The sequence below is a fragment of the Gobio gobio genome, assembly GCF_949357685.1.
Source record: "Gobio gobio genome assembly, chromosome: 16".
NCBI classification, from domain to species: domain Eukaryota; kingdom Metazoa; phylum Chordata; class Actinopteri; order Cypriniformes; family Gobionidae; genus Gobio; species Gobio gobio.
Window position 1 is genome coordinate 4,288,609 of NC_137109.1, and position 118,113 is coordinate 4,406,721.

A 118,113-nucleotide genomic window follows, 5' to 3' on the forward strand; every position below is an offset into this window, starting at 1 on the left:
GGCCCATCTAATGTTTCTATTCCTGCAGTTCCGCCTCCCCCACTCGTTGATGCCGGTGCATCGACCGCGGAACGGTTTGTATTTGTTCCTCGAGATCGTAAATGCCCAAAGTTTAGTGGTCGGTTGGGCATTGGCGTCGACGAGTGGGTAGAGGAGGCTCAGGCTTGTATACGGCTTCGTCGTCTGTCTACGGCTGATCAGGCATTTTTCTTGGTTGATCATCTGGAGGGAGAGGCGAGGGAGGAAATTCGTTATCGGTCGGTGGACGAGAGGGAGGACCCGAAACAAATCATTCGAGTGTTGCGTGAATTATACGGGTGCACAAAGTCTTACGTAGCGCTTCAAGAGTCGTTCTTTTCCAGAAGACAACAGGAGGGGGAGACTTTGGTAGAGTTTTCTTTGGCCCTGATGAGTCTTCTGGAGAAGGTTAAAAATCAATCCCCTCATGGCATCCCTAATGGTGAAATTTTGATAAGAGATCAGTTTGTCGAATATGTTAATGATTGTGCCCTTCGACGTGAGCTGAAGCAGTTAGTGCGACGTCAACCCACTGTCACGTTATTTGATGTCCGCAGCGAAGCCCTTCGTTGGGAAAGAGAGGGTATGCCTGGGGGGGCGCGTGGTCGAAGTCAGTCTGTTCCATCTGCTTATGGCATTCAATATGGGGTACAGGGACATCAGAACCTTAGTGGTGGCAGTAGGAGCGGTGGTTCAGCAGTGTCAGAAATGAGTGAACTTCGGGACATGCTGCGGAAGCAGCAACAACAATTAAATCAGTTAACTCAAAGTATGGCTCAGCTTCAAAATCCTCAGTCACATCTACGACCATCTAGGGCTAATTTAATTTGTAGAAGGTGTCAGAAACCTGGCCATTTTGCTAGAGATTGCGAGGGAGAGCGGATGCTCGTCCGTCCACCGTCGACTCGTGTGAATTCGGCTTTAATGAGGGGTGAGCAGCCGTCGGAAAACTAGTTCCCACCGAGTTGCAGGGCCGCAACTTGGTTGGGAAAAGGATAGGCTCAAATGTCACTGGCATTGATTTTATGTCACGTTTCATGTCTTCTTGTCCACAGCTCGTTGTATCTATGGGTGGGGTTCAGGTACCTTGCCTGGTGGACACTGGTTCAATGGTGTCCACTATGACAGAGAGTTACTTTATGACCAGTTTTGGGATGTGGGGTCAGGAACAGCTTAGATCGTGTAATTGGCTACAGCTTCAAGCTGCAAACGGCCTCGCGATTCCCTATATTGGTTATTTGGAATTGGACGTGGAGCTTTGTGGGCGAGAAGTTTTAGGCTGTGGCGTGTTGGTGGTCAGAGATCCTCCTGGTGGTGTGTGTGCGCAAGTTCCTGGGGTGTTAGGCATGAACGTCCTCAGCCGCTGCTACCAGGAGCTCTTTGGCCAGCATGGTACAGCTCTTTTCGATTTACCGGTGGTGTCACAAGCCCCCAGTTTTGTTTTTCAGGCATTACAACATTGCCACCAGGTTGACGCTCAGCCAGCTGTGGGTTGTGAGGGGCGAGTCAAAGCGCGTGGACGTCGGGCGTGTCGCATCACGGGTGGCACCATGAAGTTTGTTGCTGCAACCTGTTCTGTGCAATATTCGAGTGGTACTGTATTGTTTGAACCACCTACTTCTGGTCTACCGGCAGGTTTGTTGGCCTCTCCTGCTCTTCTGAGGGTGGACAGTGGTACCGTCTATGTGCCAATAGTAAATGTTGGTATTATGGACGTAGTGCTGTATGCCAGCACTGTTATTGGCACTGTGAACGAGGTAGATGTGGTTAGTTTACCCCCAGAAGTTGTAGAAGTTAAGACCGCTACGGCTAAGGTGAGTACACAGGTTGTGCAGGGCTCTCCTACTGTACAGGAACAGATAGCTGCGTTAGATCTATCGGTATTGTCGGAGGGAGAACAGGGTAAGGTCAGAGTATTGTTGGAGAAGTATTTACCCGTGTTCTCTACACACGATGGGGACTTGGGATGCACAAACCTGATTTCCCACGACATCCCCTTGTTGGACGACATCCCTGTCAGGCAGCGGTTCAGGCGCATTCCTCCATCGGAGTATGATGTGGTAAAGGCACATATCAATCAGTTATTGGAATCCCAGGTAATAAGAGAGAGCTGCAGTCCTTATGCTTCACCCATCGTGTTGGTCAAAAAGAAGGACGGTAGTCTGCGTATGTGTGTAGACTACCGTCGCTTGAATTCAAAAACTAGGAAGGATGCGTTCCCTCTACCACGTATTGAGGAGACTTTGGACTCGCTGGCTGGGGCCCGTTGGTTTTCTACCATGGACCTGGCCAGCGGGTACAATCAAGTACCTGTAGCTGAGGGGGACAAACCCAAGACTGCTTTTTGCACCCCATTTGGCCTCTTCGAGTGGAACAGAATGCCCTTTGGGTTATGCAACGCCCCAAGCACCTTCCAACGTTTGATGGAACGGTTGTTTGGGGATCAGCAATGCCAGTCCCTCCTCTTGTATCTTGATGATATAATTGTCTTCTCCTCCTCCATAGACCAACATCTTGTTCGGATGGAGGTTGTCTTGAACCGCTTGCAGAGAGAAGGCCTGAAGGCCAAATTGTCCAAGTGTGCCTTCTTTCAGAAGAAAGTCCATTATTTGGGGCATGTCATCTCTTCTGAGGGTGTTTCTACTGACCCAGGTAAAGTGGAGGCAGTTACACAATGGCCTCAGCCTGCTAATGTCTCAGAGTTGCGCTCCTTTTTGGGGTTTGCTAGCTACTACCGGCGCTTTGTGGAGGGGTTTGCCAAATTGGCTGCCCCTCTTCACAGGTTGGTGGCTCAGCTGGCAGGCCCAAAACATGTAAAGCGCAGTGCTCAGGAGTTTGCTGAAGCCTGGTCTGCGGAATGTCAGTGTGGCTTTGAGGGGTTGAAAGGTAAATTGACCACAGCCCCAGTACTTGCCTATGCTGACTTCTCACTACCGTTTATTTTAGAGGTAGATGCCAGTCATGGGGGACTAGGGGCAGTCCTTTCACAGGAGCAGCGAGGTAAAGTGCGCCCTATAGCGTATGGCAGTCGCAGTCTTAGGCCCACTGAGCGCAATACATCTAACTACAGTTCTATGAAACTGGAGTTTTTAGCGCTCAAGTGGGCCATGACTGAAAAATTTAGGGAGTACTTGCTGGGCCAAAAATGTGTGGTATTTACTGACAACAACCCCCTTAGCTACCTGACTTCCGCAAAGTTGGGCGCCATGGAGCAGCGTTGGGCTGCCCAAGTGGCAGCGTTCGACTTTGAGGTCAAATATAGGTCAGGGAAAAGCAATCGTAATGCTGATGCCTTGTCACGACAAAGCTTTTTGGGTACAGAAATAGTGCAAGAGTTGTGTCCAGGTGTGGTTGTTCCTGTGGCGTTACAGCGAGCTGCCCGAGTTGAACAGGTGGCCCAGGTAAATCGGGTTACCTCCTTTCCTTGTTCCTCACTTAGTGACATGGGTGCTCAGCAGGTAATGGACTCCGTCATAGGGGAGTTGCTGGTGTTTTGGAGGCGTAAGTTGCCCCCAACTCCTGAAGAACGTAGGAAACTTTCAAAGTCTGTAGTTATCCTACTTCGGCAGTGGGACCGCCTGGTCGAGACTGATGGTGTGCTCTATCGGCGTGTGTTTCGCCCAGACGGTGGTGAGGAGGTCTTCCAGGTGTTATTGCCAGCAGTCATGAAACACGAAGTCCTGACCCAGCTTCACCAACAGCATGGGCATCAGGGGGTGGAGCGTACATCCCATCTCGTGCGGCAGCGATGCTACTGGCCTGGGATGTCTGCGGACATTGCCCGCTGGTGCCAGGAGTGCGAGCGGTGCCAGTGTGCTAAAGGTGTCCCCACTGCTTCTGGTAGCTTTATGGGACACTTGCTAGCTGCCCGTCCTAATGAAGTTTTGGCTTTGGACTTCACTGTGCTAGAGCCCTCAAGGTCCGGGCTTGAGAACGTGTTAGTGATGACTGATATTTTTACAAAATACACCTTGGCCATACCCACTAGAGACCAACGGGCAGAGACCGTAGCTCAGGTTCTGGTGGTAGAGTGGTTTTGCAAATTTGGTGTGCCAGGTCGTGTCCACTCTGACCAAGGCCGTAATTTCGAATCCACTCTCATCCAGCAACTTTGTAGTTTGTATGGGGTTGAGAAGTCACGGACCACCCCATATCACCCGGCTGGAAACGGTCAATGCGAACGCTTCAATAGGACGTTGCATGACTTGTTGCGTACCCTGCCGCTTGCTAAAAAGTGTGATTGGCCGCTCTGTCTCCCCCAGGTACTCTTTGCTTATAACACCACCCCTCATCAGTCAACTGGGGAATCTCCGCATTTTTTAATGTTTGGGCAGGAGCCCAGACTCCCTGTTGATTTCCTGTTGGGCAGAGTTCAAGAGCCATTGGCGGGCAGTGTTCATAGATGGATTCTGGAGCAGCAGGGTCGGTTGCAAGTGGCTTTCAAGGGTGCCCGGGAACGGTTGGGTTCCGCAGCCGATAGGCGAAAGGCCCGGCATGACCTGCAGGTAAAGGAAGCACCACTGAAGGAGGGTCAGCTGGTATACCTCCGCGATCATAGCGTGAGGGGTAGACACAAAATCCAGGACCTGTGGAGCTCAGTGGTGTACCAGGTCCTTAGGGCACCTAAGGGGAGCGGGCCGGTATACACCATTGCTCCCACCACAGACTTGGGTAAAGTAAAGCATGTGCACCGATCTCTGCTGAAGGCTTTGATCGGCCAGGATCTATCTCCTGAGTTATCTGACCCTTTGGCTATTGAACCTCTGCAACCCCTGGAAGAGGAGCATGATTATGAGGAGGATTTGTTTGTCTTGGTGCCAGAGACACCACAAGATAGAGGTCGGTTGCGGCCACAGGATGCTGTTGTTCACTCTGTCCCTCAGACATCTGGTGGTGCGCTATCTGTAGAAGCCTGTAGGTTAACAGATGGTCCGGAGGTTGAGGTGGGTTTGCAGCCGGTTGCATTGCCTCCAAATCCATTGGAGGTGGTTGAGAGTGGAGTGAGAAGAACTGGGAGGAGAACTGCTGGTCACCACCCTACATGCACCACCTCCCTCGAGCAGTAGGTGCTGGTTCAGTGTCTCGCATAGTTGGTAGTACAGTTGGTACCCTGTTTCGGCCGTGGAATTAAGTTCTGAAGGTGGCTGCAGTGTAGGTCACCGTCGGGGCGACGTTGCAGAAACTGGGGGTGGAATGTAATGAGATTAGGTGATTGACAGCCGGATTTGCCTATCAGCAATCAGTATCCGTGATATAAGGGCTGGTTTGTTGTTGGCCGTGGTGCGTCACGTCCGACTTTCCCCTTTTGTGCCCGTGTTTACGGTGGTTACAGGTAAGCGTGCAGTGCTGTAATGGGAGTAATTTTAAAACTGGTTGGTCTGTTAAAGCATTTTTTCGTAATGTTACAGTGTCGTTTGTCCGGGTGTCAGTGTGTTTCCGGCGCTGCTTTAGTGGGTCTAGTGACCGATTGCCTCTCAGGTATGTGTGTGTGCATTTGAATGAACGCATATTGCACTATCGTTGTTGTGCTGTTGACATTACCGCATGCTGTCTAGGTATGGTTTCCTGTACCCCATTGTGATCGCGGGGCTGATTAATAGACCTGTGCCTGTATATTTACTATTGTGGTGACACCTTGACGGTAAGTGTTTAAATGTAATTAGAAAAATGTAAGTCATGAAGGGCAAGTTTCATTACTCGTAACGTCTTTCTTTGTGTTTGTTATAGGGTTCTCCCTCTCGTTCACTCTCTGTTCCTCCCGTAATTGTATCATATTATATCGGATTTGCTGTGTTGCTGCTGTCTTCCGCTTTGCGCTGCGGACGTTTGGCTCACATTCCTGCAGTCCTGCTGTGTATAGCCTACTGTTGTGCAGACGCCACAAGGGGGACTGTTCGTTTGGTGCCGACTGTGTAGTGGCTGCTTTTGGTTTGAGATCAGCCTGGAGAATATGACGATCTCCTCTTATTGAGGGAAAATAATTGTTCCTTTTTGTTTCTTTTCTTTTGATTAGTTTCTGTTTCCTTTATATTTTTTTGTGGGTGATTTTTCTTTTGCAGACAACACAGAAATATTGTGTTGTCTATTTGTGTTATTTTTCCTTTATTGACGCAACTTGATTTGTTTTCTGTTTACATCTGACTTCAAGTTGCTTTTGTAATTTCTCTTGAATTTATTTGATTCCTTTAGTGTTTTTCTTTGTTTCATGTGATATTAATACTTTTGTTTTTGCTTCATTAGTTATTATCATTTGTTTATATTGTATGTGGAGCTAATTGTGTTTACTTGTGAATTTGTTAGTTATTTACTATTTTTGTTTGTCTGCAGGAGCTGGGGGTCCCACGGGTGAACGGATCTTCCTTCTGGTGGTGGGTCCTTATTGCGTGCTGTGTACCACTTTGAGTGTGTGGTAGTGTGTGATCTGAGTGCACCTTGGTGTATGTGCGTGAAAGTGTGCTCTTGTACAACCAGACCTCATTTTGTTCCCGCTGGATGGGAGCCTCAGCCCTGCTGATATTTACTTTATTTTGTTTTCATATTTAAAATTGATTTTGTCATTGCCCACATTTATTCTTTTTTGTAATGTTGCTTTCCTCCATTTAAAGTGGGGTCTCATGCTGTTTCTCTGACCTTTTAGTGTCTACTTTTAAAAACATTATTGCATTAATAAATATTTTGTATTTTTTATACTCCACCCACGTCTCCTGCTTACTTCTATGAGGGAACCGAACCTGTGTGCTTAATGTACTCCATTTTTGGGTTTTGAGCATTGTTCCCTAGAGTTAAATTCTAGGGTGGCGTAGTCGGATTTCTATACTGGTAAAAGGTTGGTTTCTTAATTGTACCGCTCCGTCACATACAGTACCAGTCAAAAGTTTGGACACACTTTCCCAGTGGTGTGTGTCAACATTTGACTGGTACTGTATATAGAATGCAGTATATACATAATATACATACATTATACATAAATACAACAGAATAAACATAACATACGAATGGGTCTAAACTAGATTTTCAGGTACAGAAATAGTAATCAAATGTAAAATAACAATTCATAATCTTCAGTGTATAAATATAGATTAACCCTTATTAAAGTTATTCAGTCAAGAGCCATGAGTGATTTTTTTTCCCCCCTGTCTTTTGTTATCTCATCCCTGCCATTGATGAGATTTTTCCGTGTTTTCACTATTATACGGTAGGGGGCTATTACACATGTCCTGAACGAGTACAGAATCTCCTGATCACAACACAGGCAAAGAAGAGGCAGGAACGAGTGATCACTTATAAGCAGATTCATATGTAAAATAACATGATCATCATCAACATTAAACAGCATATAAATAAAAACTGCCTAAAGTTATTGAATGAAATGTCAACCCAGGATGAGCTATAGGACTGTGAAGCGTTGGGGTGTTGATGGAATCCATTTGTGTTTGATCATCATTCTGAATCCCATCTGTATGCAAGTTAGTCGCGATTTTCTCAGCTTTTTTCTCAAAGTGTTGCTTTTTTCATGAAACTGATAAAAAGAGAATGCATGAAGCTATAATAAAACAAAGGGTCTGTTCTTTCTTTTGATATATTGCATGTTCAGATACGCATACAGCAAGATATTCTGTGGGCCATGAAACTTGTTAAAATGACCAAAAACGCTGACGGTGACTGGCAAATTTCATGTTTACGTTCACATAACCGACTATGTTTATGATGATATTCGACAAGAATGGCATTTTGACATAATTTTGTGTTAATATTCGCGCGTTCATATCGGTGGTATATCTGTGACATATACGCCGATGATATATCTGCGACAGGCTTATATCGGGCGATAAAATCAATACATCATAATGGCAATATATCGTCCGGGCTCTAGTATAGAGTAACATTGAAAAAATACAGAGGTTGTGTAGGTGCATTTGTTTTACAACCACAGTTGCTAACAGGATTAGGATATATGTTTGGATTATTAGTTCATGACTGACGGGGTCTGATTGCAGATTTTGTTACAGCAAACAGTAAATGGCTGCATGAGGAAATACAGACTGACTGTACTACAATTTTATACAGAATATCTCCAAATATCTGAGGAGACTTAATCTCCCAAGGTACCTGCAAGATAACACACTCAGCCAGTCAGCAAAGTATCATTTAATTACCATTATTAATTAAATGAATTAACATATTGAGATATTGTTTGTTTTATTGTCAGTATCATAAACCCCTACCTCTTATTTGGATGTGCCATTTCAAAGTGACCATACGGGCTGATCCAATGATGTAGTCAGCTAGTGGATAACTGTCAGCCAGTTCACGGAGTGCAACCAGATAGATGTTTTTTGTGGGAGAAGTAGTAAGCTCAAAGGCTCTATAATGTTCTTTGTACCAACCACAAAGTTCCTTTACAATAAAGTGTACACTACCGTGTAAAAGGCAAATTTGTGAAATTTCAGCAAAATCAGGCAATCCACCAACTGAATTGTGGGGAACTATCATTCCAGTCCTGTATGTAATGCCCTTACTTGTCACAGACTGAGCAAGTTGAACCTCATGCATGTCAGGGTACTTCTGTTTAATAGCCAGAGCTACTTTTTCATTGAGTATCCCTACCGGAACACTGGACAGAGAAGAAACCTCAACCTCAGGCTTGCTAAGACATGGAGAGCACAAATGATATGCAATCATCATCTGATGCTTTGAGGCTAATGAGAAAGGTAGATTTTTGAAACACTTTGTGTGCCTAACAACCTGCTTAAAGAAGCTGTGTTTGGCCTCAAACCGAACTGTCCACTGCCTCACAAGTGGACCAAAACACCTTATCAAATGAGGATAGTGTTCCAGGTAATGGTGCTTAGGGAGAAGCCGAATGCCAGGGAACAACTGTTGGTATCTTTGCCTGTGCTCAGTTATTTTGCTTTCCAGATAAGCAATGGACTCGTCACTATGCACAGGGGCACTAGCAAGCTCAGTGATGTCCTTAAGGTCCATAAGTACAAGCCATGCTGGCTCATCTTCCGGCACTAGATGTCCAATCAAAAATGGCAAGAACCTGAGCAAGCTCCAATTTTCATGGACATTTCCACCCACCGATTTTCTACTGGAGAGGCTTTGAGGTACAACATGAGGTCTATTGGTCTTGTCTCCCCACTTGTATGGAAAATTCAATATGGCCTTATTCAAGTCATCCAATGTGAAGAGTCTTCTTGCTATAAGCAGTGATAAGCAGTGAGCCAGCTCTACTGGGACAATACCCTCAAACAAGTCATGAGCCACATCTGGAGGATACCCAGAAAGCACATGAAAATGAGACAAGTTACTAGTGAGAACACAGCTCTTCTTCACTCCATAAACATTTTTTCCAGATTGCTGTGCTTGCTTCACATGAGTCTCATGAAGATCTTCTGTTCTTAGGTTGAAAGCACCAGATGCAACACAATGGACCTGAAAATCACAACTCTTTGCTGTACAAAACCTGCAGCAATAATCCCCTGAGAAATTCTCAACAAAACCAGCAAGGCTATGAGCACCTAGATTGTCTGCCACTACAGTTTGTACTGTGCCCTTTACAGATGAACCCAACAGAGGGACATATACACCAACTTCCTCTAGGATCTTTAGATCTTGTATAAGTGGTTCTAAAACCTTGTCAAATCCATAGGTTTTGACATCATCAGTCTTACACAAAACTGACAAATAAATTGATGTTAAAGTAGAATGAGATCCAGGAGGTAGGTTAGCCAACACCCAATAAACACCACAAAGCTTGTGTCTCTTTCGAGATGTGCCCAGAGGGTTACATGTCTCAAAGTCATCCACATAAAGTCCTAACCCTATTCTTGGCTCTTCTCCAGAAAGAAAATCATTATTCCTAAAATATGAACCATCTCTCAGGGACACGTATTCATGTGATTCTCCAATATCCTGCTCTACTGAATGTCTTCCAAAAACTTTGTCAAAAATGTCCTGTTTGCTTAACAGCTGTTGTAAGGACTTTAGGATTGGGACATACTGGAAGGTGCGCTTTTTGGGGGCATCAAGTATGTATTCAATTGGATCAACAACAGAGAAATTCTCCTTGTAATACAATTTGCGCTGATAAGCACTGCTAAGTGGGCCCCCCTTTTCAATTATCTTTTGCACAGGACAACCAAAACAAACTGCTTTCGCAATTTCTCCAATTATGGATTCATCAACTTGTATATTTTGTTGACGGAATATTTCATGGACACGTTCTGTACATAAAGGGACTGGTGCAGCAGAAACTAAATAATGAAGTTCTCCTAAAAACTCATCAATAGCAGCACTAGGCACATGTGTCAAACACTCCAACTTCAATAGAGCAGCAGCAAATCTTTGCTCAATTTCAGTTTCTAGGCCCTCTGTTGTAGAATCTGAAGATAGATCAACATCAACACACTCATCCTCATCCTGATTCTCAGTAAGTATTTCAACTGCTGAAGAAGATTCTGTACATGCAGTGATAACTTCCGGTTTAAAATTCAACTGTGTGTGAGAGCAATGTTTTCGATTTCGGTGAGACTTCCAAGTTCCATAAATATTTGTTTGAAAGTCACATCCTACAAACATACAACTGACCGTCTCATTATGCTTGAGATGTGTGTTAATATGTTTGAAGTAATCCTTTTCCGAGATCAAGTCATTACAAGCACAAAGATGACATCTAAAAATGGCAGGGTTCTGATTAGGCCTAACCTCTGTGAAGTGGAATTTATTTTGGTGCACAATTAAGGCATTCCACGTTTTAAAAGTGCACGGACAGTCAAAGTAAGTACACGGGTAACGGATACTTCGACCAAAATGAGGGTGTTTCAGTTTATAATGTTGCAACAGCTGAGATCTACTTGCCAAATGTTCTGAACAACTCTTACACTGCCACATTCATGCAGAAACTGAGAGAGAGAGAGAGAGAGAGAGAGAGAGAGAGAGAGAGAGAGAGAGAGAGAGAGAGAGAGAGAGAGAGAGAGAGAGAGAGAGAGAGAGAGAGAGAGAGAGAGAGTGAGTGAGTGAGTGAGTAAAAAAATCAAGAAATAACTATTTATGAAAATGTTATGTTTGGTTCAATACTTACCAACTAAAAAGAGCCTTGAAAACTAAGGTTGCAGTGTAAAAGGGACCTGTGAGTAAAAGAAAAAAATAATTAACATTAATAGAAAAATACATTAATGAAAATAAATGAATATCAATATTCATGTTCAAAAAGTTCAAGTCAGTGTTTGATATTTCTGCTTTTTATTTTCATCAATGACTAATTACTGACTTTTTTTTCAGAATGTTATAAATTATATACAGTATATATATATATATATATATATATATATATATATATATATATATATATATATATATATATATATATATATATATATATATATATATTATCCTTAGATACTGATCATATACATTTACCAGCTAATGATGCTGAAACTATTGTGATATCCAAACCTCTTTCTATTCTATTCTTGTTGGATTGCCATCATTTAAACATACTAAAGAGTTATCTTCCATGAACTCTTCTATTATTTCTCCATTTTTATCTGTACTCCTGCTACCCCAAATACAATTGTGAGCATTAAAATCACCACATATAATCATTTTGTTTGCCCTTTTTCCCATGGCATTTTTCAGGATATCTATTGTTAATTCTGAACATGGATTATAGAAATTTAACACTCTGTGTGTACCCATTAATTCTATACATATGCTCTCTGCATTAGCCTCATTATTTCTTTGTCTATATATCACATTTTCTTTTATGAATGTTGCACACCCTCCACCTCTACCATTAATCCTGTCCTTCCTTATTACCTCATAGCCGCTCAGCCTAAAATCTAATGACTTGCATAACCATGTTGTATACAAATGATATCAGGAGATTTATTCATATCTGCAATGTAAGGATCGGTTTTGGTGCTAAGACAAAAGCTGAGATACACACCCCAGCAATTGAACAATAAAAGTCACTAATCTTGAGAGAAGATCTCACAGAAACTGTGTGACAACACCCTGACAAACATTTCTCCCCCCTCCCCATTTTGCCCTCTCCTTGCCCTGTTTTCAAGTCACCAAATGCAGATATACCAGTGATGATGTATCTTGTAAATCTATTGTTTTATCCCTTTCATGTTTGATGTCTTTTTAAAGGTCTCGGTGCGAATGGTAAAATGGCCTCAGTTTCACTGCAGTCACTAGTAGTATTAGAAAGATTGAAAACTAATGAGAATTCAGTCCTCCTTTTGAGGAATTTCTTCAAAGATATCTGATCCACTCCCCCAAAACCAGGTGGGGGTGTTGCAAATATTTACAACCCTTTTGTTCTAGTTGGAGTATTTAAGGGAGGGTAACCTAACTATCAGGGGGAATATTCTGTAGTCAGAACCCCCATGTGGTAACCCCCAAACTGCATGTATTGTGCCAGACATGATGAAATTATTTTCATATTGCTTTGCAATTGTGTTTTATGTTTTTACGCTGATCAGTTGTGTACCATGGATTCTTGTTTACTTATTTACTTTTCCTGTCTGGCCAAAATAAATGTTAATCTTTATTTATCTTGTATGATTCTGAAATCATTATTCTAGTATGGATCGTCTCGGTTACGGATGTAACCCTCGTTCCCTGAGGAGGGAACGGAGACGTAACGTTAGTGACTAACGAATGGGGGTTTCGCTTAGAAGCCTATCATCTTCGAGCTTAGAGAAAACGCCCAATGGCGTGCCAATGCCATGGGGCATGCGGAATTTGCATACGTAACTCCGCCTCACTGCGTGAGTATATAAGGATGTACGTGGCAATATCGCATTATGTTACCTGCTTGAGGAGCCAAGACTGAACTCCTGCGTTCCAGGTAGCACAGCTGATGTGGCAACGGGACGTTACGTCTCTGTTCCCTCCTCAGGGAACGAGGGTTACATCCGTAACCGAGACGTTCCCTTTCGTTCAGTCACTACGACGTAACGTTAGTGACTAACGAATGGGGGTCCCAATATAATCCCGCCACTCAGCTGTCTTCCAGTGCCCTGCGTAAGTGTGAGTGCCCTGTCGTAAGACTAGTACGGACGAAGGACTCCACTTAACACAGGAATAACAAGGTACACTGGGAAGCATATCCCAGTGAGGGAATGCCAAGATGCCTACCCGTGGGGAGGACTTAAGAGTACACATATGACCCGCTAAGGGCTGCATATGGGAAAACTCTAGGGTACCAGCCGAAGGTGGGTTTTTAACCCTGGGGGTGGCGGGGACACGCCAAGGGAAGAAACCCGCTCACTGCGGAGACTTACGGTGAAATACGCATGTGGGGGTCGCCGGAGGGGAACCATGCACATGGGGCACCTGGCCGGACATGAGGGTCTGGGCTCGAAGGACAGACTGAACTGATGTCGGCGTCGACAGTGCTGGAGGAGCTCAGAGCTCTCGGGGAGCTCACCTGAGGAGAATATCGCACGTATCCAGTCCGTAGACACCTGAAGCGAAGACACCTGAGCCTGGCCCATTACCAGCCCCTCGGGGGGGGGCGAGTACATAGTCGGACACTGGCTCCACTCGGAGATTGTAGAATCTGGCGAATGAGTTAGGTGGCGCCCAGCCTGCAGCTCTGCAGATGTCTGTTAGCGAGGCGCCATGCGCTAGAGCCCAAGAGGAGGCCACACTCCGAGTGGAGTATGCCCTCGCACCAAGGGGACATGGTCGACCTTGGTGCTGGTAAGCCAAAACAATGGTGTCCACTATCCAGTGAGACAGCCTTTGCTTTGAGAGAGCACTTCCCTTTTGCTCTCCACCATAACAGACAAAGAGCTGGTCTGAGGTCCTGAAACACTGCGTCATGTCAACGTAGGCGCGGAGAGCGCGTACTGGACAGAGCAATGCCAAGGCTGGGTCTGCCTCCTCCAAAGGCAGCGCTTGCAGGTTCACTACCTGATCTCTGAAGGGAGTGGTAGGAACCTTGGGCACATATCCAGGCCGGGATCTCAGGATCACGTGAGAGTTAGCCGGCCCGAATTCCAGGCACGCTTCGTCAACCGAAAATGCCTGCAGGTCCCCGACCCTCTTGACGGAGGCCAATGCGGTCAGCAGAGCCGTCTTCATCGACAGGAACTTAATATCGACCGACCGCAAAGGCTCAAAGGGAGGCCACTGCAGAGCACTTAGAACTACTGAGAGGTCCCAAGAGGGTACGAGAGGAGAGCGAGGAGGATTCAGTCTCCTCGCCCCCCTCAGGAACCTGATGATCAGGTCGTGCTGACTTACCTTTTTATTCTCCAAGAGATCGTGGTGGGCAGATATTGCGGCCACATAAACTTTGAGGGAGGAGGGAGACCGCCTTCGCTCCAACCCCTCTTGGAGGAATGAGAGCACGGACCCGATCGGGCATTTCCATGGGTCTTCTTGGCGGGAAGAGCACCAGGTGACGAAGAGGTACCACTTCAATGCATAGGCATGCCGAGTGGACTCTGCCCTAGCGGAAGTGATGGTGGCGACCACCGTAGGTGGCAGGCCACTCAACCTGGAGGTTCCACAGGTCGGGACGCGGCAGCCATAGGGTGCCCCGTCTCTGAGTAAGGAGTCTCAGAGGAATAGGCCAGGGAGGGGCTGTCGCAAGGAGTATGAGCCCGGGGAACCAGGTCCGGCCGTGCCAGTACGGGGCGACCAAAAGGACCTGCTCCTTGTCCTCCCTGAACTTGCACAAGCTGTGCGAGTAGGCTCACTGGGGGGAACGCATAATTGCGTAGGCCCCGCGGCCAGCTGTGCGCCAGTGCATCCGAGCCGAACGTGCCCTCGGTCAGGGAATAGAACAGGCTGCAGTGGGAAGAGTCGTGGGAGGCAAACAGGTCTGCTCTGCCAGGAGGCTGGCGACAGAGATGGATGCGAGTGGCGGGACCCGTGGGTGGCGCACACCGTCATCACCGGTCTCTGGGTCCTCAGAGACAGGAATATGAGTTCTTCCCACCGGGGGAAGGAGAGGCCCTGCTACCACCCCCTGGGAAGAACTGGAACCCATCTCTGAGTTGTCCACCTCCAGCCTGGCGTTTAACCAGTCTGAGGTTCGAAGGTGAAGGCTAACATTAACATTTAGTTTTAACATAAGTTTCAATCTTCCTCATCCTACCAGTGACTGCAGTGAAGTTAAAATCATTTTACCAATCGCACTGAGACCTTTAAAAAGATACCAAAAATAAAAGGGAAAAACAATAGATTCACAAGATACATCATCTGTGGTTTTACACCTTCCGTGTCTTGAATCAGGGGGCAGGGAGTCGGGCGAGGGAGAGGGGAGAAGGTTTGGGCAGGCTGATGATTTCCCACAGTCTTTCTGTGAGATCTTCCCTCCAGATTAGTGAGTTTTATTGTTCTATTGCAGGGGGTTGGATCTCAGCTTTTGTCTTAGCAGTAAAAACAATCCTAACCCTAACCCATCTTTAAAAGTTCATGATTTTGAACACAGCTTTGAAGCGTTTACTAAAGAGCTGATGAGTTGCCTCAGTGAGTTTGATTAGGAAGAGTTCACAAATGTTGGTGTGTCTCCAGGAACAGGGTTGGGAAATACTGAGTTACAGCATCATCTCCTGCAGTACATGAGCCTGTCCAGCAGAGGGAGACACACACACACACACACACACACACACACACATTTTGTGGAGAAAATCCTACAGTTGACTCTTGATATGAGAAGCGTATCATCATAACCAGGAGCAACTGCACAAGTCATAACTAGTTTAATAACTGACTAACCAAGTGTGGGACGCTCCCATTGGCTCTTTATTTGCTGTGTTCAGAGTCCAGTGCTGTGACTGCTGGGATTTCTCAAAACTATTTCACAAATACTGATGGTGATATCAAATGGTTTAATGAGCACAGTTTCTCTTCTGGTGTTGATATATTTTCTCACAAGTTAATTAGCTACTGAAATTCTACTTTTATTTCTGTCAAATTAAACACAAGATTATTGTGACCAATACATATAATAATAAAATAAGTGAAATTTCCAAGCAGTTGGAATGAAATTAAATTCACGGTCTTGTAAAAGCATAGATCTTATTGTGAACGATTCATCATGTACACATTCATTTTTTGCCCTACAATTTTTCTTTTCTGATAATCTGTTACACTTGAACACAACACATAAGAAAAGATCTGTCACTATTTCCTTTTCACTGAGACTTTAAGTCAAGTCACCTTTATTTATACAGCGCTTTATAATATACAGATTGTTTCAGAACAGCTTTACAGTGATAAACAGGAAAATAATGATCAAAGATGCAAACAGAAATCAATTCTGCTGTAAAGAGACAACAGTGTCATTGTTCAGCTGAAGTCAGTTCAGTGTTGATTCAGTTCAGTTCAATACCTGTGAAGATCATCAACTATTAAATGAGTTCAGTTCGTCTATAAGCAGCTCTGCAGGAGATCATTTTGTTATTCAGTTCAGTCACAGTGTTGATGTTGTTACTGTCACCAAATCCCAGCATGCACTGCAGTCCCTGGTGCTGAGAACGGTCCTGTTACATCATCAATGGCCATTTTGTCTTGCACATGGTATCATGACTTATATTCATCTCTGCAGTTGTTCTTAAAATCCACTGAAGTGCTTCATTGTTCATCTGGTGTGGTGATTTCTGTTATTATTTATAGTGTATATTTTTCAGCTCCTGTTACATGAGGCAGTTTTGTGCATCCATGAAAATCTGTCACTGAAACAAACCTTTAACCAAATTAAACCATAAAAAAGAGAAACATATGTTAATTTTCAAACATTTAAAAAATGATCTAAATAGTGGTTTGCAATTATTTAGTTTGTCTTGTTATTCTGTCAAACATTATGTAAGAATATATAAACAGCTGCTATTCATACTGTATGTTTCCAGAGCTCGATTTATTGGATACATTTTAAATGTAAGTGTGATTGACGAATGAGACGCTTTGATTACAGTGTTATTATTGAAGCATGATTTGCAAAACTATGTATATTATGTACATTTCTCTAGAAGAAACTTGCTCTAACTGAATTAATCTGGAAGCAGAATCAGATTTAACTGTGATTTTCTGCTGTAATGATCAGTTTAACTGGTAAGATCCTCAGAGGAGAAGTTGTGCAGTAATTACATAAGAATGGAAACACAGTCTCTGTGAAGGACGTCCTGAATGTGAGTAAATGTGTGTTAGTGACAGGATCAGAGAATGACACTGTTCCTCTGTCATAGTCCAGCTGAACTCTCACACGCTGAAGCTTCACTTTAACAGTAATGAGAGTGTAGGATTGATCTGGGGATTTTGAGCTGTATTCGCTGAACCAGTACCGCACACGCCAGACATTAGACTTGAAGAAAACCCGTCCCTTCCTTTGGTTTGATGCTGTGGTTATTCCAAGACTCCAGAGTGTATTGTCCCCAACCTCCACATCCCAGCAGTGTGTTCCTGAGTTAAAGCCCTCAGATCCCAGGACACATGCACACCTGTCAATCCTCTCTGGATTATCAGGAAGTGTTTTATCTTCATCACTGAGCAAAACACTGGTCAGATCAGACGAGAGTGTGAGACGAGGAGATGCTGTGTTTGGATCTAGAGTCAACGGAGCTGCAAAGAGAAGAACATCAGATTACAGGAGGAAATATGATCAGAAATGTAAATATAAAACATAAATCCTGCTATCATAACAATGGTCTCTCAGTTTCTGTCAGAATGGATTGAGGCTTCAGGTTTAATATCAGTATTCAACTAGATTAAAAAGATCGAGACAAACTTTAATTGGCTTGAAAAAGCTGGACCAGAAAGTTTGAAAAAGTTAGAAAAGTTTAAAGTTTGAAATAGTTTGAGTTTTAGTTAGTAGTTTAGACCTGCTATGCGGTTGCTAGGGTACTCAGGTGGTTGCTGTGCGGTTGCCAGGGTACTCGGGGTGGTTGGTAAGGTCTTGCTATGTGGTTGCTAGGGTACTCAGGTGGTTGCTAGGGTGGTTGCTATGCGGTTGCTAAGGTACTTGGGGTGTATGTGGTTGCTAGGGTGGTTGCTATGCGGTTGCTATGGTATTTGGGGTGGTTGCTATGTGGTTGCTAGGGTACTCTGTGTGGTTGCTAGGGTCTTGTTATGTGGTTGCTAGGGTACTTGGGTGGTTGCTAAGGTCTTGCTATTTGGTTGCTAGGGTACTCAGGGTGGTTGCTAGGGTGTTGCTATGCGGTTGCTAGGGTATTCTGAGTGGTTGCTACGGTCTTGCTATGTGGTTGCTAGGGTACACTTGGTGTGGTACCTCTATGGTGTTCTGGGTGGTTGCTACGCAGTTGCTAGGATGTTCTGTGGTTGCTAGGGTATTCTGGGTGGTTGCTATGATAGATAGATAGATAGATAGATAGATAGATAGATAGATAGATAGATAGATAGATAGATAGATAGATAGATAGATAGATAGATAGATAGATAGATAGATAGATAGTTTAATGAGTCTCTATGGTTTAGTTCATTGAATGTCAGTTGGAGTGAGTCTGGGCTTCAGTGTTTAGATTTGAATTTTTGACAGTTGGACAGTTTGAAAATCTGAACATTCCGTCAATGAAAGTCTATGGGAGTTTTTCCGAGTTTTAATCAGCATTTTTAGGAAAAGCGTAAGTCCGATCAGTTGGAAAAGATATAGCAACTCGAGCCAGAACCGTCTGAAGGTCTGATACTGGACGCGAATGACGCGAATAATTCGTGCGAAGTTGGACGCTTGAACATTTTGAGTTTACTCGCTTCATTCGCGTGACATTCACTTCACAACAGAGCAGCTTTTCCTCAGCCAGTTCTTCTGCCGCAGCTCTGATGTCTCTGTGGCGGCTCCAGATATAATTCGTCTTGTGATGATGTAACGGCCGATCTTTGGTCTCATGGATCTATAATTTGTTCCCTGGCGAATCGTTTAGGCTGAGGGCAAAGTGAAGTTTCCTTACTTTTTTATTTTTAGGCTATTTAGCTTTACGTTACCGTTGTAGCCGACTAGCGCTGACTTTGAATGTTTGACTGAATTGTTTGCTTTATTTCATGTATAGCTGATTATCAGTGTTGGGGAGTAGTTAACTACAAGTAGCTAAGCTACTAACTTAACTACATTTTTCTACTTATTTGATCACATACTAAAATCGCGCGTTACTACCATCTTTATTTCATTGCACATCTTGCGGCTTTACGGTTCACAGAGAAGAGATCGTCTGATGATTATGCAAAGGACGTACAGGAGTGGGTTGATAACTTCACACAAATCGACTAGTAAAGGTCACACTTGATTTATACAAACAAAAGATTTAAACGCTGTCTGCGTCGAAGACTTCAAGCACATACAGGTGAATAATAGCCTTTTTAAATTGATTATCCTGCTATATATATATATATATATGCATTTTTGTCTACTCCTGTGTATCAAAGTTGCTTATATTTTGTTCCTGCATTGATGGGACATGACATTTGTAGCGATTTTGCACTTGACAGTCAGTTTGAGATATAGACTACATTTGAGTATTGTATATTTGGATAGTTTACAAAATAAAACTTTACTCTTATCATAATTGTATTGCATTGTGTTGTTTTAAACCCCAAACATTTAACTTAAAACATTCTTCATTAACGATTATTCAGTTATTTGTAAATATGCATTTAATTGTAAAAAAATAAATAAAAGTAGTTTCGATGTAGCTAGCTACATTTTGGTAGTAACTTGTAGTGTATCTAACTACTTTTTCAGAAGGGTAGCTTGGCTGTAGTTGAACTACTTTCATGTTTAAGTAGCTTGTAGCTTGTCAAACTACTGTTTCAGAGTAGCTTCCCCAACACTGCTTATTATACCTTTTACTTCTACTTTTGTATTATTGATCATACATTGCATTTAACAAAAAGAGACTGGGTTGTGTTTCATGTCATTTCATGTTATCACAGTGATAATTATATTGTCTGAACCAGATATTAAAGGATTAGTTCACTTTTAAATAAACTTTTGCTGATAATTTCCTCACCCCCATGTCATCCAAGATGTCCATGTCTTTCTTTCTGCAGTCGAAAAGAAATTAAGGTTTTGGATGAAAACATTCCAGGGGTTTTCTCCATATAATGGACTTCAATGGGCTCCAAACAGTCCAAATACGAGCGTGGTCATAGAAGTATACGTAGATGCCTCATTAGCGCCTGCACGGTCCATTAGAATGAGGCATCTACTATCGATATATCTATGACCACGATCGTATTTGACCTCACTTTGCGGAAGTTATGGCGGAGCTCAGAGATGATCACGTTCGTCTGATAAGAGGTAAAATAATAGCATAAATACTGCTGGGTTTCTCTCAGAAACTGATGGTTTGGCTAGATAAGACCCTTATTCATCGTCTGATATCGTTTAAAGCTGCACTGAAACTGTCATTTGGACCTTGGACCGTTTGGAGCCCATTGAAGTGCATTATATGGAGGAAACCCCTGGACTGTTTTCATCCAAAACCTTAATTTCTTTTCGACTGCAGAAAGAAAGACATGGACATCTTGGATGACATGGGGGTGAGTAAATGATCATCAAAAGTTTATTTAAAAGTGAACTAATCTTTTAATATACAGATTTTCTCCTCATTGTTGTCACTACTAGAGCAAGCTCCTGATTGGCTAACGCGGAGCGAATATCCGCCAAAGTTCAGATTTTTCAACTTGGGCGATTCGCGCCATTCACGCGTCAAACGCTCAATTCTCGCGCCGCCTCATTCGCGCGAATCGCACCGCAGAATGTCTATTCGCGTCTTTGCATTGACTTAACATGTAAATCACTCGAGCGAATCACGTCATTCGCGTCCGGTGTGAACGCACCATTAGAGTCAGAAATTTAGAGTAAGAAAAATAATAATAATAATATTAAGTTTAATCGGATTGGCCGATTAAATTTAATTAAATGGCTCTTCCAGGCCAACTTAATAAACACTATTGTATCCTAATACATAAGCAGAGACCATGAGGAACAGACTTCTGTAGTCATTATGAGTTCACTGTATGATCTGATGATCTTCTGAAATACAGTTCAGATTAACTCACAAATTCAAGAGATTATTAAATATATTTCTCTCAGATGTTAATGTTGTGTGTGTTTCTTTCTGAAGGATGTTTTGCGCTGGTGTCAGATCTGCTGAGACTCACTGTGTTGGACAGTTTCCAGCATCTTCTTCCAGACTCTGAACGGCAGGTTACCCAGGTAACGGGACACATCAATCAAAGCTCCAGAACTCATCCGTGGATCCGGCTGTGAGATCTGGACTCTGGAGGAACATTCAGGAGTCAGAACTGCAGTGAATTTGAGTTCAGATCCACTGAGAGAAGAGATACGAGCAGCTCACTCACCTTTCCATTGAGACGCTAAAGTTCTGGAAAATATAGAGTTTGAAAACATGTTAATATCTTATCAAACACTCTCATTGTCAGTGAGTCTCAAGTTGTTTTCTGCTCAAAGAATGAAGCCAGATTGATTGGTCACCTTTAGAAACGAGACGTCATTGGCTTTCATCATCTCCTCCATGTCTCTGATTGTGTGTGAAAGAGCTGAGATGTGTGTGTTCATCTCCTCCAGCTTCTCCTTCATCATCTGCTTCTTCTGCTCCTCTTCCTCCCTCAGTGCAGTGATTGTAGCTTCTTCTTCGTCTCTGAGAAACTGATGAAGCTTCTCAAACTCTTCTTTAATCTGACGCTCTGTGTGCTCAGCTTGAGACTGAAATCACATCACATTCACTTCAGTCAGCTCTGTGTGAACACACACTCCACTAATGTCAATAATAAACTGTGTGTGTGAATGTTGAGTGTTTAACTCTTTACACATCCTCACCTCGATGTGTTGGATTGTTTTAGCACACGTTCGTTTCAGTTTTTTCCCATGTTTGAGCTTGTTTTGTAAGGACGTCAGCGCTGTATTAAATTCCTCCTACAGGTTAAGATGAAAATCTGTGAAATTTATGAAGCTATAAGAGGTTTAAACATTGTGTGTCTGGATGTTTTTATTGTTATATAAATATTTTTTTATGATGAATGTGTTAATCTCAGAAGCATTTGTGCCTGCAAATGGCAGGACATATATTGAACAAATGATGAACATTAAACTCTAACAGCTTCAGCTCTTCTGGCTTTCCTCAAGGTTTAGGAGTGTGTTTATGGGGATTCTTCTAGAAGCGCATTTGTGAGGTCAGGCACTGATGTTGGACGAGAAGGCCTGGCTCTCAGTCTCCGCTCTAATTCATCCCAAAGCTGTTCTATTGAGTTGAGGTCAGGACTCTGTGCAGGCCAGTCCAGTTCCTCCACACCAAACTCCTCATCATGTCTTTATGGAGCGACGCTTTTTGCACTGGTCAGTCATGTTGGGACAGGAAGGGGCCGTCCCCAAACTGTTCCCACAAAGTTGGGAGCATGAAATTGTCCAAAATGTCTGGGTGAAGCATTAAGAGTTCCTTTCACTGGAACTAAGGGGCCAAGCCCAACCCCTGAAAAACAACCCCACCCCATAATCCCCCCTCCACCAAACTTTACACTTGGCACAATGCAGTCAGGCAAGTCCCGTTCTCCTGGCAACCGCCAAACCCAGACTCGTCCAAGGGATTGTCAGACAGAGAAGCGTGATTGGTCACTCAGAGAACACGTCTCCACTGCTCTAGAGTCCAGTGGCGGCGCACTTTACCCCACTGCATCCCACGCTTTACATTGCACTTGGTGATGTAAGGCTTGGATGAGCTGCTCGGCCATGGAAACCCATTCCCTGAAGCTCTACACACTGTTCTTGAGCTCATCTGAAGGACACACAAGTTTGGAGGTCTGGAGCTCTTGACTCTGCAGAAAGTTGGCGATTTCTGTGACCCTCAGCATGTGCTGACCCCGCTCTGTGACTTCACTTTGTGTCTGAGTTGCTGTGGTTCCCAATTGCTTCCACTTTGTTATAACACCACTAACAGTTAAGCGTGGAATATTTATCAGTGAGGAAATGTCCCGAATGGACTTATTGCACAGGTGTCCACCGATCACGGCCCCACACTTGAGTTCTCTGAGCTCCTGAGAGCGGCCCATTCTCTCACTAATGTGTGTAGAAGCGAACACACACACACACACACACACTCCTGAGAGCGGCCCATTCTCTCACTAATGTGTGTAGAAGCGAACACACACACACACACACACTCACTCCTGAGAGCGGCCCATTCTCTCACTAATGTGTGTAGAAGCGAACACACACACACACACACACTCACTCCTGAGAGCGGCCCATTCTCTCACTAATGTGTGTAGAAGCGAACACACACACACACACACACTCACTCCTGAGAGCGGCCCATTCTCTCACTAATGTGTGTAGAAGCGAACACACACACACACACTCACTCCTGAGAGCGGCCCATTCTCTCACTAATGTGTGTAGAAGCGAACACACACACACACACACACTCACTCCTGAGAGCGGCCCATTCTCTCACTAATGTGTGTAGAAGCGAACACACACACACACACACACACACTCACTCCTGAGAGCGGCCCATTCTCTCACTAATGTGTGTAGAAGCGAACACACACACACACACACACACACACTCCTGAGAGCGGCCCATTCTCTCACTAATGTGTGTAGAAGCGAACACACACACACACACACACACACACACACTCCTGAGAGCGGCCCATTCTCTCACTAATGTGTGTAGAAGCGAACACACACACACACACACACACACACACACACACACACTCCTGAGAGCGGCCCATTCTCTCACTAATGTGTGTAGAAGCGAACACACACACACACACACACACACACACACTCCTGAGAGCGGCCCATTCTCTCACTAATGTGTGTAGAAGCGTCTGCAGGCCTAGAGCTTGAGTTATTCACCTGTGGCCATGAAGGGATTGAACACCTGAACTCAATGATTTTGAGGGACGGCACAATACTTTTGGCAATATAGTGTATGTTAGTGTCAAACACTTTTGGTGTGTCTTGTAATAAATCACATATTATTATTGAAAAAAATATTAATAACCCATAACATCTATTTTCTAAAAACATGTTTTGTGGCAATGCTGTTACATTCAAGAATATATGTCATTGTATAAGTCATGGAGATTTATGCTGCCTTCACGTGCTATCGGAAATATCCTAATTCCCACTTTAGAAGTCGTGATTACGAGCTTGTTGCATTCAAGTGCTTTGTTGTCGGAGTGAACAGGAATCATGGTGGACACCAGGTTATTCATGCCTATTTATTGGGAAAATCTTATTAAAACCAACATCATATGTAGTGTCCCATCACCGACAACCATATAAACATTCCAGATAGTCCGCTTTCTGCTGATTCTGTAATTTCAGTCAAATGCAGGCTATTTTCGCTGTGTACCAAACATACAATACGCTTCATATGATTACTCTTACATGTAAATATGTACTACATTAATGTCAAGATAAGACGACCTAGCTGTTTTGGAAAAAAAACAATAAAACCACACCTGCCACAGCAGTAGCCTAGTTCTCCCCGCCACCATGTTTAAAGCTTATGACACGCCCATCTCGGGAATTTTTGTCGTATCAAAATTATTTCCGAACTTCCCAGTGGTAAACACGACATCAGAGGGCGTTCATGTGCAATTTTTACCTAGGAAACTCGTATTTACGATAATTCCGATAGCACGTGAAGGCAGCATAAGTCTGAGCAAAAGTAAATAGGCTACTAGTCTATTGTACACACAAATAGTACTGTGTGTTTATCACTGTATTTAGCACATGAAATGAGAGACATTTGTCTTACCTTGTAAGATGAAACCACTTCACTGATGGGTCTGAATTTATGATTGTCATGTTGTTTTGAGACTATGCACACTAAACACACAGGCTGTTTGTCCTCCAGACAGAAGAGTTTGAGTTTCTCACTGTGTAAACTGCAGATCTCCTCAGACTCTGATGAACGCCTCTCATTTCTCTCCTTTATCAATGAATCACACAAGTTTTTTAACTCTAGATTAACTGGCGGTTCACCTCTTGAGGATCTTCTCCTGCAGACGGGACACTCCTGAGATTCCTTAGTTTTCCAGAACTGTTGTAGACACTCTTTACAAATACTGTGACTACAGGACAGAAAAACAGGAACCTTGAAGATTTCATAGCAAATAGGACAAGTAGGATCTTCAACAGATTTTGAATCCATTTCCTCGTCTTGTAAAAGATCCAATAATCTACAATTCACTTTCACTTTCTAAACTTTGCTTTGAAAAGTAAATAACCAATACAATCAAAATCTAATTCAGAAATACGCAATAATCCTAATATAATGTCCTCCTCTGTTCTTCACAACACTGACTCGTTTTAGCTTTCAGTAAAAGTGAAAGTAAGAAATAATAAGACTAGTCACTTCCTGATAGGTTTTGTAAGAGGGTGGAGTTTCTGGGGTTACATAAACCACTAAAACTAGTCACAAGTTAGTCTTCTTTTTCTTTTCTTTAAGACTGTTCATAACTTTAAGTCACATAAACATGTACATTGGCATAATTTGAAGATGAAAAAAAAAAAACTCCTTTGATGAACTGCTAGTGTGTCATACTATAAGACTGTCTCCTCCTCCAGCTGGAGTGCTCATGATCTCCACTAGGGGGCTCTCCTCCTGACTCTTGTGCTATCTTATCATGGACTACATTACCCATAACCCACTGCCTGGACTCACTATGCTTGATTATATTCAGCTGTCTCATTACCTTGTTAACTCTGCGTATTCTTTCAACGTTTCCCTTTCATACCCTGTGGAGAAATCATGTGTGTCCACTCGCAGCTGTCGTGCTATGAACTCTGACACTATTGAGGATTGTTGTATTGTGTTTAATGAGGTCGCCTCTTCAAACTTGTATTATAAAAGTTCACCTTTGCACCTTTGATCTATTTTGACCTCACTCCCCGGAAGTTATGGCGGAGCTCAGAGATGATCACGTTTCTCCTGTTAAGAGGTAAAATAATAGCATAAATACTGCTGGGTTTTTCAAAGAAACTGATGGTTTCGCTAGATAAGACCCTTATTCATCGTCTGGTGTCGTTTAAAGCCCTTTGAAGCTGCACTGAAACTGTCATTTGGACCTTGAACCGTTTGGAGCCCATTGAAGTCCATTATATGGAGAAAACGTCTCAGGTTACAAATGTAACCATTGTTCCCTGAGAACAGGGAACGAGACGCTGCGTCAGCTTCGACGCTACGGGGAACGCCTCCAGCGTGACTGGTGCCTGAAATCACATTGAATCACGTCAATCCTATTGACCGGCGACAGCCTATGATGTCATCAAGGTGCGACCAGGAAGTATATAAGGGCGCCTTGCCAACATGACAGTATCTATCGTCTGAAGGGACTGTTTCGGCAGGCAGGCCCTGCGGCATGGCAAAGCGACGCAGCGTCTCGTTCCCTGTTCTCAGGGAACAATGGTTACATTTGTAACCTGAGACGTTCCCTTTCGAAAGGGAACTCGCGCTGCGTCAGCTTCGACGCTACGGGGAACGATATACCAACGCCGCCATGCCGACGGGAGTGCATGCCCACTGGCAGTGACAACTGTCAAGACAAGCAAATCTTGCTGAAAAGCCTGAACCACTCCCCTTCTGGTCACGTTAGGCTGTCAGTGACAGCGCTCCCTACGGTCAAAGCCCAAGCTTATCGCCTGAGAAGGAAAACTTCACACGTATGAGTTCCTTCCCAGGCCTTGCTCAAAGGCCTGGAACCAACCCATTCGACTCAGAAGGGGTTCCTTTAAGGGAACGTGGCAAGGGAACTACGAGGGAACCCTATGCCAATCACTATTCGGGAGATTATCACCGAATGCCACCAGGGAGACCTGACCAGGTGACCCAGTCTAGTATGGGACACGTAATACGGTCAACCCTGTCTGTACAGTACAGAGCCTCTGGTACTCGCCTCCGAAGAGACATCCCGCTAGGGTGCTGCAAGAAAGGGCAGCATCACCGACTAGCCGGACCTCAGGGACGGGTTATCCCGGAGAGCAGCGCTCAGCGAAGTGCTTTTCAAACCTTTGCTAGCGAGGGGCCGCTCGATCCTCGGATCTACCAAGCACTTATTTTAAAACGTGCTTAGGAGGCCAAAGGCCTTATAGGCTGAATATATCGGGAGGGCCCCCTCGGGACCTACCACCAATAGAACAGCCCCAGGAGGCTGTAAGCTCACAATAGACCCTCGTTTGAGAGGAGCTCATAAGCCTGCCCGGTAGGCAACCATGCCGTAGGCCTACTATGAAGGTCCCGTCCTGTCGGGACCACATAGCCGCAGTGACACTTCGTCGTGCTAGGGTAAGAACACCGCCTTCAGGTCTCGCAAACGGCCAGAGGGCGGTGCCTGATAGCGGGTAGCCACTAGCTGTCAGCAAAAAAGCCAGTTGTGTGTTCCCGCCTAGGGAACTCGTCCCCCAGGGAGGCCGAGAGAGGCCTCCACCTGGTAACCTGATAGACCGCTCGCGCATCCAAAGCAGCGCTCGTCCTCAGGAAGGCCAACGGGCCTGATACCTGATCGCAGTCGTGCTAGCCCTCGAGGTAGCTGGGAAGACCAGGGACTCGCTTAATCAGGAAGGCCAAGCGGACCTACCAACTGCAAGACATCGGGCACTCATAGCCAAACTGAGTGTGCTACTCATAGCGCCTCAAGCTCACCACAGCGGCTGGGGACCGGGAGCTCGCTTTCAGGGAGGTACCATGCCTACCACCTGATAGCAAAAAAGTGCCACTTATAGCACTTTATGCACACCACAGCGGCCGGGGAGCCGGCCTCTGCTCATTGACTGGATTTATCCAGGAACCATGAGACCAGAGCGTGCCCTCAGAGGAGGCCACGTGGGCCTACTACTCCAAAGCGAATCCCCTCAGGGAAGCCCGTGCAGCTTTGCCTGATAGCAACCCATGCTACGATCCGTTACCAAAACTGGGGACCGGGGAACGATTCCAGGGAGGCGCAATGCCTCCACCTGGTAGCAGAGCATGCCGTCCGTCGTGCTTCGCACATCACGCTCATTACCACAGTGACTGGGAACCGGAACCGTGAGCTCATCGTCAGGGAGGCCACCATGCCTACCACCTGATAGCAGAAGCTGCTACTCATAGTACTTCATTTCCGGGAGTTTGCCTCCAGGGAGGTCACTCAGGGAGGCCGGATGAGGCCTACTACCTGCTAACACTCGTGCTAGCCATCCAGTGACTGGGGCCCAGGAACGCCATCCGCAGAGGAGGTCAAGTGGGCCTGCTTACCCCACAGCAGGCCCATAGGGAGGCCCAGTAGCGCCTACCACCTATTCAGCAGCTCGTACCAGCCGTCGAGGGACTTAATGCCTATGGTGCCCCCTCAGGGGAGACCAAACAGTGCCTGCTGACCACAGCAGGCTCTCAGGGAGGCCAAACAGGGCCTAACTCCTGAGCGAAGGAAACCCAGACTGGGAGCCTTACTCTAAGAATGCTGGCTGCTGCTACCTGGGCTGACGGCAGCTGTCTACTGCTGACGAAGGCCTGGAAAACCAGTTAACACCTGGGGACTCATCCCCAGGGCCAATGACGGGTCACTGCTGACGTCGACACCAGTGGAGAAGAGCCTCCGAGGCCCACTCGTGGGCCATAGTGTCGGGACTTTCCTGCAAGGAGGCCGGTTAGCGCCTACTACCTGTCCTGAAGTCCAACTGCCCAGACCGTCCAAGCTGGCCCCTCAGAGCCAGCTGGCTCCTATACCCGCACCTGGGGCTGGCTCCATCCCAGAGGCAGCTAGGGACAACCTGCTTCGTCGTGTCCTAGGGCCCCCAGGACGGCGCAGTCTCTTGGGCAGGGCCTACAAACATGGACCTAATCACATTGCCAACAGCAGTGTACTCAGCAGAAGTGCTCAGCAAAGACCCTCTAAAGCGAGGGGAGTACAGCTTACGTCACCTGCATCGGGGCGGCTGTCTTTCTTTCCATGCAGCGGCCAACCTTGATTGCGAGGGCGTCAGTCATTGGCAATGCTCGGGCCTCAGGGGAGCATCCGACCAGAACCATACCGACAGAAGGATTATCCGATGTTCTGCTCAACCCGGGCCCTAAAGGAGGTGAAGCAGAGACATAAAGCAAAGGAACAATATCACAGAAATGTGAAAAACCACCGGCCGTACCATCCTCCAGGAAGAGGCCGGGGGCCGCCAGCAGATGGCGGCCACCAAGCTCCGAAAGGCGGAAACAGCAGATAAAGTCTAACCGCAAACCGGCGAAAGACGCTTAATTCCACCCCACGACTACTGACAAAGTCGCTGTCTCCTGCAACATCCTCGTCTGCATTGCACGTGACCCCAGAACGCAGAGAAGGGGGCGGGCCTTGGCCTGACGACTCTGTAACAGAGGAGGCTGAAACAAGGATGCATAAACAACGCCATGTTTTTAAATGAAAAGACAGGCCAGGGGCGAACACCTTTATTAAAAGGGAAACGCCCCCATCCTTGACAAAGCCTAGGCCAAGTGGTGCGACATAAGTCCGCACTAGATCTACTCAGGGCCCGGGAAAGAAATATTATCACCTCTAAAAAAACCCTTTTTCAAAGCTCCGCAGAGCTGGGCGCAGATCTCACTACAGCTTGTGCATTAGCGCGTACCCGGTCTTCAGCTACTTTTCACTTTACGCTAGGAAAAAACACAGCTCACCCCTTACACTACAAGCCCTCAGGCGAGAGCGCGATTCAGTTACCCAAACAATGGGGAAAAAATATAGCACGGAGAGGCAGCAAACTCTCTAGCAGAAAGTGAAGTATTCACACACAACCATCATAATGTTGCAAAGAAGATCGTTCTTAGCTTACTCACGGGGAGCTGCAGGCCCTGCGAAGATCCAGCGGCGATCCAAATTTCCCCAGAAAACCTCTCAGGCGAGCGAAGGTATAGGAGTTCTGAAAAACATAGTTTTGAAAATGTTTCACCCTCAGAGAGGGGGACTCACCGATCGCTCCCAGCGGTGCTTCCAGCCAGCCATAAGGCTAGTATCCGCCCGCCATCCTGAGGGGGGCGCTTTCACCAAACAAGCCAGGCGAGCCGGCAGAATCTTACATTTTCTGCTCATCATAGGCCACCGGCCTGATGTAAAAGCGCCCGGGGGAAAAACCAGAGGAAGGGAAAAAAGGCAGCGTTCATCTCCGCGCTCCTCGGGGGGTGGAGTCTGCTGCCTGCGCTGGTTCCGGTTACCAGCCCCGGCTTCCTTCCTCTTCCTGTCGCGGGTGTCCCGCCTCCCCTGCGCCCCAGTCCTCCGCAGCGGGGCGCTCGAGAGGCGACGTTGGCTCGCTATTCCCGTCTCCAGCCCTCAGACTGGGACGGGCCGGGGACACCCGACTGCCTGGGCGCGGTCCCGGACCTCAGCGGAATGCATCTGAATGCCGCCGAGCGCGCCTTCGCCTCTCCGAACCTCCCCACCACCGCCTCTACGGAGGTGCGAAAAGTTCAGATGGCGAAACCGGGGCATCAGGGAGAAAGAATTTTTTCCTTCTCCCCGATGTCCAAACGGTTTAACCACAGATGTCTCTCCGTGGCCACCCTCGCCGCCATCGGCGCTATCTGAACGGTGGCCTGGAGAGCAAAAACCGCGGTCCGGCGCGACTCGACTACCGCCTCAGGGGGTCCCTCCCCCCTGATCGAGGTCCCTCAGCAGGTCTGCCTGCAACACAGCCTGCAACACAGCTGTGGTGTGCAAAGCCGCTGCAGCGCGACCCACTGACATGTACGCCCTGCCATTCAGCGTTTAGACCGGCAGGGTGGGAGCCACAGTGTCGCCGGCCGCCCAAAGGCGAGATTAACATAACATCTCGTCCACGGGCGGCATCGACACATACCCAGCCAGGCAGTCCCTAGACATCAGCGACATCTAGCTCGCCGATGTCGACAGATGCGGGGCTGAGTAAGGTTTCTTCCATTCCCTCGAGATCTGCTGATGGAGATCTGGAAGGAATGGAAGACTCCCAGGAGTTGGGAGGTCATGGGCGGAGAGAAACCGATCGTCCGAACTGTTTGGACGCTCAGCCTTTCTCCTCACGCACCGCAAAGGCAGCTGCAGTCTACCCGCAGCGCGTTCCATGACTTCCAGCAACTCCCGTACATGGGACAGGATGGTAAGAAAAGCTTCAGCATTTTTAACTGACTCACCCATCCTCTGCTCGAGTGGAAGAGCAGCAGACGAGGAGGAGGAACATAAATCCAGCTCCTTCCTCCGAGGTCCGCCTCTCGTGATCTGGATCGTCCTCAAGAGCCATAACTGTCTCCAAGCGACGAGCCCGATCCATCTGGGAAGCGCTTTTGGTATTTGGACGCCGCTCAGCCTCAGCTCGAGCGTGGCCGTTCCCAGATGCTGAAACCTCTCCTCTCGAGAAGAGGTCCCACCGAGAGCGGAGCGTTTCCAGAGGACAACGCTCACAAATACTTTCACAAGTACTTTCACAAGAGGTTCGCAAACCTCTCATGTATGCTCTTCTCCCAGACAGTAAACGCAAAGTGTGTGTGTATCCAAAGCGCAAGATACACATTCAAAACACACCTGCAGAAGTGGCACACTTCATTGTTATCCTTCTTGTAGACGTTTCACGTGAAGACAGGCAAAACAGTCCCTGAAGACGAAAAGATACTGTCATGTTGGCAAGGCGCCCTTATATACTTCCTGGTCGCACCTTGATGACATCATAGGCTGTCGCCGGTCAATAGGATTGACGTGATTCAATGTGATTTCAGGCACCAGTCACGCTGGAGGCGTTCCCCGTAGCGTCGAAGCTGACGCAGCGCGAGTTCCCTTTCGAAAGGGAACCCCTGGACTGTTTTCATCCAAAACATTAATTTCTTTTCGACTGCAGAAAGAAAGACATGGACATCTTGGATGACATGGGGTGAGGAAATTATCAGCAAAAGTTTATTTAAAAGTGAACTAATCCTTTAACAAACTGGATTTGTCTGGACTGAGTCTCTTTTACAGATCACTCTTCAAATCATGGACACTTTTCAATTTCTCACAGAATGGAAGTGAATTTGTGGCTGAATTTTGTTTCTTTAATTCTGCTCTGGATGTGGATGTTCTTAAATCGGACCCTCTTAGAAAAGCCATGTGGGCACTAAACACTTTCACATCATCTTCCGTGGAACTCACATCTGTGGATTTGCATGTTAGTGTTGCTCGAGATAATGCATCTGCTAGGACTATGTATTTTCCTGGAGTATAGACTAATTCAAAGTCATACCGTTGCAGTCTCATCATTAGACGCTGAATGCGTGGAGACATCTCTTTCAGATTTTTTCTGATAATCGCAGTTAAAGGCTTATGATCCGGTTCTGCTGTGAACGATGGTAAGCCATAGACATAGTCATGAAATTTCTCAAATCCGAAGACGAGCCCAAGGCATTCTTTTTCGATCTGAGCATATCTGCATTGAGTTTGCGTCATCGTCCTAGAGGCATAGGCTATCGGTTTCCAGCCGTCAGCATCTGCTTTAGTAAGACTGCGCCTAGAGACCATCCTTTGACGCGTCCGTGGAGATTTTGATACTCTTATGCCTAGTTCAGGCTGCACGGTTTTCAAACTCGTCGGATCACTGCTCTTTTCACAATGTATGACTATCTGGGCCAGCATTCAGTCTCTGCTGTGTTCACACTGACTGACGGATCAGCCACAGGGGGTTTCACACTGCATGACTGTACAAGAGGAAGAATCGCCGACAGCTCTGTCCCGTCCGCAAATTATGTTTCACAACAAAACACACACAAGAAGTGAGAAGGAAACAGCGCAAGATCACACGAGCGTCAGACTGGAGTTCTCACGTGAGACTGTAATTGTTATTAAAAATATAGACTGCAGTGCAGAAACTTGCGATCCAAATTGTCTGTGCGCTGATTTGCAGCAAAAAGGAGAAAAATAAAAAGATTATGGAGGAGGAAATGGTTGGGGAGACACAGGGAGCAATGATTGAGTTGGAGGTACATAAATCATTTTGCAATGTGCTACTGTTGCGGCTGGTAAAGCAAATGTTTGTGCTTTGTTTCTGTTTAATATAATTGTAAATATATCTATTAAATACTGATATTATGGTCTATAACTCCTCCCTGAACCTCCAGCTGCCCTGTATCTTGCTCTCTCATTGGCTGTCGGTTAGGGGTGTGATGATAACCGCATCACCACAATATTGCGGTAATGAGATGCCTACCGCGGTGTGAGGTCATCACCCAATTTTTTAATTTTTTTTCTGTGGTGAAAGTTACAGGAGTGCATATATAGTGTTTGATATGAACTATAAACACAATAATCTTTGCTTATAATTTACTGTATTCCGTGAGCTCTTTATATGTTCAAGGGCTTATGGAGAAAAAAAAACCTTTCTGAGCAAGGGAGGGACAGTCCATTAAACACATTGGGGATTTATTGTGTGTGTGTGTCTGATTAGCCTATTATTAATTAACTGCTAGGTTTCAGTATTTGTGATTAGGGATGCTCATATTGACAGTTTAACGTTAACCGAAAGTAAGATTTTTCTCAGAGAAGGCGCCTGCGCTGCGGAGCCAGACGAAAGTAAGCAAGGCTTGAGAGGCTGTTTTCTGCCGCGGGTCTAACTGTCAACAGGCTGTGCTCCAGACTAACCCACATCACTTAGACATGTTACTTTTAAAAAATAAAAACCATACAAGGTGAGGATTGAGGTAGGCCTGCTATTTTTATGTGACGGAAAAAAAAATTCAGATTCTTCAAAGCTTCAAACGGATTCAGCGTATTTTCGTTTTGTCATCCTAATTTGGTAATTGTTCATGTGAAAATATTTAGTGTAGGCCTATTTATTTTATGCTTTTTATTAATATTTTATTCAGTTTTTTTCTCTGTTGTCAGAAACGCTGCAGGTGCGTGAACATGTGAATCCAGGTTCTGTTGTTCAGTCTGTTCTGTAGCTTATGCTGCTGTTTGCACAGTAAATACACCCGTCTTTTTAACGGGTCACAGACATTCATTAATTGTATATTTATTTAATGCCAATTCTTATCAGTTAACGGTTAATAATCGGATAATGAGCAGCGGTTGTCGGTCGGGAAAATTAACCGAATGAGCATCCCTAGGCTACGTGTGATGTTTACACATAATGTTAAATTAAATACATACAAACACAGGCATAAAAGACAAAAGCATAACGTAAAGAATTGGAGTTAGATTTTAATTGCAAGTGGCGATCCTTCTCTTATGCGGTTTAGGCAATAGTTGACGGCACTAGCACCAGACGACATTATTCATGACTCGCTATTTGGCTGAAGAAATGGCGCCATTCCGTACCGTTGAGAAAAGAAGAGAAAGCTGCAGAAAGAACAAGTCAAGCTCAACCTGCCCTAACATTGCTTAGTTCTGATGAGTTGTGCTAAACTTCGATTCTTATTTCTTTAGACATTGTTTTTCAGGTAAAAGTCTGTGGATATAAACACACTCGTCCAAACGCAACTTGTTGAAACTTTGAATAATTTATTCTACAAAAAATGGGTTGCAAACAATGACAAAAACTGTTCCATTATTCCTATTAAACTCAAAAGATATCGAAAAAACAACAAAGTTATATAAATAAATTTTATTTAATATTATTGTTGTTAATATGTCTATTCGGCCTAGCCTATGTTAATAATTCGATTTTTTTTTAAGGCGAATACGAAACGAAATAACAAAATTGAAAATCCTGTGAATAACTGGGCAAAACTTATATGGAAACGCCAATCAATGCTCTGAATTTCTGCTTCCCATTCACATGATCAAGATAAGATAAGACTTAGATTTAGACTTGCCGGTTCACTTAAGTGGCCAAACAGCCGAGCACTTACTAGGCTAGCTCTTTATATTGCATTTTAAAAAAGGTTGTTTAAGTTTAGCCTAATTAATAGTTAATTATTAATATTTACAATCACTCTCTATCACTCTGTCAACTCTATCTATCACTCTATCTATCTATCACTCTATCACTATCTATCTATCTATAGTTGGATGCTGCCAAGCCAATCCATAGCAACCAAACAGAGTACCCTAGCAACCGTTCAGCAAGATCTATATCTCTGCATCAGAACTTCATAGAGACATGGGGGTTGGGTATTTTGGCTCATGCTAGCAAACTGGACTTTCAACATGCTACACATGCTAGCAGTGAATAGCTACATGCTAATAGCAATTAGCTTAGGGTTAGAACATGACAAAACCAAACCGCGAGATTATTTGCTTCGTCACCGCAGTGAGAAAAAATCCCATACCGTCACAGCCCTACTGTCGGTCATTGGCGATGTATTTTTCAGTCAGAACTCATTTCACACAGCAGGAGTTTGAAATGCCGACAGGTCCAGATATTTAGCATGTTAAATATCTTGCGGGCATCGGCGACTCATCTGCGATTCTCTCTGATCGCGTCTTTGATAATTCACACTGCGTGATTGTCACTCACGTGCACGAGCACCGATTTGCCTATGATTTTGGCCATTTTTCTGCGATTTCGCAAAACCTGTCGGTGAGTCAAAATCGGGGCTAAAATCGGGCAGTCTGAACTAGGCATGAGAGGAATCAAAGTAGGTGAGAACTGGTTCATTTGCCAATGTTGACTTGAGCAATTTCCATTCTCATGTTTACTTGTCCACTTTAACTCATTTCTATGATTCAACAGTTCTCTAAGGCTCGCAGTTTTTGCAGAGAGGTTTGGAATGAATTTACCAATTAAGTTTACCATTCCCATTATCCTCAGCAGACTTTTTTTGTCCACTGGACTCTGCATAGGCATAATTGCCTGAATTTAGCTTTTGTCAGGTTCAACACCACGTCCAAACAACTTGTCACCTAAAAAAAGTAATTTCAGTGACACCAAACAAACATTTAGCTCTGTTTAACTTTAGTCCATATTTCTGAACTCTTTGAAGTAGCTGGAAAAGTCTCTGATTGTGTTCCTGCAATGATGATCCCCAAACCATGGAACTATGTACGAACTCCCTCCAATCCTTCTATGATATGCTCCATGGCACGATGAAAGATTTCTGAGGCTGAAATTATGCGTAGGCCTATTAAGGTTAGGCGTAGAAATGAATACCGTCCAAATGGTGTATTGAACGTGCAGTATTTTGTACTGTCTTCATGAAGCTTCAATTGCCAGAATCCCTGTGAAGCATCGAAATTGCTGAAGTACTGTGCATCAGTCATTTCACTTGTGATCTCCTCACGCTTTGGAATCTGGTAGAGCTCCCTTTTTATGTTTGCATTCAAGTCTTGAGGATCCATGCATACTCTCAGATCACCATTTTTCTGTTTAACACAGACCATTGAATTGACCCAGTCTGTAGGCTCTTCCACTTTCTTAATTACTCCTAGAGCTGTCACTTTATCAAGTTATTTTTTCAGTTTCTCTTTCAGTGGCACGGAAACCCTTCTTGGAGCGTGGACTACAGGGTGAGTATCTTCTTTGAGCTGAATTTTGTAAATGAATGGTAGAGCTCCCAGTCCTTTGAAAACATCACCAAATTTGCAAACAGTGTTATTTGTAGTTTCCTGTTGAGATACACTCTTTTCACCAGTCCTAATTCCTGGCAGGCTTTGTCACCAAGGAGAGACTGATGATCATCTGGGACAACAACAACAAAGAGCAGGTGATGAGTTTTGTTCTTGACACACACTCTGAGTCTTCACACACCTGGAGTCTTTATGTCCTGTCCGTTGTAGGTTTTGAGCGACACAGGGTTTCTTTTTATCTGTGGCTTGATTTTCATTTCCTTTATGTCACTTATGCTTATGAGATTGGCCTTCGCTCCTGTATCAAGTTTAAGCGGGACAATGATTCCATTGACTTGTAGTGACACAATCCATTTGTCCTTAGACACACAGTTTACATCAGAGTCATTTCTTCCATTTGCTTCATATTCTTGCTGAATACTTTCTGTGTCACCATTGATCATGCCCACAAAGAACACGTCTGACAATTCTGTCTCTTCAGCAACATGCACACTTGTTGATGCCTTTGTTTTATTCTTTGAAAAACACTGCTTAGCAAAGTGGTTCATGCCTTTGCATTTTGCACATTGCTTTCCATATGCTGGGCATTGTTTAGGTTGATGCTTCAAGCCACATCTTTTACAGCTGAATGAATCTGTGCCTGTCTTTTGTGCAGCTTTTGACTCTGTCTTTTCATTTTGTGGGTAACAGCGCCGACTACTGGACTGTCAGTAACAGTGTTTCCTTCATCACTGAAAGTTCTGGAGTGCAATAAAGCAAGTTAGCTCGCATGACAAATCTTGACTGCACTGTCTAATGTCAGCTCAGTTTCTCTTTCTCTCATGAATTCCAAAGACGATTTGATCTCTGATCATTGATTCCGTCAAGATGCTGAAGTTGCATATTTTTGCCTTTAGTTTCAGATCAGACAAAAATGAGTCAAAACTGTATCCCTGTGATTGAATGCGTGAGCGACACACTTACCTCTCATATGTTTAATTTTTCTTGGGTGAGCAGTGCTCATCAAATTTGTGGTGTATCATGTGGTGTTCATTGAATACACACTCTCAAGAAGAAGTTAGGCTTGTTCGACTTGATGCAGCGATGCGCAGATCGATTGGCGGCTGACTTGAAGCAGTGCATGCTGGTTAGAAATGTTGTCTGACTTGAGACAGCGCTGACGCCACGTGACTGTGACGTATGGCATCAAAGTACAGCGAGAGCGATTCGAGAGCAGTCGGTTAATACACTAATGCTATAACGGTTAAACCTCTTTTTATGTAGTCGCGATGATAAATTTTCATGTTTATCAAAATAAAACTGATTAAAAATGTAAACCGCACTTCATTGATAGTGTAGGCTTATATGTTGAACTTTATTCTTGTACAAACAGATGCTGTATTAAGCAGTATATAAAGTATAACATGACAATAATGTCTCTGAAACATCCGTGTATTGCCAAATATTGCATTTATTTCACTTCAGCTCAGGGCCGGCCCAAGCCCTTATGGGGCCCTAAGCAGAATTTTATTTGGGGGCCCCTCTGTGCCACCAATACGATTGACTATTGTCAATTCTTGATAATTCGCAAACCCAGTATAAATTGTATTAGTTGTAGTTGTGTTGGTTACATCATGTCTGCCTGTCATGTTTTTATCCTTATACGGTTTTTAATTGTAACAGTAGCAAACCCACAAGACTGATCAGGCGTTAATATTCAAAGTCTTACAGTAAGTCTTACAATATTGTTTACACTGGGATATGTACTTTTTTTAAGTAGTCTCTTATGCTGAATATGCTCACTTTTCCCCAGGATTATTTGATGAATAGAAGGTTCAAAAGAACAGCATTTCTCTGAAATAGAAAGCTTTACAAAAAAATCCTAAAAAACATTGTTCAACACTGATAATCATAGATGTTTGTTGAGCATCAAATCATCATATTAGAATGATTTGTGAAGAATCATATGACACTGAAGACTGGAGTAGCCTCATGATGATAAATGTAGCTTTGATCACAGGAATAAATCACACTTTACTATACACTCACATAGAAAACAGCTGTTTTACATTATAATATTATTTTACAATATTTCTGTTTTTACTGTATTTTTAATCAAATAAATGCAGCCTTGGTGAGAAGAAGAGACTTATTTTAAAAACAAGAAATGTTGTTTTCTTTCAAACATTAAACAGAGCTTTTATTTTGGCGGAAATAAAATTTTATTTTTTGTATTCCATTCGACTGTGTAGAAAGAACCTTTTTATTTTCTAAATAAAAACTTCCAAAATGTAGGCTACACAACTTATCATTTCAAGGGAGAAACTGGAAGCTATGCTGTCTACTCTGTCCAAAACACGTCAGACAATATATTCGCACTAAACCATATAGCGCATTCTCAAATCCATCCATTCACAAAAAGGTTAGCGGGCAACTGACGAGTGCGTTTTAGCGTTGATTTTTCCGCCCTTTGGACTTTGAACCCTGACTAACAAGCGAATAGTGTCCAGCCGATGGCGCCGAATCAATCCGTGCATATATTAGAAAACTTTTTTGCAATTTATTGCAATAATAGGGCTTGGGCGTTGCGTTGCATTCTGGGACGTGGCGGCCATGTTGATGGCCTCGCGAATGTAAACATACAGCAAATCGAACGAGGAGAAGCAGAGTTGGGAGAAAGAAAAACTACGTTAAATTCCCGAAAAGGATGTGGAATTGACCAGGATACGTTAAATAGGGAAGACAGGGATCCCGAACCGGACCAACGGGTCCAGCAGCAGCAGCCGGAGTCAGAGGAGCTGCACTCAGAGATCCACACGCTTGTGATGAGAAACGGAGGAGGCTGGCTGGATGTGTTGTTAGCAATGCCCTTTATTGCTTTCCCTGTCTTTTAATTCAAACAATTTCAACATTTCAACAATATTTCAACAACGGGGGTAAGAGACCTCAAATATCTGACTGAACAACGCAAACGTCATGACTCTACTGAGATGACTGACTCTAATCAGAGAGTCATTGAGAAATTTGCTGCCCAGAAAGAAAGGAGAGCAAAATTTAAGTTCAAATAGTCAACATGCTAGTCTGTTGTGGCTGTTTTTTGTTGTTTTTCCTTTCCTCATTCAATTATATGTGGGAAATGAATGTGTAAAAAGATAAAAGTGAAGACACTGTACAATCTAAAGATCTTTCCAAATTCTGTAAATTTGTTCTGATGAACTAATCATTTTATCTACTAAATTTGTGCCCTTATGTCTTTTTGAAAACATTTTAAATCCTGCATAAATTTTTCATATGGTATTTTCATACAAGGTTATATTCATTTTGAAAAAAAGAAATTAACCTGCAATATGCCCTTTAAGTTCATGAGTGTAACTCTTTTCTGTATCCAGTGTAAAACATATTTATCAAAGGAAATGAGAAAATTCCAACAAAAATACACACTTGTGCCAAAATTGATTGAATAAGACACTTTGATTATAGTGTTATTGAAGCATAATTTGCAAAACTGAATTAATCTGGAAGCAGAATCAGATTTAACTGTGATTTTCTGCTGTAATGATCAGTTTAACTGGTAAGATCCTCAGAGGAGAAGTTGTGCAGAGATTACATAAGAATGGAAACACAGTCTCTGTGAAGGACGTCCTGAATGTGTGTAAATGTGTGTTAGTGACAGGATCAGAGAATGACACTGTTCCTCTGTCATAGTCCAGCTGAACTCTCACACGCTGAAGCTTCACTTTAACAGGAAAGACAGTGCCGGGTTGATCTGGGGATTTAGAGCTGATGTATTTGCTGTTCCCGTAAAGCACAAACCAGACATTAGACTTAATGAAATCCTAAATCATTAGAGTTAAAGAAAACCCATCCCTTCCTTTGGTTTGATGCTGTGGTTATTCCAAGAATCCAGCCTGTATTGTCCCCAACCTCCACATCCCAGCAGTGTGTTCCTGAGTTAAAGCCCTCAGATCCCAGGACACATGGATAACAGTCAAACCTCTCTGGATTATCAGGAAGTGTTTTATCTTCATCACTGACCGACACACTGGTCAGATCAGACGAGAGTGTGAGATCAGGAGCTGCTGTGTTTGGATCTAGAGTCAACGGAGCTGCAAAGAGAAGAACATCAGATTACAGGAGGAAATATGATCAGAAATGTAAATATAAAACACATATAAAGACTTTGTTGAAAGAGATCATAAATCATAACAATGGTCTCTCAGTTTCTGTCAGAATGGATTGAGGCTTCAGGTTTAATATCAGTATTCAACTAGATAAAAAAGTTAGTCGAGACAAACTTTAAGTTGGCTTGAAAAAGACAGACCAGAAAGTTTGAAAAAGTTTGAAAAGTTTAAAGTTTGAAATAGTTTGAGTATTAGTTAGTAGTTTAGACCTGCTATGTGGTTGCTAGGGTACTCAGGTGGTTGCTGTGCGGTTGCTATACGGTTGCTAAGGTACTCAAGGTGGTTGATAAGGTATTGCTATGTGGTTGCTAGGGTGGTTGCTATGCTGTTGCTAAGGTACTTGGGGGGTGTGTGGTTGCTAGGGTGGTTGCTATGCGGTTGCTAAGGTATTTGGGGTGGTTGCTAGGGTACTCTGTGTGGTTGCTAGGGTCTTGCTATGTGGTTGCTAGGGTACTTGGGTGGTTGCTAAGGTCTTGCTATGTGGTTGCTAGGGTACTCAGGGTGGTTGCTAGGGTGTTGCTATGCGGTTGCTAGGGTATTCTGAGTGGTTGCTACGGTCTTGCTATGTGGTTGCTAGGGTACACTTGGTGTGGTAGCTATGGTGTTCTGGGTGGTTGCTATGCAGTTGCTAGGATGTTCTGTGGTTGCTAGGGTATTCTGGGTGGTTGCTATGGTGTTCTGGGTGGTTGCTATGATAGATAGATAGATAGATAGATAGATAGATAGATAGATAGATAGATAGATAGATAGATAGATAGATAGATAGATAGATAGATAGATAGATAGATAGATAGATAGATAGATAGATAGATAGATAGATAGAGAGTTTAATGAGTCTCTATGGTTTAGTTCATTGAATGTCAGTTGGAGTGAGTCTGGGCTTCAGTGTTTAGTTTTGAATTTTTGACAGTTGGACAGTTGGACCGAGTAATCAGCATTTTTAGGAAAAGCGTAAGTCCGATCAGTTAGAAAAGATATAGAAACTCGAGCCAGAACCGTCTGAAGGTCTGATACTGGACACGAATGACGCGAATAATGAAGTTTCCTTACTTTTTTATTTTTAGGCTATTTAGCTTTACGTTACCGTTGTAGCCGACTAGCGCTGACTTTGAATGTTTGACTGAATTGTTTGCTTTATTTCATGTATAGTTTATTATCAGTGTAGGGGAGTAGTTAAAGGGGTCATGAACTGGCTTTTTTAATTTTTTTATACTGATATCTGAGGTCAACTTATGGCGTTTATGTGGTTTTTACATTCAGAAACATCATAATGAATAAGTAATAGGCTATTTTCTGCCTTGGTTTTGAGGCTCTCTGAGAAACACTAGGATTTGATGGGCGTGTCGAACTGAAGACTTGAAAGTAAACGCCCACGGCTAGGATTGGATAATATTTGCATATTTAATGAGCTTCAGCTACCGTCTGTCCCAGGAATCGTCTAGGGGAAATGCTCAGAGAACTCGCAAAATATCAAACAAACACTAAATCTCTCTCACACACACACACATTTGTTTTTGTGAGATGTGGGGACATTCCATAGGCGTAATGGTTTTTATACCGTACAAACCGTATTTTCTATCCCCTTACACTGCCCTTGCCCCTAAACCTACCTATCACACACACACGCACACACACACACACACACACACACTGCCCCTGCCCCTAAACCTACCCATCACACACACACACACACACACACACACACTGCCCCTGCCCCTAAACCTACCCACACACACACACACACACACACACACACACACACACACTGCCCCTGCCCCTAAACCTACCCATCACACACACACACACACACACACACACACACACACACACACACACACACACACACACACACACACACACACACTGCCCCTGCCCCTAAACCTACCCATCACACACACACACACACTGCCCCTGCCCCTAAACCTACCCATCACACACACACACACACACACAACACACACACACACACACACACACACACACACACACACACACACACACACACACACACACACACACACACACACACACACACACACACACACACACACACACACACACACACACACACATACTGCTCCTGCCCCTAAACCTACCCATCACACACACACACACACTGCCCCTGCCCCTAAACCTACCCATCACACACACACACACACACACACACACACTGCCCCTGCCCCTAAACCTACCCATCACACACACACACACACACACACACACATGTTTGGTTTTCATCTTTTATGGGGACTTTCCATAGGCGTAATGGTTTTTATACCGTACATACCGTATATTCTATCCCCCTACACTGCCCCTACCCCTAAACCTAACCCTCACAGGAGACATTCTGCAATTTTACATTTTCAAAAAACATCACTTAGTCTGATTTATAAGATGTTTTCCTCATGGGGACCTAAAAATGTCCCCACAAGGATGAGGATTTCGGATATTGCTATCTTTGTGGGGACATTTTGTCCCCATAACGTGATGATTACCAGTCCACACACACACACACACACACACACTGCCCCTGCCCCTAAACCTACCCATCACACACACACACACACACACACACAAACACTGCCCCTGCCCCTAAACCTACCCATCACACACACACACACACACACACACACTGCCCCTGCCCCTAAACCTACCCATCACACACACACACACACACACACACACACTGCCCCTGCCCCTAAACCTACCCATCACACACACACACACACACACACACACACACACACACACACACACTGCCCCTGCCCCTAAACCTACCCACACACACACACACACACACACACACACACACACTGCCCCTAAACCTACCCCTCACAGGAGACTGTGCAGTTCACTTTCTGTGAAAAAAAACTCATTCTGTGATTTATAAGCATTTTGAAAAGTGAGGACATGGGGAACGTCCTCATATTTCACCCTCTTTTTGTAATACCTATGTCATTATACACATTTTTGTCCTGATATTTCACAAAAACATGCCCACTCTCATGTGGGGAGACACACACACACACACTCAGGTGGAGACACACACTCGCACGGAGACACACACTCGCACGGAGACACACACACACACACACACACTCGGGCGGAGACACACACTCGCACGGAGACACACACACACACACACACACACACTCGGGCGGAGACACACACTCACACTCGCATGGAGACACACACACACTCGTGTGGAGACACATACACACACACTCGCGCGGAGACACACACACTCGCGCGGAGACACACAGATACACACACTTGCGCGGAGACACACACACACTTGCGCGGAGACACACACAGACACACACTCGCGCGGAGACACACACACTCGCGCAGAGACACACATAATGTTACAACAAGTCTCTCTACACATAATCACTACACAATCGTACACATATCAAACGATCTGTAACAATGCAATACTATCACGTATAAAAAACATGTTTTACTCACATAAGTGTGCTGCACCATTCGGATCCAATATAGAAGGCACAGCATTGCGTTTCAATCTCAATATGTCTGCAAATCCCCACGTGAGCTGGAACTTCATTAAAAATAAAGTTCAACCACATGATCCTAATATTAGGATCCGAGGGAAGCTTATGCAGCGACTGTGTTCTTCCACAACCAGGAATAGCGCAATATCGTGATATCCTCGGCATGTTTATTGCTGCTGGTTAGCACAATCCGACCAGCTCCATGAGTCGGTGGGCGGGGCTACTGAATTACACCTGCTTATTATTCTGTAGAGGCGGTGTTTCGTCGTGCGATGACGTAAAGGTGAAGCACAAGATCGTTTTCAGGGTCTGGTGTCTATAAAAGCTTTTCTTTGACTAACAAGAAAGTTTTCAGCTCTGAAACTCACAGGATATTCTTATATTTGCCATGACCTCTTATATATCAAAAGCTCAAGGGAAAGTTGATTTCTCAATTCATCACCCCTTTAACTACAAGTAGCTAAGCTACTAACTTATGAAGGGTCAAGGGTCAAGCCAAACATCACTTGTCTCTTCATCAGACACATATCCTTCAAGAATGATTTTATGATCTAATATCAAAATAAGAAATAATGATAATCAATGTATAACCATTTCCTACATTTACTAAATCAATTCACACATAACCTTTTATATTTAATTCTCTCTGTATTCAATGAGTGATTTTGATGATTGAAGTGTTTTTGCTGTGCTTTTGAATTCCTATTGTTGAGGTGCTGCTCTGATGTCTGTGTCAAGACGTGCTGGCAGGCAGATGCCCTTGGTGTAGTAATAACACTCCAGGGAGTCAAACGAGATCAGCATGTGTTAACTATATGTCTTCCTGAGGTGACCCCCCCCCCCCCCCCCCCCGGGGTCATCCCTGTAACATCTGTGGGATTCTTTGGGGACTCAGGGAAAAATGTACCTCTTTGATATATCTTCTTTCTTTATAGAATAGAATAAAGTCACTTCTGAAGTAGAGTTAGTATCAGCATGTTTTGCAGATTCAGCTTTGTTGATAGTTAGTTAAGATGTCCCGACCTTGGTGGAAACTGGTATTCTCTGGAGTATTGTGTGTGTGCGTTGTATGATTTGTGCAGATCCAGTATTGGATATGGGCCTTCCTGCAGGCGATGCCAGACCTTTAGACGCTTTTCTGTGACCTCCGAGGTCACTGGAGACTAATCTGGGCCTGGGCGACATCAAGTCTACGCATTTTTAGAGATATATGCTTCTATCTGTCTACGTGTGGAAAGTTGCTTACGTTGCATGTTGTTAGAACCAATCAGAATCATTCCACAAGGCAGTAATGACGTGTCTAGACCTTGAAAACAGTATAACTGTTCAGAAAATTGTATGTACGTTAGACGGAGGCGGGGAGACTGTTAGAGGGAGCGCAGCCTACGAACTCCTCTGAAGCTGGCTTCTGCTGATGAAACTGCAAACTATTCTTCAGTAAATTTTCTTTAATTCATCTGACTCCTGACTCCTGGTCTTCATTTTTCACTACTGGTCCGGGGTCCTAAGCTGTTACCCCAACACTTAACAACATTTTTCAGTAGCTTGTCAGTAGCTCAGTTGCTTTTAAAACAATGTAGCTTTTCCAGTTGCTAACTACTTTTTCCAGCAAGTAGCGGTGTAGCGCGACCAAAAGCTACATTACGTTTTGTGTTTTGACGAGCCTGCAATGCATTGAATTGATTATCCTGCTATATATATATATATATATATATGCATTTTTGTCTACTCCTGTGTATCAAAGTTGCTTATATTTTGTTCCTGCATTGATGGGACATGACATTTGTAGCGATTTTGCACTTGACAGTCAGTTTGAGATATAGGGCCCTATTTTAACGATCTGAAACGCAAGTGTCAAAGCGCGAAGCGCAAGTAACTTTGTGGGCGGGTCTCGGCGCTGTTGCTATTTTCCCGGCGGGATAAATGGCTCTTGCGCCCGGCGCAAATCTAAAATGGGTTGGTCTGAAGTAGCTTCATTATTCATAGGTGTGGTTTGGGCGTAACGTGAATAAACCAATCAGAGCGTCATCCAACATTCCCTGTAAAAGCAGGTGCGCAAGTTCCATTATGGATTGCTATTATTATGGCGTATTTACCAGGCGCACGCCAGGAGCGGTTCACAGCCGAGGATACTGATGTTCTTGTAAGAGCAGTGAAAGACAGAGAAGTTGTGTTGTATGGGGATGGGAGAAACCCACCCAAAATAGCGTCGGTTAAACAGGCGTGGGAGGAAATAGCCACAATTGTTTCATCAGATGGCATCCCCAGGACGTCGCACCAGTGCCGCAAGCGCTACAATGACATCAGAAGACGGGGAAAGTCCAAGCTTGCCAGCATCAATCGGGCACGCCGTGTAACGGGAGGTGGATCTGCCTCTACTCAGGACCTGACGCCAGCAGAGGACATCGCTGCGTCCACCCTCAACGATTTTTTTTTCCTGGTTCTTGACGGACAAACCAATTTGATAGATGTCCTTATATACATATATGTCTTGCCAGAAGTTGCCACTATTGGGCAAACAGGTCTTCTTAATTATTAGACTACAATTAGCCTGAATAATTTGTGAGCTAGATTTATGCCTATTTTTCCACATCTTCGTGGCACACCACAATGATTTCCGTCATCTCATGTGTTAATATTTTTTAGTGTAACAATTTATGATTTGCAAAAATAACTGTTGCATCTGTGTAGATTACATGAGCAAAGTGTATGCGCGTTGTGCACGCTATACATTATGGTCAAGCATGCGCCCTTAAAATAGCATAATGAACAACGCGCCACTGACTTTAGACTAGGTTTTTTTCTGGTCAGTGGCGCAATTGTTTAATGGAACAGCAAAATAGCTCCAGGGATTGTTTGCGCCGGAACACGCCTCCTTTTTTGCGCTGAACCGCCCAGGTAGCGCAAGTTCATTCACTAGTTTAGCGACGTGCTTCTGTGGAGGGAAAAGCGCGCTTTGCGCGGGTGCAAAATAGGAATGACACATGCGTCGGTGTACAAAGTCAATTGCGCTGGGTGCAAGATAGGGCCCATAGACTACATTTGAGTATTGTATATTTGGATAGTTTACAAAATAAAACTTTACTCTTATCATAATTGTATTGCATTGTTTTAAACCCCAAACATTTAACTTAAAACATTCTTCATTAACGATTATTCAGTTATTTGTAAATATGCATTTAATTGTAAAAAAATAAAAAATAAATAAAAGTAGTTTCGATGTAGCTAGCTACATTTTGGTAGTAACTTGTAGTGTATCTAACTACTTTTTCAGAAGGGTAGCTTGGCTGTAGTTGAACTACTTTCATGTTTAAGTAGCTTGTAGCTTGTCAAACTACTGTTTCAGAGTAGCTTCCCCAACACTGCTTATTATACCTTTTACTTCTACTTTTGTATTATTGATCATACATTGCATTTAACGAAAAGAGACTGGTTTGTATTTCATGTAATTTCATGTTATCACAGTGATAATTATATTGTCTGAACCAGATATTAAAGGATTAGTTCACTTTTAAATAAACTTTTGCTGATAATTTACTCACCCCCATGTCATCCAAGATGTCCATGTCTTTCTTTCTGCAGTCGAAAAGAAATTAAGGTTTTGGATGAAAACATTCCAGGGGTTTTCTCCATTTAATGGACTTCAATGGGCTCCAAACGGTCCAAATACGAGCGTGGTCATAGATGTATACGTAGATGCCTCATTAGCGCCTGCACGGTCCAGTAGAATGAGGCATCTACTATCGATATATCTATGACCACGATCGTATTTGACCTCACTTTGCGGAAGTTATGGCGGAGCTCAGAGATGATCACGTTCGTCTGATAAGAGGTAAAATAATAGCATAAATACTGCTGGGTTTCTCGCAGAAACTGATCGTTTGGCTAGATAAGACCCTTATTCATCGTCTGATATCGTTTAAAGCTGCACTGAAACTGTCATTTGAACCTTGAACCGTTTGGAGCCCATTGAAGTCCATTATATGGAGGAAACCCCTGGACTGTTTTCATCCAAAACCTTAATTTCTTTTCGACTGCAGAAAGAAAGACATGGACATCTTGGATGACATGGGGGTGAGTAAATTATCAGCAAAAGTTTATTTTAAAGTGAACTAATTCTTTAATATACAGATTTTCTCCTCATTGTTGTCACTACTAGAGCAAGCTCCTGATTGGCTAACGTGGCGCGAATATCCGCCAAAGTTCAGATTTTTCAACTTGGGCGATTCGCGCCATTCACGCGTCAAACGCTCAATTCTCGCCGCCTCATTCGCGCGAATCGCACCGCAGAATGTCTATTCGCGTCTTTGCATTGACTTAACATGTAAATCACTCGAGCGAATCACGTCATTCGCGTCCGGTGTGAACGCAGCATTAGAGTCAGAAATTTAGAGTAAGAAAAATAATAATAATAATATTACGTTTAATCGGATTGGCCGATTAAATTTAATTAAATGGCTCTTCCAGGCCAACTTAATAAACACTATTGTATCCTAATACATAAGCAGAGACCATGAGGAACAGACTTCTGTAGTCATTATGAGTTCACTGTATGATCTGATGATCTTCTGAAATACAGTTCAGATTCACTCACAAATTCAAGAGATTATTAAATATATTTCTCTCAGATGTTAATGTTGTGTGTGTTTCTATCTGAAGGATGTTTTGCGCTGGTGTCAGATCTGCTGAGACTCACTGTGTTGGACAGTTTCCAGCATCTTCTTCCAGACTCTGAACGGCAGGTTACCCAGGTAACGGGACACATCAATCAAAGCTCCAGAACTCATCCGTGGATCCGGCTGTGAGATCTGGACTCTGGAGGAACATTCAGGAGTCAGAACTGCAGTGAATTTGAGTTCAGATCCACTGAGAGAAGAGATACGAGCAGCTCACTCACCTTTCCATTGAGACGCTAAAGTTCTGGAAAATATAGAGTTTGAAAACATGTTAATATCTTATCAAACACTCTCATTGTCAGTGAGTCTCAAGTTGTTTTCTGCTCAAAGAATGAAGCCAGATTGATTGGTCACCTTTAGAAACGAGACGTCATTGGCTTTCATCATCTCCTCCATGTCTCTGATTGTGTGTGAAAGAGCTGAGATGTGTGTGTTCATCTCCTCCAGCTTCTCCTTCATCATCTGCTTCTTCTGCTCCTCTTCCTCCCTCAGTGCAGTGATTGTAGCTTCTTCTTCGTCTCTGAGAAACTGATGAAGCTTCTCAAACTCTTCTTTAATCTGACGCTCTGTGTGCTCAGCTTGAGACTGAAATCACATCACATTCACTTCAGTCAGCTCTGTGTGAACACACACTCCACTAATGTCAATAATAAACTGTGTGTGTGAATGTTGAGTGTTTAACTCTTTACACATCCTCACCTCGATGTGTTGGATTGTTTTATCACACTCTCCTTTCATTTCTTCTCCATGTTTGAGCTTGTTTTGTAAGGACGTCAGCGCTGTATTAAATTCCTCCTACAGGTTAAGATGAAAATCTGTGAAACTTGTGAAGCTATAAGAGGTTTAAACATTGTGTGTCTGGATGTTTTTCGTGTTATATTATTTATATGTTGAATGGGTCATTCTCAGGACAATTTTTTATATAATTTGGAAAGGTTGAACATCAAGAAATCTTGTTTTCACCAAACAAATGTGGATTTTGCAACGGCCGATTCTTAATTATTATATCCATGCAGTTGTAAAAGATACTACTATCACTTTTAGGTGTGTCTTGTTATAAATCACATATTATCAATGAAAAAATATGAATAACTCATGACATTTCTATTGTTTTCAAAACATGTTTTGTGCCAATGCTGTTACATTCAAGAAGATTTGAACATCCGAGCGGTCGAAGCAGTGCAGAGTTTTATATCAGTAGTAAGTCATGGAGATTTAGTCAGAGCAAAAATAAATACTGATTTATTACTGTTTCTATGTTTATCACTGTATTTAGCATGAAATGAGAGACATTTGTCTTACCTTGTAAGATGAAACCACTTCACTGATGGGTCTGAATGTGTGTTTGGTGTGTTTCTCTGAGTCTCTGCACACTACACACACAGGCTGTTTGTCCTCCAGACAGAAGAGTTTGAGTTTCTCACTGTGTAAACTGCAGATCTCCTCAGACTCTGATGAACGCCTCTCTTTTCCCTCCATCAGGAACAACTCACACAAGTTTTTTAATGCAAGATTAACTGGCGGTTCACCTCTTGAGGATCTTCTCCTGCAAACGGGACACTCCTGAGTTTCCTTAGTTTTCCAGAACTGTTGTAGACACTCTTTACAAATACTGTGACTACAGGACAATAAAACAGGAATCTTGAAGATTTCACAGCAAATAGGACAATAAAGCTCTTCTGCAGATTTTGAATCCATTTCCTCGTCTTGTAAAATATCCAATGATCTACAGTTTAGTTTCACTTTCTGGTCTTTGGTTTGAAAAGTAAATAACCATTACAATCAAAATCTAATCTGGGATAATTCAGAAATACACAAGTATCCTAATATAAAGTGTCCTCTGTTCTTCACAACACTGACTCGATTCAGCTTTCAGTAAAAATGAAAGTTAGAAATAATGACTAGTCATTTCCTGGTTTTGTAAGAGGGTGGAGCTTCTGAAGACAGACTGGATTTCTGAGTTTCTGTCAACATTATGAAGCTGGAGCCTGCTGCATCTACAGTCCCGCACCCAGAGTCCCGCATTCTCAGGCCCCTCGTTTTTCGAGACAGCGCCTCCTGCTGTTCGGAAGATCGTATAACACCTGCACACAGAGTCCCGCATTCTCAGACTCCGGATGCAATATAACGGTCTCACTTCTTTTAAAGTTTTTCACATAAATTAACACAAAATAATAACAAAATAACATATTTGCGTTCCCTGCTCAGTGCATGTTCCAAAAAACACACTGTGTTCTCTGACTAACAAATTACCCAGTAGTTATTTTTTGAGTGTGGGTGGTAGGCTAGCCTAATCGAAAGAAAATTACTGATGGAAGAGATTCAATTACAGATTGAACTATCTTATTATCAATATTAATATTGTGTGATTATTATATTGCCTCAATGTTTTTCAAATTCCAATGTTTCTTTCAGTTCAACCTAATGGTCTAATTAACATATACCATGCCATTACAAACGTTTTTTTTTTGATATTTTGAATGCAATGCAAAGCTCAAAACTCAAATAAGAATAGACAAAACACCAATAATAAACAATTCTGTACTTTATTTAACGATCACCTAAACATCATGTTGCTGTAAAAAGGACAAAGAAAAAAGTAAGAAAGAATTTTGTTAGTGACTTTACTTTTCATCTTCAATTGCATAAGGTAAAATAATAACTTTACTTTCTGGTAGGTGACTGTTTTTTCATTCGTTTGGCAGTCGCTCTGTCAAATTCCTCGACTTCACTAAAATAATTGCCATTGTCAAAAATATTGTGTAATAATAAATTATATATTTTTTGCAAATGCAAATTACAAGCATACCTAGGGTTATAAGTAAGGCCACTGAGGAACACCTCCTCAGCCTCCTGCCAGGACAATGCCTGCATCTCACATAGGCCATGAATGATGGCCTGTCCACATAAATTAATTAATTAATTAACATATAAAACATTGCATATATGGCAATAATAGAAACAATCCAATTGACAAACATGTTTGGGCCCACCTCAGGAAAAGAAAACTACAAATTAACTCCACTTCATCTGTGAAGTTCAGTTGAGTTTTAGACTTAACCAGCAGAGCTTTGAGGGGTTCAGAAAGAATGTCTGCTGTTGCTTATTGTCCATGTAGACTGGCACACATGGGTTTGGGGGAAACCACTTTGGTTTCCCATTGAGAACATCCTGTGGGGCAAACAAAAAGTGTTATTTTATATACATTATTTCATATTTATATTATATATATTCATTATATATGTGTGTGTGTGTGTATATATATATATATATATATATATATATATATATATATATATATATATATATATATATATTCACATATTTATATATTCAGATACAGTTATTTCACCATTTGCAGGATCCTTCATATCAACAACTTCATATCACAGTTTAATTAACATGGATTAATTTTAATATGTAAGTTGTATAAGTATAGGCTACTCATTTAAGTAGGCTACATAAATTATATAAAGTAAAAAATTACTCCATTTGACATTAATTAATTCAATTTATAGTTTTAAGATAAAAGGTAATAAAAAAAAGGTCAAACTGTAAATCTGATTAAATAATGAATGATGACATTCTTTGATATTAATACACTCACACTCAATGTATTTAATTGGTCTACCTTAATTTTAATCGGATTTTACAATGGCTTGTCTACAAAAAGTCTGCTAACCTATAAAAAGTATTTTCGGGAAAAAACTATCTTTACAAATATTAAATGAGCTATTCATGTTGGTGTCGATGACTATAAAGTGGTTTGATTAAAAAATAAATGTGTTAAATAAAATTGATGATACTCACGTTTCGGCCTAAATCCTTCACATTGCAATTGCATTGTTTACACGATCCAATTTGATAGAAGGCGAAAAACGAGGGGCCTGAGAATGCGGGACTCTGGGTGCGGGACTGTAGATGCAGCAGGCTCCGAGTCTGCAGCTTCATACTACTCGTTTCTGTTGGTGTTGTTCTGTTGTAATAGGCCTTGTATTGATGATTAAATAGAAAGTGTGATCAAATATTTTCACTTTAATGATTACCTGCAGGTTAAGTTACTAAGCCTCTGTGAAACGACTTTGTGCAAAGATTGGCAAGCAGCTGATATACAGTCCTGTGAAAAAGAAAGGGCACACTTTTGAATGGTTTAAATATAAATATAAAATTGAGATCATTGTCCTGTTGCATGACCCAATTTCGGCCAAGCTTTAGCTGTGGGACAGATGGCCTCAGACTTGACTCTAGAATACTTTGGTATACAGAGGAGTTCATGGTCGACTCAACGACTGCAAGGCTGTGTTCACACTGCAGGCTGAAACGACCCAATTCCGATTTTTTTGCCCTTATGCGACCTGTATCTGATCTTTTCATGACAGTCTGAACGACACAGATCCGATCTTTTCAAATGCGACCCAGGCCACTTGGGTATGTGGTCCAAATCCGATACATATCCGATCTTTTCAAATGCGTCTTCAGTCTGAACTGCCAGGTCACATGTATCCGACCCGCACGTCGTTGATACGCGACAAACGTCATCATTGTACGTTGAAGTAGGCGGGAAATAAAAAAAAATAAACAACTATGGCGGACGATGCTGAGACCAGTCAGTGGAAGGGAAGCGAGATTTCTGAATTAATTCATATTTGGGGGGACAGCTCTATTCAGGCCAAACTCGAGGGCTCTTATCGGAACCGGGCGGTCTTTGAAAACATTTCAAGCGAAATGGCCGAGCGTGGTTACAGGCGATCCTGGCTCCAATGCCAGCGAAAAATAAAAAGCCTCCGAGCCAAATACAAGGAGGTTAAAGACTGGAACAAACGAAGTGGCCGTCAACGTATCACCTGTCCATTTTATGAAGAGCTGGACCGCCTTTTGGGGGATAAGCCCAGCGTTCAGCCACTAGAACTGTTGGACAGCTGCTTTGCCCAAGAGGAGCCCGAGGAGAACAGCCCAGGTCCCGCAGCTGTCGCGGCCAGCCCAGCTAGTAGCTCTTGCGGTGATACAGGTGGGTTATTTGCACATGGCCTATAGTTACCTGTGACTTAACTTTATAACATTATAATACGATGCGTGACAGTTTGTTAAATGCACACACAGGTGATGGGACCCTTGCAGCTTTTTCGCCTTCTGCCTCTACCTCCGAAGAAAGTTCTGCAGCAAGTGAAGATACATCTGTGAACAGCTATGCATCTTCCACACCCACTGCTTGTAAGAAAGTTCTTGGCTGTATTTTGATCGTTTTCCTACTCAATTAACCTCTCAACCCCCACCTGAGCCGAGCACATTTTCTACAGTTTGTCATTACCCAAATCTAAAAGCTTCTTGAAAAAAAAAAAAGCAACGAAAATGTTACAAAAATGCAATAAAAAGTGACAAAAACATGACAAAAAGAAATAACAAATATGATAAAGTCGAGTGATCATAAAAAACAGTCAAAAAGTGACGGCAACACGACAATGTGAGATCAATGTAAGCTTTTATATTTGGGTAAAGCCCAAGAAAATGCACTCGGTTAAGGCAGAAGTTAAGAGGTTGATATAAGTCTTGGCAACCTTCGACCTAAAACATGTTATATGAAATTAATTTGTTTGAATTGAATGTTGAACTGGCTTCTACTCCTGAACAGCTTAGTATTGTTTATAAATGGCCATAAATAATCAGAAATAATCATAATTATTAATTATAATCATATTAATTATAATCATATTAATTATAATCATAATTATTACTAGATATAAACTGGAGATCTTGGCGCTTTTACTGTTATACTAATAAAAAAAATAAACATTGTAGTCCTTATTTTGATCTGTTCTTTTTTTCTTTTTACAGCTACTACTGCCAAGAAGAGAACAAGAAAATCCAAGATGGAGGCAACGCTGGAGGTGTTTGCTGACAAGATTACCAGTGCCCTTAAAGATGACGACACAGATCTTTTGTTGAAGATGCAAGCAGCTCAGCATGAGCATGATCGTAAAATGTTCGCCATGATATCTCAGTTTATGGAGCGATCAACCCAGCCTCCACAGCCACCTTTCTACCAGGCACCAATTCAGCCCTCTCAGCTTTACAATCCAATTCATCCTCCTACTCATCATTCCTCACGGTTTCCTGTGGCTTCCTCTCCATCTCCCACCCAGCCCCTGCCCTTTTTTCAAGATTTAAATCAACCACTGCCCTTCAATAATACTCATCCACATCCCCGTCTCACGCAGTCATTTTTCCAGGCACCGGCAAATACTCAGGGTCAACAGGCTTTCAACAACGAGGATCATCAGCCACCTTTCCAGTCTGAAGAAGATGAAACCCACTTTACAATGTTATGAATGACTGTCATTAACGTTTTATAACCAATGATGCAGTTTTGCACAATATTCAGGTTGAAGTGTGAAGGTTATTGAAATGCAAGGTAATTTTGATTTGTTGATGGCAAATACTTGATGGAAAATACCTGACGCTACATTGAATATGTTGTATTGTATTTGTTTGCTAATACACTGAAGTTTTCCTGTCAGTGTTATTATTCTGTGGTGTTAGAACGTGGAAAAAATTTGCACTATTATAGCCACACTATTTTCTCTTAATAAAAATGAAACAACAACAATAACAGTATTGAAAATGTTATTTATAAACTTATTGCAGCTATGGTAACAATTCAGCAAAGCAGCACAAAACTAATTTGTGGTTAGGCCTGTCAAGATAACAGAATTCAATATATTGAGACATTAAAATATTGCGATAAATGATATTGAAGACCTTGTAATGAAACAGAAACTAACTCTAAAGCCAAAAAATGACAGTAAAGCTGAAAAGTACTTAAACACTTAAAATATCCCACTATAAACAAACTACGATTAAATGCAACCTACGCAGGTTAAAAAATATAGTATTACATTAGAAAAATGTGTAAAAAAAAATGCAAATATATGTACAGATAAATATATTAGCTCAACGTTGGCTAACAAAAAGCTGAGCCAGTGCTTCTCTGACTCTTGCTGGCTGCACATCTACAAATCCCCCTCCTTCAGCCCATCTCTCAACATGAGGAACAGTTCCACCAGCCTCTTCATAACTTTCCCCGTGCATTTCACACACATTGTGGAGTGTGCAACATGCACTGATTATGGTGGGGACGAGGGAAACGTCCACATCCAGCCGTTTAGCAAGGCACCTCCACCGGCCCTTCAGTCGGCCAAATGCGCACTCCACAGTCATCCTGGCTCTGCTGTGGCGCTCATTGAAGTACTTCTGCTCAACTGTCAGGGTCCCTGTGTCACAGTATCCTTTTAACAGCCAGCTTCGAAGGGGATAAGCCGGGTCACCGAGCAGCATAATTGGCACTTGAACGCCCATTATCTCCTCAGTGTCCTTAAGATTTAAAAGCACAAAAAAATCTAAATAATTAAAGACAGATTGTATACGTTATAAATCACTATTACTAGATTACTCACTGGTGGAAAAAGCTCCCCTCTCTCTGCGAGTGAGTACACATGGGAATTCCGGAGTACCCTCGCATCATGAACACTCCCTGGCCATCCAACATAGATGTTGGTGAAGCTGTTGGAAGACAGTGTTAAAATACTGAATATGCCATGGTAGAATTTATTTATTTTCAAGGATAAGATTTATTGCAGATGTATGGTTGTACCACAACAAAGTGAGGCAAGTACAGTAATTTGAAACTATTATAATAACAATATCTATATTTCTTACCAAAACCGATGATCCACGACACCCTGGAGCAGAACCGAGTGCCACCCTTTGCGGTTGAAATACTCTGCGTGGTTATCCTCTGGAGCAATGATGGGGATATGACTCCCATCAATAGCTCCTCCACACTGCGGGAAACCCCATCTCTGGCGGAAGCCTTCCATGACCTCTTGCAGGTCATCCCCTTTGGGCAGTTTTATGTAATGGGGCATGAGGACACGGCGAACTGCTTTGCAGAACTCGTGTACAATGGAGCAGACCGTAGACTTGGCTATGCCGAACAAGTTAGCTATCGTACGATAGCACGCACCTGTTAAAATCATTCAAAAGTGTCAATATATCTGGGACAATGGGAGCACAGTAATAATTTACTGTCATAAATACAATCAGGCTAGGCAAAGGCTTGTTACTCAGCTGGAAGCAAAGAAAGTGTCTCTAGATACTAAGACCTTATTGAAAAGAAGTTTAGGATACATTTTTGGTTTCTTACTTTCTTTTTTGAAAAGTACAGGCCTTTTTAAAAGGATATAAACTCTACTTTATTTGTTTTTATTTTTTTGTTTTATTTGTTAGTTTTGTTTGTTTAAAATAGTACAGAATAGTCAGTAACTCCCGTTCCTTACTCCAGTCCAGTGGTGGCGGTAATGCACAAGAAATAGTTGCTAACCGCCAATGAAAGAAGAAGTACGCACCTGTTGCTAGCCAATACACTCCAACTCCAACGCGTTTCTGCACTGTTATGGGCCGCCGCAGACGTGTCTCTTCCCGTGACAAAGTTTGTTGAAGGCGCTCACAAACATAATTGAAGGTGGATCTGGTCATTCTGAAGTTACTGACGAATTCGGTATCAGTAAAGCCACTCACATCAGTATCCCACCACTCCTGGCTGCGACTCCGCACACACACGGTTCTCTGTACCGACGTTGCTACCACTGCTCCACAAAACGCCATGGCCAAAAACCTTGCTCTCCTCCTCTTTTTTAATTTTCTTCTTAAAATGAGAAGGTTGTAATGGTGCTGGCTCCGTTGTGAAAATAACTTTAATAAAGCTAAACGAACTCCAATGCTGACACCCATATTTGGCTACTTCCGTAAACAACAAGTGACGTCGTTGACCGTTGAGTACTCTTCTGCGCATGCGGGTCACTTCTGGGTCATTTCACGTTCACACAGGAGATCACAAAAGGTCGCATTTAATTGGAAATGTGAACGGCCTTGCAAAAAAATCGCATTTTTTCAAAAAATCGGAATTGAGCATTAAGCCCTGCAGTGTGAACGCAGCCCAAGATGCCTGCAAAACAAGCCCAAATCATCACCCCTCCATCAGCTGATGGACAGTTGGCATGAGGTGTTTGTGCTGATATGCTGTGTTTGGTTTTCACCAAAAGTGGTGCTGTGCATTATGGCCAAACATCTCCACTTTGGTCTCGTCTGTCCAGAGGACATTGTTCCAGAAGTCTTGTGGTTTGTGTAAGGATAGGGACTTCATTACAGTGACGTAAATAAAGAAAAGACGTTCCACATGTGAGTGAGACATGACTACGTGCTTTTTTGAAAGATATTATAGGATATATTATGTGGTGTCAGAAGTGAACCTTAAGAATAGGTTACACAGAACCGCACTCAGGAGAGAAACTGAAGCATGGCTGTTGCAGCCGTACACAGAGGTGGGTAGTAACGAATTACATTTACTTCGTTACATTTACTTGAGTACATTTTTTGGGTAACTTGTAATTTTAGAGTAGATTTAAAGATGGGTACTTTTACTCTTACTCAAGTAAATTTCTTGTGAAAAAACTGTACTTTTACTTAGTTACATTCGGTGGCGTTCCTCCGTTACTGTCAAATGGTAATAATTATATTATATATATTAAAATAAGTGAATATGACTTTCGCAAGTCTCGCGAAACGTTGGAGAGGCTGCTTCGCGAGAGGTTGCTACGCATCACCCGCTTATAATTAGCGCGCGTTTAGTCGGAAGATGTGTGTGAGCTACGGGAGGCAGATTGCCCGTGGCCTCAAGTTCAGTCTATGTTTTCACTCCAAGATGTCAAAAAGAATAGTTTCATAATGCGATGCATGTTGTGTGCACCACAACGAACTGACATCTCTCAGCATACAAGAATTCCACCCTGAAAAGAACATGTAGCGGTAAGTGTCACAATGATGCCTATATTTGAACACTATTAACGGTCATTTGGTAACTATGGGAAATTTTCCCTTATTATAATACTATTTCACACACTGTCCGAGTGTTTTCCTCATATGCGCTCTTGTGCAAGCAATGAATCGTTTGAATCCTCCAAACAATACACGTCCACGAACAAACGTTCTCATCTTCACATTTACATATCCTTTTCTTCACAAAACGAAACAAATTGAATAGCCTAATGTGACGTCTTGCATTTATACACAAATCCGGACAGACACCTGTCTGAAGTGTAGAAAATACATACAAATAAAAACGGTATTGTATTTTATTCCTACCTAAAGAATAGCCTATATACTTATACAAATATAAGAACAAAGTATGTTTTAAGAAGAGCTCTAGTTAGCCCAGCACACCATTAATTTACACTGTTTAACCATTAATCACACACACACACACACACACACACACACACACACACACACACACACACACACACACACACACACACACACACACACACACACACACATATATATATTATATATATATATAAGGTTCATTAGCTTACATTAGTTAACATGAACTAATAATGAACTGCACTTATAAAGCACTTATTTATCTTTATGTTAATTTAAACATTTACTAATGCATTATTAAAATATTGTTAACATTAGTCAATGCACTGTGAACTAACATGAATAAACCATGAACAGCTGGATTTTTATGAACTAACGTTGACAAAGATTAACTAATGCTGAACAGAGGTGTTGTTCATGGTTACTTCATGTTAACTAATACATTAACTAATGTTAACTAATACAACCTTATTGTAAAGTGTTACAGAGAGGTGTGTGAAAGCTCTCCAAGTAGCCTGAAATTCAGGGTTTTCGTTATCAATCAGATCGAAAGTAACTAGTAACTAACTACTTGAGTAGTTTTCTCATCGAATACTTTTTTACTCTTACTCAAGTAAATATTACGATTGTTACTTTTACTTTTACTTGAGTAAATATTTCAGTAAGTACTTGTACTTTTACTTGAGTACAGATTTTGGCTACTCTACCCACCTCTGGCCGTACAGACATCACATCCGGAGCAGTTTGACTTCAATTCAGCGGATTACCAAGATGAATCAGACGGTTCGAGCCCTTTCGTCTAGCATCAGGACTGAGTGCAAAACCTGAGGAATACCAAATCAGCTCTTTGTTATGCCATGGGAGACGATGCCGACGGTATCTTTGCACTATTACCGCTGAGCGAGTCAGAGAGAAACAGACATGACTGTGGTGGAAGCATTTAGACAGCATTGTGTCGGCGTAATGCCAGTTATAATCATAGATTCCAAAATGATGGTGAAACTGCAGAGCATTTTATAACAGCAGTTCACAAACTGACAGAACGTTAAAAGAGGAATTAATCCAAGACGGATAGTTGTGGGAATCAGAGACATGCGACTGTCAGAGCACTTACAATTGGATCCAGAGCTAAGATTAGCTAAAGTTATTCAAAAAGTATGCAAAATGAAACAGTCAAGAGCAGCAAACAGTGTTACATGGTGTGATGATCTGCCAAGAGCATTAGCAGATCACAACAAAGAAATAGACCATAGTCACAAACAGGGAGCAAAGTGATCTTCAATTGTGTCTTTATAGAATCTTGCTTTGTAGCAAAACCCAAGCTAGACAATGGTGAAGCGTACTGATGTTTCCAGAAGCCTTTATTTATGTTCAGCCGTCAGCCTTGGTTTGAAACACAAATATATCTTTCCTTTCTTACACCGTTTCTCCGTGAAACACCGTAAGAGCTACAGAACAGATAAATAACATAAAATTAGCTCTTATAATCATACACATTTCACAAAGTCCACATTAACCTTACAAATAGCACTTTATAAAAATACAACTTTCTGTGACATTACCTCTGACAGTATTAACAATGCTAAAGGCTTATGTTAGCATGACTTCACGTTGAAACACGAGGGATAACAATACAGTTAAACACCTTTTCACAGATGAATAGATTAACACACACATATTACTGACATAAACATGAAACAAATCAAACACATAATACCTTGTTCCCGTTCCAGCTAGGTGCTTAAATATCCTCTTATTTATACGATTTCCGAGCGACATGTGATCTTCCTCCTTACTTCCTTGCATGCGTCTCAACAAAACCAATAATTCAGCCCTTTAGATGCAAAAATTAACGATCCACTAGGAGGCGCCAAATTTACACTTTCCTTAGGATTAGTTACACTCCCACCAATCATGAGTGTATAATGGAACGGTATACAGTCTGCATTAGGCACGAATGATTTTAACTGAAAGTTGCCTTCCTTGAAGCCTGTATAAGAACAAAGATAACTTAGCTAAAGTTAGAAACTTAACTAGAACTATGTAATATTATGCACTATGGAGGGAGGGAGCAGATTTAGCTAGTCTCCAACAGCAGAACAAGCTTCTGGACCGGGCGCTCAACTTCGGACACCTTGTGAAGACGCTCCCCTTTCTTGCCAAGCTTACTGTCACCAAGCCGAATTTTAACTCTCCGTACAAGCCCATCTTTGTCGGTAGTGGTTTCTGAAACTCTACCCAATCTCCACTCATTCCTGTGCACATCCTCTCCCTTCATGATTACAACATCTCCAACTTGTAAATTTCTTCTTGGAGCATGCCAGCGCTGTCTGAGAGCTATGTTGACAAGGTATTCCTTTCGCCAGCGACTCCAAAACTGTTCTGCGAGGTATTGAACTTGTCTCCACCTTTTCCTGCCATACACATCTTCTCTGACGAATTTACCTGGGGGAGGCAAGGCCTGAACAGATTTCATTGTCAGAAGATGATTTGGGGTGAGTGGTTCGAGGCTATGGGGGTCACTGAGGTTGTCAACAGTCAGAGGACGACTGTTGACTATAGCCATAGCCTCATAGAAAAAGGCCCGTAGCGAAGCATCATTTAGTCTTCCAGAGGAAAGAACAAGAGTGGACCTTAGAACGTTTCTCACTGTTCTTATTTGCCTTTCCCACACCCCTCCTGCATGACTAGAATGGGGAGCGTTCATGATGAAGTCGCATTGCTTCTCTGCAAGAAATACAGCCAGACGATCTGCGTCAACTTCCTTTAGAGCTTCTCTGAGCTCATTTTTTGCTCCGACGAAATTGCTTCCTTGATCAGATTTGATCTGACGAACAGCACCACGTATGGCGATGAAACATCGAAGGCCATTTATGAAGGCATCTGTCGACATGTTTTCAAGAGTCTCAATATGAACAGCACGGGAGCTAAGGCAAGTGAAAAGAAGGCCGTACCTCTTGTTCTCCTTTCTTCCTTGTTTTGTAAGGAATGGCCCGAAGCAGTCCATGCCACAGAAAGTGAAGGGAGGTGATGGTTCCAACCGTTCAGGGGGTAGATCGGCCATCTTTTGCTCTTCCATAGGTTTGCGCTGCCGTCTACAGGTGACACATTGATGAATGTAGGATGCGACTGCCCGGTTGATTCCTGTAATCCAGTAGCCGCTGCGCCTTATTTCATTAATGGTAAGACCTTTACCTTGATGTTTCATCTTTTCGTGGTGATAGGCAATAATCATCCTTGTGATGTGATGATCTTTGGGAATGATTGCAGGATGCTTGATGAAGTTGGGAAGAGAGGAGTTGCACAGCCTCCCTCCCACCCTGAGGACGCCGTCATTGTGGAGAAAAGCATCAAGAGCGTGTAACGGATTGCGAGTTGGTAGGGGGATCCCTTTGCTCAGCAGTTTCAACTCTTCTTGGTACACATTTTTCTGCAGATCTTTGATTAGGCGATGTACTGCCTCTTCTCGTTCTGTTACAGTGGTGAGACTGTTTGATCTGTTCTTGCTTATGCGCCTGAGAATGCGTGCAACTGCTCGCATAGCTAGCGACCAAGAAGAGAACTTGGACAAGCGATCAACGAGGCTCACGCGTTCAGTGGTTTTTGTACTGAGCGCTAGAACACTTTTGACCTCTGGATCTCCGACGGTTAACTCTGGTGCTTCATCTGTAGTCAGCTTTATTTCCTTGTCCCATAAAAACCTGGGCCCAGTGAGCCAGGTAGATGACAAAAGCTCGCTGGCAGTTAAGCCCCTAGAAGCATGGTCAGCAGGATTCTCATTTGTTGGGACATATCGCCACTGTTGTGGGACTGAGCTGAGCTGAATCTTCTGAACACGGTTAGCCACAAACGTGTGAAATCGTTGTGCTTCGTTTCTTATATAACCTAAGACCACTTTAGAGTCGGTCCAGAAGAACTCCTCAGCGTTAATACATCCCAATTCCTCCTTGAGCATGTTGCTTATCTTCACTGAAACAACTGCTGCTGTCAATTCTAATCTGGGGATGGTTGTAATCTTGGTTGGAGAGACACGTGATTTTCCTGCAACGAAGGCACAATGAATGTCTCCCTCTTCATTTTGAAGTCGCAGGTATGAACACTGACCGTAACCCTTCATACTGGCATCAGAGAAGTGATGCAGCTCTGTCTTCGAGACCTTTCCAAATCCAGCAGGTGAGTAGGTACGGGATATGGTGAAGTTATCCAAGTGGGCTAGATCACTTCTCCATTGTTCCCATTTCGGGCGAAGCACGTCAGTGAGAGGATCATCCCAGCCAGTGCCCCGTCTACATATCTCCTGAAGAATGATCTTTGCTTTAAGGGCGACTGGTGCCACAAACCCAAGAGGATCGTACAAAGAAGCCACTGTAGATAAAATACCACGTCGTGTTGCAGGCTGCTCCTTGAGGCTGACGTTAAGCTTGAAGCGGTCAGACTCCACATCCCATTGAATCCCGAGAGCTCTCTCTAGTGGCAAATCATCAAAAGCGAGGTCCATATCCTTCACGTTGGTTGCTCGTTCGGAGGGTGGTATACTCTCTAGTACCTCTCTGTTGTTAGACACAAACTTATGTAGTCGTAGACCACCCGTGGCGCAGAGTTCGCGAGCTTCCCTGGCAAGCTGAATAGCATCTTCAGTGTTTTCAACACTTACGAGACCATCGTCTACATAAAAGTCCCTCATAACAAATTTCGAGCCTTGAGTGTAGATGTCGCGATTCTCCTTAGCTAGATGTTTCATCCCATAGTTTGCACATCCCGGAGAGGAAGTTGCACCGAACAGATGCACTTTCATGCGAAACTCGCTGGGCTGTGACTTCAAGTCTCCTTGCTTCCACCAAAGAAAGCGCAGGTAGTTGCGATCAGCTTCGTTCACATGAAACTGATGGAACATCTTCTGAATGTCGCACATCAATGCAACGGGGTGCTTTCGGAAACGGATGAGAACTCCACTTAAGTTGTTCAACATGTCAGGCCCAGAGAGAAGGTGATCATTCAAGCTTGCTCCTTTATATCTGGCTGAGCAATCAAACACTACACGAAGTTTATCTGGCTTCTTCGCATGATGCACACCATGATGGGGAATGTACCATTTCTCACCTTCTCTTCCATCGTCCTTAACCTGCTCAGCATCTCCATTTCCGATGACTTCCTCCATGTACTCAACATAATGCTCCTTATACCTCTCATCCTGTTGCAGTTTCCTTTTAAGGTGAAGGAGGCGTGTCATAGCTGAGCCTTTGTTGTCAGGCAAGCTGGGTCTGGTTTTGAAGGGCAGAGGCATTTCATAATGGCCATGTATATTTTTCCTTATTCCCTCATCCAGTATGTTGAGGAATGTGATGTCGTCTTGTGACACAATTTTGCTGTCGTCACTGCCATCTTTGAAATCAGACTCTAAAATGCGAATGACGTCGGTAGGAGTTACCGGAGGTAATCCTAAATCCGTCCTTACAGCGTAGGGTTCATCGTCATCTCCTAAAAGGACTTGTCTTGGTGCCATAGCTCTTGAGCAGTTGTAGCCGATCAAAAGGCCTACTACACAGTCCTTCAGTGGTTGGATTTCATTCACTATCTCTGCAAGATGACTCCATTGTTTAGCCGTCTCACAAGTGGGAATGTGAGAGCGATTAACAGGTATGCAATCCTTCGTATAGGTAACTGGAAGATCGACTTGAATTGCAGAACTATATCCTCTAACACGAAGGCCAGAAACACTTTCGCTTGTGAGAACTGTATCCTTACCACTCATAGTCGTCAACTTCAGTTTCACTGGATACTTGTCAGCATTAAGACCATCACTTACTTCTTGGTCAATAAACGTAGTATCGCTTTGAGTGTCAAGTAGCGCATAGACAAGTTTCTCAGTGGTTGGATCATTTTTAGATGAAACCCAGACTGGTATCACCATGGATGTGTTGGATGAGCCTTCACCTGCTACACTGAGTGCCATTGCAGCAGCACCTCGATTTGTCTCTGGTTTTGTTGTAGACCTTTCTCTTTTATAGTTGTCATCATGCAGGACTGTAGGATGCTTTCCTTTACAGTGGTCACAGAAATGACGATGACGGCATTCTCTCACGCCGTGGCCAGGTTTCAGGCATCCATAGCAGAGTTTCATCTCCTTTATGTAGTTGCGTCGCTCAACCAACACCATCTCAGTGAACTTGGAGCATGAATGAAGCTGGTGTCTATTATCTTCACAAAGGATACACGAAGTCTTAACCTTTCTCTGTTCTGAATTGTGGTTTTCATTTTTAGTGACTGTTTGAGTGGTAAAAACACTGGCCTTGTTTTTCTTCACGTCTCTGAGATTTCTCTTCTCAGTGCTAGAATCTGATGAACGAAGGGCATGAAACGACGTAATGGGATTGCAAGCAATCTCAGCTTCAGTTGCCGTGAATCTAGCAAACTCCTTGAAACTTGGGAATTCTTGATTTTCATTTAGGCTTTGCGTGACTTGTCGGTTCCAGCGTAAAGCTGCCCAGTCAGGTAGTTTGTGAACGAGCTTCTGATTTTCTTCACAGTCATTTAATATGTCGAGACCCTTGACATGAGGCATGGCATCTTGACAAGCAATCAGAAAATCTGAGAAGCGTCTCAGTCCTTCAGCATCCTTTGATGGAATTCTCGGCCAGTTGATGAGCTTCTCTCTGAATGCTCTCTGAATGGCGAATGGCTGGCCAAAGCGACGATTTAGTTTGTCCCAGGCGTCTTGGTAGGCGTCATTGTCATTTCGGTAGAAGTTGCCATCTAAAACCTGCCGTGCTGGGCCACCAACATATTTTTTCAGGTAGTATAGTTTTTCAGCTGGTGTGATTGCCCTTTGGTCAATAAGTGAGGTGAATGCTGCCTTCCATTCAATGAATTGTATGGGATCACCATTGAAAACAAATGGTTCAGGAACAGGAAGCCTATTTAAGACCATGTTGTCTTGAAGGATCTGAGCGAGAGAGGGAATGTCTGTATAACGGGGCGATGCAACTTGTGAGAGGGGTACTGTAGTTACAGACACATTCTTTGCTTCCATGTTCCTTTTCCTTTTAACATAGTTAGCATCCTTGTGTTCTGTCTCCTTATCGTAGATCCTCAACTTGGCTTGAGCTGCCCTTATCTCTTTCTCCGCCTGCAATCGCTCCAACTCACGCTTTTGTGCCTCTAGAACTTTGCGTTGTTGTTCCTCTAACTCCCTTATGGATTCCCTTTTCCTTTCCTCCTCTAGCAGCATCTGATAATTTGCTTCCTTTACTGCTAGTTCAGCTGCTGCATCCGCGCGTTTTGCTGACATGGATGTAGTTATGCTGCTGTCAGACTGGCTGTGACTTATCAAAGAAGCTGCAGATCCATAGACAGACTTTGCATAGTCATGGCGGAGCAGTTCATGAAGGCGGCGTCTTTCCTGCTGCTCATTAAACTCGCTTTCATCATCTATAGCCCTGTTATAGGCAATGTTGGTGATTTCTGTGGTCACCGATTCACACGTATCAACTCTTCTTCTTATGTCGGTGGAAGGTGTGGTGAGATTTCGAATTTCATAATAAATTTTCTTTATGTCTTCTTTATCTTTCTTAAGCTCTTCAATGAGAGGCCAGAGCTGACTCTCTGACATATAAGTCTTTAGCTGATCTCTTGCCTTGCGTGAGTGGAGCTTCCACTGCTCGCACATGGCATACAGCCTTTGCTCTTTTTTCTTGGCCTCTTCATATTGATGCGCGCGCATCTTCTCTGTAGGATGGCGTGTGCGTTCAGAGCGTCTAGGACCTTCAAGAGCATTATCATCCTCATTAAACTGCTCCTTTAGATCAGTTGGACTTTGTTGTTTAGCTTCATTTGTTTCCTTCAGACACAGCCTCTCTGATGAGTCTACCATTGTCTGGACTTCACTTTGTAAATCTTCATGCTGATAATCAGCCATCTGCTCCTCCACCTCCTTCTCATTACCTGACTCTGACATTATCACCTAAAATGTTCTCTCTATTTAAATTTAACTCTAATGGCGGAAGAAGACCCCTTAGCAGATATGATTAAGCCCTTGTTATGAACAGCATAAACATAAAATATCAGAACATTAGTGTAAAAAATAGCTAGCAAATATGCATTTACATATAAACACTCAAATAACTGCAAATGTCACTGAAAATACCACAATAAACAAAGTTATATAAGTTCTTAAATCCAAAGAGCGAGAAATGTAAATGTGAGCCTCAATAAACACAGTTAACGAAGTTGATAAGTGCAAAGTCCAAAATAAAATGCATATATCTCCTTGTGGATGCGTGCAGGCATGAGTGTAGATGCAACCACAATTTTTGTTGCTCTCCTTGCTGAGCCGGTGAGTATTAAATGTTCAGTCCAAGAAGCAATTCATCCGTTGCTCGCCTTATTGCTGCACTATAGACTGTATAATAATGGGTTAATACTCACAGTCCTTCTTCAATGTCTGTGAGTATGGCTGTACTCGACCATTGCACCGATTCCGTGAGACCGCTGTCCAAAGTAGGTCAAGCACGAGGCGTGAGGATGTCAGCTTGATGGGTTAATGCTGACACCTTGTGGCGATGTAGCGGAAGCTGTAGCCGGCGCCGTGAAGACCCTCCGTGCCCGTCGTAGACAACAAGTCGTTGGTATCGATGCGGGTCAAGCTCTTACTGTAGCAAAACCCAAGCTAGACAATGGTGAAGCGTACTGATGTTTCCAGAAGCCTTTATTTATGTTCAGCCGTCAGCCTTGGTTTGAAACACAAATATATCTTTCCTTTCTTACACCGTTTCTCCGTGAAACACCGTAAGAGCTACAGAACAGATAAATAACATAAAATTAGCTCTTATAATCATACACATTTCACAAAGTCCACATTAACCTTACAAATAGCACTTTATAAAAATACAACTTTCTGTGACATTACCTCTGACAGTATTAACAATGCTAAAGGCTTATGTTAGCATGACTTCACGTTGAAACACGAGGGATAACAATACAGTTAAACACCTTTTCACAGATGAATAGATTAACACACACATATTACTGACATAAACATGAAACAAATCAAACACATAATACCTTGTTCCCGTTCCAGCTAGGTGCTTAAATATCCTCTTATTTATACGATTTCCGAGCGACATGTGATCTTCCTCCTTACTTCCTTGCATGCGTCTCAACAAAACCAATAATTCAGCCCTTTAGATGCAAAAATTAACGATCCACTAGGAGGCGCCAAATTTACACTTTCCTTAGGATTAGTTACATGCTTAAGCAAGAAAAAAGTGATCTCAAGCCTCATTAGAGGAAAAAAAGTGTAAAAAACAGTTAAAGAGATCAAGCATCATATTCCATTCAGGTTAAATCACAGGAAATTCAGTTTTAACATCCAACATGTTCCAGGGAAAAGTGTAATCACAGCAGACACACTTTCACACGTGCTTCTGGATGTGTGTCCTTCACGGGCTGACTTACAGCTAGACAGAGATCTCAATGTCTTGCTTTCCGGTAACAGACAGCAGATTGGAGCAGATAAAGCAAGCTCAAGAAGAAGAGAAACACAAAAAGGTGAAGAACACTGTCTTGCTGGATGGCCAGAAAAACACACAGTGAGCAAAGAGCTGATGCCATATTGGCATGTGAGAGCAGAACTGACTGTACCCGATGACATGCGGTTGAAGATGACAGGTGTCATTCCAGAGACATTGCAGAAAGAGATTCTGACAAAAATACATGACGGGCTCCAGCGGATGATAAAGTGCCATGCCAGAGCACAACACTCAGTCTGGTGGCCGCTGTGTTTCCTCACACATTCGTCAGATGGTGGAACAGTTGTAACACTCAGCCCAATACACTGACTTACAAAAGTTAAAATTGGGGTCAGATTAAACTGTGTGATGTTGGGAGTGTTTAAAAAGATGAGACACTCCTTCAAGTGAACTGTAGGCAAGGCACGTCAAGGCAAGTTTATTTGTATAGCACATTTAATACACAGTGGCAATTCAAAGTGCTTTACACAGAAATTAAGTTAAAATAATCATAAGTGAATAAAATAAAATAAAATATAGTATAACAGTTATAATAGGAAATATAGCTGCAAGCAGCAATACCGGGGCCAAGCGCAAAGAAGAAGACAAGACATGCCAAAATGGCTGGCAGTGTCAGATCAACTGGAGCAATGAGCAATTAATCACGTTTTAAGATGATTTTAGGCAAAAGGCTGAAAAATGCATTGTAGTCTGAGAGTGTCAGACCAACTGCAACAATTAACAATTATACAGTTTAAGAAGATTAGGCAAAATGGCTGAAATATCATATATAGAGTCACTGATAATATAAGTTAATGGTTTATCACTTTTGACCAATAGGTGGCACAGTTACGAAATTGATGTGGTGTAGTCAGAATAAGGGAACAATGACACATGCAAAGTTTGATGCCAATATGTCAAAGCATTGCAGAGATACAGCCTCAAGAGTCATTTTGGCATCATGGCTCAACTTCGTCACTGCGGTTTACAAAAACGGTTTCATCTATTGATGCAAAATCCCTAACTTTTTGTTGACATAGTCTGAAGATGATCCGATTCGATTTTGGTGGAAATTGGATAAACGGTCTAGGATGAGTTTGAAAAAGTAGGTTTAGATCAAATAAGAACATTGAGAACAGGATGTTTGACCAAATATGGCAAAATTAGTATCTATGTTCTCGGCATGAGCCAATAAATGTATTATGACCAGTTTCATTAAACTAGGCTAATTTAATCAAAAGTTATTAGCATGTTTGTAAATTTTGTTATAACCTCTGACCACAAGGTGGCACTGCCCCAAAACTTTTTGAGTACCTTCAAAGCATGGTGCGGAAGACCCATACCAAGTTTCGTAATGATAGACTAATGCGTTTGTAAAATATAGTATTTTAGCACATAATTCAAAACGGCCGAGAGCCAAAATGGCCGATATGGTAAAATTGAATATCAGACAACTCTGAATACCGTCCTGAATCTAACGAGACAACTTTATGGTTTTTGGACAAACAGTTCAAAAGTTATAAGCAAAAATAGCCATTTTTTGTATCTCCGGACCAGTAGGTGGCGCTGCGCCGAAACGCTGCAAGTTGCCTCAAGTCATGCTTGTGATGACATGTACCAAGTTTGGATTGAACACGATAAAGCATTGTAGAGATATTGCCTTATGAGTGTTTTTGCAACCGCTACGTAAAAATTGTGCACACGTTTATCAAAAACGATTTGACGAATCAACTTGATTTGCAAGATTTTTTGTCAGCATGGTCTGAAGATGATCTGGTTCAATTTTCGTGCAAATCGGACAAACCGTCTAGGACGAGTTCGCAAAAGTAGGTTTTTCGGAAAATTAAATGTGGCGGGGAAATTATCATGACCGAAAATGACGTCATAGGATGCAATTGAATCGGCATGAGCCAATGAATGTATTATGACCAGTTTCATTATACTAAGCTAATTTAATCAAAAGTTATTAGCATTTTTGTCAAGTTTGTTATAACTTTTGACCACAAGGTGGCACTGCCCCAAAACTTTTTGAGTACCTTCAGGGCATGGAGTGGAAGTCACATACCGAGTTTAGTAACAATATACTAATGCATTTGTAAAATATAGCATTTTAGCAGATAATTCAAAATGGCCGACAGCCAAAATGGCTGATATGGTAAAATTGAATATCAGACGACTCGGCATGCCGTCCTGAATCTAACGAGACCACTTTTATGATTTTTGGACAAACGGTTCAAAAGTTAAAAGCAAAAACAGCCATTTTTTGTATCTCCGGACCAGTAGGTGGCGCTGCGCCGAAACACTGCATGTTGCCTCAAGTCATGCTTGTGATGACATGTACCAAGTTTGGTTTGAATACGATAAAGCGTTGCGGAGATATTGCCTTAAGAGTGCTTTTGCAACCGCTACGTAAAATTTGTTTGCGCGTTTATCGCAAATGATTTGACAAATCAACTTGATTTGCAAGATTTTTTGTCAGCATGGTCTGAAGATGATCTGGTTCAATTTTCGTGCAAATCGGATGAACCGTCTAGGACGAGTTCGCAAAAGTAGGTTTTTCGGTTAATTAAAAATGGCGGGAAAATTATTATGACGGAAAATGACGTCATAGGGTGCAATCGAATTGTCTTGAGCCAAGGAATCAGAGGAAAAAAGAATTTCGTTTCTAGCCCTTATGGTTCAAAAGTTATTAGCATAAACATGAGTCTAATTTTGGACTGATGGTGGCGCTAGAGGGATTGAGTTAGAGACTCAAAATTTGCTATGGTGACATTTCAGACTGTCCTCTATTAGTGTGCCAAATTTCATAACTTTTTACCATACGGTTCTATGGGCTGCCATAGACTTCGTGGCGGAAGAAGAAGAAGAAGAAGATGAAATATAGCTGCAAGCAGCAATACCGGGGCCAAGCGCAAAGAAGAAGACAAGACATGCCAAAATGGCTGGCAGTGTCAGATCAACTGGAGCAATGAGCAATTAATCACGTTTTAAGATGATTTTAGGCAAAAGGCTGACAAATGCATTGTAGTCTGACAGTGTCAGACCAACTGCAACAATGAACAATTATACAGTTTAAGAAGATTAGGGCAAAATGGCTGAAATATCATATATAGAGTCACTGATAATATAAGTTAATGGTTAATCACTTTTGACCAATAGGTGGCACAGTTACGAAATTTATGTGGTGTGGTCAGAATAAGGGAACAATGACACATGCAAAGTTTGATGCCAATATGTCAAAGCATTGCAGAGATACAGCCTCAAGAGTCATTTTGGCATCATGGCTCAAATTTGTCGCTGCGGTTTACAAAAACAGTTTCATCTATTGATGCAAAATCCCTAACTTTTTGTTGACACAGTCTGAAGATGATACGATTCGATTTTGGTGGAAATTGGACAAACAGTCTAGGATGAGTTTGAAAAAGTAGATTTTGATCAAATAAGAACATTGAGGACAGGATGTTTGACCAAATATGGCAAAATTTGTATCTATGTTCTTGGCATGAGCCAATAAATGTATTTTGACCTGTTTCATTAAACTAGGCTAATTTAATCAAAAGTTATTAGCATTTTTGTAAATTTTGTTATAACCTTTGACCACAAGGTGGCACTGCCCCAAAACTTTTTGAGTACCTTCAAAGCATGGTGCGGAAGACCCATACCAAGTTTCGCAACGATAGACTAATGCGTTTGTAAAATATAGTATTTTAGCACATAATTCAAAATAGCCGAGAGCCAAAATGGCCGATATGGTAAAATTGAAAATCAGACAACTCTGAATACCGTCCTGAATCTAACGAGACAACTTTTATTATTTTTGGACAAACGGTTCAAAAGTTATAAGCAAAAATAGCCATTTTTTTGTATCTCCGGACCAGTAGGTGGCGCTGCGCCGAAATGCTGCAAGTTGCCTCAAGTCATGCTTGTGATGACATATACCAAGTTTGGATTGAACACGATAAAGCGTTGCGGAGATATTGCCTTATGAGTGTTTTTGCAACCGCTACGTAAAATTTGTGTGCACGTTTATCAAAAACGATTTGACGAATCAACTTGATTTGCAAGATTTTTTGTCAGCATGGTCTGAAGATGATCTGGTTCAATTTTCGTGCAAATCGGACAAACCGTCTAGGACGAGTTCGCAAAAGTAGGTTTTTTGGAAAATTAAATATGGCGGGGAAATTATCATGACCGAAAATGACGTCATAGGGTGCAATTGAATCGGCATGAGCCAATGAATGTATTATGACCAGTGTCATTATACTAAGCTAATTAAATCAAAAGTTATTAGCATTTTTGTCAAGTTTGTTATAACTTTTGACCACAAGGTGGCACTGCCCCAAAACTTGTTGAGTACCTTCAGGGCATGGAGTGGAAGTCACATACCAAGTTTAGTAACAATACACTAATGCATTTGTAAAATATAGCATTTTAGCACATAATTCAAAATGGCCGACAGCCAAAATGGCCGATATGGTAAAATTGAATATCAGACAACTCGGCATGTCGTCCTGAATCTAACGAGACCACTTTTATGATTTTTGGACAAACGGTTCAGAAGTTATAAGCAAAAACAGCCATTTTTTGTATCTCCGGACCAGTAGGTGGCGCTGCGCCGAAACGCGGTATGTTGCCTCAAGTCATGCTTGTGATAACATGTACCAAGTTTGGTTTGAATACGATAAAGCATTTCGGAGATATAGCCTTAAGTGGGTTTTTGCAACCGCTACGTAAAATTTGTGTGCGCGTTTATCAAAAACGATTTGACGAATCAACTTGATTTGCAAGATTTTTTGTCAGCATGGTCTGAAGATAATCTGGTTCAATTTTTGTACAAATCGGATGAACCGTCTAGGACGAGTTCGCAAAAGTAGGTTTTTCGGTTAATTAAAAATGGCGGGAAAATTATCATGGCGGAAAATGACGTCATAGGGTGCAATCGAATTGTCTTGAGCCAAGGAATCAGAGGAAAAAAGAATTTTGTTTCTAGCCCTTATGGTTCAAAAGTTATTAACATAAACATGAGTCCAATTTTGGACTGATGGTGGCGCTAGAGGGATTAAATTAGAGACTCCAAATTTGCTATGGAGACACTACAGACTGTCCTCTATAAGTGTGCCAAATTTCATAACTTTTTACCATACGGTTCTATGGGCTGCCATAGACTTCGTGGCGGAAGAAGAAGAAGAAGAAGATGAAATATAGCTGCAAGCAGCAATACCGGGGCCAAGCGCAAAGAAGAAGACAAGACATGCCAAAATGGCTGGCAGTGTCAGATCAACAGGAGCAATGAGCAATTAATCACGTTTTAAGATGATTTGAAGCAAAAGGCTGAAAATGCATTGTAGTCTGAGAGTGTCAGACCAACTGCAACAATTAACAATTATACAGTTTAAGAAGATTAGGCAAAATGGCTGAAATATCATATATTGAGTCACTGATAATGTAAGTTAATGGTTTATCACTTTTGACCAATAGGTGGCACAGATACGAAATTGATGTGGTGTGGTCAGAATAAGGGAACAATGACACATGCAAAGTTTGATGCCAATATGTCAAAGCATTGCAGAGATACAGCCTCAAGAGTCATTTTGGCATAATGGCTCAACTTCGTCGTTGCGGTTTACAAAAACGGTTTCATCTATTGATGCAAAATCCCTAACTTTTTGTTGACACAGTCTGAAGATGATACGATTCGATTTTGGTGGAAATTGGACAAACGGTCTAGGATGAGTTTGAAAAAGTAGGTTTTGATCAAATAAGAACATTGAGGACAGGATGTTTGACCAAATATGGAAAAAATAGTATCTCTGTTCTCGGCATGAGCCAATGACTGTATTATGACCAGTTTCATTAAACTAGGCTAATTTAATCAAAAGTTATTAGCATGTTTGTAAATTTTGTTATAACCTCTGACCACAAGGTGGCACTGCCCCAAAACGTTTTGAGTACCTTCAAAGCATGGTGCGGAAGATATGATTTTTGGACAAACAGTTCAAAAGTTATAAGCAAAAACAGCCATTTTTTGTATCTCCGGACCAGTAGGTGGCGCTGCGCCGAAACACTGCATGTTGCCTCAAGTCATGCTTGTGATGACATGTACCAAGTTTGGATTGAATACGATAAAGCATTGTAGAGATATAGCCTTATGAGTGTTTTTGCAACCACTACGTAAAATTTGTGTGCACGTTTATCAAAAACGATTTGACGAATCAACTTGATTTGCAAGATTTTTTGTCAGCATGGTCTGAAGATGATCTGGTTCAATTTTCGTGCAAATCGGACAAACCGTCTAGGACGAGTTCGCAAAAGTAGGTTTTTTGGAAAATTAAATATGGCGGGGAAATTATCATGACCGAAAATGACGTCATAGGATGCAATTGAATCGGCATGAGCCAATGAATGTATTATGACCAGTTTCATTATACTAAGCTAATTAAATCAAAAGTTATTAGCATTTTTGTCAAGTTTGTTATAACTTTTGACCACAAGGTGGCACTGCCCCAAAACTTTTTGAGTACCTTCAGGGCATGGAGTGGAAGTCACATACCGAGTTTAGTAACAATACACTAATGCATTTGTAAAATATAGCATTTTAGCACATAATTCAAAATGGCCGACAGCCAAAATGGGCGATATGGTAAAATTGAATATCAGACGACTCGGCATGCCGTCCTGAATCTAACGAGACCACTTTTATGATTTTTGGACAAACAGTTCAAAAGTTATAAGCAAAAACAGCCATTTTTTGTATCTCCGGACCAGTAGGTGGCGCTGCGCCGAAACACTGCATGTTGCCTCAAGTCATGCTTGTGATGACATGTACCAAGTTTGGTTTGAATACGATAAAGCGTTGCGGAGATATTGCCTTAAGAGTGCTTTTGCAACCGCTACATAAAATTTGTTTGCGCGTTTATCGCAAATGATTTGACGAATCAACTTGATTTGCAAGATTTTTTGTCAGCATGGTCTGAAGATGATCTGGTTCAATTTTCGTGCAAATCGGATGAACCGTCTAGGACGAGTTCGCAAAAGTAGGTTTTTCGGTTAATTAAAAATGGCGGGAAAATTATTATGACGGAAAATGACGTCATAGGGTGCAATCGAAATGTCTTGAGCCAAGGAATCAGAGGAAAAAAGAATTTCGTTTCTAGCCCTTATGGTTCAAAAGTTATTAGCATAAACATGAGTCTAATTTTGGACTGATGGTGGCGCTAGAGGGATTGAGTTAGAGACTCAAAATTTGCTATGGTGACATTTCAGACTGTCCTCTATTAGTGTGCCAAATTTCATAACTTTTTACCATACGGTTCTATGGGCTGCCATAGACTTCGTGGCGGAAGAAGAAGAAGATGAAATATAGCTGCAAGCAGCAATACCGGGGCCAAGCGCAAAGAAGAAGACAAGACATGCCAAAATGGCTGGCAGTGTCAGATCAACTGAAGCAATGAGCAATTAATCACGTTTTAAGATGATTTTAAGCAAAAGGCTGAAAATGCATTGTAGTCTGAGAGTGTCAGACCAACTGCAACAATTAACAATTATACAGTTTAAGAAGATTAGGCAAAATGGCTGAAATATCATATATTGAGTCACTGATAATGTAAGTTAATGGTTTATCACTTTTGACCAATAGGTGGCACATATACGAAATTTATGTGGTGTGGTCAGAATAAGGGAACAATGACACATGCAAAGTTTGATGCCAATATGTCAAAGCCTTGCAGAGATACAGCCTCAAGAGTCATTTTGGCATCATGCCTCAAATTTGTCGCTGCGGTTTACAAAAACGGTTTCATCTATTGATGCAAAATCCCTAACTTTTTGTTGACACAGTCTGAAGATGATACGATTCAATTTTGGTGGAAATTGGACAAACGGTCTAGGATGAGTTTGAAAAAGTAGATTTTGATCAAATAAGAACATTGAGGACAGGATGTTTGACCAAATATGGCAAAATTAGTATCTCTGTTCTCGGCATGAGCCAATAAATGTATTATGACCAGTTTCATTAAACTAGGCTAATTTAATCAAATGTTATTAGCATGTTTGTAAATTTTGTTATAACCTCTGACCACAAGGTGGCACTGCCCCAAAACGTTTTGAGTACCTTCAAAGCATGGTGCGGAAGACATGATTTTTGGACAAACAGTTCAAAAGTTATAAGCAAAAATAGCCATTTTTTGTATCTCCGGACCAGTAGGTGGCGCTGCGCCGAAACGCTGCATGTTGCTTCAGGTCATGCTTGTGATGACATATACCAAGATTGGTTTGAATATGATAAAGCGTTGTGGAGATATAGGCTTATGAGTGTTTTTGCAACCGCTACGCAAAATTTGTGTGCGCGTTTATCAAAAACGATTTGACAAATCAACTTGATTTGCAAGATTTTTTGTCAGCATGGTCTGAAGATGATCTGGTTCAATTTTCGTGCAAATCGGATGAACCGTCTAGGACGAGTTCGCAAAAGTAGGTTTTTTGGAAAATTAAAAATGGCGGGGAAATTATCATAACCGAAAATGACATCATAGGGTGCAATTGAATCGGCATGAGCCAATGACTCTATTATGACCAGTTTCATTATACTAGGCTAATTTAATCAAAAGTTATTAGCATTTTTGTCAAGTTTGTTATATCTTTTGACCACTAGGTGGCACTGCCCTAAAACTTTTTGAGTACCTTCAGGGCATGGCATGGAAGTCACATACCGAGTTTAGTAACAATACACTAATGCATTTGTAAAATATAGCATTTTTTGACAAAATTCAAAATGGCCGACAGCCAAAATGGCCGATATGGTAAAATTGAATATCAGACGACTCGGCATGCCGTCCTGAATGTAACGAGACCACTTTTATGATTTTTGGACAAACAGTTCAGAAGTTATAAGCAAAAATTGCAATTTTTCGTATCTCCGGACCAGTAGGTGGCGCTGCGCCGAAACGCTGTATGTTGCCTCAAGTCATGCTTGTGATGACATGTACCAAGTTTGGTTTGAATACGATAAAGCGTTGCGGAGATATTGCCTTAAGAGTGTTTTTGCAACCGCTACGTAAAATTTGTTTGCGCGTTTATCGCAAACGATTTGACGAATCAACTTGATTTGCAAGATTTTTTGTCAGCATGGTCTGAAGATGATCTGGTTCAATTTTCGTGCAAATCGGATGAACCGTCTAGGACGAGTTCGTAAAAGTAGGTTTTTCGGAAAATTCAAAATGGCGGGAAAATTTTTATGACGGAAAATGACGTCATATGGTGCAATCGAATCGTCTTGAGCCAAGGAATCAGAGGAAAAAAGAATTTTGTTTCTAGCCCTTATGGTTCAAAAGTTATTAGCATAAACATGAGTCAAATTTTGGACTGATGGTGGCGCTAGAGGGATTGAGTTTGAGACTCCAAATTTGCTACGGTGACATTTCAGACTGTCCTCTATTAGTGTGCCAAATTTCACAACTTTTTACCATACGGTTCTATGGGCTGCCATAGACTTCGTGGCGGAAGAAGAAGAAGAAGAAGAAGAAGAAGAAGAAGATGAATAATAATAAATATAGCTGCAAGCAGCAATACCGGGGCCAAGCGCAAAGAAGAAGACAAGACATGCCAAAATGGCTGGCAGTGTCAGATCAACTGGAGCAATGAGCAATTAATCACGTTTTAAGATGATTTTAAGCAAAAGGCTGAAAATGCATTGTAGTCTGAGAGTGTCAGACCAACTGCAACAATTAACAATTATACAGTTTACGAAGATTAGGCAAAATGGCTGAAATATCATATATTGAGTCACTGATAATGTAAGTTAATGGTTTATCACTTTTGACCAATAGGTGGCACAGATACGAAATTGATGTGGTGTAGTCAGAATAAGGGAACAATGACACATGCAAAGTTTGATGCCAATATGTCAAAGCATTGCAGAGATACAGCCTCAAGAGTAATTTTGGCATAATGGCTCAACTTCGTCACTGCGGTTTACAAAAACGGTTTCATCTATTGATGCAAAATCCCTTTTTTTTTGTTGACACAGTCTGAAGATGATACGATTCGATTTTGGTGGAAATTGGACAAACGGTCTAGGATGAGTTTGAAAAAGTAGGTTTTGATCAAATAAGAACATTGAGGACAGGATGTTTGACCAAATATGGAAAAATGAGTATCTCTGTTCTCGGCATGAGCCAATGACTGTATTATGACCAGTTTCATTAAACTAGGCTAATTTAATCAAAAGTTATTAGCATGTTTGTAAATTTTGTTATAACCTCTGACCACAAGGTGGCACTGCCCCAAAACGTTTTGAGTACCTTCAAAGCATGGTGCGGAAGACATGATTTTTGGACAAACAGTTCAAAAGTTATAAGCAAAAATAGCAATTTTTTGTATCTCCGGACCAGTAGGTGGCACTGCGCCGAAACGCTGCATGTTGCTTCAGGTCATGCTTGTGATGACATATACCAAGATTGGTTTGAATACGATAAAGCGTTGTGGAGATATAGGCTTATGAGTGTTTTTGCAACCGCTACGCAAAATTTGTGTGCGCGTTTATCGAAAACGATTTGACAAATCAACTTGATTTGCAAGATTTTTTGTCAGCATGGTCTGAAGATGATCTGGTTCAATTTTCGTGCAAATCGGACAAACCGTCTAGGACGAGTTCGTAAAAGTAGGTTTTTTGGAAAATTAAAAATGGCGGGGAAATTATCATGACCGAAAATGACATCATAGGTTGCAATTGAATCGGCATGAGCCAATGACTCTATTATGACCAGTTTCAATATACTAGGCTAATTTAATCAAAAGTTATTAGCATTTTTGTCAAGTTTGTTATATCTTTTGACCACAAGGTGGCACTGCCCTAAAACTTTTTGAGTACCTTCAGGGCATAGCAAGGAAGTCACATACCGAGTTTAGTAACAATATACTAATGCATTTGTAAAATATAGCATTTTTTGACAAAATTCAAAATGGCCGACAGCCAAAATGGCCGACATGGTAAAATTGAATATCAGACGACTCGGCATGCCGTCCTGAATGTAACGAGACCACTTTTATGATTTTTGGACAAACAGTTCAGAAGTTATAAGCAAAAATAGGAATTTTTCGTATCTCCGGACCAGTAGGTGGCGCTGCGCCGAAACGCTGTATGTTGCCTCAAGTCATGCTTGTGATGACATGTACCAAGTTTGGTTTGAATACGATAAAGCGTTGCGGAGATATAGTCTTATGAGTGTTTTTGCAACCGCTACGTAAAATTTGTTTGTGCGTTTATCGCAAATGATTTGACGAATCAACTTGATTTGCAAGATTTTTTGTCAGCATGGTCTGAAGATGATCTGGTTCAATTTTCGTGCAAATCTGACAAACCGTCTAGGACGAGTTCGCAAAAGTAGGTTTTTTGGAAAATTAAATATGGCGGGGAAATTATCATGACCGAAAATGACGTCATAGGGTGCAATTGAATCGGCATGAGCCAATTAATGTATTATGACCAGTGTCATTATACTAAGCTAATTAAATCAAAAGTTATTAGCATTTTTGTCAAGTTTGTTATAACTTTTGACCACAAGGTGGCACTGCCCCAAAACTTGTTGAGTACCTTCAGGGCATGGAGTGGAAGACACATACCAAGTTTAGTAACAATACACTAATGCATTTGTAAAATATAGCATTTTAGCACATAATTCAAAATGGCCGACAGCCAAAATGGCCGATATGGTAAAATTGAATATCAGACAACTCGGCATGTCGTCCTGAATATAACGAGACCACTTTTATGATTTTTGGACAAACGGTTCAGAAGTTATAAGCAAAAACAGCCATTTTTTGTATCTCCGGACCAGTAGGTGGCGCTGCGCCGAAACGCTGTATGTTGCCTCAAGTCATGATTGTGATGACATGTACCAAGTTTGGTTTGAATACGATAAAGCGTTTCGGAGATATTGCCTTAAGTGGGTTTTTGCAACCGCTACGTAAAATTTGTGTGCGCGTTTATCAAAAACGATTTGACGAATCAACTTGATTTGCAAGATTTTTTGTCAGCATGGTCTGAAGATAATCTGGTTCAATTTTTGTACAAATCGGATGAACCGTCTAGGACGAGTTCGCAAAAGTAGGTTTTTCGGTTAATTAAAAATGGCGGGAAAATTATCATGGCGGAAAATGACGTCATAGGGTGCAATCGAATTGTCTTGAGCCAAGGAATCAGAGGAAAAAAGAATTTTGTTTCTAGCCCTTATGGTTCAAAAGTTATTAACATAAACATGAGTCCAATTTTGGACTGATGGTGGCGCTAGAGGGATTGAATTAGAGACTCCAAATTTGCTATGGAGACACTTCAGACCGTCCTCTATAAGTGTGCCAAATTTCATAACTTTTTACCATACGGTTCTATGGGCTGCCATAGACTTCGTGGCGGAAGAAGAAGAAGAAGAAGAAGAAGAAGAAGATGAATAATAATAATAATAGGAACGGGAACGGTTTCAATAGGTGCCTTCGCACCTTCGGTGCTTGGCCCCTAATAAGAACGGGAACGGTTTCAATAGGTGCCTTCGCACCTTCGGTGCTTGGCCCCTAAATATAGCTGCAAGCAGCAATACCGGGGCCAAGCGCAAAGAAGAAGACAAGACATGCCAAAATGGCTGGCAGTGTCAGATCAACTGGAGCAATGAGCAATTAATCACGTTTTAAGATGATTTTAAGCAAAAGGCTGAAAATGCATTGTAGTCTGAGAGTGTCAGACCAACTGCAACAATTAACAATTATACAGTTTAAGAAGATTAGGCAAAATGGCTGAAATATCATATATTGAGTCACTGATAATGTAAGTTAATGGTTTATCACTTTTGACCAATAGGTGGCACAGATACGAAATTGATGTGGTGTGGTCAGAATAAGGGAACAATGACACATGCAAAGTTTGATGCCAATATGTCAAAGCATTGCAGAGATACAGCCTCAAGAGTAATTTTGGCATAATGGCTCAACTTCGTCGCTGCGGTTTACAAAAACGGTTTCATCTATTGATGCAAAATCCCTAACTTTTTGTTGACACAGTCTGAAGATGATACGATTCGATTTTGGTGGAAATTGGACAAACGGTCTAGGATGAGTTTGAAAAAGTAGGTTTTGATCAAATAAGAACATTGAGGACAGGATGTTTGACCAAATATGGAAAAATTAGTATCTCTGTTCTCGGCATGAGCCAATGACTGTATTATGACCAGTTTCATTAAACTAGGCTAATTTAATCAAAAGTTATTAGCATGTTTGTAAATTTTGTTATAACCTCTGACCACAAGGTGGCACTGCCCCAAAACGTCTTGAGTACCTTCAAAGCATGGTGCGGAAGACATGATTTTTGGACAAACAGTTCAAAAGTTATAAGCAAAAATAGCCATTTTTTGTATCTCCGGACCAGTAGGTGGCACTGCGCCGAAACGCTGCATGTTGCTTCAGGTCATGCTTGTGATGACATATACCAAGATTGGTTTGAATACGATAAAGCGTTGTGGAGATATAGGCTTATGAGTGTTTTTGCAACCGCTACGCAAAATTTGTGTGCGCGTTTATCGAAAACGATTTGACAAATCAACTTGATTTGCAAGATTTTTTGTCAGCATGGTCTGAAGATGATCTGGTTCAATTTTCGTGCAAATCGGACAAACCGTCTAGGACGAGTTCGTAAAAGTAGGTTTTTTGGAAAATTAAAAATGGCGGGGAAATTATCATGACCGAAAATGACATCATAGGTTGCAATTGAATCGGCATGAGCCAATGACTCTATTATGACCAGTTTCAATATACTAGGCTAATTTAATCAAAAGTTATTAGCATTTTTGTCAAGTTTGTTATATCTTTTGACCACAAGGTGGCACTGCCCTAAAACTTTTTGAGTACCTTCAGGGCATAGCAAGGAAGTCACATACCGAGTTTAGTAACAATATACTAATGCATTTGTAAAATATAGCATTTTTTGACAAAATTCAAAATGGCCGACAGCCAAAATGGCCGACATGGTAAAATTGAATATCAGACGACTCGGCATGCCGTCCTGAATGTAACGAGACCACTTTTATGATTTTTGGACAAACAGTTCAGAAGTTATAAGCAAAAATAGCAATTTTTCGTATCTCCGGACCAGTAGGTGGCGCTGCGCCGAAACGCTGTATGTTGCCTCAAGTCATGCTTGTGATGACATGTACCAAGTTTGGTTTGAATACGATAAAGCGTTGCAGAGATATAGTCTTATGAGTGTTTTTGCAACCGCTACGTAAAATTTGTTTGTGCGTTTATCGCAAATGATTTGACGAATCAACTTGATTTGCAAGATTTTTTGTCAGCATGGTCTGAAGATGATCTGGTTCAATTTTCGTGCAAATCTGACAAACCGTCTAGGACGAGTTCGCAAAAGTAGGTTTTTTGGAAAATTAAATATGGCGGGGAAATTATCATGACCGAAAATGACGTCATAGGGTGCAATTGAATCGGCATGAGCCAATTAATGTATTATGACCAGTGTCATTATACTAAGCTAATTAAATCAAAAGTTATTAGCATTTTTGTCAAGTTTGTTATATCTTTTGACCACAAGGTGGCACTGCCCTAAAACTTTTTGAGTACCTTCAGGGCATAGCATGGAAGTCACATACCGAGTTTAGTAACAATATACTAATGCATTTGTAAAATATAGCATTTTTTGACAAAATTCAAAATGGCCGACAGCCAAAATGGCCGATATGGTAAAATTGAATATCAGACGACTCGGCATGCCGTCCTGAATGTAACGAGACCACTTTTATGATTTTTGGACAAACAGTTCAGAAGTTATAAGCAAAAATAGAAATTTTTCGTATCTCCGGACCAGTAGGTGGCGCTGCGCCGAAACGCTGTATGTTGCCTCAAGTCATGCTTGTGATGACATGTACCAAGTTTGGTTTGAATACGATAAAGCGTTGCGAAGATATTGCCTTAAGAGTGTTTTTGCAACCGCTACGTAAAATTTGTTTGAGCGTTTATCGCAAATGATTTGACAAATCAACTTGATTTGCAAGATTTTTTGTCAGCATGGTCTGAAGATGATCTGGTTCAATTTTCGTGCAAATCGAATGAACCGTCTAGGACGAGTTCGTAAAAGTAGGTTTTTCGGAAAATTCAAAATGGCGGGAAAATTTTTATGACGGAAAATGACGTCATAGGGTGCAATCGAATTGTCTTGAGCCAAGAAATCAGAGGAAAAAAGAATTTTGTTTCTAGCCCTTATGGTTCAAAAGTTATTAGCATAAACATGAGTCAAATTTTGGACTGATGGTGGCGCTAGAGGGATTGAGTTTGAGACTCCAAATTTGCTACGGTGACATTTCAGACTGTCCTCTATTAGTGTGCCAAATTTCACAACTTTTTACCATACGGTTCTATGGGCTGCCATAGACTTCGTGGCGGAAGAAGAAGAAGAAGATGAATAATAATAATAAGAACGGGAACGGTTTCAATAGGTGCCTTCGCACCTTCGGTGCTTGGCCCCTAATAATAATAATAATAGGAACGGGAACGGTTTCAATAGGTGCCTTCGCACCTTCGGTGCTTGGCCCCTAATAATAATAATAATAGGAACGGGAACGGTTTCAATAGGTGCCTTCGCACCTTCGGTGCTTGGCCCCTAATAAATATAGCTGCAAGCAGCAATACCGGGGCCAAGCGCAAAGAAGAAGACAAGACATGCCAAAATGGCTGGCAGTGTCAGATCAACTGGAGCAATGAGCAATTAATCACGTTTTAAGATGATTTTAGGCAAAAGGCTGAAAAATGCATTGTAGTCTGAGAGTGTCAGACCAACTGCAACAATTAACAATTATACAGTTTAAGAAGATTAGGCAAAATGGCTGAAATATCATATATAGAGTCACTGATAATATAAGTTAATGGTTTATCACTTTTGACCAATAGGTGGCACAGTTACGAAATTGATGTGGTGTAGTCAGAATAAGGGAACAATGACACATGCAAAGTTTGATGCCAATATGTCAAAGCATTGCAGAGATACAGCCTCAAGAGTCATTTTGGCATCATGGCTCAACTTCGTCACTGCGGTTTACAAAAACGGTTTCATCTATTGATGCAAAATCCCTAACTTTTTGTTGACATAGTCTGAAGATGATACGATTCGATTTTGGTGGAAATTGGATAAACGGTCTAGGATGAGTTTGAAAAAGTAGGTTTTGATCAAATAAGAACATTGAGGACAGGATGTTTGACCAAATATGGCAAAATTAGTATCTATGTTCTCGGCATGAGCCAATAAATGTATTATGACCAGTTTCAATATACTAGGCTAATTTAATCAAAAGTTATTAGCATTTTTGTCAAGTTTGTTATATCTTTTGACCACAAGGTGGCACTGCCCTAAAACTTTTTGAGTACCTTCAGGGCATAGCATGGAAGTCACATACCGAGTTTAGTAACAATATACTAATGCATTTGTAAAATATAGCATTTTTTGACAAAATTCAAAATGGCCGACAGCCAAAATGGCCGATATGGTAAAATTGAATATCAGACGACTCGGCATGCCGTCCTGAATGTAACGAGACCACTTTTATGATTTTTGGACAAACAGTTCAGAAGTTATAAGCAAAAATAGCCATTTTTCGTATCTCCGGACCAGTAGGTGGCGCTGCGCCGAAACGCTTTATGTTGCCTCAAGTCATGCTTGTGATGACATGTACCAAGTTTGGTTTGAATACGATAAAGCGTTGCGGAGATATTGCCTTAAGTGTGTTTTTGCAACCGCTACGTAAAATTTGTTTGCGCGTTTATCGCAAATGATTTGACGAATCAACTTGATTTGCAAGATTTTTTGTCAGCATGGTCTGAAGATGATCTGGTTCAATTTTCGTGCAAATCGGACAAACCGTCTAGGACGAGTTCGCAAAAGTAGGTTTTTTGGAAAATTAAATATGGCGGGGAAATTATCATGACCGAAAATGACGTCATAGGATGCAATTGAATCGGCATGAGCCAATGAATGTATTATGACCAGTTTCATTATACTAAACTAATTAAATCAAAAGTTATTAGCATTTTTGTCAAGTTTGTTATAACTTTTGACCACAAGGTGGCACTGCCCCAAAACTTTTTGAGTACCTTCAGGGCATGGAGTGGAAGTCACATACCGAGTTTAGTAACAATACACTAATGCATTTGTAAAATATAGCATTTTAGCACATAATTCAAAATGGCCGACAGCCAAAATGGCCGATATGGTAAAATTGAATATCAGACGACTCGGCATGCCGTCCTGAATCTAACGAGACTACTTTTATGATTTTTGGACAAACGGTTCAAATGGTATAAGCAAAAACAGCCATTTTTTGTATCTCCGGACCAGTAGGTGGCGCTGCGCCGAAACACTGCATGTAGCCTCAAGTCATGCTTGTGATGACATGTACCAAGTTTGGTTTGAATACGATAAAGCGTTGCGGAGATATTGCCTTAAGAGTGCTTTTGCAACCGCTACGTAAAATTTGTTTGCGCGTTTTTCGCAAATGATTTGACGAATCAACTTGATTTGCAAGATTTTTTGTCAGCATGGTCTGAAGATGATCTGGTTCAATTTTCGTGCAAATCGGATGAACCGTCTAGGACGAGTTCGCAAAAGTAGGTTTTTCGGTTAATTAAAAATGGCGGGAAAATTATTATGACGGAAAATGACGTCATAGGGTGCAATCGAATTGTCTTGAGCCAAGGAATCAGAGGAAAAAAGAATTTCGTTTCTAGCCCTTATGGTTCAAAAGTTATTAGCATAAACATGAGTCTAATTTTGGACTGATGGTGGCGCTAGAGGGATTGAGTTAGAGACTCAAAATTTGCTATGGTGACATTTCAGACTGTCCTCTATTAGTGTGCCAAATTTCATAACTTTTTACCATACGGTTCTATGGGCTGCCATAGACTTCGTGGCGGAAGAAGAAGAAGAAGAAGATGAAATATAGCTGCAAGCAGCAATACCGGGGCCAAGCGCAAAGAAGAAGACAAGACATGCCAAAATGGCTGGCAGTGTCAGATCAACTGGAGCAATGAGCAATTAATCACCTTTTAAGATGATTTTAGGCAAAAGGCTGAAAAATGCATTGTAGTCTGAGAGTGTCAGACCAACTGCAACAATGAACAATTATACAGTTTAAGAAGATTAGGCAAAATGGCTGAAATATCATATATAGAGTCACTGATAATATAAGTTAATGGTTTATCACTTTTGACCAATAGGTGGCACAGTTACGAAATTGATGTGGTGTGGTCAGAATAAGAGAACAATGACACATGCCTAGTTTGATGCCAATATGTCAAAGCATTGCAGAGATACAGCCTCAAGAGTCATTTTGGCATCATGGCTCAACTTCGTCACTGCGGTTTACAAAAACGGTTTCATCTATTGATGCAAAATCCCTAACATTTTGTTGACACAGTCTGAAGATGATACGATTCGATTTTGGTGGAAATTGGACAAACGGTCTAGGATGAGTTTGAAAAAGTAGATTTTTATCAAATAAGAACATTGCGGACAGGATGTTTGACCAAATATGTCAAAATAAGTATCTATGTTCTCGGTATGAGCCAATAAATGTATTATGACCAGTTTCATTAAACTAGGCTAATTTAACCAAAAGTTATTAGCATTTTCGTAAATGTTGTTATAACCTTTGACCACAAGGTGGCACTACCCCAAAACTTTTTGAGTACCTTCAAAGCATGGTGCGGAAGACACATACCAAGTTCCGTAACGATAGACTAATGCGTTTGTAAAATATAGTATTTTAGCACATAATTCAAAATGGCCGATATGGTAAAATTGTCAGAAAATATCAGACAACTCTGCATGCCGTCCTGAATCTAACGAGACCACTTTTATGATTTTTGACAAACAGTTCAAAAGTTATAAGCAAAAAGAGATTTTTTTTGTATCTCCTGACCAGTAGGTGCCGCTGAGCCGAAACGATGCATGTTGCCTCAAGTCATGCTTGTGATGACATGTACCAAGTTTGGTTTGAATACGATAAAGCGTTGCGGAGATATTGCCTTAAGTGTGTTTTTGCAACCGCCATGTAAAATTTGTTTGCGCGTTAGTCGAAAACGATTTGACGAATCAAGTTGATTTGCAAGATTTTTTTTCAGCATGGTCTGAAGATGATTTGGTTTAATTTTCGTGCAAATCGGACAAACCGTCTAGGACAAGTTCGCAAAAGTAGGTTTTTTGGAAAATTAAAAATGGCGGGGAAATTATCATGACCGAAAACGCATCATAGGATGCAATTGAATCGGCATGAGCCAATGAATGTATTATGACCAGTTTCAATAAACTAAGCTAATTTAATCAAAAGTTATTAGCATTTTTGTAAATTTTGTTATAACCTTTGACCACAAGGTGGCACTGCCCCAAAACTTTTTGAGTACCTTCGAAGCATGGTGCGGAAGACACATACCAAGTTTCGTAACGATAGACTAATGAGTTTGTAAAATATAGCATTTTAGCACATAATTCAAATTGGCCGACAGCCAAAATGGCCGATATGGTAAAATTGAATATCAGACGACTCGGCATGCCGTCCTGAATCTAACGAGACCACTTTTATGATTTTTGGACAAACGGTTCAAAAGTTATAAGCAAAAACAGCCATTTTTTGTATCTCCGAACCAGTAGGTGGCGCTGCGCCGAAACACTGCATGTTGCCTCAAGTCATGCTTGTGATGACATGTACCAAGTTTGGTTTGAATACGATAAAGCGTTGCGGAGATATTGCCTTAAGAGTGTTTTTGCAACCGCTACGTAAAATTTGTTTGCGCGTTTATCGCAAATGATTTGACGAATCAACTTGATTTGCAAGATTTTTTGTCAGCATGGTCTGAAGATGATCTGGTTCAATTTTCGTGCAAATCGGATGAACCGTCTAGGACGAGTTCGTAAAAGTAGGTTTTTCGGAAAATTCAAAATGGCGGGGAAATTTTTATGACGGAAAATGACGTCATATGGTGCAATCGAATCGTCTTGAGCCAAGGAATCAGAGGAAAAAAGAATTTTGTTTCTAGCCCTTATGGTTCAAAAGTTATTAGCATAAACATGAGTCAAATTTTGGACTGATGGTGGCGCTAGAGGGATTGAGTTTGAGACTCCAAATTTGCTACGGTGACATTTCAGACTGTCCTCTATTAGTGTGCCAAATTTCACAACTTTTTACCATACGGTTCTATGGGCTGCCATAGACTTCGTGGCGGAAGAAGAAGAAGAAGATGAACAAGAACATCTTCACAGAGACTTGATGTGAGCATATTTAATATTTATAAAGGCTGCTTTGCATATATTTGTGACATGTATATCTTCTTATTATTGCATAACACTACAATAAACAATATTTTGTTTTATTATGTTGTAGGACTATGAGGACACTTTGTAGTTTAAAACAAATAACTACACCTGCATCCTCCAATCCTTTGTGTCTACTGGGTTACTCCATCTGTCCAGGTTCATCAGTACAACTGGTTTCACTTCCATCTCCACCTTGGCCCTCTGGTCCAGCGTTATTACCCTGGTGCTCTAGCCTTCTGCCACTATCTTGGTGTCCAGCCTTCCTGAGTCCACCTTGGTTTTCTGTTTACCGGGGTTTACCCTGGTCTGCGAAAGGTTTCCCATGGGTGTCCATCACTCTGGCTTCATCAAGGCAACAAAAGTCTTCACAGACACTTAATGTAAGCATATTTAGTATTTATAAATGATTTGCACATGTTTTTCACATGCATATTATTTGTTTATCATCTTAGCATTGCATAAAACTAAAATCAACAACAATTTTGTTTTATTGTGTTGTAGGACTATGAGTTCAGTACACCATCTGTCATCTTCTAGTTTAAAACAACGGACTATGGCTGCATACTCCGATCCTTTGACTCCACTGGGGTCCTCTATCCCTCCAGCATCTTCATCAGTCCCACTGGCTCAACCTCAGTCCACAGATCTTTCGTCTCCACCTTGGCCCTCTGGTCCAATTGCATCACCTTGGTTATTCAGCCATCTGTGTCCATCTTGGTATCCAGCCTTCCTGACTCCACCGTCTGATATGCACTAATCTGCACTACTTAAAGCTCCACCATGTGCCTCAATCCTTCCAGCTCCAACCACTATGCCATTTCTGCCATGGTAGCCAGTATCGGTTGTAATGTGGTATCATCCTCTGCTAGCTCCACCAAAGTCTCTACCTCTACCACCACACTGGCTGTTCTGATGTAGTATTTATGTATCAAAAACTGCCTTTGGAAAGGGCAGATACTGTCTATTCTGTTTCTGTTCCAGGACTATTATTTTGATTCATTTTGTTCAATGGTTTATCAGTTTATACTTATGTTTAGTTCCCTTGTTTGTTTGTTTTTGAGTTGTTCTCATTTGTTTAATTGGTTGCCCATTATGCTCATCTGTGTCTGGTGAATTCATTGTAATTTCTCTGTGTATATATATATATATATATATATATATATATATATATATATATATATATATATATATATATAATTTTTTTTTTCTTTTTTTCTGTTCATTACCACTGTCTTAGCTTTGCTAAGCTAAACTATTTTGTTTTAGTTTTGCTTGCCTGTGCTTTGAATAATATTCTTTGTATTTGATTAATAAAATAGAATGTACTGCATTTTACAATATCCTTGAGCAAAACACTTAAGAATGGTACAAGTTTTGCATCTGAAATTGTGCATTATTAAATATTTTTATTTTAAAACATAAACTGACAGTCTACTTACACTGTACATGTTTAAAATTAGATTTAAAACAGTTTTTAGACACATTGTACTTAATGTCAAATTAATCAGTGTATCGCTCTACAGATTGATTACACAAATGTATATATTTTCTTTATCATTCTGATTTCATTAATTTAAATGCAGAACTGCTACTTATTGTCAATAAAATCTAAGAATTCTGCCATTATTTTTTGATAATTTATGAAATTGATTATTTTTTACTGTTTTTGCCTTTGAACAGTTTCTCTTTTCATAAGTCAATGTTGATTGGACAAATGTTGTAAGAATGGCAGAAACAACAATAGCAGAAGTTTTAAATATAATTCAATGGTAAATGGCTGAAAAAACATCAGAAGTATTCTTTATGATATATTACATTTTCATTTAAGTTTAGGTGTGTTGTCATCAAATTGATGAAGGTATTGAGGAACGCTGATTACAGTGAAATGTCATAAATACAGCTTATTGCATCCAATAAAAAGTTATGGAAAACAACTGATATAACCACTATAACCACTCCATTTTGGGTTGAACATGACTGTGGATCCTCCTCAGTCCCTTATGTGGAAAAACATGGTTTAATATGAATCATTACTAACAAGGCTCAAAACTGTGACTATTTGTGTTGCCTATGCGCCTGCAATTTTATCTGTGCAACCTCAAAATATATTTGGGAACATTTGTGCAAGTGCAAATAATTGTGGTGGTGCAAACTTTTTTTTCATTTCTACAAATTGTAATTACTGTGCCTGCTGTGAGCTGATACACTGACTGAACCACCATTCTATAATTAACAAATTCAACTTCATCTTCACACTCTAAACTTTAAAGCAGGCTTTAGGTTGTTTAATTAGTTACTTCCTTTCACTGTGCTTTGTGCACATGACAGAGAGCTAAATGCAGCACGCAAAATGTAAATCCACATCTCGGCGGACATGTCGTGGACGACCAACACCTCCAGCCTGGTCAAGAAGGCTCACCAGCACCTCTTCTTCCTGAGGACACTGAGGAAGAATCAGCTCTCCTCGGCTATCCTGGTGAACTTCTATCGCTGCCCAATAGAAAGCATCCTGACCAACTGTGTGGCAGTGTGGTATGGGAGCTGCTCTGTTGCGGAGCGCAAGGCACTGCAGCGGGTGGTGAAAACTGCCCAGCGCATCACAGGGACTCCACTACCTGCCATCGAGCACATCCAGAGGAAACTCTGTCTGCATCGAGCTCGCAGCATCCTCAAGGACTCCTCTCACCCAGCCCACAGACTGTTTTCTCTCCTGCCCTCCGGCAGGCGTTTCAGGATCCACCGGACCAGGACCAGCAGACTTAAGAACAGTTTTTTCCCCAGAGCTGTCTCTTTACTGAACTCAAACCCCAGCTGATCCACTTCCCTCATAAACTGCTAACTCTCCTACCTCACACCTACATTCACTTTGTTATTTGCACTACCGACTGTTTATTACAGTAACAACTGTTTACTTATGCATTTTGCACTAAAATACCTTAACTGGATTATGCTCATTTGCACTGCCGACTGTTATTTACAGTACCTACTGTTTACATTTGCATTTTGCACCGTACTTCTAACTGTAATATGCAATCACTTTCCACTGCACTTTTACACTTTCTTGGATAGCTTCTGTCCATAATTTATTGCACTAACTTAATCCACTGCTATATTCCTCGTTTAGCCTAACATATCATTGTATAACTCTATCTGTAAAATTCTGTTTATAGTAATAGCCATCTGTATATTATATTCATAGTACATATTCACCTGTAAATTCTGTTTATAGCAATATAGCCATCTGTATATTTATTCACTGTACATATTCACCTGTAAATTCTGTTCTGTTTATAGTAATAACCATCTCTCTATTTATATATATTTATATATATTCAGTACATTTCCATGTCCTGCACTTATGCAACCTTTGTATATCCTGCACTTGCTGCTATTGCACTTCTGGTTAGACCTAAACTGCATTTCGTTGCCTTGTACTTGTGTAATGACAATAAAGTTGAATCTAATCTAAAGAGCTGAAAGAATTTTACTTGCCCGACCAGACATAAGTAGTCTGATTAACTGTTGAATAACAAACATAACTAAAGAATAACCAAAACGCAATAATGATTCAGATTGTATTTAATTTAGTGTAAGTGATAGTGGATAATAATGTATGTAGGGCCTACTATAATGTTACTGACGGTAACAAGGTTGCCCTGTTGAGGCTGGTGCAGCCTCTCAAGGAGAAATTAAAACAAATCAACAGCACACACAAAGATTGAAAATGTGATAGTTTCATATAGTGTTAATTTTGTCACCTATTTTTTATTCAGTCTTAGTCTTAGTCTTGTGCCAAATGTCCTTGTTAGTTTTAGTCATATTTAGTCATTTAGATATCTTTTTTTGTTAGTCAAGTTTTAGTCGACTAAAAGTCTCGTCATTTTAGTCTAGTTTTAGTCAAAAAACAACTCAAGGTATCTTAGTCAAGTTTTAGTCTACTAAAAGTCTCGTCATTTTAGTCTAGTTTTAGTCAAAGGAAAACTCTGCATACAACCTGCATAATGTATGTGCCACAACACCACAGCTAACTGGATGATTTACAGTGTAGATGCCTAAAATCAGCATTAGCTTATGAGACGATGGGCACAAATATTGATTTCGATCTTGATTCAGTATGAATTACATATGTATAGGCCTATAGCCTACTGTACATATAAGGAAAACAAGTTTGCCTTTTAGCACTATTTTAAACTTTTTTGGGGGTTATATTATATTTGCTTGCATTCACTATTCACTATTATTAACATCTTAAAATGTAACAAATAAGTAAGCAGTTATAATCTGCAATACTTTTTTGAGCAACTAGACTACATGTATATTTATTAAAGAGCCATACAGGCACCAGTAAAGGCATTACAAGTGAAACTTTTTATTGTTCCAGCCACAAAATGGCTCTAATTTGCCTCTTTGCATTGGAATTCTCTATTTTAACCTTGATTAATACACTAATTGTAATATAAATAATACAAATATTAGAAGAAAAATGTTTTAAGTGGTCATTAATGGACCATAAGTATTGCACAAATAGTATTTAGTACCAAAAGATCACCTCCAAATATTCAATAAATATTATTGAACTAAAATATAGGCTATTTATTTAAAAAAATTGTTAAGATGTACGGTCACATTTGACCATCAATGAGTATAAGTGTGACTTAATTAGAATACCTGAGGGCTAAATACAAGAAAAACATTAACATTAATGTTAACAATGTTGCATCTCCACTACCACTCTCCATAATAAAATGATACTGTAAATGTGGCTGACGTAATAATTAATGCACACTATATGCTGTAGGCTACTGTTTACCAAAAATTGATGCAAACACCTGTGTAGTGAAGCTGTTGTGTAACTTGCGCGGCTGTTGTGTAACTTGCGCAGAAGTATTGAGCGCTCCGTGAACCACGTGACTGACCGCGCGCGCCGCAGCTAGATGACAGGAGGAGAATGAGAGAGACCTGTAGCCTACTCGAGCAACAGCGCGAACTCTTTCGGAATATTTTGAACTGCTGAATTTTCATCTCATGATGAAAAAGTAGAGACGATTGTAGACGAAAATGAAGAGAGATTTTATCTTAGTTTTTATTTTATGCAAAACATTTTAGTCTCGTCCTTTTTCGTCAACAATAGTGCATGTTAATTTAGTCTTAGTCGGCGTTTTTGGACATTGATGCAGTCTCGTCATCGTCTCGTCTTCGTCAGGGAAAAAAAGGTTGTTGACGAACATATTTAGTCTCGTCTCGTCTGACGAAATTAACACTAGTTTCATACAACAGTTTAATAAACAGTTCAAATGAAGTGAATTACATTTTAGACACAATATGTACTTGTTCTTTTTCAGCAGAAAAAAATAGTTAGAAACAAATCACAGCAGCATGTCATGACAGCACCTTATCATTAGTGATTACCCTTTCATAAACAACTGCCTCATTCAATGAATCAGCCGTTTGAACAAATCGTTTGAATAAATGACTCAATGACTCACCCATTAAGATGGTCACCTTCCGCCACCTACTGGATGTTTATGTTCATGTGTAAATTATTTAATTTGATTGGCAACAGCCCTATAGTTAATAATTATTCTAATAGACACTTTTATTCTAATTCTTTTAATGTATTGATTAAATTAAAGAATTGAAAATAAAAATGCATTTAATAACATTAGAGGGGAATGGCCTTCATAAAAAATGGTGAGAATATTGATTAAAAAAAATGGTATTTATAAAATAAACATTATATTTTCATCACACACAGACACACACAAACACACAATATATATATATAAACATGTTAGTTGTGGTAATCCTACATTTTTGCTGGTGCTCCTAAATTTTTAATTGGGAGCACTAATGCTACCAAGTAAAAAAAAAAATATTTCAAACACTGACTAATATTAATTATACATGTATTAATATACAATACTAACACAAAAGTGTTTGACATGCTTAATGAAATATAATAACAATCTAAATGAAACATATTAGTCGAGAAGACAAAGTCTTCTTGACTAATATGAAAAATGCATTGTATGTGTCAATATGTCATTGCAAAAATTTAGCCTCAAGAGGCCTTTTCAATATAAGAATGGACCACATGCGGTGCTGTTTTGAAACCGTTTAAGCAGCTTAAAGGCATGGTGCTGATGGCATATACCAAGTTTCGTAATGATACACCAATTCATTTGTAAAGCATAGCATTTTATATCATAATACTGCATTGTAGTCAATGGGAATTTCATGTTTTGTTCTATTATAGCGCCACCAAGTGGCACAATCCTACCATTTTTTTTACGTGTCCTCGTAGTGAGCCCATACATGTCTGTATCAATTTTGGTGAAAATATCTCATTTGGTTTTGGAGTTATAGACATTTATATGAAAAAACACATGAAAAATGACTGACACCTGACTTTGATTGGATTTTACACCCCCTTACTATCAATATTTTGACATTTGGGCATTATTGTATATTTATCGACCTATGTTTTCGAACTTCTGATGCTGGTTTCGTCTCGATCGGACTAGCGGTTTCGAAGATATCAGCTAATGTTTTTAAAGTGCTAAATTACAACGCTGCACAAATAATACGCCGAAACCTGGCAAGTCTGGTATCGTTGGACTCGGCAAGGATTCAGGAGACAAAAAAAGTTACTCTCATGAAAATAAGTCAATCTCACCTAAAGTTATAAGCATTTGAAAAAAAAAAATCTCCACTAGGTGGCGCTGTTTCGAAACTTCTTGGGCTCATTCAGGGCACCGTGTTGATGACCCATACCGAGTTTCGTAACAATCCGTTCATGTGTTCATAAAATACAGCATTTTAGCACATAATTCAAAATGGCCGACAGCCAAAATGGCCGATATGGTAAAATTGAATATCAGACGACTCGGCATGCCGTCCTGAATGTAACGAGACCACTTTTATGATTTTTGGACAAACAGTTCAGAAGTTATAAGCAAAAATTACAAATTTTCGTATCTCCGGACCAGTAGGTGGCGCTGCGCCGAAACGCTGTATGTTGCCTCAAGTTATGCTTGTGATGACATGTACCAAGTTTGGTTTGAATACAATAAAGCGTTGCGGAGATATTGCCTTAAGTGTGTTTTTGCAACCGCTACGTAAAATTTGTTTGCGCGTTTATCGCAAATGATTTGACGAATCAACTCGATTTGCAAGTTTTTTTGTCAGCATGGTCTGAAGATGATCTGGTTCAATTTTCGTGCAAATCGGATGAACCGTCTAGGACGAGTTCGTAAAAGTAGGTTTTTCGGAAAATTAAAAATGGCGGGAAAATTTTTATGACGGAAAATGACGTCATATGGTGCAATCGAATCGTCTAGAGCCAAGGAATCAGGGGAAAAAAGAATTTTGTTTGTAGCCCTTATGGTTCAAAAGTTATTAGCATAAACATGAGTCACATTTTGGACTGATGGTGGCGCTAGAGGGATTGAGTTAGAGACTCCAAACTTGCTATGGAGACACTTGAGACCGTCCTCTATAAGTGAGCCAAATTTCATAACTTTTTACCATACGGTTCTATGGGCTGCCATAGACTTCGTGGCGGAAGAAGAAGAAGAAGAAGATGAAATATAGCTGCAAGCAGCAATACCGGGGCCAAGCGCAAAGAAGAAGACAAGACATGCCAAAATGGCTGGCAGTGTCAGATCAACTGGAGCAATGAGCAATTAATCACGTTTTAAGATGATTTTAGGCAAAAGGCTGAAAAATGCATTGTAGTCTGAGAGTGTCAGACCAACTGCAACAATTAACAATTATACAGTTTAAGAAGATTAGGCAAAATGGCTGAAATATCATATATAGAGTCACTGATAATATAAGTTAATGGTTTATCACTTTTGACCAATAGGTGGCACAGTTACGAAATTGATGTGGTGTAGTCAGAATAAGGGAACAATGACACATGCAAAGTTTGATGCCAATATGTCAAAGCATTGCAGAGATACAGCCTCAAGAGTCATTTTGGCATCATGGCTCAACTTCGTCGCTGCGGTTTACAAAAACGGTTTCATCTATTGATACAAAATCCCTAACTTTTTGTTGACATAGTCTGAAGATGATACGATTCGATTTTGGTGGAAATTGGATAAACGGTCTAGGATGAGTTTGAAAAAGTAGGTTTTGATCAAATAAGAACATTGAGGACAGGATGTTTGACCAAATATGGCAAAATTAGTATCTATGTTCTCGGCATGAGCCAATAAATGTATTATGACCAGTTTCATTAAACTAGGCTAATTTAATCAAAAGTTATTAGCATGTTTGTAAATTTTGTTATAACCTCTGACCACAAGGTGGCACTGCCCCAAAACTTTTTGAGTACCTTCAAAGCATGGTGCGGAAGACCCATACCAAGTTTCGTAACGATAGACTAATGCGTTTGTAAAATATAGTATTTTAGCACATAATTCAAAATGGCCGAGAGCCAAAATGGCCGATATGGTAAAATTGAATATCAGACAACTCTGAATACCGTCCTGAATCTAACGAGACAACTTTTATGATTTTTGGACAAACAGTTCAAAAGTTATAAGCAAAAATAGCCATTTTTTGTATCTCCGGACCAGTAGGTGGCGCTGCGCCGAAACGCTGCAAGTTGCCTCAAGTCATGCTTGTGATGACATGTACCAAGTTTGGATTGAACACGATAAAGCATTGTGGAGATTTTGCCTTATGAGTGTTTTTGCAACCGCTACGTAAAATTTGTGTGCACGTTTATCAAAAACGATTTGACGAATCAACTTGATTTGCAAGATTTTTTGTCAGCATGGTCTGAAGATGATCTGGTTCAATTTTCGTGCAAATCGGACAAACCGTCTAGGACGAGTTCGCAAAAGTAGGTTTTTTGGAAAATTAAATATGGCGGGGAAATTATCATGACCGAAAATGACGTCATAGGATGCAATTGAATCGGCATGAGCCAATGAATGTATTATGACCAGTTTCATTATACTAAGCTAATTAAATCAAAAGTTATTAGCATTTTTGTCAAGTTTGTTATAACTTTTGACCACAAGGTGGCACTGCCCCAAAACTTTTTGAGTACCTTCAGGGCATGGAGTGGAAGTCACATACCGAGTTTAGTAACAATACACTAATGCATTTGTAAAATATAGCATTTTAGCACATAATTCAAAATGGCCGACAGCCAAAATGGCCGATATGGTAAAATTGAATATCAGACGACTCGGCATGCCGTCCTGAATCTAACGAGATCACTTTTATGATTTTTGGACAAACGGTTCAAAAGTTATAAGCAAAAACAGCCATTTTTTGTATCTCCGGACCAGTAGGTGGCGCTGCGCCGAAACACTGCATGTTGCCTCAAGTCATGCTTGTGATGACATGTACCAAGTTTGGTTTGAATACGATAAAGCGTTGCGGAGATATTGTCTTAAGAGTGCTTTTGCAACCGCTACGTAAAATTTGTTTGCGCGTTTATCGCAAATGATTTGACGAATCAACTTGATTTGCAAGATTTTTTTTCAGCATGGTCTGAAGATGATCTGGTTAAATTTTCGTGCAAATCGGATGAACCGTCTAGGACGAGTTCGCAAAAGTAGGTTTTTCGGTTAATTAAAAATGGCGGGAAAATTATTATGACGGAAAATGACGTCATAGGGTGCTATCGAATTGTCTTGAGCCACGGAATCAGAAGAAAAAAGAATTTCGTTTCTAGCCCTTATGGTTCAAAAGTTATTAGCATAAACATGAGTCTAAATTTGGACTGATGGTGGCGCTAGAGGGATTGAGTTAGAGACTCAAAATTTGCTATGGTGACATTTCAGACTGTCCTCTATTAGTGTGCCAAATTTCATAACTTTTTACCATACGGTTCTATGGGCTGCCATAGACTTCGTGGCGGAAGAAGAAGAAGATGAAATATAGCTGCAAGCAGCAATACCGGGGCCAAGCGCAAAGAAGAAGACAAGACATGCCAAAAATGCTGGCAATGTCAGATCAACGGCAGCAATGAGCAATTAAAGACCTATTAAGCTGATTTTAGGCAAAATAGCTGTAAAATGATAAATACAGTCAATAATAATGATTTAATGATTTATCACTTTCAACCAATAGGTGGCACAGTTACGAAATTGATGTGGTGTGGTCAGAATAAGGGAACAATGACACATGCAAAGATTGGTGTCAATATATCAAAGCAGAGTGTCAATATAGTGTCAATATGTCATTGCAGAGATATAGCCTCAAGAGGCCTTTTCATTATAAGTATGGACCACATGGCGGTGCTGTTTTGAAACCGTTTAAGCAGCTTAAAGGCATGGTGCTGATGGCCAATTTCAAGTTTCGTAATGATACACCAATTCATTTGTGAAGCATAGCATTTTATATCATAAAACTGCATTGTAGTCAATGGGAATTTCATGTTTTGTTCTATTATAGCACCACCAAGTGGCACAATCCTATCATTTTTTTATGTGTCCTTGGAGTGAGCCCATACATGTCTGTGTCAATTTTGGTGAAAATATCTTGTTTAGTTTTGGAGTTATATACATTTATATGAAAAAACACATGAAAAATGACTGACACCTGACTTTGATTGGATTTTACACCCCCTTACTATCAATATTTTGACATTTGGGCATTTTCATATAGCTAACGACCTATGGTTTCGAACTTCTGATGCTGGTTTCGTCTCGATCGGACTAGCGGTTTCGAAGATATCAGCTAATGTTTTTAAAGTGCTAAATTACAACGCTGCACAAATAATACGCCGAAACCTGGCAAGTCTGGTATCGTTGGACTCGGCGAGGATTCAGGAGACAAAAAAAGTTACTCTCATGAAAATAAGTCAATCTCACCTAAAGTTATAAGCATTTGAAAAAAAAAATTCTCCACTAGGTGGCGCTGTTTCGAAACTTCTTGGGCTCATTCAGGGCACCGTGTTAATGACCCAAACCGAGTTTCGTAACAATCCGTTTATGTGTTCATAAAATACAGCATTTTAGCACATAATTCAAAATGGCCAACAGCCAAAATGGCCGATATGGTAAAATTGAATATCAGACGACTCGGCATGCCGTCCTGAATGTAACGAGACCACTTTTATGATTTTTGGACAAACAGTTCAGAAGTTATAAGCAAAAATAGCCATTTTTCGTATCTCCGGACCAGTTGGTGGCGCTGCGCCGAAACACTGCATGTCGCCTCATGTCATGCTTGTGATGAGATGTACCAAGTTTGGTTTGAACACGATAAAGCGTTGCGGAGATATTGCCTTAAGTGTGTTTTTGCAACCGCTACGTAAAATTTGTTTGCACGTTTATCAAAAATGATTTGACGAATCAACTTGATTTGCAAGATTTTTTGTCAGCATAGTCTGAAGATGATCTGGTTCAATTTTCGTGCAAATCGGATGAACCGTCTAGGACGAGTTCGCAAAAGTAGGTTTTTCGGAAAATTAAAAATGGCGGGAAAATTTGTATGACGGAAAATGACGTCATAGGGTGCAATCGAATCGTCTTGAGCCAAGGAATCAGAGGAAAAAAGAATTTTGTTTCTAGCCCTTATGGTTCAAAGTTATTAGCATAAACATGAGTCAAATTTTGGACTGATGGTGGCGCTAGAGGGATTGAGTTAGAGACTCCAAACTTGCTATGGAGACACTTGAGACCGTCCTCTATAAGTGTGCCGAATTTCATAACTTTTTACCATACGGTTCTATGGGCTGCCATAGACTTCGTGGCGGAAGAAGAAGAAGAAGAAGATGAATAATAATAATAATAGGAACGGGAACGGTTTCAATAGGTGCCTTCGCACCTTCGGTGCTTGGCCCCTAATAATAATAGGAACGGGAACGGTTTCAATAGGTGCCTTCGCACCTTCGGTGCTTGGCCCCTAATAATAATAGGAACGGGAACGGTTTCAATAGGTGCCTTCGCACCTTCGGTGCTTGGCCCCTAATAATAAGAACGGGAACGGTTTCAATAGGTGCCTTCGCACCTTCGGTGCTTGGCCCCTAATAATAAGAACGGGAACGGTTTCAATAGGTGCCTTCGCACCTTCGGTGCTTGGCCCCTAAATATAGCTGCAAGCAGCAATACCGGGGCCAAGCGCAAAGAAGAAGACAAGACATGCCAAAATGGCTGGCAGTGTCAGATCAACTGGAGCAATGAGCAATTAATCACGTTTTAAGATGATTTTAAGCAAAAGGCTGAAAATGCATTGTAGTCTGAGAGTGTCAGACCAACTGCAACAATTAACAATTATACAGTTTAAGAAGATTAGGCAAAATGGCTGAAATATCATATATTGAGTCACTGATAATGTAAGTTAATGGTTTATCACTTTTGACCAATAGGTGGCACATATACGAAATTGATGTGGTGTGGTCAGAATAAGGGAACAATGACACATGCAAAGTTTGATGCCAATATGTCAAAGCATTGCAGAGATACAGCCTCAAGAGTAATTTTGGCATAATGGCTCAACTTCGTCACTGCGGTTTACAAAAACGGTTTCATCTATTGATGCAAAATTCCTAACTTTTTGTTGACACAGTCTGAAGATGATACGATTAGATTTTGGTGGAAATTGGACAAACGGTCTAGGATGAGTTTGAAAAAGTAGGTTTTGATCAAATAAGAACATTGAGGACAGGATGTTTGACCAAATATGGAAAAATTAGTATCTCTGTTCTCGGCATGAGCCAATGACTGGATTATGACCAGTTTCATTAAACTAGGCTAATTTAATCAAAAGTTATTAGCATGTTTGTAAATTTTGTTATAACCTCTGACCACAAGGTGGCACTGCCCCAAAACTTTTTGAGTACCTTCAAAGCATGGTGCGGAAGACATGATTTTTGGACAAACAGTTCAAAAGTTATAAGCAAAAATAGCCATTTTTTGTATCTCCGGACCAGTAGGTGGCGCTGCGCCGAAACGCTGCATGTTGCCTCAGGTCATGCTTGTGATGACATATACCAAGATTGGTTTGAATACGATAAAGCGTTGCGGAGATATAGGCTTATGAGTGTTTTTGCAACCGCTACGCAAAATTTGTGTGCGCGTTTATCAAAAACGATTTGACAAATCAACTTGATTTGCAAGATTTTTTGTCAGCATGGTCTGAAGATGATATGGTTCAATTTCTGTGCAAATCGGACAAACCGTCTAGGACGAGTTCGCAAAAGTAGGTTTTTTGGAAAATTAAAAATGGAGGGGAAATTATCATGACCGAAAATGACATCATAGGGTGCAATTGAATCGGTATGAGCCAATGAATGTATTATGACCAGTTTCAATATACTAGGCTAATTTAATCAAAAGTTATTAGCATTTTTGTCAAGTTTGTTATATCTTTTGACCACAAGGTGGCACTGCCCTAAAACTTTTTGAGTACCTTCAGGGCATGGCATGGAAGTCACATACCGAGTTTAGTAACAATACACTAATGCATTTGTAAAATATAGCATTTTTTGACAAAATTCAAAATGGCCGACAAGCAAAATGGCCGATATGGTAAAATTGAATATCAGACGACTCGGCATGCCGTCTTGAATCTAACGAGACCACTTTTTTGATTTTTGGACAAACGGTTCAAAAGTTATAAGCAAAAACAGCCATTTTTTGTATCTCCGGACCAGTAGGTGGCGCTATGCCGAAACGCTGCATGTAGCCTCAGGTCATGCTTGTGATGAGATGTACCAAGTTTGGTTTGAACAAGATAAAGTGTTGTGGAGATATTGCCTTAAGTGTGTTTTTGCAACCGCTACGTAAAATTTGTTTGCGCGTTTATCGCAAATGATTTGACGAATCAACTTGATTTGCAAGATTTTTTGTCAGCATGTTCTGAAGATGATCTGGTTCAATTTTCGTGCAAATCGGATGAACCGTCTAGGACGAGTTCGTAAAAGTAGGTTTTTCGGAAAATTAAAAATGGCGGGAAAAATTTTATGACGGAAAATGACGTCATAGGGTGCAATCGAATCGTCTTGAGCCAAGGAATCAGAGGAAAAAAGAATTTTGTTTCTAGCCCTTATGGTTCAAAAGTTATTAGCATAAACATGAGTCAAATTTTGGACTGATGGTGGCGCTAGAGGGATTGAGTTAGAGACTCCAAATTTGCTATGGTGACTTTTCAGACTGTCCTCTATGAGTGTGCCAAATTTCACAACTTTTTACCATACGGTTCTATGGGCTGCCATAGACTTCGTGGCGGAAGAAGAAGAAGAAGAAGAAGAAGAAGAAGATGAATAATAAATATAGCTGCAAGCAGCAATACCGGGGCCAAGCGCAAAGAAGAAGACAAGACATGCCAAAATGGCTGGCAGTGTCAGATCAACTGGAGCAATGAGCAATTAATCACGTTTTAAGATGATTTTAAGCAAAAGGCTGAAAATGCATTGTAGTCTGAGAGTGTCAGACCAACTGCAACAATTAACAATTATACAGTTTAAGAAGATTAGGCAAAATGGCTGAAATATCATATATTGAGTCACTGATAATGTAAGTTAATGGTTTATCACTTTTGACCAATAGGTGGCACAGATACGAAATTGATGTGGTGTGGTCAGAATAAGGGAACAATGACACATGCAAAGTTTGATGCCAATATGTCAAAGCATTGCAGAGATACAGCCTCAAGAGTAATTTTGGCATAATGGCTCAACTTCGTCGCTGCGGTTTACAAAAACGGTTTCATATATTGATGCAAAATCCCTAACTTTTTGTTGACACAGTCTGAAGATGATACGATTCGATTTTGGTGGAAATTGGACAAACAGTCTAGGATGAGTTTGAAAAAGTAGGTTTTGATCAAATAAGAACATTGAGGACAGGATGTTTGACCAAATATGGCAAAATTAGTATCTATGTTCTCGGCATGAGCCAATGACTGTATTATGACCAGTTTCATTAAACTAGGCTAATTTAATCAAAAGTTATAAGCATGTTTGTAAATTTTGTTATAACATCTGACCACAAGGTGGCACTGCCCCAAAACGTTTTGAGTACCTTCAAAGCATGGTGCGGAAGACATGATTTTTGGACAAACAGTTCAAAAGTTATAAGCAAAAATAGCCATTTTTTGTATCTCCGGACCAGTAGGTGGCGCTGCGCCGAAACGCTGCATGTTGCTTCAGGTCATGCTTGTGATGACATATACCAAGATTGGTTTGAATACGATAAAGCGTTGTGGAGATATAGGCTTATGAGTGTTTTTGCAACCGCTACGCAAAATTTGTGTGCGCGTTTATCGAAAACGATTTGACAAATCAACTTGATTTGCAAGATTTTTTGTCAGCATGGTCTGAAGATGATATGGTTCAATTTCTGTGCAAATCGGACAAACCGTCTAGGACGAGTTCGCAAAAGTAGGATTTTTGGAAAATTAAAAATGGCGGGAAAATTATCATGACCGAAAATTACATCATAGGTTGCAATTGAATCGGCATGAGCCAATGACTCTATTATGACCAGTTTCAATATACTAGGCTAATTTAATCAAAAGTTATTAGCATTTTTGTCAAGTTTGTTATATCTTTTGACCACAAGGTGGCACTGCCCTAAAACTTTTTGAGTACCTTCAGGGCATAGCATGGAAGTCACATACCGAGTTTAGTAACAATATACTAATGCATTTGTAAAATATAGCATTTTTTGACAAAATTCAAAATGGCCGACAGCCAAAATGGCCGATATGGTAAAATTGAATATCAGACGACTCGGCATGCCGTCCTGAATGTAACGAGACCACTTTTATGCTTTTTGGACAAACGGTTCAGAAGTTATAAGCAAAAATAGCAATTTTTCGTATCTCCGGAACAGTAGGTGGCGCTGCGCCGAGACGCTGCATGTTGCCTCATGTCATGCTTGTGATGAAATGTACCAAGTTTGGTTTGAATACGATAAAGCGTTGCGGAGATATTGCCTTAAGTGTGTTTTTGCAACCGCTACGTAAAATTTGTTTGCGCGTTTATCGCAAATGATTTGACGAATCAACTTGATTTGCAAGATTTTTTGTCAGCATGGTCTGAAGATGATCTGGTTCAATTTTCGTGCAAATCGGATGAACCGTCTAGGACGAGTTCGCAAAAGTAGGTTTTTCGGTTAATTAAAAATGGCGGGAAAATTATTATGACGGAAAATGACGTCATAGGGTGCAATCGAATTGTCTTGAGCCAAGGAATCAGAGGAAAAAAGAATTTTGTTTCTAGCCCTTATGGTTCAAAAGTTATTAGCATAAACATGAGTCAAATTTTGGACTGATGGTGGCGCTAGAGGGATTGATTTAGAGACTCCAAATTTGCTAGGGAGACATTTCAGACTGTCCTCTATTAGTGTGCCAAATTTCACAACTTTTTACCATACGGTTCTATGGGCTGCCATAGACTTCGTGGCGGAAGAAGAAGAAGAAGAAGAAGAAGAAGAAGAAGATGAATAATAATAATAAGAACGGGAACGGTTTCAATAGGTGCCTTCGCACCTTCGGTGCTTGGCCCCTAATAATAATAATAATAGGAACGGGAACGGTTTCAATAGGTGCCTTCGCACCTTCGGTGCTTGGCCCCTAATAATAATAATAATAGGAACGGGAACGGTTTCAATAGGTGCCTTCGCACCTTCGGTGCTTGGCCCCTAATAATAATAATAATAGGAACGGGAACGGTTTCAATAGGTGCCTTCGCACCTTCGGTGCTTGGCCCCTAATAATAATAATAGGAACGGGAACGGTTTCAATAGGTGCCTTCGCACCTTCGGTGCTTGGCCCCTAATGAAAATAAAATAAATGATGAAATCCCCTATCTGGGGTGGAAGAAAATGGAGAGTCAGGTTTACTTTAAAAATATTTGTCAGGTAACTGTGCGTTTAGACAGTATCCTTACAGACAAACCTTCTTGGCCTAACTTGATTAGTGGACTTACGTAGGCAATAGTGAATGAGGGTTTATGGGGCAATTTCGGATTCAGCCCTAGTGTGTTGAAAGTCCCAATGTGAATGTGTCAACCGGTGTATGTACAATCCACAGTTATAATCCAATAAAGTGTGTATTCTGGAATGGTAAATCCTCAAAACTCCACAATCCAGTGTTTAGGTGATCACCAATTTGGTCCTTGAGTTAGAGACTAAAAGACAAAATTAAATATTTTTACAATTTCTATAGAGTCCCACAACCATTGCCTTTTGGTGAATTTGAGTTTTTGACTGTGGTTGGGGAAATCTGCTCAACTTCACAAAATATGAATTTGCCAGCATAACTCAAATAAAACAGTATTTAGTACTTAATGAGGCAAGTTTTATCCATTTAACAGCCTTTTGTGATAATGTCTAAAGGCCTGTTCATGACAACTATAATGATAACGATAAAGATATAGTTCTCAAAATCATTCTCAATATTAAAGAAAAGCAGAGTTCACACCACAGCAATAACTATAAAGATATAGAGCTACGGTTATGTTGAGTGATAAAACACTGTCAGCCAATCAGAATCCATTCTAATTGAAGTGCTCGCGCATTTAAAATGACAGACAACACCGCAGAGAAGTTCATCGCTGAGGTCCAGAAAAATCACAGTGTCCATGTTGTTTTGCTGATCAAGAGTTGAAAGGGCAGAAACTAATCAGTTCATGGTCACGTCATCTTTATGAGCCATTCTAACATTACTTTGAGTATCATGATTCACAGCACAGGAAGAAGAGCCAGAACTGTTACTGGTGCTCCTAAAACACTAGTGATGTTCCTATATCTACTCTGGCTGTTTGTAAGGTTCATCCGTCAGCCCAAAAAACGGAATCCAATGGCTTGGTTGAAGAGTCCTGCGTGTGAGCCTTTTCAGCATTTCTGTGAAGTTCACTTCCTTCCCTTTCGAGGGAACTTCACACTGCGTCCACTAGGGACAGCTTTGGGAACGCCCACAGCATGATAGCGTCTGATGCACGTATGTCAAATCAGCCAATGGCGAGAGTGAGCGTCACGGGCGGGTGACGTCACGTCCAGGAAAGGATAAATATACATCCGTCCGATCGCACTTCAGCTTTTCTGCCTCAGCTAAGCGATCTGTGTGAAAACTGTCTCTGTCTATTTATTGTTGTCCGTCAAAAACACAATAATTCTCAGTTTAAAAATGGCGAATGCATCTGTTGCCCCCTTGGACAATAACAACGACAGCTTTTCTTTTCTGTAGATTTATTTGCCCCGGTTGTTTTTCTCTTTTGTTTTCTGTGACAGATTCTGGGGCTGAAAGTTTTAACATGAACAACAACATGTGTTAAAGTCGGCATGAAACGGAAGTTGAGATCGTCTTTTTCTCCTTATTGTGACGTATATCCGAGTGAAACGGCTTCTGAAATTAGAAAAAATGTAGGGCGAGGCTTGATTTCGTCCTTCGGGAATTGATTGGATCGTTGGAAGTGGGGCGTTGCTAACAAAATGGAGGCAGATTTGAAGTTTGCATTCAGTTGTGGAGAAAAAAATCGATCTATCTTTTAATTAAATGTATTTTCTCTCTAAATCTTTTCTACATAATGTTACTGAGCATATTTCCTCACTTTTCGCTGGTTTATGCTACAGATTTTACTTATTTTAAGCCTTTTATGGCTTTATTTCTGTAAAGCTTTTTTCTCAGCTCTCCCTTATAAGGGGGCGCGCCGTAAGCGCGTTCACACACGCTGCATTCCTCAGTGCGAGTCGTCACGATAAGCTGTTCGTCCGACTATATTGAGTAATTTTTACATTAAAAAAAGCTTTTATTTCTCATATATTTCTCTCTTTTTGCATCAAGTCCTTCTCGAAGAAGGTATTGTGTATACCGAGAAAAATGCACCTAACCACGATCAGTGACATGTTTCTGAGAGGAGGTGCAGAAACGAGACGGGGCGATAACCCCGCCCTCGCGCCATAGCACATGACCGGGAGAGAAGAGAGGTCGTTTCGATGGGGGAGGGAAAGTTAACATATTTGATTAAAGATTATAAGGGTAAATGAATTTTTAAAAAATAATGAAGTGCACAGATAAATCAGTTATAGTAAACACTACAATATTAATATAAAAATACGCATTGTAAAATTTGATTTCATGCCGCCTTTAACTGGGCTTCTTCTTTTCCCTTTTTACCCACTACTCTTTTCTTCTCACAGCGCCCCCAACAGTATACATCATTTCTGGGACTTTCAATATTTATCCTCTACATTATATTAGTGCAAAATATCTACAATAAACAAAGACATGAAACAAATTAAATAATTATTCGAGGTCCTTACACCCTCCCCCACTAAAAAAAATAAAATGTTACAAAACATTTTTAATTTACTATCTCTGGGTATATACTGAAAATGTAAGTTCCAATTACAGTGTAATGTACATGCTTTTTCCCAGCTTAACAATATAGTTTACTTCCATACAACTGTGACATAATAACAATGATCTAAACTTTTAGATTTGTTGAATGTTGAGAGATGTCTTGTCTTTAGGCTCGCTGGTGGGCCCCCCAGAACATCCTGAAATGACAAGTGGACACAACCACCTACACCTCCACAATGTAATAACACATTTCAAATGTCACCTAAGTACTGCATTAATCTCTTAGTGTTTCATCCAGCCTATCAAATATACCTTTAGCTGACCAAACTATAACTCTAATTTAGAGCATTATTACGACTGTAAACTTACAAAACCCTTAGCTGTTTATAACTCACTTAACAAAATTATTACTTTGAACATTACTTTTTCAACTCTCACTAGTGTTACTTAGTATGAAGGATACAGGTTCAGGTGATCGATGCTCAGCTGGGATTGTACACAGCAGGTTCTCACGTCAGCATTTCCACCACAAACACTCCAGTTCACTGGTCGAAGCGTGGGCTCACCCAGGGTGTCGTACGTGTATAGATTCCTAGGTTGCCTGGTTCTGGCAGAAGTTCTTCTGATAGGTTCCGATGCCACATCACTATCTTCATGCTCAGTTTCTCCAACGAATCTTTCCTCCAGCTCCTGCTCCCCTTGAAGATCTCCCAGCACTTCTTCATCTGACTTATCTGAGTCAGGTACAGGGCCGGCTCTAGCTCTTTGGTTGCCCTAGGCGAGATTGAGTTTTGCGCCCCCCCCCCCCTTAATTGTTAAGCCCACCGGCAACTATAGTTGCCAGTGTATAGTTGTCATTTTCCTTCTGTAAGTATTTTTCTAGATATTATCCATGTTTTATATCTTAATGACACACAAGCAGACAACCAAATAAAGGATTTCAAGAAAAAATATATTAACTTCCTTCCTGTCACATGAGACTGCCAACTTCCTACCCCTACTTCCAGGGAGCACAACGAAGGCAAACCCTCCCAAAGAAAGGTAATTTTCATGTAATAAGTATTTTTTGTTGACATATATATATATATCAACATAATCATGAAGGTCTCTAGAATCATCCAAACAAAACAAATCTTTCAACAGATCTATAGTTTTTAGTATACTTAGTCAAACATAATAAATTTGATTATGAATAAAGATTGATCTGTTGAAAGCAGTTATTTTGAGTTAGATGCTAAATGTTCTCCTCTTATTCATATTTGACATTGAAGGGGTGCATACAACATATTTGCCCACCGGCAACTATAGTTGCCACAGATTCAAATACGATTTTCAAGAAAAAATACAAAAACCTGGGGAAAATAAATGCAGGACATGCCATTCAGAAAAAATTGGGCACAAATGGGTTAAGTATTTATAAAAACTATATAAACAAAAATGCTCCTATAGTTACTCCAAGACTTAAAAAGCTAATTATGACTTAAATGATACACTCTAATAAATTGCACATACAAAAATGCTACAAAGAAAGTTGGAGGATATTTAACAAATTATGACTCAAACTATGGATGAACAAACAAAAATGCTTTTATAGTCACTCCAACACTTAATCAAGAAAGTTAAGACTTGAAGGATCAACTGCAATAAATTGGTCATACACAAATGCTAGAAAGAATGTTCAAGGATATTTACCAAATATTAACTCCATAAACTGTGCAAAAACTCTTAAGCACCTGTAAAGACACTTAAGCAAATTATGACCCATAAACTGGATTAACTATACCCTCTACAAACAAAAGTGCTATTATGGATACACTGTACTTACCACTACAAAATTAAAATATATAAGTTCTTGTAGCTCTATCCCTATCTTAAATAATAAAAGATGAACAGTTGTTTCTGGCATTTCTTCACCTTTAAAATTGACGCAGCATTAAAATTTGGCTCGTCTGGATTTCCTTATTGTCAGTGAAATGCGTAGTAATATGTAGATAACTAGCTAGCTAGTGATAGCTTAGTGACAGCAATAAAACGTCCAATGCCGTCCAATATTAGTTGATAATATCGATAATACGAAGTCAATTTATTTCGTTTGACACCTTTATGGCTGAGATGAGAAGACTTACCTCTATACTGGGCTTTCTTTTGATCGTCTGCCTTTCTCTTTTTCCGTCCCTGTGCACTTGAGGGTTTAGACCGCTTCATTTTTGAAGAACGCGCCAGTGCTGAGCACTTGCCTGACATAACGCCTGTGCTAGACAATATTCACTTTCAATTCAATCTAATAATCAGGTTAAGTAATTAAACGTGCGGCTGAGGGGGCGCCCAAGGATGATCATGTTTAATAAACAGTATGTTTTATTTCGCTTGTTTTAATTCTATGCTTAATGGGAAGTAAGTTTAAGGGCGCCACTAGAGGGCGCCTGGCTGCGCCCCCAACACATTTGTCGCCCTAGGCAACCGCCTAGCTCGCCTATAGCAAACGCCGGCCCTGGTCAGGTATGTTTACAGATTCGTCAACGATTTCTTCAATGTCAGTTTCGTTTTCAGGTTTCCTGTTTCTCTCCTCTCTTCCAGGGTGAAATTCTGCTGCACATGGATCCAGATATGTTCCTGCTCCCTGCATTGGAACCCACAAGTCAACCTCCTCATCGCTGGAACTGTCAGTGCTTTCATGGTGAGTATTTCGTCGTGGTTGTGCTCCCTGTTTTGACCTGTTCCTCTGACATCCTTTTCTTTCCAGACGAACATCAGGTGTCCTCTGCTCATCAACCAGGTAAGGACAAGGCAATAGAAGGTTCCGGTGCAGCACTCTTTCCCTTCCAGTCACATCCAACGGTCCAACTACATACACCGGACCATTTCCTCTCCTTTCTTTCACCACATACGTTTGCTTTTCCCAGAACGCTCGCAGTTTTCCTGGGCCACCTCTTTCTGACAGGTTCCTTACCAACACGTGATCCCCTGGCTCCAAGACAGAACTCCATGCCTTCCGATTGTAATTTCTTTGCCCCCTTGCAGCAGCCTTCTTCATGTTCTTTTTCGCAATCTCGTATGCTTCTTGCATAGACCTTTTCCACTTTTCAGCGTAATCGGTGTGAGACTGACTGTTCTTTACTTGCTTTGTGGGGAGCACCAGATCAATTGGAAGAACTGGCTCTCGACCAAAAAGGAGAAAGAATGGAGAAAATCCGGTTGACTCGTGCACAGTAGAATTATAGGCGTGGAAAACTTTGTTCAGGTGTTCTGCCCAATTCGACTTCTCTGTTTCCTCTAGGGTCCTCAACATCCCCAACAATGTCCTATTAAACCTCTCTGCCGGGTTAGCTTGTGGATGGTAGGGAGTTGTACGTGAATGCCTAATCCCACAGTAACTCTGTAGCTTTTGGAACAGGCTGTTCTCAAACTCCCTTCCCTGGTCATGGTGGATCTTTCCAGGATAACCAAAGCGCATGATGAAATCTTCAAAGATTTTCCGGGCTGCTGTCTTTCCAGACTTGTTTTTGGTGGCGTAAGCCTGAGCAAACTTTGAAAAATGGTCAATGACCACGAGGATATACTCTGCGCCCCCTCTGCTTTTCTCCAGGTGCAGGTAATCAATCGAAATCATCTCAAATGGAGCTGTTGTCTCAATGCTCTGGATTGTAGTTCTGGTGATCCGGTTTGGTTTCTTTTGTCTTAGGCATCGACACACTCTCGTGACATAATGCTCCATCTCTTCTCTCATTTTCGGCCAGAAGAAACGTGCACGAGCTGCTGCCACCATACGATCGGCACCTAGGTGGGCCATGTCTTCATGTAAGTACTTGTATATCATGCTTTTCAAGTTTTCTGGGATGACTAACTGAGTTCTGGTCATTATTTTTCTTTGCAGGATACCTTCCTCATTAATCTGCAGGCGATGCCATTCTCGTAAGAGTCGTCTCACAGCTTCCGGTTCCCTCAATTTTTCTTTGTGTTTGAGATTGATTTGTTTCTGTTTCAGATCAAGTACTCGGCTGATGACTGGATCACTCAGCTGGGCACTCCTTATATCCTGCGGTGTTAGCCGTTGACAGGTCTCTGATCCACCCTTCAGCTCCTCTGGTAAGACATCTATGTTGCAAGTGATTGCAGATATCCAGTCCACTTCCTCACGTCGTTGTGCTTTTAGGACTTCCCCAATTGATCCCAGCACTTCTGGCTCACATTCCTGAGTACACTCTCTGACTGTGACTTCAATGGGCACTGATCTCCGTGATAAGAAGTCTGCATCTCGATTTGCCGTTCCTGGTCTATATTTCAAAGTGAAACGGTAGTCTGCCAGCTCAGAAACCCACCGTTGCCCCGCTGCATTGAGCTTTGCCGTTTTCATGACATATGTCAACGGGTTATTATCACTGTAGACAGTGAAATGTGGCGCATGAAACAGGAAATCCCGGAAACGCTCTGTGATCGCCCATTTGAGTCCGAGGAACTCCAACTTCCCAGAATGCAGCTTGTAGTTCCTTTCGGCAGGGGTCAGAGTCCGAGACCCATAACCAACTACTCAGAGTTTGCCTCCCTGACGTTGGTACAGTACGGCTCCTAGCCCTTCTTCTGATGCATCAACATGAAGGACAAATGGCTTTTCAAAGTCTGGGTATGCCATTATGGGTGGGTTTGACAACTCCGCGATCAGTTTCTCCAGTGCTTCCTGATGTCGCCCTGTCCACTCTACTGGCTGTGATGGAGGTGCTTGCGAGGATGAGTTCCCTCTTTTTCCTGAGCCTTTCGTCTTGCACATGCTGGGCTTTGTCAGCAGTTCATATAGAGGCTTGGCTATTCTGGCAAAGTCAGAAATGTATGATCTGTAGTAACCAAGGAAACCCATGAGCTTCCTCACCTCACGAACAGTGCTAGGTGTTTCCCACTTTAGTGCTTGCACAGCCTCTTTTTCTTTGGGGTTCATGCTGTACCCCTGTTCAGAGATGATGCGGCCCACATAGCAGACTTCTCGCTTAAAAAAGTCACATTTCCTTGGCCTTAGCTTGATACCACACTGCTCCTGTCGCTGTAGCACTTTCTTCAAGTCCTCTAGGTGTTGTTCGAAGTCCTTGCTGAAGACTAACACGTCGTCAAGATAGGGAACACAGATATCATCCCTTAACTCTCCTAGACACTCTTCCATGTACCTCTGAAAAGCGGCAGGTGCATTTGTGAGGCCAAAAGGTATCCGTACCCACTCGTAGAGCCCCCAAGGTGTTATGAATGCCGTGTATGCCCTACTGTCTTTACCAATGAAGCCCTGATGATAGGCTTTACCCTGGTCCAGCACAGTGAACCAGGAGTTCCCCCCCGAGATTTTCTAGGATCTCTTGGATTCGTGGGATAGGATGCCTGTCAGGATATGTCTTCTCGTTGAGCAGCCGGTAGTCCACACATAGACGCAAGCTCCCATCCTTCTTTCTCACACACACTACCGGCGAGGAATAGGAGGATGTCGACTTTTGGATCCACCCCTGACTCAGCAAATTCTGTATGTGGGTCTTCACCTCTTGGTACAGGGGTCGTTGTATTGCATTGTACGTCTTTTGGACAGGGATGTTGTCTTTCAAACGAATGTCCATTGTAAGATCCTGAATACATCCAGTATCCCAGTCATCCTTAGCAAACACTCCACTATTCTCTCTCAACAGCTGTCTCACACGCTCCTGTTGTTCCCCAGGTAAGTGACTGAGGTCCACTGAAGGGTCCCATCCTTCACTCTCCTGAACCCTGAGCGGAGTCTCTGGAGTTGAGTCATTGTCACATTGCGATACCTGAAATTGGGATTCAGACGGAGGCGGTGGTTTCACTTCCAGCTGATGGATGGCATCCACTGTATGCAGCCACCCCAGGACAGTCCGTGCTGTAAGTGTCACCTCTTCTTCCGTGGTATTTTCCACCATCACTGTAATGTTGTCATTATCATTTTGAGGCATCTGAATAAGCTGTTTGTTTACCTTTATACCTGCAGGCCAGGGTACTTCTGAATTGGGCTCCAGCATCACGTGTGTTCCAAGGGTAACCGTCCTATTCAATTTGCCACAGCTGACGTTCACTCTCGCGCACCTTGGAAGAGTTATGGATTTTCGTCCAAGTCTTGCAATATGACAGCTGCTGCTGTTTTTGCGTTTCTTCAGCAGTGACAGAACGGCTTTTGCTTTCCTAGGGCTAACTTCCAGAGATGAACTCAGTGTGTTCACAAGAAAACTCAAAGGAATCTGCTGGGCTGCGTTAGCTTGGACCAATTCCTCAATCACATTAAAGCCGATTATGGGTTTCTCCAATTCACTGGATGCAATGAGAATTGGTGCCAGCAGGTGTGTGCCCCCTCCTTCAGTCTCAGTGTTTCCAGACAGACAAAACTCCACTTCCATCCAGCCTTCATATGGTATGCTCGTCCCATTCGCCGCTGTCAGGTTGAGTTCTCCCTCTTCAAGTAGCTCTCTCACTGGTCTCACCTCTGTGTCAGGGAGATGTCTTTTCTTCCACTCCGAGCCCACGATTGAAACCTGTGACCCCGTGTCCCAAAGCACTGATGTATTAACACCTCCAAGAGAGCATTGCACCAAGCATCTGCGTCCCACCAAACTGGCTGTTTTCTCCTGTTTGTTCGACCATGGTGCTTCAGATAAGCAAGCTCTTGGTAAGCTTTCAATGATGTCTGATGTAATCTCAATCTTACTTGACGTCACATTGGTTACAGTTCGTTTCCGACAACCCGCTGCCCAGTGCTCACTGCTGCCACACTTGTAGCAGTGTTCACATCTTCCCTCTGGGTTAGACTGCTCACATTGGGTACAGCGCCTGGTGCTTGCTCGAACAGGTGGAAATTGATTTCGAGTGAATCTCTGGTTACTGTTTCTGATTGTCTGAGGCTGTGATGTTTGAGCAAGGCTCGCTACTTGAGACGTAAGGCTCTGGATTGCTTCACAAATCACTTTGTCTCGTGCATCAAGCTTTTCCATCAGGTTGTTAGGCTTTGGAGCTTTCTCTTTTTTTATAATGAAGGCCAGTCATAACTGTCTGCAAAAACTGATTCTGGATTAGTTCATAATTATATCTTAATCCTGTCTTTACATTTTCAGATGCTGACAAAACCCTCTGTCTGAGATCCATGGCTCGAACTAAGAAATGGATAGGCGTTTCTTTGGGTTCTTGAACTGCACGTGTGAGTGAGTGATACAATTCAGTTGGATCCTTTTCTATAAAATGTGCTCTGAGAATTTGTTTAAGGACAGGCAATGTTAAGTCTGTTTTACTCTCCAGATAACTTCTCAAATTGACACCTGGGATGATGGCTTGAATGACTGCCTCAACAATTTCTCCCTCATCATAACCCCTTTTGCATGCCCTGTGAATCTGTCTGTCCAGGCTGGTAAAGTTTAATTTGTCTCTCTGGCCAGGTTCACCAATTTGTCCAATTATTTTTAGTTCTTTTTTGTACACTGGATGCACTAGTGTGATATTTTCTCCTGAAACTGATGAATTTGGCATTTTCCGGTCTGTTCTGGCACGTACTGATTCTGTTGCAGTGATTATCGCAGGCTTTTCTGATGCAATTCCACTAACGCCCACAGAGTGGTGGTCCAGGTCAACTTTTCGCTGCCCCTCGTTGGTTTCTTCATCTCCTGCACTGGATGATCTCTCGGTTTTCTCTTCGTCAACATTTATCAAACTGTCAATTTTTCCCTTTTTATCTAATAACATAGATAGTCCTTCATCTTCAAGTGAAACAACATCATCTCCCTCTAAATACTGCAGAATACGTCTTCTCAGCGCGCGAGGCGTGTGTGTCTCATCCTCCCTCACATTTAGCATTAACATTTCACACAAATCTCTCAGTTGCGAAGCAGATAACTCGAGTAATTTACCCTCTATTTCATCCAGCGTAGCTTCCCACACAGGCAACATTATGGCCACTCAATGAACAGATTAACTCACATTTGCAGTTGTTTTTCCGCCGTTTCAAAGCCCACTCTCTCCGTGATTCGCGGCTCGTTCTCAGCTCGCACTGCACTCGCGGCTCGCGGCTCGTTTCATCACTCACTCGCCGCTCCGCACTTGCTGCTCTCTTCCTCCGGAAATCCGTCACAACCGAGCAGAAACACCAATTTTATGTTGCCCCCTTGGACAATAACAACGACAGCTTTTCTTTTCTGTAGATTTATTTGCCCCGGTTGTTTTTCTCTTTTGTTTTCTGTGACAGATTCTAGGGCTGAAAGTTTTAACATGAACAACAACATGTGTTAACTGGGCTTCTTCTTTTCCCTTTTTACCCACTACTCTTTTCTTCTCACAGCGCCCCCAACAGTATACATCATTTCTGGGACTTTCAATATTTATCCTCTACATTATATTAGTGCAAAATATCTACAATAAACAAAGACATGAAACAAATTAAATAATTATTCGAGGTCCTTACACCTCAGTATTCAAACAGTGTACTCCTCCGTGTCCCCGTTTCCTTACGGGTGGAGATACACATGATTTGTGTGTGATGTGTTTGGGAGTGGAGCATGCTCTGTCAGCCTTCGAGGGGGCTGACTGTGAGCATTGTGAGAAGCTGCCGCTTCGCATGCTCCGCTCCCGCCTGTCACTCTTCGAGAAGGGGGATCAGGATCGCGTTCCCTCTGGTTCTGGACCCGCTGCTGCTGAGGCACAGCGGAGAAGGACATCATGGGGTTCGCAGATGGATCTCTCGGTGGGGTTTGAGACGGGCGCGAGCGCTCTTTCTCTGCCTTCACCCGAGAGATCTGTCGCTCAATCTCTGGTGTCGGAAGCCCGCGCTGCGGCTTCTTCTGCCCAGAGTGAGAGCCCATCGCTTCAACACTCCAGCTCTGAGGAGGTGGATGTGTTGAGCGTCGGATTGGGGGAAGATGATTCGCCATCTCTTTCCCCAGCACACGAAGAGCTGGTGGAGGTGATTACTCGCGCTGTGGCAAAGTTAAATATTGATTGGCCAGCCGAGAGACAAGGCGCTCGTCCGAAAAGCAAATTAGACGAGCGCTTTTTGACGTCAAATGTGTCACCACGGGGTCTTCCTTTCTTTCCTGATTTACACAGTGAGCTGTGTAGATCATGGAAGAAACCATATTCATCATGTCTTTTCAGCCCTCAAGTAAAAACATATAGTGATATAGCTGAAAGAATATGGTTATGGGGCGATGCCTAAAGTGGATCAGACGCTTGCTAGTTATCTGTCCCCTGCGTCGGCATCGTCCCTGAAGGCCCCCACGCTCCCCACTAAACCATTAAAGACAACATCAGGGCTGGTGGGGAAAGCGTACACGGCAGCAGGACAGGCTGGTGCGTGTTTGCATACAATGAGTATTTTGCAAGCATACCAGGCTGAACTGCTGGGGGATTTGGATGGTGGTTAAACAGTGAGCCCTGAGGCGGTTCGCGAACTGCGTCGGACCACAGATTTATCTCTGAGAGCCACCAAGGAGACCGCTAGAGCTATTGGGCGGTCTATGGCAGCCTTGGTGGCGACAGAGAGACATCTGTGGCTCAATTTATCTGATATTAAGGATAAAGACAGGGCTTTTCTCCTTGATGCGCCAGTTGAACCCGCTGGTCTGTTCGGCGACGCTGTAAATGAAGTCGTCGACAGATTTCAGGAGAATAAAAAACAAGCGGAAGCTTTTAAAAAATATCTCCCGCGCCGCCACCAACCCTCTGGGGCTGCTGGGCGTGAGCAGCCCCAGCCGTCTAGCTCTTCGTACAGGCAGCAGCAAAAAGAGAGTGTCGCATCTCATGCTCCACCTCAGAGATACGGTGGGCCAGGTCGGCACTCTCAGCCGAAGCCTTCTAAGCCGAAGACCGACCTGAGGGTCGTGCTTCAGGCGAAGAAGGCTTCAGGCCAAAAGAGGTCCTGACGCCAGCAGCGTCAGGTCTCGAGGG

The 118,113-nt window shown here is 41.6% G+C and overlaps 2 protein-coding genes across 2 annotated transcripts; both read right to left on the reverse strand.

The window, feature by feature from the left end:
• Window positions 1-16,191: 16,191 nt before the first annotated feature.
• Window positions 16,192-50,698, reverse strand: LOC307139515 (uncharacterized protein). Its single transcript, XM_079838510.1, is given in 17 exon segments — window positions 16,192-17,607; window positions 21,163-21,281; window positions 21,364-21,386; window positions 21,497-21,721; window positions 21,842-21,937; window positions 24,795-24,968; window positions 25,022-25,110; window positions 36,126-36,300; window positions 36,513-36,616; window positions 36,686-36,979; window positions 40,022-40,310; window positions 40,312-40,589; window positions 48,873-48,991; window positions 49,074-49,096; window positions 49,207-49,437; window positions 49,552-49,647; window positions 50,155-50,698. Coding segments are annotated over 17 exon segments (3,276 nt in total). The 5' UTR covers window positions 50,551-50,698; the 3' UTR covers window positions 16,192-17,062.
• Window positions 50,699-55,457: 4,759 nt separating this feature from the next.
• LOC307139852 (uncharacterized protein) lies at window positions 55,458-57,334 on the reverse strand. The gene is made up of 3 exons (XM_079838974.1): window positions 56,566-57,334; window positions 56,304-56,409; window positions 55,458-56,220 (listed from the first exon to the last, which is right to left on the reverse strand). Exons 1-3 carry the CDS (start codon window positions 56,883-56,885, stop codon window positions 55,801-55,803), a joined length of 846 nt encoding a protein of 281 aa, XP_079695100.1. The 5' UTR covers window positions 56,886-57,334; the 3' UTR covers window positions 55,458-55,800.
• Window positions 57,335-118,113: the final 60,779 nt, after the last annotated feature.

Coding starts and splice junctions, on each gene's coding strand:
- LOC307139852 (XM_079838974.1), bottom strand. CDS start 56,885: ATGATTTTAACAGGTGCGTGCTATCGTACGATAGCTAACTTGTTCGGC. Junction 56,410..56,565: donor GTCGTGGATCATCGGTTTTG/GTAAGAAATATA, acceptor GTCTTCCAACAG/CTTCACCAACATCTATGTTG. Junction 56,221..56,303: donor GAGGGGAGCTTTTTCCACCA/GTGAGTAATCTA, acceptor TTAAATCTTAAG/GACACTGAGGAGATAATGGG.